This window comes from Crotalus tigris, unplaced genomic scaffold (assembly GCF_016545835.1).
Source record: "Crotalus tigris isolate CLP2741 ecotype Arizona unplaced genomic scaffold, ASM1654583v1 scf7180000020177.261782, whole genome shotgun sequence".
Lineage (NCBI taxonomy): Eukaryota > Metazoa > Chordata > Lepidosauria > Squamata > Viperidae > Crotalus > Crotalus tigris.
This window is the reverse complement of record NW_024097893.1, coordinates 106,340-222,945: the sequence shown is the minus strand read 5'-3', so window position 1 is coordinate 222,945 and position 116,606 is coordinate 106,340. Positions and strand designations below refer to the sequence as shown.

At 56.7% G+C, this 116,606-nt stretch overlaps 7 protein-coding genes and 1 long non-coding RNA gene across 11 annotated transcripts in view; 5 read left to right on the top strand and 3 right to left on the bottom strand.

Moving 5' to 3' along the window:
* Nucleotides 1-3,871: 3,871 nt before the first annotated feature.
* On the top strand, nt 3,872-15,196 carry LOC120318312 (verrucotoxin subunit beta-like). 2 transcript variants are annotated; one of them, XM_039365747.1, is made up of 5 exons: nt 3,872-4,198; nt 6,666-6,870; nt 8,652-10,369; nt 13,178-13,241; nt 14,477-15,196. In XM_039365747.1, exons 2-5 carry the CDS (start codon nt 6,783-6,785, stop codon nt 15,106-15,108), a joined length of 2,502 nt encoding a protein of 833 aa, XP_039221681.1. In that variant the 5' UTR covers nt 3,872-4,198; nt 6,666-6,782; the 3' UTR covers nt 15,109-15,196. The 2 variants fall into 2 exon arrangements, with proteins under 2 accessions (XP_039221681.1, XP_039221680.1); XM_039365746.1 differs by having other exon boundaries at nt 6,661-6,870.
* Nucleotides 15,197-20,497: 5,301 nt separating this feature from the next.
* Nucleotides 20,498-40,624, top strand: LOC120318313 (acid-sensing ion channel 1-like). 2 transcript variants are annotated; one of them, XM_039365748.1, is made up of 11 exons: nt 20,498-21,240; nt 33,629-33,779; nt 34,115-34,242; nt 34,405-34,555; nt 36,140-36,196; nt 36,290-36,443; nt 37,284-37,375; nt 39,123-39,202; nt 39,471-39,542; nt 40,088-40,131; nt 40,291-40,624. In XM_039365748.1, the coding sequence occupies exons 1-11, from the start codon at nt 20,710-20,712 to the stop codon at nt 40,373-40,375; spliced, it is 1,545 nt and encodes a 514-aa protein (XP_039221682.1). In that variant the 5' UTR covers nt 20,498-20,709; the 3' UTR covers nt 40,376-40,624. The 2 variants fall into 2 exon arrangements, with proteins under 2 accessions (XP_039221682.1, XP_039221684.1); XM_039365750.1 differs by lacking the exon at nt 40,088-40,131.
* On the top strand, nt 26,323-27,155 carry LOC120318314 (acid-sensing ion channel 3-like). Its single transcript, XM_039365751.1, has one exon. The coding sequence runs from the start codon at nt 26,517-26,519 to the stop codon at nt 26,880-26,882; it is 366 nt and encodes a 121-aa protein (XP_039221685.1). The 5' UTR covers nt 26,323-26,516; the 3' UTR covers nt 26,883-27,155.
* Nucleotides 40,625-41,233: 609 nt separating the features above from the next.
* Nucleotides 41,234-46,436, bottom strand: CDK5 (cyclin dependent kinase 5). Its single transcript, XM_039365754.1, has 12 exons — nt 46,280-46,436; nt 45,775-45,863; nt 45,424-45,491; nt 44,413-44,473; nt 43,406-43,462; nt 43,197-43,292; nt 42,579-42,653; nt 42,202-42,298; nt 42,033-42,102; nt 41,830-41,890; nt 41,628-41,708; nt 41,234-41,528 (listed from the first exon to the last, which is right to left on the bottom strand). Exons 1-12 carry the CDS (start codon nt 46,314-46,316, stop codon nt 41,442-41,444), a joined length of 879 nt encoding a protein of 292 aa, XP_039221688.1. The 5' UTR covers nt 46,317-46,436; the 3' UTR covers nt 41,234-41,441.
* Nucleotides 46,437-48,623: 2,187 nt separating this feature from the next.
* On the top strand, nt 48,624-90,670 carry SLC4A2 (solute carrier family 4 member 2). Of its 2 annotated transcripts, XM_039365739.1 has the most exons (23): nt 48,624-48,773; nt 64,938-65,081; nt 71,552-71,729; nt 73,002-73,282; nt 73,384-73,508; nt 75,172-75,383; nt 76,615-76,751; nt 76,963-77,143; nt 79,093-79,228; nt 80,753-80,933; nt 82,509-82,632; nt 83,239-83,423; nt 83,534-83,759; nt 85,352-85,573; nt 85,691-85,839; nt 86,014-86,208; nt 87,292-87,495; nt 87,664-87,753; nt 87,885-88,051; nt 88,168-88,421; nt 88,589-88,758; nt 89,800-89,973; nt 90,073-90,670. In XM_039365739.1, exons 2-23 carry the CDS (start codon nt 65,046-65,048, stop codon nt 90,151-90,153), a joined length of 3,708 nt encoding a protein of 1,235 aa, XP_039221673.1. In that variant the 5' UTR covers nt 48,624-48,773; nt 64,938-65,045; the 3' UTR covers nt 90,154-90,670. The 2 variants fall into 2 exon arrangements, with proteins under 2 accessions (XP_039221673.1, XP_039221674.1); XM_039365740.1 differs by lacking the exons at nt 48,624-48,773; nt 64,938-65,081 and adding an exon at nt 70,292-70,396.
* A 5,633-nt stretch (nt 90,671-96,303) lies between these two features.
* Nucleotides 96,304-99,666, bottom strand: TMUB1 (transmembrane and ubiquitin like domain containing 1). The gene is made up of 2 exons (XM_039365753.1): nt 99,049-99,666; nt 96,304-96,883 (listed from the first exon to the last, which is right to left on the bottom strand). Exons 1-2 carry the CDS (start codon nt 99,414-99,416, stop codon nt 96,520-96,522), a joined length of 732 nt encoding a protein of 243 aa, XP_039221687.1. The 5' UTR covers nt 99,417-99,666; the 3' UTR covers nt 96,304-96,519.
* Nucleotides 99,667-110,161: 10,495 nt separating this feature from the next.
* LOC120318310 lies at nt 110,162-110,593 on the bottom strand. Its single transcript, XR_005559453.1, has 2 exons — nt 110,534-110,593; nt 110,162-110,322 (listed from the first exon to the last, which is right to left on the bottom strand). It is a non-coding gene; the product is annotated as an uncharacterized LOC120318310 (long non-coding RNA).
* Nucleotides 110,594-112,043: 1,450 nt separating this feature from the next.
* Nucleotides 112,044-116,606, top strand: part of AGAP3 (ArfGAP with GTPase domain, ankyrin repeat and PH domain 3) — a 55,793-nt gene continuing 51,230 nt past the window's right edge. Inside the window, exon 1 of the mRNA XM_039365735.1 lies at nt 112,044-112,472. Within this exon, the coding sequence (XP_039221669.1) occupies nt 112,181-112,472 (292 nt within the window). The 5' untranslated portion in view covers nt 112,044-112,180. The remainder of the gene's footprint in view (nt 112,473-116,606) is intronic.

The following is a 116,606-nucleotide window of genomic DNA, read 5'->3' as shown; positions in this document are numbered from 1 at the left end:
GACCTCGGAGGTCATCTAGTCCAACCCCCTGCTCAAGGAGGAGTCCCTCACAGAATCATGGGATAACAAAGTTGGAAGGTACCTCAGAGGTCATCTAGTCCAATCCCAACTCCAGCAGGAGATCCTGACAGAATCATAGGATAACAACGTTGGGAGGGACCTGGGAGGTCATCCAGCCCAACCCCCTGCTGAAGCAGGAGACCCTTACAGAATCATAGAGTGGGAAGGGACCTCGGAGGTCATCTAGTCCAACTCCAACTCAAGTAGGAGACCTTTGCAGAATCATATGATAACAGAGTTGGGAGGGACCTCAGAGGTCATCTAGTCTGTTGGAATATTCATGAACAGGAAGAGTCATGTGGTAACTCAGTCAGCCAATGTGAGGAAAGTGCTACTGAGTCTGTGCAAAAAAGGAGTATTGAGTTAGGAGCTGGATTTCCAATCTCAAAAGTTTTGTCTGTGGTCTGTCTCTGTAAGAAGTCTTCAATTAAGCTATGTTGCTGTAAAGAAGAATGGTATTGTAAACATTTTTATATAAATATAAAGCTATTTGGATCAGCTAAATGCAGTCAACTGTAAGAGCTTCTGATTTATTTTTCACCAATTAGAGAAATTAAAATTCTCTAACATAGTCCAACCCCCTGCTCGAGCAGGACATCCTTGTGGAATGACAGAGCTGGAAGGGACCTGGGAGGTCATCCAGTCCAACCACCTGCTTAAGCAGGAGACCCACGCAGAATTGCAGAATCACAGAGTGGGAAGGAACCTCAGAGGTCATCTAGTCCAACCCCCTGCTTAGGCAGGAGATCCTTGTGGAATGACAGAGCTGGAAGGGACCTGAGAGGTCATCCAGTCCAACCACCTGCTCGAGCAGGAGACCCACGCAGAATTGAAGAATCACACAGTTGGAAGGGATCTCGGAGGTCATCTAGTCCAACCCCCTGCTCAAGGAGGAGATTCTTAAAGAATTGCAGAATCACAGTTGAGAGGGACCTCGGAGATCATCTAGTGCAGTGGTTCTCAACCTTGGGTCGTGACCCCATTTGGGGTCGAACAACCATTTTACGGGGGTCGCCAAACAACGCGATCCGCCATTTTTTTCCCTTGGGGCGGCGCTGTGCATGGGGGCGGCGCATCCTTATGACCAGGATCGCCGTATAAAAAGGTTGAGAACCACTGATCTAGTCCAACCCGCTACTCAGGCAGGAGATCCATACAGAATTTCAGAATCACAGAGTGGGAAGGGACCTCAGAGGTCAGTTAGTCCAACCCCCTGCTCAGGCAGGAGACCCACACAGAATTGCAGAATCACACAGTTGGAAGGGACCTTGGAGATCATCTAGTCAAGCCGCCAGCTCAAGCAGGAGACCCTTACAGAATTATAGAATGAGGGAGTTGAAAGGGACCTCGGAGATCATCTAGTCCAACCCCCTGCTCAAGCAGGAGAACCCTACGGAATTGCTTCAGATTGTTCCTCGGAGGGGATCCATTTTATCCCCAACCGGATGAGGCCTTCCGTTCCCACTAAGAACTGCCATACAGATCAAAATTCAGATTTACCTTAAATTTTTTCATCTACATTTTGCGGAGTGGTTTTCCCTGTCATGACACCATTTAGGCATATCGTTCACTGGGTTTACACGCTTTGTAAGGAGAAGGCACAGACTCTACTGGCCCAGTAAGAAGAGACTGGACAATCACTTGCCTGAAATGGGGATTAGACTAGATGACCTCCGAGGTCCCTTCCCACTCTATGATTCTCTAAGGGTCTCCTGCTTCAGCAGGGGGTTGGACTAGATGACCTCCGTGGTCCCTTCCAGCTCTTTCATTCTATGATTCTGTCAGGGTCTCCTCTTTGAGCAGGGGGTTGGACTAGATGACCTCCAAGGTCTCTTCCAACTCTATCCTGCTGCGTAGGGTCTCCTGCTTGAGCAGGGGGTTGGACTAGATGACCTCCGAGGTCCCTTCCAGCTCTTTCATTCTATGATTCAGGGTCTCCTGTTTGAGCAGGGGATTGGACTAGATGACCTCCAAGGTCCCTTCCAACTCTCTCATGCTGCGTAGGGTCTCCTGTTTGAGCAGGGGGTTGGACTAGATGACCTCCAAGGTCCCTTCCAACTCTCTTATTGTGCGACTCTATAAGGGTCTCCTGCTTAAGTGGGGGCGGGAGGAGGTCGTTGCCCCCCCAAGTCCCCGTCTCCCAGGCCTTGAGCCAGCCGAAAGTGAAAGCGAAGGAAAGCGAAAGTCTCCGGGCGGCGCTGCTGCTTGGAAACCACGTGATTGAGGGGAAAATGACTCTCAGCGCCCCCCCCTCAGGAAAAGGTGGAGTCGCTTCCCATAAGGAGGCTGTTTATTTCCGGTCTCTTATGGGATGTTATGGGCGTCCTTCCCACCCCCACCATTTTTCCAAGATGGCCCCTCCCCCCCCCAGCGCTTCCTTTGTCCAAAGTGGGGAGGGGGGCGGGTTCCGCCCAGAAGGTCTGTTGGTCCTGCTTGGGGAGAGGGGGCGCATTTGTTGTCCGCCTGCGGAGATCGCCCTTATAAGGTTTCCTGCCTGGGGGGGTTGGACTAGATGACCTTTGAGGTCCCTTCCAGCTCTGTCACTCTACGATCCTGTGTAGGGTCTCCTGCTGGAGCAGGGGTTGGACTAGATGACCTCCGAGGTCCCTTCCAAGCTCTATTGTGCTGTGTAGGATCTGCTGCTTCAGTGGGACTAGATGACCTCCGAGGTCTCTTCCAACTCTATCATGCTGCGTAGGGTCTCCTGCTTGAGCAGGGGGTTGGACTAGATGACCTCCGAGGTCCCTCCCAACTCTGATTCTGTAAGGGTGTCCTGCTCGAGCAGGGGGTTGGACTAGATGACCTCCGGGATCCCTTCCAGCTCTTTCATTCTATGATTCTGTCAGGGTCTCCTGTTTGAGCAGGGGGTTGGACTAGATGACCTCCAAGGTCCCTTCCAATTCTATCATGCTGCGCAGGATCTCCTGCTTGAGCAGGGGGTTGGACTAGATAACCTCCGAGGTCCCTTCCAGCTCTTTCATTCTATGATTCTCTAAGGGTCTCTTGTTCGAGCAGGGGGTTGGACTAGATGACCTCTGAAGTCCCTTCCAACTGTGTCCTATGATTCTGTAAGGATCTCCTGCTTGAGTAGGGGGTTGGACTAGATGACCTCCTGGATACCTTCCAAGCTCTATCATGCTGTGTAGGGTCTGCTGCTTGAATAGGACTAGATGACCTCCGAGGTCTCTTCCAACTATCGTGCTGTGTAGGGTCTGCTGCTCGAGCAGGGGGTTGGACTAGATGACCTCCGAGGTCCCTTCCCACTCTGTCCTTCTCTAAGGGTCTCCTGCTCGAGCAGGAGGGTTGGACTAGATGACCCCCGCGATCCCTTCCAACTCTGGAACTGTAAGGATCTCCTGATGGAGCTGGGGGTTGGACTAGATGGCCTCTGAGGTCCCTTCCCACTCTGTCCTTCTCTAAGGGTCTCCTGCTCGAGCAGGAGGGTTGGACTAGATGACCCCCGCGGTCCCTTCCAACTCTGGAACTGTGAGGATCTCCTGATGGAGCTGGGGGTTGGACTAGATGGCCTCTGAGGTCCCTTCCCACTCTGTCCATGGTGCGACTCTCTAAGGGGTCTCCTGCTTTAGTGGGGGCGGGAGGGGCTCCCCGCCCCCCCCTCCCCCAATTCCCCGTCTCCCAGGCCTGGAGCCAGCCGCCGCTTCTCCTGAATGGCCGGAAATGGAAAGTGAAAGCGAAGGAAAGCGAAAGTCTCCGGGCGCCGCCGCTGCTTGGAAATCACGTGATTGAGGGGGAAAACGGGCCCGAAATGACTCTCAGCCCCCCCTCCCTCCCTCGCAGGAAAAAGGGAGGGGGGAGTGGCTGCCCATAAGGGGGCTGGTTTTTTCCCCCTGTCTCTTAGGGGCCGATAGGGGCGCCCTTCCTTTTTTCCAGCGCTTCCTTCGTCCAAAGGGAGGGAGGGGCGGCGGATTCCCCACCCAGAAAGTCTTTTGGTCCTGCTTGGGGAGGTGTGTGTGGGGGGGTCGCATTTGGGGCCCCGCCTGCGGAGATCGCCCTTACAAGGGCGGGGGGGGTCGGACTAGAAGACCTCCGAGGTCCCTCCCAGCTGCGTTATTCGGCCGGCCAGCCGGGGCCGAAGTGCAGTCGCTGCCGACCCCTCCCTGGAAAGAACCGCGGGCAGGTAAGTCCGGGCAGCGGGAGGAGGAGGGGGGGGGAGGGAGGACCCCCTCCCCTTTCCCCCCCTCCTCCCCATTCCTCCCCCTCCCTTCCCCCCCCAACTGGGGGGAAGCAAAGACAGCGACAAAAGGCGGAGAGAAGAGTCCCCCCCCCCTCCATAGCGTCCGTCTTGTGTTGAGCAGGGCGGGTTGGACTAGATGACCTCGGAGCTCCCATCCGGCCCTAGCAGTCTGCCCTAGGTGCTGTGCCTCACCCCGCCGCCGGGGAGGGGGGAAGCTCCGCGGGGCCAAAGGGATCTCCGCGCGCGGGAAGGGGGGGGGCGTCCGGATGGGTAGACACGGGTCTTGGCGGCACGTGAGAAGCCCCCCCCCAAGCTGCGGGGAGGGGGGACGAGCTGCGAGGCGGTCCCGGGAGGAGGGGGCGGGGTAAGGGTCGGTAAGGGTCTCCTGCTCCAGCAGGGGGTTGGACCAGATGACCTCCAGGGTCCCTTCCAAAACTCTTGTCGTTCCATTATTCTGTAAGGGTCTCCTGCTGGAGCAAGGGGCTGGAGTAGAGGACCTCCAGGGTCCCTTCCAAAACTCTTGTCATTCTATGATTCTGTAAGGGTCTCCTGCTGGAGCAGGAGGTGGGACTAGATGACCTCCGAGGACCCTTTCCAGTTCCTCTTCTAAGGGCCCCAGCCTTTGGGGGGGTGGTCCTGGAAGTCCCTCCCGGTGCTCCGCATCGCTCTGACAAGCTGGCTTCATCCGTGCCTCCCCCCCGTCCTCTGCTGCTAACTATGGTTTAAAACAGGGGTCTTCCAACTGGGCCCTTTGATGGCTTGTGGACTTCAACTCCCAGAATCCCTCAGCCAGGCATGCTGGCCGAGGAATTCTGGGAGTTGAAGTCCACCAGTCAACAAAGGGCCCAGTCGGAAGACCCCTATCTTAAAGCATCCTGTCTGAGGGATTCTGGGAGTTGAAGTCCACCAGTCGCCAAAGGGCCCAATTGGAAGCCCCCCCCCCGTCTTGAAGCATCCCGGCTGAGGGATTCTGGGAGTTGAAGTCCACCAGTCGCCAAAGGGCCCAGTCGGAAGACCCCAGTCTTAGAGCATCCCGGCTGAGGGATTCTGGGAATTGAAGTCCACCAGTCGCCAAAGGGCCCAATTGGAAGCCCCGTCTTGAAGCATCCGGCTGAGGATTCTGGGAGTTGAAGTCCACCGTCGCCAGTCGGAAGACCATTCTTAGAGCATCCCGGCTGAGGGATTCTGGGAGTTGAAGTCCACCAGTCGCCAACGGGCCCAATTGGAAGCCCCCCCCGTCTTGAAGCATCCCGGCTGAGGGATTCTGGGAGTTGAAGTCCACCAGTCGCCAAAGGGCCCAGTCGGAAGACCCCAGTCTTAGAGCATCCCGGCTGAGGGATTCTGGGAGTTGAAGTCCACCAGTCGCCAAAGGGCCCAATTGGAAGCCCCCCCCCCCGTCTTGAAGCATCCCGGCTGAGGGATTCTGGGAGTTGAAGTCCACCAGTCGCCAAAGGGCCCAGTCGGAAGACCCCAGTCTTAGAGCATCCCGGCTGAGGGATTCTGGGAATTGAAGTCCACCAGTCGCCAAAGGGCCCAATTGGAAGCCCCCCCCCGTCTTGAAGCATCCCGGCTGAGGGATTCTGGGAGTTGAAGTCCACCAGTCGCCAAAGGGCCCAGTCGGAAGACCCCAGTCTTAGAGCATCCCGGCTGAGGGATTCTGGGAGTTGAAGTCCACCAGTCGCCAAAGGGCCCAATTGGAAGCCCCCCCCCCCGTCTTGAAGCATCCCGGCTGAGGGATTCTGGGAGTTGAAGTCCACCAGTCGCCAAAGGGCCAATTGGAAGCCCCCCCCCATCTTAGAGCATCCCGGCTGAAGGATTCTGGGAGTTGAAGTCCACCAGTCCCGATAGGGCCCAATTTAAAGAACCCCGTCTTAAAGCATCCCAAGTCTTAAAGTTTCCAAGTTTTGTATTAGTGAATAAGACACTCCGACAACAGGTTTTTGTTGAACGATTATTATTGAATTCTGTTAAAAATAATAATAATTTTTTTTAAAAAAATATATATAAAAGACTCGTGGACTTCCACTCCCAGAATTCCTCAGGCAGCCGGCTGGGGCTGAGGGATTCTGGGAAGTCCCCAAGTCTTAAAGTTGCCACGTGTTGTATTAGTGATTAAGACACTGCGACAACACGTTTTTGTTGAAGGATTATTATTGAATTCTGTTAAAAAATAATAAAATTAAAAAAATAAATCAAAAAGACTCGTGGACTTCAACTCCCAGAATTCCTCAGCCGGCCGGGGCTGAGGGATTCTGGGAGTTGAAGTCCCCAAGTCTTAAAAGTTGCCAAGCCTAACAAGCGGGGGGCTAGGTACGAGTCCGTGGAATTGACAAGACCCGACTAGATTTAGATTTACATCCGTGCCAGGATTCCAAACTAATGACACGCTTCACCCCACCTCCCAGCTCAGCTGGCGGATCTCCTACACCCGGACAGAATAGAGTTTTCCGGTTCTCCCTTCTGGAAGCTTCGCTCCCTGCATCTTCCCCCCCCCCCCCCGGTTGGAAGTGAGGCTGGAAGCCCAAGCATGGAAGGGTCCCTGGAGATGCCGGCCTTGGGCCGCCCCTTCCGGCTGGGAACGCTGTATGACTGTCGCACAGATGCCCTGATTCCGGGTAAGTCTCTTTCCCCACCCACCCACTCACCCCGGCTTCTGCCGTTGGTCTGGGGCTGCGGGAGCCGGTGGCTGGGCTCCCGCGGCGCTCCCGGACAGTTGGGGGGAAGGGGAACTCCTGCCTCAGCGTTCCTCCGGGTCAGAGACGGGCGACGGTTACTCAGGGTCTGAAATGGAAGGGGTCCCGCTCGCCCGCTTGGCCTTCTGCATGGTTGGAATAAAAATAGAGATAATAGAAAGAGGGTGGGATAGAATTAGAATGATTAGAATTAGAATTGATGGGATGAATGGAATGGAATATGGAATAGAATAGGATAGGGAATAGAATAGAATAGAATAGAATAGAACAGAACAGAACAGAACAGAACAGAATAGAATAGAATAGAATAGAATAGAATAGAATAGCAGAAAGAATAGAATAAAGAATAGAATAGAAACAGAATAGAATAGAATAGAATAGAATAGAATAGAATAGAATAGAATAGAATAGAATAGCAGAAAGAATAGAATATAGAATAGAATAGAATAGAATAGCAGAAAGAATAGAATATAGAATAGAATAAAACAGAATAGAATAGAGAATATAGAATAGAATAGAATAGAATAGAATAGAATAGCAGAAAGAATAGAATATAGAATAGAATAGAAACAGAATAGAATAGAGAATATAGAATAGAATCGTAGAATAGAATAGAATAGAATAGAATAGAATAGAATAGCAGAAAGAATAGAATATAGAATAGAATAAAACAGAATAGAATAGAGAATGTAGAATAGAATAGAATAGAAGAAAGAATAGAATATAGAATAGATTAGAATAGAATAAAATAGAATAAGAAATAAATAAGAACAAATAGAATAGAACAGAATATGAAATAAGAAATAAGAATAGAATAAGAAATAATAGAATAGAATAGATTAGAATAGAATAAGAAATAATAGAATAGAATAGAATAGAATAGAACAGAATAGAATATAGAACAGAACAGAATAGAATATGGAAATAGTTTCGTATAATTAGAATTAGAATAGAGAATAGAATAGAATAGTTAGAAGGGACCTCAGAGGTCATCTAGTCCAACCCCCAGGTCCAAGCAGGAGACTCTTATAGAACAGCAGAGTGAATAGAATAGAATAGAATTAAGGAATAGGATAGAACCAAATAGAAACAAATAGAATAGAGTAGAGTAGAGTAGAATTAAGGAATAGGATGGGATAGCATAGGATAGGATAGGATATAGAATAGATTAAAATAAATAGAATAGAATAGAATAAGAAATAAATAAGAACAAATAGAATAGAATAAGAAATAATAGAATAGAAGAGAAGAGAAGAGAAGAGAATATAGAAAAGAACAGAACAGAAGAGAATATGGAAATAGTTTCCTAGAATTAGAATTAGAATACAGAATAGAATAGAATAGAATAGAATAGAATAGTTGGAAGGACCTCAGAGGTCATCTAGTCCAACCCCCTACTCAAGCAGGAGACTCTTACAGAACAGCAGAGTGAATAGAATAGAATAGAATTAAGGAATAGGATAGGATAGGATAGAATAGAATAGAATATAGAATAGATTAGAATAAATAGAACAGAATAGAATAAGAAATAAATAAGAAAAAATAGAATAGAATAAGAATAGAATAGAATAGAATAGAACAGAACAGAAGAGAAAAGAACAGAACAGAATATAGAAATAGTTTCCTATGCAACAATGTTCTTTCCCGTGAACAAACCCTCAAAGTCCATTGTGAACGGCCCCTTTCATTCTCTTGTCACGCAGATGTGACTCTGTGGGATGCCGACGTCCTGCAAACGGAGGTCCGAGCCGAGGCCCAACCCGGGACGGAGGTTCAGGTGCTCCCGTCGGAGTCTCTGCAGAGCAAAGCCGAGGCCCTCGGCCTGAGCGGGTCCCTCCAGGCCAGCTTCCTCGCCGGGCTTTTTGAAGTGGCGGGAGCTGCCGCCTACCTGGAGGAGAGCCCGCCCACCGCGAGCCAGGCCCGCGGGACCCTCCACCTCTTGACCACCACGGAGCGGCGGCACCTGCCGACGGCTCTGCTGACCGGGGAGAGGGTCTCCTTCCGGGAAGCCTTTGAGGAGGGGTCCGCCACCCACGTGGTCACGGCCGTCCTCTACGGGGCCCGGGCCTTCTTTGTCTTCGACTGTGACGTCTCCGAATCCGAAGACTTCCGGGACGTCCAGCAGCATCTCCGGCAGGCGGTCGAGGCGATCCCAAAGGTGGCCGCGGGAGGGCGAGCCCCCTTCCGAGGGAGCGACGCGCCGAGAGGAATGGAAGGGAAGGTCCGCTGCACGTCGTACAGCGACATCCCGCTGGAGAGCCCGACTCCTTTTCGGGAGGCCCTGGACAGCTACGCCCGTTTCCCCCGAATGGTCGGAGAAGGCGGGAAGGCCGTGCCGGTGACCGTCTGGTTGTACCCGCTGGTGAAGCTGGACCCCAAAGCGGCTCGTATCATGCGGGATCACCCCTGGGGTTGCTGGCTCGGCGAGGTGCAGGGTCACTTCCAGTCGCTGCTCGACGCCGATCTCGGTTGGCGCCAGTTGATCCAGTCCCCCGTGGCTGCCCTCTTCCCGGAGATGAAGGAGCAACTGGAGCAGCTGCGCCTCCTCTGCGGGCAACACCGTCAGGTGTTCCGGCGGGAGGTCGGGAAGGCGCTGCTCGACGTCCGCGGCGGGAAGGACGAGGCGGCGATCCTGGGGGACGTGTCGGCCCGGGTCATCTGGAGCCCCTTCCACCAGCAGGCCCTGAAGGAGCTGCTGGACCGGAAGAAGCGGGAGACGGACTTCATGTCGCTGTGCCTGTCCCGCCTCAAAGGGCTGGACGTCGTCTCGGCGCCGAACCGGCTCGACGAAGTATTGCTAGGTTGCCGACACAGGTTCGTGGTGGCCTTTATGTTCACCTCCTTACACCGGGGGGAGCCCGCCTTGGAGGAATTGCGAGCTTGGCTCCGAAGGCCGTACGTCGAGGAAAGCGGGGGAGCGGCGCTCCCTGCAACGTCCTCGGAGAAGCCGATGCCCAAGCTGTGGTTTGAGGACGAAGAGAGGAAGCACGGGATCCGCTGTGCCGTCGCTTCCCTGTCAGACTTTGCCGAGATCCACCAGAAACGGGAGGATCTTCGCTTCCTGGTCTCCACGGTCTGGGACGAGAGCCACCCGGGAGCCTCGGTGTACCTCTACGAGGACGGCGCGTTGGTCGACCGCCAGCTGGAGCTGCCCTCCCGGCTCGGCCCTCCCAAGGTTGAGCCGGTCCAGGCGGACCGCGTCCGGGTGACGGTCCAGCCGTCGAGCTTTGGGGCGGCTTCGGTGTCCAGGTACGAGGTGGAGTACCGGGTCGCCGGGGATGAGTGGACCAGCCTCGCTGGGGAAGACCTGCACGTGCGCCTCAACGTCGAGTACCAGTTCCGATGCGCCCCCGTGACCCCCATCGGGATCGGCCGATGGAGTGAGACGGTCCGGATGCGTCACGCGGAGAAGCCCGAACAGGTAAGCTGAGGCCGTCTTCAGCCTAGTCGGGCTGAACGGGAGGAGGAGGAGGAGGAGGAAGAGGGGAGGGGGAGAAAGAGGAGGAGGGAATAGAGGGAGGGAGGGAGGGAGGAGGAGGGGGAGAGCTGTGGAGTCCTGGGGGCTCTCTGAGCTGGGTGGTGTCCTTGCAGACGTTTCATGACCCAACTAGGGAACGTCATCAGAGCTAGAAGGAAGGAAGGAAGGAAGGAAGGAAGGAAGGAGGGAGGGAGGGAGGGAGGGAAGGAAGGAAGGAAGGAAGGAAGGAAGGAAGGAAGGAAGGAAAGAAGGAAAGAAGGAAAGAAGGAAGGAAGGAAGGAAGGAACTGTGGGGTCCTTGATGTTCTCTGAGCTGGGTGGTGTCCTTGCAGACGTTTCATGACCCAACTAGGGAACATGATCAGTGCTAGAAGGAAGGAAGGGAGGGAGGGAGGGAGGGAGGGAGGGAGGAAGGAAGGAAGGAAGGAAGGAAGGAAGGAAGGAAGGAAGGAAGGAAGGAAGGAAGGAAGGAACTGTGGGGTCTTTGATGCTCTCTGAGCTGGGTGGTTTCCTTGCAGACGTTTCATGACCCAACTAGGGAACGTCATCAGTGCTGGGAGTGGAGAGGAGGAGGAGGAGGAGGATTAAAGACGTCCTTAGTGGTCTCTGAGATTGGCTGTTTTTTTGCAGAGTTTCATGACCCAACTAGGGAACATCATCAGTGCTGGGAGTGGAGAGGAGGAAGGAAGGAAGGAAGGAAGGAAGGAAGGAAGGAAGGAAGGAAGGAAGGAAGGGAGGGAGGGAGGGAGGGAGGGAGGGAGGGGAAGGAAGGAAGGAAGGAAGGAAGGAAGGAAGGAAGGAAGGAAGGAAGGAAGGAACTGTGGGGTCCTTGATGCTCTCTGAGCTGGGTGGTTTCCTTGCAGACGTTTCATGACCCAACTAGGGAACGTCATCAGTGCTGGGAGTGGAGAGGAGGAGGAGGAGGAGGATTAAAGACGTCCTTAGTGGTCTCTGAGATTGGCTGTTTTTTTGCAGAGTTTCATGACCCAACTAGGGAACATCATCAGTGCTGGGAGTGGAGAGGAGGAAGGAAGGAAGGAGGAAGGAAGGAAGGAAGGAAGGAAGGAGGGAGGAAGGAGAGGAAGGAAGGAAGGGAAGGAAAGATGAGGGAGGGAGGAAGGAAGGAAGGAAGGAAGGAAGGAAGGAAGGAAGGAAGGAAGGAAGGAAGGAACTGTGGGGTCCTTGATGCTCTCTGAGCTGGGTGGTTTCCTTGCAGACGTTTCATGACCCAACTAGGGAACGTCATCAGTGCTGGGAGTGGAGAGGAGGAAGGAAGGAAGGAAGGAAGGAAGGGAGGGAGGGAGGGAGGGAGGGAGGAAGGAAGGAAGGAAGGAAGGAAGGAAGGAAGGAAGGAAGGAAGGAAGGAAGGAAGGAAAGAAGGAAGGAAGGAAGGAAGGAAGGAACTGTGGGGTCCTTGATGTTCTCTGAGCTGGGTGGTGTCCTTGCAGACGTTTCATGACCCAACTAGGGAACATGATCAGTGCTAGAAGGAAGGAAGGAAGGGAGGGAGGGAGGGAGGGAGGGAGGGAGGAAGGAAGGAAGGAAGGAAGGAAGGAAGGAAGGAAGGAAGGAAGGAACTGTGGGGTCCTTGATGCTCTCTGAGCTGGGTGGTTTCCTTGCAGACGTTTCATGACCCAACTAGGGAACGTCATCAGTGCTGGGAGTGGAGAGGAGGAGGAGGAGGAGGATTAAAGAGGTCCTTAGTGGTCTCTGAGATTGGCTGTTTTTTTGCAGAGTTTCATGACCCAACTAGGGAACATCATCAGTGCTGGGAGTGGAGAGGAGGAAGGAAGGAAGGAAGGAAGGAAGGAAGGGAGGGAGGGAGGGAGGGAGGGAGGGAGGGAGGGAGGGAGGGAGGGAGGGAGGGAGGAAGGAAGGAAGGAAGGAAGGAAGGAGGGAAGGAAGGAAGGAAGGAAGGAACTGTGGGGTCCTTGATGCTCTCTGAGCTGGGTGGTTTCCTTGCAGACGTTTCATGACCCAACTAGGGAACATCATCAGTGCTGGGAGTGGGAGAGGAGGAAGGAAAGGAAGGAAGGAAGGAAGGAAGAGGGAAGGGAGGAGGAGGAGGAGGAAGGAAGGAAGGAAGGAAGGAAGGAAGGAAGGAAGGAAGGAAGGAAGGAAGGAAGGAAGGAAGGAAGGAAGGAAGGAACTGTGGGGTCCTTGATGCTCTCTGAGCTGGGTGGTTTCCTTGCAGACGTTTCATGACCCAACTAGGGAACGTCATCAGTGCTGGGAGTGGAGAGGAGGAGGAGGAGGAGGAGGAGGAGGAGGCTGTGTTGGGAATCTCTGCCACCTCACCCCCAATTCCAGGCTCTTTAAGTGAAGGTGCCCTGGGATCCCTTAGTGAATCTAGATTTGATGGGAAGCAAATGACAAGGGAGGGGCAGAGAAGGGAAGGGAAGGGGAGGCAAAGGGGAGGGGAGGGGAGGAGAGGAGAGGAAAGGAAAGACAGCGGAGGAAAGGAGAGGAGGCAAGGCAAGGTTAAGGGCAAGGAGTGGAGAGGAGAAGGCACAAAAGCCCCCTTCTCTGAGCTTCAGAGCTCTCCCCCTCCCCCTATTACTGTTTTGCCACTTCCCCAGCCAGGGGGGGCACCCCGGCGTGTCCTCCCGTCTCCCCCCCCCCCGGGACGATGCCCCGGGACCACGAGCGGCTTCAGCCGCACCCACCTGCGCACGAGAGCGAGGCCTGTTGCCTAAAGCTGGCTGAGGGTCACTCCTTGCGTCCTCACCACCCTCTTCCTTTCCTTCTGCAGGAGGCTCCCCTCCCGCGAGGGAGACTGGCGGAATTTGGGAAGCGTAGCCATCCAGGCGGAGAAGGTAACGTTCCTCGTTTCCGGCGTTCCCGGGCCCACGCCCCGGGGCCAGAGCCCGGGATACGCTCCCGTTCCCACGCGCTCGCAGAGAGCGTGACGAGAGAGAGAGGCGTTTGAAATGTCGGAAAAGGAGGACGGGGAAAAAACGGAGAGGGGCGGGATAATCCGGGCACCCCTTCCCAGCTGCCGGGGAAAATCCTTCGGCTTTCGACTTTTTTTTTTCCTAGTTCAAGCCAAACGCCTCAGTTAATTTCCCCGCTCCCCCAACGGTACAGTACCGGCAATCCTCGACGTACGACGGTTCGTCGAGGGAGCGTCGGAAGTTACGACGGCGCCGAAAGACGGGAAAGAGGACGGCTTTTTCAGCCTGGCGACCGTCGCCGCCTTCTTCCGGGGGGGGGGTGTCAAAATTCGGGCATTTGGCTGTTGGACTCGTCTTGGTGACAGTCGCCGCCTCCCGAAATTGCGCGACCCTTTTTTGCGACCTTTGGACAAGCGGTGAGGGAAGGTGGATTCACTTAACGGCCAGGATTCTGCAGGGATTCACTTAACAACGGTGGCGAGAAAAGTCATAGGGGGGCAAAACTCCCTTAGAGAATGTCTCACTTAGTGATGTAATTTTTTGGGGGGGGTCAGTTGTGGTCGTAAGTTGAGGATTACCTGTAGACGACCCACAGCCTTATGCCACTGGAAGTGATTTTCTCTTTCTTCTCGTCTCTTCCCATTCTTTTGTTCTCTTTTGTTCTCTTGTGTTCTTCTTTCGTTCTTCTGCCCTTCTCTTTCCTCTTTGTTCTCTTTCTTCTTCTCCTTTTCTTCCTCCTCTCTTTCTTTCTCTTCTCATTCTTTTCTTCTTTTTCATTCTTCTCTTCTTCCCCTCCCCTCCTCTTTCCCCTTCCATTCTTCTCATTCCCCTCTTCTCTCCCTCTCCTTCTCTCTTCCCCCTCTCCTCTCCTTCTTTGCCCGTCTTCTCTCCTCCTCCACTTCTCTTCTTCTTCCACTCTCCTTGTCTCCCCCTTCTCCTCTCCTCCACGTCTTCTCTCCTTCTCTCTTCCCCCTCTCCTCTCCTTCTTTGCCCGTCTTCTCTCCTCCTCCACTTCTCTTCTTCTTCCACTCTCCTTCTCTCCCCCTTCTCCTCTCCTCCACGTCTTCTCTCCTCCTCTCTTCTCTCTCGTTCTTTCATTCTTTTCTTCTTTTTTCTTTCGTTCTTCTCTTCTTCCCTTCCCCTCTTCTCCGCCCTAGTGCAAGAGCTCAGGATCGTCCTTGTGGGGAAAACCGGAGATGGGAAAAGCGCCACGGGAAACACCATCTTGGGAAGCCAACAGTTCAGGTCCGAGATGAGCCTCCAGACCATCACCCACAGCTGCCAGCGGGGCGAGACGCTGCTCAACGGCCGGAAGATCGTGGTGGTGGACACGCCGGGCGTTTGCGACACCCGACTCTCCAATAGCGAAACGGCCGCCAAGGTGAAGAGCTGCGTGGAGCTGTGTCCGCCCGGCCCCCACGCCTTCCTCCACGTCCTGAAGGTGGGGACCTTCACCGTCGAGGAGAAGGAGACCGTCCGCTTCATCAAGAGCGTCTTCCAGAAGGAGGCCCTGCGCTACGTCATCCTCCTCTTCACCCACAAGGAAGACCTGGAAGGGGGGTCGCTGCGGAGCTTCGTCTCCGCCCAGGACAAGGAGCTGAAGCGCTACATCGGCGAGTGCGGGAGCCGCTGCCTGGCCTTCAGCAACCGGGCCGGCGGGGCCGAGCGGGAGGCCCAGGTGGAGCGGCTGATCCGGATGGTGGAGGAGCTGGTGGAGAAGAACCAGGGGGCCCCCTTTTACAAGGAGGAGCCACACAAGGGCTCCTCCTGGAACTTCTCCCTCTTCTAAGAGGGAGAGGGAGAAGGAGGGAGAGAGAAAGAGAGGAGAGGGAGAGAAGAGGGAAATAGAGAGAGAGAGGGAGAGAAAGAGGGAAGGGGAGAGGAGAGAAAGAGGGAGGGAGAGAGAGAAAGGGAGGGAGGGAGGGAGGAGAGAAAGGGAGAGAAAGAGGAGAGAGGGAGAGAAGAGGGAAAGAGGGAGGGAGGGAGAGGGAAAGAGGGAAGGGGAGAGGAGAGAGAGAAAGAGGGAGGGAAAGGGAGGGAGGGAAAGAGGAGAGAAAGAGAGGAGAGGGAGAAGAGGGAAAGAGAGAAGGAGGGAGGGAGAGAGGGAGAGAAAGAGGGAAGGGGAGAGGAGAGAAAGAGGGAGGGAGAGAGAGAAAGGGAGGGAGGGAGGGAGGAGAGAAAGGGAGAGAAAGAGGAGAGAGGGAGAGAAGAGGGAAAGAGGGAGGGAGGGAGAGGGAAAGAGGGAAGGGGAGAGGAGAGAGAGAAAGAGGGAGGGAAAGGGAGGGAGGGAAAGAGGAGAGAAAGAGAGGAGAGGGAGAAGAGGGAAAGAGAGAAGGAGGGAGGGAGAGAGGGAAAGAGGGGAGAGGAGAGAAAGAGGGAGGGAGGGAGAGAAAAGGGAGGGAGGGAGAGGAGAGAAAGAGGGAGAGAAAGAGAAGAGGGAGAGAAGAGGGAGAGAGAGAAAGAGGGAGGGAGGGGAGAGCAGAGCCCCCAACTGGCACTTCACCTCTCCCCAGCACCCTGACTTGTGATACACACCTGCCCCATCACAGGTGACTGACACCTGCCCCATCACTGGGGGCCCACGCCTGCCCCATCACGGATGACCCAAACCTGCCCCATCACAGGTGACCCACACCTGCCCCATCACAGGACCCTCCCTTGTGACCCACAGCTGCCCCATCACGGGGAACCCACACCTGCCCCATCACAGGACCCTCCCTTGTGACCCACAGCTGCCCCATCACGGGGGACCCACACCTGCCCCATCACAGGACCCTCCCTTGTGACCCACACCTGCCCCATCACAAGTGACCCACACCTGCCCCATCACAGGACCCTCCCTTGTGACCCACAGCTGCCCCATCACGGGGAACCCACCTGCCCCATCACAGGATCACAGGTGACCCACACCTGACCCACACCTGCCCCATCACAGTGACCCACACCCATCACAGGACCCTCCCTTGTGACCCACAGCTGCCCCATCACGGGGAACCCACACCTGCCCCATCACAGGACCCTCCCTTGTGACCCACAGCTGCCCCATCACGGGGGACCCACACCTGCCCCATCACAGGACCCTCCCTTGTGACCCACACCTGCCCCATCACAGGTGACCCACACCTGCCCCATCACAGGACCCTCCCTTGTGACCCACACCTACCCCATCACAGGTGACCCACACCTGCCCCATCACGGGTGACCCACACCTGCCCCATTACAGGACCCTCCCTTGTGACCCACACCTGCCCCATCACAGGACCCTCCCTTGTGACCCACAGCTGCCCCATCACGGGGGACCCACACTTGCCTCATCACAGGACTCTCCCTTGTGACCCACAGCTGCTCCGTCACGGGGAACCCACACCTGCCCCATCACAGGACCCTCCCTTGTGACCCACACCTGCCCCATCATGGGGACCCACACCTGCCCCATCACAGGTGAGCCACACCTGCCCCATCACAGGACCCTCCCTTGTGACCCACACCTGCCCCATCCTGGGCGACCCACGCCTGCCCCATCACAGGGGACTTGACTTTCCCCTGTGTATATATATGTTTGTGTATCCCCTTGCCCTTGTTTTCGGGCCTGCCGTTCTGCGGGTCAGGGGGGCTGCTTTGAGCGGGATTTCCCCCCCCCCCCGCATCACGCTTTGACTTCCTTGCTGTCACTCCCCCCCCCCCCCAATAAAGGTTTCCTTTCGGGGCAAAGCCCGTTTCAAGTGTTCTGCTTTCTTTGGGGGGGGGTAAGCAAGGTGGCTCCTTACACGACGGACGGCCGCTTGTCTGCAAGGTCGAGAGTCTCCTGGTTGAGCAGGGGGTTGGACTGGATGATCTCCAGGGTCCCTTCCATGATTGTGTAAGGGTCTCCTGCTTGAGCTGGCGGTCGGACTAGATGACCTCCAAGGTCCCTTACGACTCTGTCATTCTGTAAGGGTCTCCTGCTTGAGCTGGAGGTTGGACTGGATGACCTTCGGAGTCCCTTCCGTGATTATGTAAAGGGTCTCCTGCTTGAATTAGGGGTTGGACTAGATGACCTCCAAGGTGCCTTCTGACTATCATTCTGTAATTCTGTAAGGGTCTCCTGCTTGAGCAGGGAGTCGGACTAGATGACCTCCAAGGTTCCTTCTGACTGTCATTCTGTAATTCTGTTAAGGGTCTCCTGCTTGCTGGGGGTCAGACTAGATGACCTCCTAGGTCCCTTACGACTCTGTCATTCTGTAAGGGTCTCCTGCTTGAGCTGGGGGTTGAACTGGATGACCTCCGAGGTCCCATCCAACTCTGTGGTTCTGTAAGGGTCTCCTGCTTGAGCAGGGGGTTGGACTGGATGACCTCCGAGGTCCCATCCAACTCTGTGATTCTGTGAGAGTCTCCTGCTTGAGCAGGGGGTTGGACTGGATGACCTCCGAGGTTCCTTACGGCTCTGTCATTCTGTAAGGGTCTCCTGCCTGAGCAGGGGGTTGGACTGGATGACCTCTGAGGTCCCATCCAACTCTGTGATTCTGTGAGAGTCTCCTGCTTGAGCAGGGGGTCAGACTAGATGGCCTCCGCGGTCCCTTTTGACTCTATCATTCTGTAAGGGTCTCCTGCTTGAGCAGGGGGTTGGACTGGATGACCTCCGAGGTCCCTTACGACTCTGTCATTCTGTAAGGATCTCCTGCTTGAGCAGGGGGTCGGACTAGATGACCTCCAAGGTCCCGTATGACTCTTGTCCTTCTGTAAGGATCTCCTGCTTGAGCTGGGGGGGTCGGACTAGACGGCCTCCGAGGTCCCTTTTGACTCTATCATTCTGTAAGGGTCTCTCTCCTGCTTGAGCTGGGGGTCGGTCTAGATGGCCTCCGAGGTTCTCTGTCTTTCTGTAAATCTGTAAAGGTCTCCTGGCCATGCAGGGGGCTGGACCGGATGACCTCTGAGGTTCGTTCCAACTCTGTTTTCTTACTGTGATTCGGTCAGGGTCCCCTGGTCGAGCAGGGGGCTGGACTAGATGACCTCCGAGGCCCCTTCCCGCTCTATTCTGATTGATTGATTGATTGACTGACTGAAGCTCCGCCTCCTCCGAGGCTCCGCGCGGCGGCTGCTTAGGACCCGGGAGCTGGTCGGGGCTGCTGCGTGGGGAGGGGGGCGACGAGCGGGGGGGGGGAGACGGGAAGCCCGCCGCGGACCCCTCCCCACCTCGCCTGACCGGCGCCGGCGGGCGGCTCTGATCCGGAGGCTTCCCCGGACGAGCCGCCGCCTGCTGAAAACAGCTGGACGCAGCTGGGGCGTTGCGCAGAGCGGGCGGCCGCGCCTCCATGCCCGGGGGGGGGCGGGGGAGAGCCGGTTGCGCCCCCGTCCTCTCCGCTTGCGCTGCCGGGGGAGGCCGGGGGTCGCGGAACATGGGCCGTGGGCAGGAGAGACCCCCAGGGTGAGTCGGGGGGGGGCGGCTGAGGATCGGGGCTAGGTAGAGAGAAGGGGGTCCGTGCGCCCCTCTCCAGGCTGATTCAGGGGGGCGCCGCTGAGAGACGGGGGGTCCGTGCGAGACGGGGGGTCCGTGCGCCCCTCCCCAGGCTGACTCGGGGGGGGCTCAGAATCAGTGCAAAGGAAAAAGAAGGGGGGTCCGTGCGCCCCTCCCCAGGCTGACTCGGGGGGGGGGCTGAGAATCAGTGCAAAGGAAAAAGAAGGGGGGTCCGTGCGCCCCTCTCCAGGCTGATTCAGGGGGGCGCCGCTGAGAGACGGGGGGTCCGTGCGCCCCTCCCCAGGCTGACTCGGGGGGGGGGGGCTGAGAATCAGTGCAAAGGAAAAAGAAGAAGGGGGGGGGTCCGTGCGCCCCTCCCCAGGCTGAGTCGGGGGCCGGCTGAGGATCGGGGCGAGGCTGAAAGAAGCGGGGGGGCCGTGCGCCCCTCTCCAGGCTGATTCAGGGGGGCGCCGCTGAGAGACGGGGGGTCCGTGCGCCCCTCCCCAGGCTGACTCGGGGGGGGGGCTGAGAATCAGTGCAAAGGAAAAAGAAGGGGGGTCCGTGCGCCCCTCCCCAGGCTGAGTCGGGGGCCGGCTGAGGATCGGGGTGAGGCTGAAAGAAGCGGGGGGCCGTGCGCCCCTCTCCAGGCTGATTCAGGGGGGCGCCGCTGAGAGACGGGGGTCCGTGCGCCCCTCCCCAGGCTGACTCGGGGGGGGGGCTGAGAATCAGTGCAAAGGAAAAAGAAGGGGGGTCCGTGCGCCCCTCCCCAGGCTGAGTCGGGGGCCGGCTGAGGATCGGGGTGAGGCTGAAAGAAGCGGGGGGCCGTGCGCCCCTCTCCAGGCTGATTCAGGGGGGCGCCGCTGAGAGAAGGGGGGTCCGTGCGCCCCTCCCCAGGCTGAGTCGGGGGGCGGCTGAGGATCGGGGTGCTGCTGAGAGAAGGGGGGGCCGTGCACCCCTCCTCAGGCTGAGTCGGGGGGCCGGCTGAGGATCGGGGCGAGGCTGAAAGAAGCGGGGGAACCGTGCGCCCCTCTCCAGGCTGATTCAGGGGGGCGCCGCTGAGAGAAGGGGGGTCCGTGCCCCCCTCCCCAGGCTGAGTGGGGGGGGCGGCTGAGGATCGGGGTGCTGCTGAGAGAAGGGGGGCCGTGCACCCCTCTCCAGGCTGATTCAGGGGCGTGCCGCTGAGAGAAGGGGGGTCCGTGCGCCCCTCCCCAGGCTGAGTCAGGGGGGTGGCTGAGGATCGGGGTGCTGCTGAGAGAAGGGGGGCCGTGCACCCCTCTCCAGGCTGATTCAGGGGCGCGCCGCTGAGAGAAGGGGGGTCCGTGCGCCCCTCCCCAGGCTGAGTCAGGGGGGTGGCTGAGGATCGGGGCGCCGCTGAGAGAAGGGGGGCCGTGCGCCCCTCCCCAGCCTGAGTCGGGGGGGGGACTGAGGATCGGGGCGAGGCTGAGAGAAGCGGGGGGGGCGTGCGCCCCTCTCCAGGCTGATTCAGGGGCGCGCTGCTGAGAGAAGGGGGGTCCGTGCGCCCCTCCCCAGGCTTTCGGGGAGCGGCTGAGAATCGGGGCGCCGCTGAGAGAAGGGGGCCTTGCGCCCTTCCCCAAGCTGATTCAGGGGGTTGGCTGGGGGGGGGGCACCGCTGACAGAAGGGGGTCTGTGCGTCCCGAGCCAGGCTGAGTCAGGGGTAGGTGGGGGAGCTGAGTAAGTCTGACAAGGGGGTCCATGCACCCCGAGTTAGGCTGAGTTGCGGGGTGGTTGGGGGAGCGAAGGTCCTTGCCCCCCAAGCCGGGCTAAGTCGGGGGGCACCTGGAGGATCAGGGCACTGCTGCGAGAAGGCCCTCCCCAGGCTGAATTTGGGGGTGCGGATGGGTGTTCGGGGCACCACTGAGAGAAGGGGGCCCGACTGAGCCAGGCGGGCATCTGGAGGAGCAAAAGAGGGGTGCGTGCGCCCCGAGAGAGGCCGGCATGGAAGGGGGCCGCCTGTCCAGCCTGCAGGTCTTCGCGGTCTCCTCCTCCCTGCACGGCGTGAGCCACATCTTCGCCTACGGCTCGCTCTCCCTGCGCCGCGGCCTCTGGGCCCTCTTCGTCCTGGGCTCGCTGGCCCTGCTGGCGCTGGTGTGCGCCGAGCGCGTCGGCTACTTCTTCCGGTACCCGCACGTCACCAAGCTGGACGAGGTGGCCGTCGCCAACCTCACCTTCCCGGCCGTCACCCTCTGCAACCTGAACGGCTTCCGCTTCTCCAAACTGAGCCGCAACGACCTCTACCACGCCGGGGCTCTGCTGGCCCTGCTGGACGCCCGCCACGAGGTCAGCGGCACCCACTTGGCTGACCCGGAGACCCTGGCCGCTCTGCGGGACAAGGCCAACTTCCGGGGCTTCAAGGCGGGCCCCTTCGACATGGCCGAGTTCTACGACCGGACGGGCCACGACCTGGCCGAGATGCTCTGGCACTGCAGCTTTCGGGGGATCGACTGCAGCGCCCGCAACTTCTCAGTGGTGAGTCTGGGGGTGACGAGGGCCCAGGACGGAAGAACGGGGACGGTGGGCTGGAAAGGGGGAGAACAATTTTGCAACCACCGTGGCGCCCCGAATCCAGGTAGCTCGGCGAGACATTCCTTCAGTCTTGCCCCGTTTGACGCACGTCCTCGCCACCTTTGTGAAGGGGATGGTGACGGTGGTCAAATCGGTCGCACGGTCGTTAAGCGAATCGGGCTTCCCCTCCCCTCCCCTTTGACTTTCCTCCTCAACTGCGACCGTCGTAAATGCGAGTCGGTGGTCTAAGCGCCAGGATGCACATCACCGGACCTGCGGGGGATTCTACCAACGGTCGTCAAGGTGTGTGGGGGCGAAAAACGGGTCCCTTTTTTTTCAGCGGCGTTGTAACTTTGAGTGGTCACTAAGCAAACCGTCGTAAGTCGAGGATGGCCTGTATTCACCGGCTCTGGGCTGCTGGGCGGAGGGTTTTTCAGGCTGAGCTGCAGAGAGAAAAATGGGGCGGGGGAAGAATTAGGGGAGGAGGGGGCTGCCAGGGGGAGGAGGAGGGCAGCTGTCCGGAAGCCTTTGTGAGGTCACCAGGAAGGAGGGGAGGAGCCTAGCTGGGCCAGAAGCCCCTCCCCCCAACCAGGAATGAGCGCATTCTCCCTGAGGTGGAGGAGTGGATTTGAGGGGGGGGTGGGCTGCTTTCCCCAGCCAATGGAGATGCTATGGAGCGCTGGACCAATCAGGAGAGGGGAGGGGGGGCAGCAGGGCCCCCCACCCTCAGGCCTCGTCAGTGGGTAGGAGACCCTTGGGGGCCAAGGCCTGGAGGGAGACTACTCCCTTTCTGCCCTTGTCTAAAATGGTCTGGGGGGTCTCCTGCTGGAGCAGGGGGCTGGACTAGATGACCTCCGGGGTCCCTTCCAACTCTGTTATTCTGTAATACTGTAAGGGTCTCCTGCTCGAGCAGGGGGTTGGGCTAGATGACCTCCGAGGTCCCTTCCAAGTCTTATTCTATGGTTCTGTTAGGGTCTCCTGCTCGAGCAACAGGGGGCTGGACTAGATGACCTCGAGGTCCCTTCCAACTCTGTTATTCGGTAATTCTGTAAGAGTCTCCTGCTGGAGCAAGGGGTTGGACTAGGTGACCTCCAGGGTCCCTTCCAGCTCTTCATTCTATGATTCTGTCAGGGTCTCCTGCTCGAGCAACAGGGGGCTGGGCTAGATGACCTCCCAGGTCCCTTCCGGCTGTTATTCTGATTGATGGATGGATTGAAATGGTCTAGGGCAAGGGGTAGGCCACCTTGGCTCTTTTATGACTCGTGGACTTCAACTCCCAGAATTCCTGAGCCAGCATGGGGGAACTATGGCCCCCTCATGACTGGTGGACGTCAACTCCCAGAATCCCTGAGCCAGCCTGGCTCAGCTTGGAAACCTCTCCCTTTCCCTTCAGCATGGCTGGCTCAGGAATTCTGGGAGTTGAAGTCCACCAGTCATCAAAGAGCCCAGGTGGCCTACCCCTGGTCTAGGGTCTCCTGCTCGAGCAGCAGGGGGCTGGACTAGATGACCTCCCGGGTTCCCTTCCAGCTCTCTTCTGATTCTGATCCCCAGATTCTTTTTTTACCTCCCTCCACCCGTCGTCGGACCCCCTCCTCTTCCCAGGGCTCCGGCCCCAAAGGCTCCTTGGGGGGGGTGTGGGGTGGAGGGGGGGTCACCCCTCTGAACCCCCCCCAGCTCAACCCCTTGGGCTGGACTGCCCCCCCCCAGCAGGCCGGAGGGAGCCCCTGTTTTAACTGCAGGGGGGTCTCGGGCTGCCCCCTACGCGAAGGGGGGCTCCCTCTGTCTGGGACACACACACACACACACACACACAAACACACAAAAGGCTTTTCCGTTTTGCCTTGCCCCCCCTCTTTCGGGGGGGGTATCTATGCTCAAATCGGAAAGGGGGCAGATGGCAAGGGTGGGGGGTCTCCCTTTTAGGGGGGTCTCTCTCTTTGGGGGGGGTCTCCCTTTGGGAGCTGTGGTGGGGGCACTTACAAAGCGGGATGAGCTGAAGAGGGTTGAGGCAGCCGTCAATCCAGAGAAGGATCTAGGGGAGGGGGTTTAAGGGAGGGTCCACTCTTTCAAAGAGGTGGGGGCTCTTGGCTCCTCGGCACTTGGGACGCCCCCCCCCCTTGGTTGCAGAGATGGAGCGTGCCCCTCCCCGTCTCAAGCCAACCATGGTTTCTTCCCAGAGAGACCCAAGGCTTGGGCTGGAGGGAGGGGGAGGATTCGAACGCGAGCCTCCAGCCGCGGGAGCAGTCTACCCCTCTTTCCCAGGAGGCTCGGGGCACCACCACCAGGCACCTGTTTTTGTCTTGAGGGCCGGGAGCCGGCCACACCTCCCGCCGCCCCTTGCCGGCCGGGGTTGCGGGCGCCTCTCGAACTCGCATCCAGGCCGGGACGGGAGACTCTTCCGGGCCTGCTCCCCTCCTCGGATTCCACCCCACCCCACCCCCGCCTCTTTGGTCCATCTGCTCTTCTGGGGCTGGTCGGTTGTCATGGTGATCTTCCCATCTCTCCGGAGGGCGGAGGCGGCGGGAGACGGTTGCTATGGCGGCATCTCCAGCGGGGAAGGGCCTTCCTGCCCTCCCCCTTTGGGGCCATCTCCCACCCATGAATCCTCCTGGGGGGGGAGCTGGGAAGGAACCTGGCTCCTCCCTCTTCACGGGAGCTCCTCCTCCTCCTCCTCCCACACTCGCTGGCATTGATGATGTTCCCTAGTTGGGTCACGAGACGTCTGCAAGAAGACAGCCAAACTCAGAGAACACCTCTTTGATCCTCCTCCTCCCACACTCCCCTCCCTTGTCGCACTGATGATATTCCCTAGTTGGGTCACGAGACGTCGGCAAGAAAACAGCCAATCTGAGGGAACAGCCTCGGCGCAGCCTCGCCCCATTTTGGGCCCCGAGGCACGGCGCCGGGCCATTTTCGCACCCCCGCGTTCTGGCAAGCGGCCCGTTGATGCTCTTCGAGATGCGGCATCGGCCTCTTTTCCGCACCTTAATTGCGTCCCATTTTTGCACCCCGGGGCGTGGCGGCATCCTGTGCTTGTGCCCCAAGGCGCGGCAGCAGTCCGTTTTTGCGCGGTGTGGCATCCTGCGCGCGCGTGCGCAGCTCCATGTGCACAAACGGAGGCCGCCCAGGTGGCCTCTTCCGCTGCCCGGTTCTGAACGGGCTGTGGACCGGTCGCGGGCCGCGGGTCGGGGCTTGTGGACCCCTGCACGATCCAATCGAAAGCATAAAGTAATCTCTCTCCGTGATGTATCCTTCGGCGTATAGCACGCCGAGCGACGGAATCGGCCGAGCGTCCTCGCAACTCGGTGGCCGTGATCGTTTACGGCCGAGGCGACGACAGCCTCCAAACCGAGGCCGTTTATCACTTCGCCCGCCAGAGAATAAGGATCTCCTGCTCGAGCAACAGGGGGTTGGACTAGATGACCTCCCAGGTCCCTTCCAACTCTGTTATTCTGTAAGAGTCTTCTGCTCGAGTAGGGGGTTGGACTAGGTGACCTCTGAGGTCCCTTCCAACTCTATTCTGATTGATTGAAATGGTGTAGGGTCTCCTTGCGTGAGCCAGGGGTTGGGCTAGATGACCTCCGAAGTCCCAACTCTTATTCTATGGTTCTGTAAGGGTCTCCTGCTCGAGCAGCAGGGGGCTGGACTAGATGACCTCCGAGGCCCCTGCCAACTCCGTTATTCTGTAATGCTGCAAGGGTCTCCTGCTCAAGCAGGGGGTTGGGCTAGATGACCTCCGAAGTCCCTTGAAAGTCTTATTCTATGGTTCAGTAAGGGTCTCCTGTTCGAGCAGCAGGGGGTTGGACTAGATGACCTCCGAGGTCCCTTCCAACTCTGTTATTCTGTAAGAGTCTTCTGCTTGAGTAGGGGGTTGGACTAGGTGACCTCTGAGGCCCCTTCCAACTCTATTCTGATTGATTGAAATGGTGTAGGGTCTCCTTGCGTGAGCCAGGGGTTGGGCTAGATGACCTCCGAAGTCCCAAGTCTTATTCTACTGTTCTGTAAGGGTCTCCTACTCAAGCAGCAGGGGGCTGGACTAGATGACCTCTGAGGCCCCTGCCAACTCCGTTATTCTGTAATTCTGCAAGGGACTAATAATCTCTCTCCGTGATGTATCCTTCGGCGTATAGCACGCCGAGCGACGGGTCGGCCGAGCGTCCTCGCAACTCGGCGGCCGTGATCATTTACGGCCGAGGCGCCGACAGCCCCCAAACGGAGGCCGTTTATCACTTCGCCCGCCCCATTGGGACTCGGGTGTTGGTCTGACTGCTTTGTCGTCAGTCTGGCACATCCAGTTCGCACCCAAGGCAGGACAGTGAGCCAGCTGGGGGATCCGATGCATCCTCCTCCCTCTGTAGCATGTCAGGCTCCTTGAGATCTAGCGTGATGCCCTAGCCACTAGAAAAAGTGTCTCCGGGGAGCAGGGGAAATTATAAGGAACTAAATTTGACCTTCCGGTTTTTCTTTGAAGAGCTTTTGGCTTCTCATCCCAGAGGCTTCTTCAGCTCTGACTGGATGGTGGGGAATGGTTTATCCTCCTTGCAGACCGCTGGTCATTTGCATTATTTTAGAGAGGCGTTGAGGCCACTTGGAGATTAATCTGTGTCCTTGTGGGACTTCCTTATTATTCTTTGAAGGTGTTTCCCTTCCCATCCCGAGAGGCTTCTTCAGCTCTGACTGGATGGTGGGGAATGGAAGGATTTATCCTCCTTGTAGACCGCTGGTCATGTGCATTATTTTAGAGAGGCGTTGAAGCCACTTGGAGATTTATCTGTGTCCTCCTCGGACTTCCTTATTATTCTTTGAAGGCGTTTCCCTTCCCATCCTGAGAAGCTTCTTCAGCTCTGACTGGATGGTGAGGAATGGAAGGATTTATCCTCCTTGCAGACCGCTGGTCATTTGTCTCCTTTCGGAGAGTCGTTGAGGCCACGGATGTTTATCTGTGTCCTCGTGGGAACTTCTTATTATTCTTTGCAGACGTTTCGCTTCTCGTCCAAGAAGCTTCTTCAGCTCTGACCGGATCTTGGGGGAATGGGAGGATTTATACTCCTTGCCACTTCCCTTCCCTTCTCTAGTTGCTCCCACCTGACCCAGGGGGGGGGCATGTCTGGATTACAGGCCAGGCCCCTCCCTCCGCCAGGACCAGCGTCACCGGACTCCAGCTTTGACACACGATCCTCCAGGCGCAGCGGAGCGCCGTGGCAGCCCCCAGCAGCCGAAAGCAGAGCCAGCCGACGGTGATGGAGTCTCCGGAGGCGGAGGCGGCCCCCAACCTGGTGGCCTTTGCCGGCAGGTGTACCTTGCACGGCATCCGCCACGTCTTCCTGGCGGGGCCCCTGACGCCGCGCCGCACGGCCTGGGCCGCGGCTGTCCTGGCCGCCCTGGGGATCGTCCTGTACCAGGTGGCCGAGCGGATTCAGCATTACGCCGCGTACAGCCACGTCACGGCGCTGGAGGAGGAAGAGGGCCGACGGCTGACCTTCCCGGCCGTCACGTTCTGCAATGTCAACTGGGTCCGGCGCTCCCGGCTGACCCCCAGCGACCTGCACTGGGCGGGTCGAGAGCTGCTGGGCGTGGAGCGGTCTGACCACCCGGCGTACGACTGAGCGATGGGTTGGCCCGACCCCGAGGCCCCCCGTGCCGTCCCCAGCAGGAGCTTCAACACTCGGGAATTCGTGGAGCGCACGGGCCACGCCTTGGAGGACATGCTTCTGCGATGCCGCTTCGGGAACCGGGTCTGTGGCGCCGGGAACTTCAGCCCTGTGAGTGCTCCTGGCTTCCGCTCCGGGGCCACCCCTTGGCTGCAGAGCAACCCCTCCCCCTATTGTTTCGGGCCTCCGTGCCAGGTGGCTGGCGCTGCTGTGCCCCGCTTTAGCCATGGGGAGTCAGTCACCCCGGCACACCGCTGGGATGGGAAGCCCACCGCGAGAGTCTCAGAGGGCCCGTGGGCCCGTCCTGTCCCCGCGGCGGACGAGGCCGAATTCCCGACATGGGAATTCTGAACCTGGCCCTCCCCTTGACAGCAGGGGTGGGAGGAGCTGGCTGGCTAACCCCAGCCCCCCCCCCCACGGACCTGGCTCTGAACGAGACCCTCTAGGGGGGGGCGGGGAGAAAATTGGAGGGCCAGGTGCCCAGAAACCTGAAGGAACGGCGCACGGGGTAAGGCAGAGGGGGGAAGCATTTTACACAAGCACCCACGCAGGTGCGCTCGCACACGGGGCCGCAAGCATGCAGGCGACGCAAATGAGGCATGATACTCGCTACCCCTGCCCCGTTCTGGCGCACGGCGCCCTGTTCCTGCACCCTGAAGCGCAGCGTTGGCCCGTTTTCACGCAGTGAGGTGCGGCGTCCCGTTTTGGGGTCCTGAGGCGTGGCGTTGACCCAGGTTTTTTTTTTTACCCTGCAGTGCGGCGGTGTCCCAATTTTGCACCCTGCAACAAGGGGGTGTCCTGTTTTGCACCCCGAGATGTGCAGTATCCCCTTTTTGTACCCCGAGATGCGGCGGTGGTCCGTTTTTGCACCGTGAGGCACACGGCATCTCGTTTTTGCACCCAGAGGTGTGGCAATGTCCGATTTTTGATCCCCAAGGCACGCAGCATCCCGTTTTTGTGCCCCGAGGCACGCGGCATCCCGTTTTTGCACCCCGAGGCACACGGCGTCCCGTTTTTGCACCCCGAGGCACACGGCGTCCCGTTTTTGCACCCCGAGGCATGGCAGTGTCCCGTCTTTGCACCGCAAGGCAGAGCGTCCTGTTTTTGCGCCCTGCACTACGGCGCTAGCACAAGTGGTGTGTGTGTGTGTGCATGCACTGGCTAGCTTGTCCTGTGGCCCAGTGGCCGGCAGCCCACGGCCCACTCCCCGACCGCGGCCCAATGGTTGGGGACCCCTGTGGTAAGGGTCCATTGGGTGGCTTCCGTGCTACCCTGGTGCCAATTCCTTTGTTGGGAGGCAGCGCCCAGCATGCAGGGGGGGCATGGCAGTCTCCTTCTCCAGGTTAGCTCCCGAACAAGGGGGGGGGCAGCAGCCCCGGTGAAGCTCAGCGCCCCGAATTGTGCTACTCTTCCCCAGCCCTCCTCCTCTTCCAGTGCCCTGTTGCTCTGGATGCCGGGCGAGGTGGAGGGGGGGGGATAAGAGGGTCTGTAGGGATGCCAAGAGGTGGTGGCAGGGGGTGGGCCGCTGGTAGTGACAGCTGCTGCTGCTCCAGCCCTTCCTCCTGTCGGCTCCCGAAGGGCACTCCGGTTACACCCAGGTGCTACGTCAGCCGTATCTGGAAGAGGCGTCCACCACGCTAGCACAATTTGAACCCACCAGCTGAGATGATGGCTATTGGGTGGTATGGCTCTGCCTCAATTGGGGGGCTGGGTCTACAGACAGGAGGGGGAAAGGGGCGAGAAGGGAACCCCGAGGCCGTCTAGCCTGTCCCTTCCGTGTCTCCTCTGTCAACTGACCCTTGATTTTGAGGAGCCGCAGAAGAGTTGAAACCGCCCACAGGGCAGAAACACCAGAATCTGCTAGCCAGGTGCACCCCTTCACACACACACACACACACACACACACACACACACACACGCACGCACGCACACATCCCCAAGAAGTGGGGGGGGGTGAAGAAGGGAATCCATGAGACGCCTGCTGAAGGACTGGCCTTTTTTTGCGACTGTTGGCAACTTGACCTCCAGCTGTGTCCGCCGAATGCGACAGCGTCTTGAACAGTGGTTCTCAACCTTTTTAATGCCGTGACCCCCAACTGGTCGTACGTCGAGAACTACTCCACTGGTCGTAAGTCGAGGACTACTCAAGTGGTGCAGCCCCGTTTGCAGACTGGGACTTTTGGCGGGCTCAGCCGGGCAGAGACAGCCTGGACCATTCCTATTGGCTTTGGAAAGCCAATAGAATGAGACTCTGTTCAAGAGAGTCTCTTCTATTGGCTTTCCAAAGCCAATAGAATAAAAGGGAGTAGCCCAGCTAAGGAAAGGGGGGGGGGGAAATGGCGGACTGCGTTGTTTGGTGACCCCCGTGAAATGGTTGTTCAACCCCAAATGGGGTCCCGACCCACAGGTGGAGAACCGCTGGTCTTGAAGGACAATTCTTCAAAAAAAAGGGGGGGGAGGGAATGGATCCAGGAAACGACAGACCTATCAGCCTGACCTCAATACCTGGGAAGATTCTGGGAAAGGTAATCAAGCAACGAATCAACAAACACCTAGAGGCAAACAAAGTCATCTCGAAAAGCCAACGTGGGTTGGTCAAACACAGCTCACGCCAGACGAATCTTATCGCATTCTTCGACCAAATGACAAAATTGGTGGACCGGAGGAACGCGGTGGATCTAATTTACGTGGACATCAGCAAGGCATTCCATAAAGTAGATCACAACCTACTACTCGATGAGATAGAAAAATGTGGGCTAGACGGCATCACCACCAGACGGATCCGTAGATGGACGACCGACCGTACTCGGCGTGTGGTCCTCAATGGTACCCCGTCTACGCGGAGGGAAGTGTGTAGTGGGGTGCCCCAGGGCTCTGTTCTGGGCCCAGTACTCTTCAACATCTTCATCAATGACTTGGATGAAGGGATAGATGGGGAACTCATCAAATTTTCAGACGACACCAAGCTGGCAGGAATAGCCAACACTCCAGAAGACAGGCTTCAGATACAGGAGGATCTGGAACGACTCGAACACTGGGCGCTATCTAACAAAATGAAATTCAAGGGTGAAAAAAGCAAGGTTCTACATTTAGGCGAGAAAAACCACACATACAGGTATAGTATAGGGCACAGGTCGGCAACCTGCGGCTCCGGAGCCGCATGCGGCTCTTTGAGCCTTCCCCTGTGGCTCCCAGCCTCCTCTGCCTTTGCAGAGAGAGACAGAGAGAGGCAATTGCGCTTCCTTGCTTCTCTCTCTCTCTCTCTCTCTGTGTGTGTGTGTGTGTGTGTGTGTGTGTGTGTGTAAAAGAGAGTGCACTCACAGTGTTCTCCGAGGAGCTGAAAAGCTTACTGGGCAGAGCCCCTCCCTTTGCTGCGTCTCTGCAGGAAGCAGGAAGCAGGAAGGGCAGGAGAGAGCTAGCTAGCCCAGCTAGGCTGACTCAGGAATTCTGGGAGTTGAAGTCCATGAGTCATAAAAGAGACGAGGTTGCCTACCCCGGAGGTTGTTGGACAACAGCTTGAAGCTTGCCAGGTGAGCAGCAGATAGGAGGGGGAGGAGAGAGAGAGAGAGAGAGAGAGAGAGAGAGGAGAGAGAGAGAGAGTGGGGAAGAGGAGTGGCAGACCAAGGGCAGATAGAGAGGGAGGGAGAGAGAGACCCTTTTGACATCTAAAATGAAGATAACACTGCATATATCCTTTTTTTACCTGTGTGTGTATGTAATTTTATTCTCTTAAAGCATTCTCTTGGTGATCATTGTTTTAATAGTATGGATATTCCCAAGAGTCATATTTTTACTTTTATTTTTAATGTGTATATGTGTGTCTGTGTGTCTGTGTGTCTGTGTGTGTATATATATATATATATATACACATATACACATACACATACACACACACACATACACATACACACACCTATAATAAAGGTAAAAAAAGGATATATGCAGTGTTATCTTCATTTTAGATATCAAAAGGGTTTTGCGGCTCCCACTGTTTTGTTTTTGGTGGGAAACGGGTCCAAGTGGCTCTTTGAGTGTTTTGGGTTGCCTACCCCTGGTATAGGGGGAACCTCGCCCAAGAGTAGCAATTGTGAGAGGCATCTTGGAGTCCTAGTGGACCATCCCTTAAATATGAGTCAGCCATGGGCTGCAGCTGCCCAAAAAGGCCAACACAGTCAGTCCTAGGCTACATTAACAGAGGGACAGAATCAAGATCACGTGAAGTGTTACTACCACTTTGCAAGGCCTTGGTAAGGCCACGCTTGGAATACGGCGTCCGGCTTTGGTCCCCACGGTGTCAAAAAGATGGTGAGAGCTGAGACTCTAGAAAGAGTACAGAGAAGAGCAACAAAGAGGATCAGGGGACTGGAGGCTAAAACATATAAGGAAAGGCTGCTGGAATTGGGTATGTCTAGTTTAACAAAGAGAAGGACGAGGGGGGACACGATAGCAGTGTTCCAATATCTCAGGGGCTGCCCCAAAGAAGAGGCAGTCAAGCTATTCTCCAAAGCGACGGAATGCAGGAAAAGAAGCAATGGATGGAAACTAACCAACCTAAAGCTAAAGAGAAACTTCCTGACAGAACAATTAACCAGTGGAACAACCTGCCTCCAGAAGCTGTGGATGCTCCAACACTGGAAGTTTTTAAGAAGAGACTGGACAGCCATTTGTCTCAAGTGCTATAGGGTGTCCTGCCTGAGCAGGGGGTTGGACTACATGACTTCCAAGGTCCTTTCCAACTTTATTATTATTATTAATAGATGGATAGATGGTGGATTAATAATAATAATAGTAATAATAGTAATAATAACAATAAAGTTGGAAGGTACCTTGGAGGTCATCTAGTCCAACCCCCTGCTCAGGCAGGAAACCCTACACCATTTCGGACAAATGGCTGTCCAGTCTCTTCTTAAAAACTTCCAGTGCTGGAGCATTTACTGCTTCTGGAGGCAGGTGGTTCCACTGGTTAATTGTTCTCACAGTCAGATAGATATCCATTTGTCTGAAGTGGTGTTGGATGTTGGACTAGATGACCTCCAAGGTCCCTTCCAACATTATTATTATTATGATAGATAGATAGATAGATAGATAGATAGATAGATAGATAGATAGATAGAGACAGACAGACAGACAGACAGACAGACAGACATTTGTCTGAAGTGGTATAGGATGTCCTGCCTGAACGGGGTTGGACTAGATGACCTCCAAGGTCCCTTCCAACATTATTATTATTATTATTATTATTTAGATAGATAGATAGATAGATAGATAGATAGATAGATAGATAGATAGATAGATAGAGACAGACAGACAGACAGACAGACAGACAGACAGACAGACATTTGTCTGAAGTGGTATAGGATGTCCTGCCTGAGCAGGGGGTTGGACTAGATGACCTCCAAGGTCCCTTCCAACTTTATTATTATTGTGCAAAGCACCGGGACTTCCGGGGAAGAAGGGGAGCGAAAGGGGAACAACTGCGATGGAACGAAGACCGGGCAAGCGGACCAATTCTTTGGCGTTCCTCTCCGGACAAGGACGGCGTGGAGGGCGCGCCAGACCGTTGCTCCTGACGAAAAGGCCGGAAGGTGTCGGGCTGAGAGCAGGGGTTCCAACCTATTGGCCACAACCCACGACCGGTCGATGGCCTGTTCCCAACCGGACCCCGTGAATGGCTGGCTGGCGCGCGCCCGCGTGAATGCGTCCGCAGCCCCGGTCACGTGAGGGTCACGGGCCTTCGTGGACTTGCTCCCGAGGTGATTAGTTTCTAAAATTACTATTATTATTATTATTGTTTTTAATAAATATTCTTCTCATTTCCTATTTTGACAAAGCAGTGCTTAATAGACAACGCGTTGACTGGGTCCATTAGTAATTCCGTGGTACATAATAAGCGTCAAACTAAATCCAACATTACATCATCCGACACCTCCTCTCCTGGTTAATCAATATTTTTTTCCTCATTAAGCAAACAGAATTCTTATTGTTATTAATCGATAGTCATAATAAAGTTGGAAGGGACCTTGGAGGTCATCTAGTCCAACCCCCTGCTCAGGCAGGAGACCCTACACCATTTCAAACAAAATGGCGGTCCAGTCTCTTCTTAAAAACTTCCAGTGTTGGAGCATCCGCCGCTTCTGGAGGCAGGTGGTTCCACTGGTTAATTGTTCTCACTGTCAGGAAGTTTCTCCGTAGTTCTAGGTTGCTTCTCTCCTTGATTAGTTTCCTTCCATCCGTTGCTTCTTGTCCTGCCTTCAGGGGCTTTGGAAAATAGCTTAATTCCCTCTTCTTTTTTGGCAGCTACAGCACTGTGCCACTAACGTTATGCAAAATGTAAAAATAATATAACCTCGGTCCAGAAAGTTAAACAAACGAATTTGTTATGGAATACGTGATCCCCAGCTCATGTTCATATACGGTTGACGGTTGGCCTTGATGACCGTTTTCGAATCGTATCAGTGATATCAGTTTCAAACACGAGCATCACGGGCCTGGCTCGCGAGAAGGTGATTCGTTTCCAAAATGAGTTGTACTTGTGACGAAGGGGCAGGTCCCGGCCTTGTCGATTTCTTTCGTTCTTTTTAATTCCATTCTTATTCTGTCTCTTTTCATTCCCTCCGTCTCTTTCTCTCCTCCTCCCTCTTTCCCTTCCTCCCTGATTCCCCTCCATGGGTCTGACTCTCCCTCCCTCCGCTGCCCCGCAGAGCTACACCCGCCTGGGCAAGTGTTACACCTTCAACTCGGGCGCCGCCGGCTACGAGCTGCTGACCACGGTCAAGGGCGGGACGGGCAACGGCCTGGAGCTGATGCTGAACATCCAACAGGACGAGTACCTGCCCGTCTGGGGGGACACCGGTGAGCGCTCTGGATCCCTCCCTCCCTCCTGGGACCCGTGTGGCCCTACTGCCCGGAGGGCGCCGGAGTTTCATCCCGCCCCTGCCAGGAGGGGCTGCGAGGGAAGGTCTGCAAATGGGGAGGGGTCTTCCTCCCTCGCTCGCTAAACACCAGGGTCTCCGGAGTGGGCTTCGGGGATAGTGGGCCCAGCAGCCACCCTGCTCCCGGACGGAGGAAGAGCATCGGCAGCCAGGCCCAGGAAGTAGCCAGGAGGGGCTGGGCCCGGGAGGGGAGGATGGGTCCCCTGTGTCTCCCCCTTGACCCAGGGGAGCCCCCCCTCCCTCTATGCCTCGCAGACGAGACCTCCTACGAGGCCGGCGTGAAGGTGCAGATCCACAGCCAGAGCGAGCCCCCGTCCATCGACCAGCTGGGCTTCGGAGTGGCCCCCGGATTCCAGACCTTCGTCTCTTGCCAGGAGCAGAGGGTATTGACTCGCTCGATGACCCCGGTGGGACCCGGATGGTGGGGCAGCCTTCCCAGCAGGACCAGATCCGCCCCCTCCCCGAATCTGGGATCTGTGTGTGATCCGGGGACTCCGGGGTCCTCCTCCGGGGTGGGCTGACCCTCGCCCTGCTATCGCCCGCAGCTCTTCTACCTGCCGGCCCCCTGGGGGGACTGCCAGGCCACCCCCGCCGTGTCGGCGTTCTTCCCCAACTACAGCGCAGCCGCCTGCCGCCTCGACTGTGAGACGCGCTACCTGGCCGAGAACTGCAACTGCCGCATGGTGCATATGCCAGGTCAGGGTGGGGGGGTGAGGTGGGGGCTGAGCTGAGTCTAATCCCTTCTCGGAATAAGAGCGGGAAGGGACCCTGAAGGTTCTCTAGTCCAGCCAGGAAACCCTACAGCAGTTGAGACAAGACACGCCTCTTCTTGAAAACCTCCAGTGATGGAGCATCCGCCGCTTCTAGTGGCAAGCCGTTCCACTGGTTAATTGTCCTCGATTCCAGTTTGCTTCTCTCCTTGATGCGTTTCTACCCGTTGTTTCTCGTCCTGGGGCTTTGGAGAAGAGGTGGACCCCCCCAGTCTTCTTTGGGGCAGCCCCTCAAAGACCGGAATGCCGCTATCAGGTTCCCCCCCCCCCAGTCCTTCTTTTCTCCAGACTGGACATTCCCAATTCCTGCAACTGTCCTTCGTATGTTTTTGTCTCCGGGCTTTTAGTTCATGGGTGTCGCACTGCCAGCCCCTGGGCTGGATGCGTCACGCCGAAAGGGCGCCCGCCGCAGCTCCAGCAATGGGAGCAAAGTCTCAATATGAGAGGTAGGGGGGAGGAGAGTGGGAGAAAGATAGATATATATATATATAGGGGGGGGAGAGAAAGATGGAGAGAGAGAGAGAGAGTTTGGGCATCTGTTCAGAAGAAGTTTGAGAGAGAAAGATGGAGAGAGGAGAGAGGAGAGAGATGGAAAGAGATGGAGAGGATATATATATATGTTTTCTGAGGTTTTCGCGGGTGTTTGTATGTAGGTCCTTGGTTATTCGGGTTTTCTCCCGTGTCAAATTGGAAGTGTCTTGGTGACGTTTTGACAAAGTCCCATTCGTCATCTTCAGGCTGGTGTTTTCGGCTTCATGCTTCTAGGAGCAATGTGTGATTGTAGCTGTTTCTTCCTTTTAACTGCCAGTGGGGGTATTAACTGATTGGGTGGGAGCTTGGCTGTGTTCTGATTGGGTGGAGGTGTGTTCTGATTGGTTAGGGCTTGGCTGTGCTCTGATTGGATGGAGGGTTGGCTGTGCTCTGATTGGATGGGGGAGTGTTCTGTTTGGGTGAGGGCTTTGTTGTGCTCGGGTTAGTCTGAGTTGCAGGGGACTTTGAGATGATGAGCTGCACTGCTGTTGTTTGTCTTCGCATTAGTGGTCGTGCCTCATCTTCATGGTGGGTGTCAATTTGCTTCATGTATGATTGGAGAGGTTTAAAGTGGCTAATGATGCAGCTGTGGTCTGGCTTCTGGTTTGTGGTCATGCCTCATCATCGGTGTGGGTTTGGGTTTGCTTTTTGGGTGGATGTGTGGTGGTGACATCCTGTGTGGTTTTTGTGAGTGTGGGTCTGGTTTCATTCTTTGTGTTAGGAACTCGTTTGTCAATAAGGGCGGGTTTCCAAAATCTCAACCTCTTTTTTGTGATGTGGGGGACCAACATTGGATGCAGGCATTCCAGGAAGTGGCCTTCTTCCCGAGGCTTTACAAAGTGGTGCTAATAACCTCCTGCGGTTTTCATTCCACGCCTCGGTGATAGCTTTTTTGGCTAACATGGCCGGCTCCCATTGAAGGGATCCGTCCACTAGGCTTCTCACCCCACCCCTTGATCTCTGCTCTTCCCCCGGACAGGCAACGCCAACGTCTGCAGCCCGGAGCAGTACAAGGAATGTGCGGACCCCGCCCTGGGTGAGCCGGAAACCTCTCCTCGCCTTCTGGGGACGGGGAGGCTGTGGGGTGGGTGCTTGTTGCGAGCAACTCTGCTCTCCCCCTTTGCTCCAGAGTTCTTGGTGGAGAAGGACAACAACTTCTGCTCCTGCCTGATGCCCTGTGAGGCGGTGCGCTACAACAAGGAGCTCTCCGTGGTCAAGATCCCCAGCAAGGCCTCCGCCAAGTATCTCGCCCGGAAGTACAATCGGAGCGAGCAGTACATTGCGTGAGTGGCCCCGCCCTGTGTATCCACGCGCACAAGGGATTGAGCCCCACGCCCGTCATCCCTGCTGCTGTCCCGCCACGGACCTGCTCGGCCCACCAAGGCTCGGGGCACAGACCAAAGAGAAACCCACTACAGCAAGGATCCCCAACCTCTGGGCTGCAGCCCACTACCGGGACGCAGAAGTAGGCATCTTCACTGACGTCGGCAGCGGGAAAGCGCCTGTGCGTGCCTGCTGCTCGGGCAAATGCAGCTGCACACATACATCCCCTACTCGCTCAAATGGAGCTACACACACATGCCTGCTGCTCACGCAAGTGGAGCTGCACATGTATGCTCACCTCTTGTGCAAGGGGAGCTGCATGTGCTTGCTGCTCGTGCAAATACCTGCACATGCATGTCGGCTGCTTGCGCAAATGCAGCTGCACATGTGCAAATGGAGCTGCAGATGTGTGCCTGCCGCTTGCGTAAATGCAGCTACACACATGTGCCTGCCGCTCGCACGAGTGGAGCTGCACCACTCGCGCCAATGGAGCTACACACACATCCACCCCTCGCTCAAATGGAGCTGCACACACGTGCCTGCCGCTCGCGCGAATGGAGCTGCACACTCGTGCCTGCCGCTCACACAAGTGGATCTGCATCACTTGTGCAACTGGAGCTACAAATGCGTGCCCACCGCTCGCGTCAACCTATCCCCTCTCTCCCCTCCCTGTTCCGCGAGCCGGAGAGGGTTGGGGGGACTCTCCGCTCCGGCACGGAAGGACGACTCCCAAGGAATGCTGGGGGTGGCCCCCTGCCCTCTGCCAACACGGCGGGTGACCCTCTGCCCTCGGTCCCCAGGGAGAACCTGCTGGTGCTGGACATCTTCTTTGAAGCCCTGAACTACGAGACCATCGAGCAGAAGAAGGCCTACGAGGTGGCCGGCCTGCTGGGTGAGTGGCCGAGGAGCTGGACCGCCGCTGTCCGGCTTTGGCGCGCGGGGGGGGGATCTTCAACCTGTGGCTGGCTGAGCCGATGCGCAAGACCCCGTGGGTCTCCCTCCTGGCAGATTTTGGCCAGGCCCGGCCTCACAAGGGTCTCCCCCGGCCCGTTTCCCAGTTGTCCTCCTCCGCAGCTATCTGCTGCGCTCCTGGAAAGAGGCCCTGTTCCTGCTTTGCCGGGGGGGGGGGTCCAAAGCCTTTGCCCCCCCATCTCATACCCTGCGGGTTCTGACCCGCCTCCATCAGAAGACCGAAATGACCTTCAGCTTAAATTTCTCAGGGCAGTTAAATCAAGGGTGGGGTCGTTTCCCCCCCCTCCCCTCAAAGAGCAGAGCTGCCTTAAAGCGGAGCGGCGAAACGGACGCAGTAGGACAGGAGCACTGAGGGCGCTGCCTCGTTGGGTGACGAAAGGTCGGCAAGGAAGCCACGCGGCGCCGAGAGCCCCGAGGACCCCACAGTCCTCCTCCCCCTCCCTTCTAGCACTGATGATGTTCCGTAGTTGGGTCGTGAAACGTCTCCAAGAAAATCACCCAGCTCAGAGAGCACCAGGGACCCCACAGTCCTTTCCCCCCCTCCTCCTTCCTTCTAGCACTGATGATGTTCCCTAGTTGGGTCATGAAATGTCTGCAAGAAAACCACCCAGCTCAGAGAGCACCAAGGATCCCATCTGTCGTTGTCTTCCTCTCCTCCTCCTCCTCCTCCTCCTCCTCTTCTTCTTCTTCCTCTTCCTCTTCTTCTTCTTCTTCCTCCTCCTCCTCTTCCAATACTGATGATGTTCCCTAGTTGGGTCGTGAAACGTCTCCAAGAAAACCACCCAGCTCAGAGAGCACCAGGGACCCCACAGTCCTTTCCCTCCTCCTCCTCCTCCTCCTCCTCCTCCTCCCTTCTAGCACTGATGATGTTCCCTAGTTGGGTCACAAGACGTCTGCAAGGAAACCGCCCAGCTCAGAGAGCACCAAGACCCTCCAGTGCTTCTTCCTCCTCCTCACACTGATGATGTTCCCTAGTTGGGTCATGAAACGTCTGCAAGGAAACAGCCAAGCTCCTCCTTCTTCTTCTTCCTCCTCCTCCTCCTCTGTTTCTTCTTCTTCTTCTTCTTCTTCTTCTTCTTCTTCTTCTTCTTTTCTTCTTCTTCTTCTTCTTCTTCTTTCTTCTCCTTCTTCTTCCTCTTCCTCCTCCAGTACTGATGATACAACGCCATCTCAGGGTGGGTGGAGCCAGGGCCAACATCCCAGGAAACGCTACCAAGGCTGGGGGCTGCTTTCACCCTCCAAAACTAACCCCCCCCTCCTCAAAGCTCCAGCTTAGCAATTGGAAGGATACGTTCTGCACGTGGGCAGCCTACGGGGAAACTGAGGTCTGGGCTCAGCGCGTCCGCGACGTCCCGGCCTGAGATTGGAGCCTTAATGCAGGGGTCTCCAAACTCCTGGGTCCGTGGACCGGTAGCAGGCCGCGGCACGCCAGCAACCGGTCCGCACAAACAAAGCCCCATCCATGGAGTGGGGGACGGGCAGCACACAAAACCGTGCGCCCTCCGGTCCGCGGAAAACCCTCCCTCCACGGAAGCGGTCCCTGGTGCCCAAAAGGTTGGCGGCCTCTGCATTAAGGGGTGACCCTCAACGTTGGCAGGAGGGACACGGCAGCCGGCGCCAAGGGAGGGTGCCGACGCTCTTGACGGGGCCCCGCTTTGCCTTTCCAGGGGACATTGGGGGCCAAATGGGCCTGTTCATTGGGGCCAGCCTGCTCACCCTTCTGGAGATCTTTGACTACCTGTATGAGGCAAGTGGCACCAGGGGTGGGGCGGCGTGGCCCTCTTCCCGACTCCCGAACGCAGCGGGCAGTGCCCGGGCACAGCCGGCTGCAAGTGCCAAGCGCCCTCTTGTTCCGGCCCTTCTTCTTCCTGCCTGGAAAAGAAGTAGGGGCGGAGGACCTGGTCCCACCTGCTCCGGGATGGGCTTTGGGGTCCTCCGTGCCCACCTGAGCCTGGCACCGTGCCCTCCCCCCCCCCGCACGGCTTCTGCCAGCCCTTTCTCCTCTTCCCGGCCAGGTGCTGCGCGACAAGCTCTCCAGTTACTACCAGGGCCGGAAGGAGGCCCAGCACAGCAACAGCGACAACCTGGTAGGCGACACCCCACCTCCTGCTCTGCCCCCCCACACAACCTGGCCACTGAACCCCCCCCTCCCTCCTCCTGATAACCAGCAGGGAGCTTGGGACACAATTGGCAGCATCAGGGAGGTTTTGGGGGGGGCGGCATCCATGAAGTTCTTCCAGAGCCATTGTGCGCGTGATCCGAAACGCCCCGCTTTAGAGGGTCCCCATCAGCATTGGGGGTGTGTGGCATCCATGAAGTTCTTCCAGAGGCGTTGTGCGCGTGATCCGAAACACCCTGCTTTAGAGAGCCCCCAGCAGCATCAGGGAGGCTTGGGGGGGTGGCATCCATGAAGTTCTTCCAGAGGCGTTGTGCGCGAGCTCCGAAACGCCCTCGCCCCGCTTTTTTTTTCACCGCCCGTGTCCTCCGGCAGTGCCCCCCTGCCGCGGGGTCTCGCCTCATTGCCGTTTCTCCGTCCCCGCCCCTCCCTTTCTCTCCCCCCCTCCCCACTTTCACCCCATCGCCGCCCCTCTTCTCTCCCTCCTGCTTCCATTTGGCATCTCACCTGCGCCAGGAGTACGTGGACCTCCCCCGTGGTCAGCTGCCCCCTCCGCCCAGGTAGCGGTCTTCTCCCCCTCACCTCTCCCTCCCCCTCCTGGTCCCCAGCCCCGGAGGGAGGAAAGGGAGGGGCGGACCGAAGCCAGGGAGAGCACCGCGACCCCCCCGCCCGCCCGACTCCCCTAACTCCCCTCTTTTTCTCTCCCCCCTCCATCGCAGAGCGCCTGCCATCCGCTGCGCGGCCACTCGGACAGCATCGTGGTCAGCTACCCCACGGGTGGGCTACCTCGTCACACCACTCTAACCGGCTCCGAGGAGTTTGCCTGCTGAAGACCCCCGAACACCCGAGGACAGACCCCTAGCCGGCTCCGGGACAGCCGCCTGCAGGAAGGAGGGGCTGCGGGGAAGACACCCCTGGCATCGTCGCAGGTGGAAGCCCACCTGGCACTCGCGGGGAGACGGCTGGACTCCGGGGTTCCTCGGTGGCCCCGGATGCCTCCTCCCCGCTATCTGACTGCTGTGTTTGTCTGTCATTAAAGAGTCTCCTTGGGAACAGAGCGTGTTCTTGTCCGAAAGACGTTAAATGGGGCAGAGGAAGCTCTAGGACAGTGGTTCTCAACCTGTGGGGTCGGGACTCCATTTGGGATCGAACGGCCATTTCACGGGGGTCGCCAAACAACGCAGTCCGCCATTTTTTTCCCCCTTTTCCTTAGCTGTGCTACTCCCTTTTATTCTATTGGCTTTTGAAAGCCAATAGAATGGACTCTCTTGAACAGAGTCTAATTCTATTGGCTTTCCAAAGCCAATAGGAATTGTCCAGGCTGTCTCTGCCCTGCTGAGCCCGCCAAAAGTCCCAGTCTGCAAACGGCGCTACACCCGTTGAGTAGTCCTCGACTTACGACTGGTTGAGTAGTCCTCGACTTACGACCGGTTGAGTAGTCCTCGACTTACGACCGGTTGGGGGTCGCGGCAGTAAAAAGGTTGAGAACCACTGCTCTAGGAAGAGAAGCCCCCGGGGAGCGAGTGGATGGGGATCCCTGCCTCCCCCCCACTTGCACTTCAGGCCTGGTGAGCCAAGGGGGGAGGGGGAAACAAGGGAGAATAGCCCCCTCCCCCTTCCCGGCCACAGTGGCTACAGGTGAGGGAAAGACCACAAGAGGGAGGAGGAGAGAAAGCAGCAACTTTTATGGAATCGACAGCACATCGTCACACCGACGACAAAACTCACAGCTCAGATCGGGATGCTGGTCCCGGAGAAGGAGGATTTGGCCCAAAAAGGGTTGGGGAGGGGGGGGGGAGGGAGGGAGGGGAGGTGCCAGGTGGAACCCCCCCCCTGCCACCGGCACTCCACCGCTGCGTCCAGTGGACCGTCAGGGGGGGCAGAAGTCCGTGAAGTAGGGGTGCTGCAGGGCGTCCTCGGCCGAGATCCGATGCATCGGGTTGCATTTCAACAGGTTCTGCAAAGGCAAGGGGAGCAGGGACCCTCAAAATGGAGAGAGGTGGGGTGGCACGGGGGGGGCAGAGGGAGGGGCCAGGGCAGGGGAAGGCAGCCTCACCTGCAAAAGGTCCCGGCCGGTCGTGTTCAACTTCGGCACAACGTTGACCAGCGAAGTTGTGGCGGGGTACATGGGGTAGGGCTGAGGAAGAGGAGGAACGGGCAGGGCAAGGGGTCAGAGGTCAGCTGAAGCCCACCCTTCTCCTGGCGCTGCCCCACGTCCCAAACCACCCCTCGCGTGAGGGGGGGGAAGACCTCCTGACCTTATAATCGGGGAGCTTCGTCATGCCCGGCCACTGCTCCTCCGTCGGGGTGCCCAGCAGCGTGGACGAGTAAAGGATCGGGTGGAGTGTTCGCCTGTCTTGGGCCCCCCCACCCCGTACCTCGCTCCCAATTATGCTGTCCCCCCCCCAGTACTCCCTCCTGGCACTGCCACTTCGGCCCCCCCCCTCGGCCGCAAGGATATCGGAAGATGCGCTTCAGTTGGTCGTCCACGTCGTTGCCCGGAAAGAGGGGGCGTCCTGCGTTGGCTAGCTCTGGAGAGGGGGGGGGGCAGAGTCAGAACCCAAAACAGACACCCATCTTTCCCAAACCGCAGTCCCCCCTTCCCACACTCCCACACCCCTCAGCCTTACCTGCGAAAATGCAGCCGGCCGACCACATGTCAATGGAGGTGGAGTAGAGCTTGGCTCCGAAAAGGACGTCGGGGGGGCGGTACCAGAGGGTCACCACCTGTGGGGAGATACCCCCCCCACAAACCGGAAGTCAGGGAGCAGCAGAGCCCCTTTCCCCCCAAAGGGGAAGAGAACAGAGTTCCCCCCCCAAAAAACGATAGTGCACAGAGGCCAGGAACGGACGGTCGCGAGGAAGCGTCTGTCCCCTCCACCGCCCCGGAACAGACCATTCCCGGATGGGCATCCTGGCGGAAGGATGCCAATTGTGCCTGCGGGGGGGGGCGTTGCAGGGAATGGACGCCCCCCCCCCTTCCTTCTCTGCCCAGGGCTCGGCTTACCTCTGCCGAATAACAGCGTACCGGGATGCCGAAAGCCCGCGCCAGTCCGAAGTCCGCCAACTTCAGCTCCCCGTTCTGCCCCCCCCCCCCCAAGACAAGACAGGCAGTCAGGAAGGGAAGAGCTACCGGGGTGGGGGGGAGGCACACGGGGAGGGGTCCCCATTGGGGAGGAACGTCACCCCGTCCCGGTGCCAAGCAATTTGGGTAAGCGGGAGAAGCGTCGGCACAAGGCTGGCGCACCCCAGGTGCTTTTCACCCCTTTTGGCAGGGTTCCTGCCAGGAAAAGCGTTGGCAGTCCCCCAAATTGGGCTGGGGGGTAGGAGCAGAGGGAGGTGGATGAAAAACCTCCGGATCTGGGTGCTAATTCTGCCGCCACCACCCAGACGCAGAGTCCCGCCCCCTCCCCGGTGGCCTCGTTTGCCCGTACACCCCAACCAATGCCAGTTTTGCATGCATCTGGGGCCCGGGGAGGGGCCCAGCCCGCCTCGGGGCCCGGCCTGCCTCAAGGCGGACTGGGGGCAACGGCAGCGCCCGGCGCTCAGCTGCCTGGCACTCTTTGTCACGGGAGCTGGAGGGGGGAGGGCTGGCAAAGGAGACCCCTCCCCTCCTTGGACTCACCCGGTTGATGAGCAGATTCTGAGGCTTCAGGTCGCGGTGCAGGACGTTACGGCTGTGGCAGAAGCCCAAGCCTTTCAGCAGCTGGTACATGAAGGACTGGGGGGGGTGGAAGAGGTGAGGGGGGGTGGCGTTCCCATCAGCCAGCCTGCCAATTGCACCATGCCCCACAGGAGCCGAAATGTCCTATCCCGGACGATCCCCCAGCTCACCTTCACAATCTCGGCGTCCAGGTCACCGTTGCAGCTGTCGAAATATTTCTTCAGGTCCTGCGGGAGGGGGGGGCGTTGCACCGAGGGTCAGCAGAGGGGGGGTCATCAGCCCCCCCAGACTTCTATGGGGGGCAAAATCTCCCCACTTCCCCCCCCTGCAATTTCAAGTTGCCCCAGCAAGGAACTCAGGAGGGAGAAGGGCAAGAAAAGGGGACAGGCAAAGGGGGCAGAATTTGGGGGGGGGGTTCACAAGGGTGCGGTTCCTCCCCGCCCCCCCACATGGGGGACAGGAAAAGGGAGCAAAAGTACAGTGAGTCCTCGCCTTACAGCAGTCACAAAACAAGTTACAAAAACGACCCGTGGCCGTTTTGCAGAGCTACGACTTGTGTGCTCTCCCGACGGCTACGTCGTCAAACCTTAGCGGCTCGGCCGCCGGTTCCTTTTTACGACCGTTGTTGTGTCTCACGGTTCCCCCTTTTTGGGGGGGACAGTCTGATCAGCAGGAAGCCAAGCTCACTTAACAACCGGGGCGTTCATTTAGCGACCGCAGGGATTCTCTTTAACCCAGGTGTCGAGAAATGTTGCAAAAAGGGGCCAAGCCCGCTTCGCCCACGTCCCACTTAGGAACGTACATGTTAGCAGACCGGCGGTCGTTAAGTCGAGGACTATCTGTACCATTGTGTGACCATGAGTGGCCACTGAAAACTCACTCCGTCTTCCTCCCCCTCCCCCCCCCCCGGTGCCTTTGGGGTGGGAGGCCATGAGCCTGAGATGGCCAGGGGGATACAGGACAGTGGGGAGAGCGGGGGGCACGGGGGGAATTGGGGTTCCTGCTGGCAGGCAATGCAGTAGGGCACCAACTACGGAGGTGGGGGCTGGGGGGGCTCTTATGGCCCGCCCCCCGCCGGAGAACACTGGCTCCCAACCCGTCAATCTGGGACAGACTTGGGGGCATCTCTGCTCAGGCACCAGGAAAATTGAGGGCAGGACCCCTTTTGTCGCCTTACTTGGTCGCAGAACTCGAAGACCAGCGTCAGCTTCTTGTCGCTGTGCAGGACGTCGTGCAACCTGAAAGGGGAGGGGGACAGTCTGGGCTGGGGGGGGTCTTCCCCGGCAGTCACCCCCACCCTCTCCTCACTCCCCGCCCAGCAGGGGGAGGGAGAGACCCCCTACAAAGCAGTGGAGGCCCTGACACTCCCAGCCCGGCTTCTAACTGGCCTGCCCCCCCCCTCAAAGAAAGCAAGGAGAGCTTTGCCCCCCTGCCCGGCGGGGGGGGGGAGACACAAGGTCCAAGACGTTAAGAGACCCCTACCCCCCCGTCCCAATCCTGTGTGGCCGAAACCTCGCCCCCCTCCCCAAAGGAAGCAAGTAGGGTTTTGCCCCCCCCGTCCAGTGGGTGGGATACAAGGTCCATGAGGATAGAGACCCCCACCCACATATACACACACACACACACACACACACCCTGCACGGAAAGCTCTGTTTCTGTCTGGGGGGGCTACGACGGCAGTTCCCCTCGCTGGGCCCAATCCTGTGGGGCCGAAACATCGCCCCCCCCTCAAAGGAAGCGAGGAGGGTTTTGCCCCCCCCCCAGTCTGGTGGGTGGGATACAAGGTCCATGAGGATAGAGACCCCCACCCACCCACACCCATACACACACACACACACACACACACACACACCCTGCGCGGAAGGCTGTGTTTCTGTTTGGGGGGCTACGACGGCAGGTCCCCTCCCTGGGCCCAATCCTGTGGGGCTGAAACACTGCCCCCCCCTCAAAAGAAGCGAGGAGGGTTTTGCCCCCACGTCTGGTGGGTGGGAGGATAGAGACCCCCACCCACATACACACCCACACACACATACACCCTGCCCGGAAGGCTGTGTTTCTGTCTGGGGGGGGCTACGACAGCAGCTCGCCTCGCTGGGCCCGATCCTGTGGGGCCGAAACCTCGACCCCCCCCGCCCCTCAAGGATGGCGGGGTACCCCGCGAAGCCCCCTCCCCACCCCAGAGACGGACCGCACGATGTTCTTGTGTTTGAGCTCCTTCAGCAGGCAGATCTCCCGCAGGGCCGAGCTGGGGACCCCCTAGGAGAGAGAGGGGAGGGGAGGGTTAGGGGGGGCTGCGGCCTTTGGAAGGACGAGACCCCCCCCAAATGCAGCCAAAGGATGGAAGGAGATGTGTGTGTGTGTGTGTGTGTGTGTGTGTGTGTGTGTGTGTGTGTGTGTGAGGGGGGTGAAGAAGCCTCCTGCGCAGCCCCCCTTCCACCATTTGGGGGGGCAAGCACCGCAGAAGTGGGAAAGCCCCCTGCCCCAATTCTTCTCCCTCTCTCCCTCCTCCCACACCCCCCCCCGCGGGCAGGGGGCTCACCTCGTCGTCGTCATCCAGTCGGACCCGCTTGAGCGCCACGATCTCGTGGGTCTCCCGGTTCTTGGCTTTGAAGACGGTTCCGTAGGTGCCTGGGGAGGGGGGGGCAAGCATCGCTCAGAGACCCCCGGAGACCCCCCACCCCATGGGAGGGAGGGAGGGAGGGAGGGGTGGTCTCGCCCCCTCCCCTGCATCCTTCTCCTCCCTTGCGCTAAACAGGGTTGGGGGGGGTCTCCCTCCGGGCTGGGAATCCCACCCCCATCCCAAGCCCCCCCCACCCATTCCAAGCCCCCCCCACCCATTCCAAGCCCCCCCCACCCATTCCAAGCCCCCCCCACCCACAGCCCCCCCACCCTCTCCGATCTTCTCGTATTTCTGCATGGCGGGGGCTCCGGCCGCCAACGCCCCCCCACCCCGAGCCCCCCACCCATTCCAAGCCCCCCCACTCAACCCAAGCCCCCCCACCCACCCATAGCCCCCCCACCCCCGCGCGGGGACCCCCACCCACCCTCTCCGATCTTCTCCAGCTTCTCGTATTTCTGCATGGCGGGGGCTCCGGCCGCCAACGCCCCCCACCCCGAGCCCCCCGCGGGAGCGGCGCGACCCCAGCCCGGCTGCGCGCCTCGCCCGACCCTCCCGCGTCTCCGGCTTCCCCGGCGCAGTCCTCCACTCCCCCCCCCCGCCCCCGAGTGGGACTACGACTCCCGGCGTGCCTCGCTTCCCCTCCCCGGGCGGAGCGGCCGCCCCGCCCGCCTCCTTTGGCCGGGAAGACTACAGCTCCCGGCAGGCATAGCGCGGGCGGGGAAGGCTGCGGCCGGGCCGGGCCGGGCGGGGAGCGCCGAGCAGAATCGGGGAATGGGGGGGGGGAGAGAGGCGGAAGGGGGGAGGACCTCGGAGGTCATCTAGTCCAGCCCCCCCACCCCGCTCGAGCAGGAGACCCTTACAGAATCACAGAGCCGGAAGGGATCTCGGAGGTCATCTAGTCCAACCTCCCAGTTTGAGCAGTAGAGCTTTACAGAAGGACAGACTTGGAAGGGACCTTGGAGGTCATCTAGTCCAGCCCCCTGCTCAAGCAGGAGACCCTTATACAATCGCAGAGCTGGAAGGGGACCTCGGAGGTCATCTAGTCCAACCCCCTGCTCAAGCAGGAGACCCTTATACAATCGCAGAGCTGGAAGGGGATCTCGGAGGTCATCTAGTCCAGCCCCCCCCCCGCCGCAGCAAGAGACCTTTCCAGAATCACGGAATGACAGAGTTGGAAGGGACCTCAGAGGTCATCTAGTCCAATCCCCAGGAGAGCCTTACAGAATCATAGAATGACAGAATTGGAAGGGACCTCGGTGGTCATCTAGTCCAGCCCCCCCTCTCAAGTAGGAGATCCTTCCAGAAATGTAGAATAACAGAGTTGCAAGGGACCCCAGAGGTCATCTAGGCCAACCCCATGCTCAAGCAGGAGACCCTTACAGAATCATGGAATAACAGTTGGAAGGGACCTCGGAGGTCATCTAGTCCAACCCCCTGCTCCAGCAGGAGACCCCCCCGACAGAATCACGGAATGGCCGAGTTGGAAGGGACCTCAGAGGTCATCTAGCCCATCCCCCTGCTCGAGCAGGAGACCCTTCCAGACTCATGGAATGAAAGTGACGGGCTTTTTCCTTAACGTCCTCCGGCTCCCGCCCTCTTTCGGGAGGGGTCAGAGTCTTGGTCCTGGATTTACAACAATTCATTGAGTGACCGTTCCAAGTGACAACAGCAGTGAAACAGGAACTTTGGACCGTTTTTCCCCACTTAACGACCGTTGCAGCCTCCTCAAGGTCATGTGATTCAAATTTAGACGCTTGACAACCGGTTCCTATTTACGACGGTTGCAGTGTCCCGGGCTCACGTGATCCCTTTTGGCAACCTTCCAAATTCAAGGGGGAAGTAACCACGAGACTGCAATGGTTCACTTTACGACGGTGGCCAGAAAAACGGGGCAAAACTCACTTAACAATATTGTAGCGCACGGTCTTCCAACTGGGCCCTTTGGTGACTTGGGGACTTCAACTCCCAGAATTCCTCAGCCAGGATGTTTTAAGACAGGGGTCTTCCAACTGGGCCCTTTGGGGACTGCTGGGCTTCAACTGCCTGGCTGAGGAATTCTGGGAGTTGAAGTCCACCAGTCACCCAAGGGCCCAGTCAGAAGGCCCCTGTCCTGTATAATCTATATCGGGGGTCTTTGAACTTGGTTCTTTTAGGACTGGTGGACTTCAACTCCCAGAATCCCTCAGCCAGGAAGCTTTAAGACGGGTCTTCCCACTGGGCCCTTTGGGGGACTTCAACTCCCAGAATCCCTCAGCCGGGACGCTTCAAGGCAGGAGTCTTCAAACTGGGCTCTTTGATGTCTTGGGGATTTCACCTCCCAGAATTCCTCAGCCAAGGCAGGGGTCTTCCCACTGGGCCCTTTGGGGACTGGTGGACTTCAATCCCAGAATTCCTCAGTCAGGAAGCTTTCAGACAGGAGTCTTCTGACTGGGCCCTTTGAGGACTGGTGGGCTTCAACTGCCTGGCTGAGGAATTCTGGGAGTTGAAGCCCACCAATCCCCAAAGCGCCCAGTTGGAAGGCCCTGTCCTGTGGGGTCTTTGAACTTGGCCCTTTGCAGACTGGTGGACTTCAACTCCCAGAATTCCTCAGCCAGCGTGCCTGGCTGAGGAATTCTGGGAGTTGAAGTCCCCCAGTCCTCCAAGGGCCCGGGTGGAAGACCCCCTGATGTAGCAGCGGAGATAACATCTGAGGCTGGAGGGCGGTTGTAAGTCGAGGACGGCCTCCCTCTCCCAGGGGGAGGGGCTTCCTCAGCCGCGGGGCCGGGCTTGGCCTGGCAGTGTACGTGGCGAAGGCTGGGCCCCGCTGCGCATGCGCGGCAGGCAGGCAGGCAAGACAGACAGACAGACAGGGTCCGCGGACCGGTGCGGTGGGGCTGCGCTCCATCGCTGCTGCTGCTGGTGCTGCTGCCGCCGGTCGGGTGAGTGGCGGTCGCGGGAGCGAGGACTTTGCGTGTGTCGGGGGGGGGCAGGTCCGAACCTGCCAGAGAGGCAAGGGAGGGGCAGGCTGGGGCCCCCAGAAAGAAGGGTAGCCCCAGTCCGGTTGCTTGTATTGGGGACCCCCCCCCCGCCCCAGCCTTTGCTGGGAGATGCGCGCTCCGCAGGAGGGTCCACAGTTGCGACCCCGGAGGCGGGCCGGCTTGCAGCCCCCCTCCTTTGCTGAGCCGCTGTTTAGGGGAGGGGAGGGATAGTGGGGAGGGGGTCCCCCGGGGCTGCGTGTACTCCCCCTCCCCGATTGGGGAGGGGGCGGCCGGGAGGGGCCGTGGGAACGGTGCGGGGGCAGCCGGGCAGGGCAGGGCTGGGTCGCGCACCTGCCCGGGGTGCTGTTGCGCAAGGGAGACTGTCCCGGGGTGCCCCCCCCCCAAACACACACATGCACACACACACACACACGGTTTGCCCGCGCCCCAACCCCCTTTTTGCCCGGAGACGATGCCTGGAAAGCACCCCCCCCCAACTTTTGGCTGGGGAACCCCCCACCCCCTTTTTGCCCGGAGGGGCTGCCTGGAAAGCAGCCCCCCAACTTTTGGCTGGGGGACCCCCCACCCCCTTTTTGCCCGGAAACGATGCCTGGAAAGCAGCCCCCCCAACTTTTGAATGGGGACCCCCCCACCCCCTTTTTGCCCAGAGGGGATGCCTGGAAAGCAGCCCACCCCCAACTTTTGGCTGGGGAAACTCCCCCCACCCCCTTTTTGCCCGGTGGGGATACCTGGGAAGCAGCCGAAAGCGCCCCCTCCCCAACCTTTGCCTGTTTGAACCAGATCTTCCCCCCCCCCGCCCCACCCCAGTTCCCGCCTCCTCGGGAACCGAACCCCCGGCCGGGTGGGCCGAACGAGTGTCCATCCATCTGGCTAGAGAGGGATGCTGGGAACTGTAGTCCCACCCCCCCACCCCGGTTCTAGAAGTGGGGAGGGGGGGAGCCAGAGACTCCCCACCCCCTTCCTAGCCGGACTTGCTTTGCTGCTGAATTGGGGACGTTTTCCCCCCTCCCCACGGTTTGGGGGGGTTCCTTTCCTCCTTGAGCCCCCCCCCCACTGTCTCTGCTGCAGTGGGGGTCCCGTATGGAGAGGAGGGGGCTGTTGGGGCTTGTCCGTCCCTCTCCCCCCCCCACTCTACCCCCTGCAGCTCCTGCGTTGTGCAGGGACGGGGGGGGGAGGATGACAAAGGGTCCGGTTTGGCTGCTTCCCCACCTCCAGGTTTGGGCTGGGCAGGCTCGGGGCTATAAGCGAACCGTCCTGGGATGCTCCCCCCCCCGCCCTTCCCCTCCCCAGAGGTTTGTAAAGATTCCTTTGATTTCCCACAGAGGTTGCGACACCCGTCCCTCCCTCCCTCCTGCTAAGCGTCTGCTGTTGCTGCCCTTGGTTTGGGAAGGCCGTCCCTTCCCTGGGGAGGGAATATGGAATTAGTAGGATAGGATAGAAATAACATTGGAGAAGAGAAGAGGGTTGAATGGAATGGCATGGAAATAGAATAGAATAGAATAGAATAGAATAGAATAGAATAGAATAGATCAGTGGTTCTCCACCTGTGGGTCGGGACCCCATTTGGGGTCGAACGACCATTTCACAGGGGTCGCCAAACAAGGCTGTCTGCCATTTTTTCCCCCTTTTCTTTGGCCACGCCCCTGGCACCCGGTGATGTATAAGTGGTTGGGGGTCACCACAACATGGAGAACTGTATTATGGGGTCGCGGCATTAGAAAGGTTGAGAACCACTGGAATAGATGGAAGGGACCTCGGAGGTCATCTAGTCCAACCCTCTGCTCCGGCAGGAGACCCTTACAGAACAACAGTTAAGAATAAGAATAGAATAGAATAGAAATAGAATAGAAATAGAATAGAATAGAATAGAATAGAATAGAATAGAATAGAATAATAGAATAGAATAGAAAAATATGAAATGGAATAGAATAGAATAGAAAATATGGAATAGAGCAGAATAGTAGAAAATATGAAATAGAATAGAAATAGAATACAATAGAATAGAAAATATGAAATGGAATAGAATAGAATATATGGAATAGAATAGAAAATATGAAATAGAATAGAAACAGAACATTATAGAATAGAATAGAGTAGAAAATATGAAATAGAATAGAAATAGAATAGAATAGAATAGAAAATATGAAATAGAATAGAATAGAAAATATGGAATAGAATAGAATAGAATAGAAAATATGAAATAGAATAGAATAGAAAATATGAAATTTCACAACAGAATTCAGAACAGAATTATAGAATAGAATTATAGAATATAGAATAGAAGGTGAATAGAATTGAATATAGAACAGAATAGAACAGAATTCAGAATATAGAATTCAAAATACAGAATGCAATGCAATAGAAAGTGAGTAGAATGGAATATAGAAATAGAGCAGAATATAGAATATAGAATATAGAATAGGGCTGGCTTCCCAGCTTTTTTGGCGGAAGGGCTTCTAAGTCAGCGCCTGAGGCTATGTTGGTCCTGCAGCGGCTGGGGTTAACGGGGGGGGGGGAAATGGCTCACGAATGCACCTGCTTGGGCAGGGGGTTAGACTGGATGACCTCCGAGGTCCCTTCCAACTCTGTCACTCTATCATTCTGTAAGGGTCTCCTGCTCGAGCAGGGGGTTGAACTAGATGACCTCTGAGGTCCCTTCCATCTGTATTTGTCTGTGGTTCTGTAAGGGTCTCCTCCTTGAGCAGGGGGTTGGACTAGATGACCTCTGAGGTCCCTTCCATCTGTATTTGTGGTCTGTAAAGGTCTCCTGCTTGACCAGGGGGTTGGACTAGATGACCTCCAAGGTCCCTTCCAACTTGGTGGTTCTGTAATTCTGTGAGCGTCTCCTAACTGAGCAGGGGGGTCAGACCAGATGACCTCCAAAGTCTTCTGCTGGAGCAGGGGGTTGGACGAGATGACCTCCAAGGTCCCTTCCAACGCTTCCTATGATTTGGTAAGGGTCTCCTGCTTGAGCAGAGGGTTAGTCTAGATGACCTCTGAGGTCCTTTCCATCTCTATCTCTATTTGTCTGTGGTTCTGTAAAGGTCTCCTGCTTGAGCAAGGGGTTGAACTAGATGACCTCTGAGGTCCCTTCCATCTCCATTTGTCTGTGGTTCTGTAAGGCTCCCCTTCTCGAGCAGGGGGTTGGACTAGATGACCGCTGAGATCCTTTCCATCTCTATTTGTCTGTGGTTCTGTAAAGGTCTTATGCTGGAGCAAGGGGCTGGACGAGATGACCTCTGAGGTCCCTTCCATCTCCATTTGTCTGTGGTTCTGTAAGGCTCCCCTTCTCGAGCAGGGGGTTGGACTAGATGACCTCCGAGGTCCCATCCAGCTCTTTTTTTCCCCCTTTTCTTTGGGAGCGAGAATATGGCTGGCTTCCCGGCTTCTTTTGCGCAAGGTCAGCCCCTGAGGCCGTGTCGGTCGGGCAGCGGCTGGGGGGGGGGTGAACGGGGTGAGGGGGGGTGGGAAACGCGGGGGGGGGGGGAATGACTCACCTGCCACTCAGCAGTTCTGGCTAGCCGGTGAGTCAGAGGGCCGTGGTGGAAATCCTTGTGATCATCCAGAAGTGCAAATTGTGGGTTGCCTGTGTCTTATGTTGTGTCTGTTCGCCCCTGGGTGGGGAGGAGCAATAAGGGGGGGCAGGGTGGGAACGGCCGGGGGGGGACTGCCCCTTTGGGAGGAGCTAGATAACCACAGACACCCCCCCCCTTTTTTTCTGGAAAGCAGGCAGTCCGGCTTTTGGATCTCGGCTGGCTTGGGGAACTCCCTGCCACTAGATGGAGTGGCTGCAGGATTTTGTGTGGGGGGGGGGCTTTGAAGCAGCCATTTCTTTCCCTCCCTCCCTTCTTCCACATCTGGCCTGTGGTTTCGGGATCTCCCCCCCCCTCTCGCCAGGGAGGAGATGGCACTCTGTAAAGCAGGGGTCTCCAAGCTTAGCTACTGTAAGGCTAGTGGACTTCAACTCCCAGAATTCCTCAGCCGGGATGCTTTAGGACAGGGGTCTTCCCACTGGGCCTTTTGGTGACTGGTGGACTTCAACTCCCAGAATCCCTCAGCCAGGATGCTTCAAGGCAGGGATCTTCCAACTGGGCCTTTTTGTGACTTGGGGACTTCAACTCCCAGAATTCCTCAGCCAGGATGTTTTAAGACAGGGGTCTTCCAACTGGGCCCTTTGGGGACTTGTGGACTTCAACTCCCAGAATCCCTCAACCAGGAATTCTGGGAGTTGAAGTCCACAAGTCTTAAAAGTTGCCAAGGTTGGGAGCTCTGCTGTAAAGCAGATGAGAGGATGGGATGGGGCCCGATGCATTTGGGGGGAGCTTACGTGTCACACACACACACACACACACACACACACACACACACACGGGGGCGGGGGGAGAGAGAGAGAGAGAGAGAGAAACAGACAGACAGACACACACAGATACAGAAATACAGACACACACACACACACACACAGAAATATACAGACACAGAGAGAGAGTGAGACACATAGACACAGAAATACACAGACACACGCACAGAGACAGGTAGACAGACACACAGAGACACAGAAGAGAGACACAAACACACACACACACCACACACACACAGAAAAGACACAAACACACACAAACCACACACACACAAACACACACACACAAAGAAATATAGACACAGACACACATGGACACACACAGACACACAGACACACACACAGACGCACACACAGACACACACCACAGACACCACACAGACGCACATACACAGACACACAGAGACACAGACACACACACACACACACACATACACATACAGACATACACAAATACACAGACAGACACAGACAGACACACACACAGAGAGAAGAGAGACACAGAAACACACACACACATCACACACACACACACAGACAAAGAAATACAGACACAGACACACATACACAGAGAGAGACATGGAAATACACAGACACAGAGAGAGAGAGAGAGGGAGAGACAGACACACACAGAGAGAGAAGAGAGAAAGAGACACATACACACACACAGACGCACAAAGAAATACAGACACAGACACACACAGATACACCACACAGACAGACACAGACAGAGACAGACAGACAGACACACACACACACAGAAGAGAGACACAGAACACACAGACAGACAGACAAAGAAATACAGATACAGACACACACACACACATAAACACAGAAATACACAGACACAGAGAGAGAGAGAGGGAGGGAGGGAGGGAGAGACACACAGAGAAAGAGACACGGACACACATATAGATGCGCAGACAAAGAAATACAAACACAGACATACACAGACACACGTGTGCGCGCACACACACAGACACAGACACACAGAGACACACAGAGACACACACAGAGAGACATACACACAGAGAAGAGACACAGAAACACATACACACACCCAGACAGACAAAGAAATACAGACACACACACACACACACACACACACACACACACACACAGAAATACACAGACACAGAGAGAGAGAGAGAGGGGGAGAGAGAGAGACAGACACACACAGAGAGAGAAGAGAGACACAGAGGTGCACACCACACAGACAGACAGACAGACACACACACACACACACACACCTCCCTCCAGCTTTTCCAGAGATGGGCCTGGGACGTTCTAGGGCCTAGAGTCCATTTCAATCCATCCATCCACCCATCACACTATTCCCCCCCCATGGATAAAGTGGGGGGGGCGCCCGGGCTAAGATCAGAGACGGGTGGGGTGGGGGCCGCCCGGGCACAGCCCTGCCCCCCCCCGCATTGGCATCCGGCTGCTTTTGCCAGCCCGGCCAGCTTCCTGGTTCCGCAGCCGCGCGGAGGGAGGGGTCATTGGGCAGAGACCCCCCCCACCCTCCCTCCCCCCTCCTTCCTTAGAGGGAGGGGCAGCCCCCCCATCCCAGTCTGCCTGTTTGAAGAAGCTGGGAGGGGGGGACAAGACGGCATCCTCCCAGGGATGTGGGGGGGGGCAGCAGAGAGAGTGAGAGAGAGAGAGAGAGGGAGGGGCAAGGAATGTGCCCAAGATGCCAGGCTGGGGGGGGGGAGGCCAGCCTCCAGGGAGGCAGAGGGTCCTCCCGATGGGCAGAGGGCGTCCTGGCAGGGCGGGCGGGCGGAAGGCGCCCCCCCCCCCAATGCCCGTCTGCCAAGCCCTCCCCTTCCCTTTCCTGGGAGGGGGCATCAGCCGGAGGGAGGAGGGGCCGGTTGCTGCAACTGGGCGGGGGGGGGGGGCTTGGAAAGGCTGGGCAAGGGGGGGGGCAGAAGGGCCATTCGCTGACGGAGGAGCCAGTGCCACGGAAGAACAAAGCCAGGCGGGCGACCAGCCCACCCCCCCCCACCGTGCCCACCCCCTCCTCCAGGGCATCCAGACCGCCAAGGAGACAGGTGAGGGTCCCGTTTGGGGAGGGGTCTTCCCGTTCACCCTCCCTCCGGGCCAGACAGCCCCAGCTGTGGAGGGGGGGGGCTGCTGCCCGCCTCCAAGATGGGCAGCAATGGGTGAGCGGGGAGTGGGGGGGGGTCTCGCCCGGCTCCTTGCCCTTACGGCACGGGGGTCCCTTTGCTTCCTCCCAAGGGGGTCTCCTGGGGTGAAAAGGGGGGGCAGAAAAAGGGGGTCTGTGGGATTTGGATCTGGGGGGGGTGCTGAGGGTCCCAGGTGAGCGGTGGGGGTCTGCTTGGCCTGGGTCAGGCTCAGGATAGCCTGGCACGGGGACTGCGCATCCCCCCCCATCCTTTCAAGGCCAGGGATTGAGAAAGACCCCCCCCCCAATGGAGGAGGCTGGCAACAGCCCCCCCCACAGCATCCCCGGTTTCACTCAGGGCTGGGCATCCTGATTGACAGCTGAATTGAGGGGGTCTCCCTGTGCCCTCCGGGGGGGGGTCATCGTGCTGACATTCTGGGGGGGGCGGGGGGATGGAGATTGACCTTCTTTGTGCTGGGAGGGGGGAAATGGTGGGAAGGGCTATGTTTAGCCCCAGCTCTGCCTGGGTGGCCTCCTTTCCTCACGGGGGGGGTCCGGAACGCGCCCGATTGCAGCGGTCGGCAGCCTCACCAGGGCCTTAGCGGGATGGGCAATGAGGGTCCCTCTCTGGAGGGGGTTCTGGACCCCCCCATGCCCCCCGTTGCCCACTCAGAGGCGTCAAGGCTCGGGCAGGGGGCACCCGCCTCGCCCACTGGGCACTGGATGGTTAGGAGGCCATCTAGCCCAACGCCCAGCCTCACGCAGGGGACCCAAAACCGGTCCAGACAAGGGGCTGTCTCAAAAAACCTCCCGGAACCAAGCTCCCCCCCGGTTTCAAGTGGCGAGCCGTTCCGCCGGTGAACCGTTCTCTCGGCTTCTCGGGAAAAGAAAGCCCACCTGGGCCACTAACCCAGGGTTAGTGGGGTTAGGGTTAGGGTTAGGGTTAGGGCTTTCTTTTCCCGAGAAGCCGAGAGAACGGTTCACCGGCGGAACGGCTCGCCACTTGAAACCGGGGGGGAGCTTGGTTCCGGGAGGTTTTTTGAGACAGCCCCTTGTCTGGAACGGTTTTGGGTCCCCTGCGTGAGGCTGGGCGTTGGGCTAGATGGCCTCCGAGGTGCCTTCCAACTCTGCGATTCTGGAAGGGTCTCCTGCTTGAGCAGGGGGTTGGACTAGATGACCTCCAAGGTCCCTTCCAACTCTGTTATCCTATGATTCTGGAAGGGTCTCCTGCTTGAGCAGGGGGTTGGACTAAATGACCTCCAAGGTCCCCTTCCTATTCTATTCTATTCTATTCTATTCTATTCTTAAATTGTTATTTCTATTCTATTAATTCTATATTTTATTCTATTCACTCTGCTGTACTGTAAGGGTCTCCTGCTTGAGCAGGGGTTAGACTAGATGACCTCGAAGGTCCTTTCCAGTTCTATTCTATTCTATATTCTATTCTATTCTATATTCTATTCTATTCTATATTCTATTCTATTCTTAAAATGTTATTTCTATTCTATTACCGTAATTCTATATTCTATTCTATTCACTCTGCTGTACTGTAAGGGTCTCCTGCTTGAGCAGGGGTTGGACTAGATGACCTCCTAGATCCCCTCCAGTTCTATTCTATTCTATTCTATTCTATTCTATTCTATTCTATTCTATTCTATTCTCTCTCATCCCACCCTGACTGTTGTGCCTGTCCTGGGGTGCCAGGGGAACCACCTGGGGGGGGGGCTTCTCTCTGGACCCGCAGATGGCCAATCAGCCCTGGGCCCAAGTCTCCTTTGCAGACCCAGTTTGGCCCGGCATGGAAAACCTCAGCCTCTTTTCCAGCAGGGAATGGAGAAGGGGGGGCTCGGCTCAAGCGGTGTCTTCGGGGGGGTGTCCTCGGCTAGGAGTGGGGGTCTGTCAGGATCTCCTGCTCGAGCAGGGGGGTTGGACTAGATGCCCTCCGAGGTCCCTTCCCACTCTGATCTGCTATGATTCCGCGAGGGTCTCCTGCTGGAGCAGGGGGTTGGACTAGATGCCCTCCGAGGTCCCTTCCCACTCTGTCCTTCTAAGATTCTATAACGGTCTCCTGCTTGAGCAGGGGGCTGACTAGATGACCTCCGAGGCCCCTTCCAACTCATTCTATCTTTTGGTAAAGGTCTGCTAGAGTAAGGGGGCTGGACTAGATGACCTCCGAGATCCCTTCCAACTCATTCTATCATTTTTGTAAAGGTCTCCTGCTTGAGCAGGGGGTTGGACTAGATGACCTCCGAGGTCCCTTCCAACTCATTCTATCGCTTGGTAAAGGTCTCCTGCTAGAGCAAGGGGGCTGGACTAGATGATCTCCGAGGTCTCTTCCAACTCATTCTATTGTTTTTGTAAAGGTCTCCTGCTTAGAGCAAGGGGGCTGGACTAGATGACCTCCGAGGTCCCTTCCAACTCATTCTATCGTTTTTGTAAAGGTCTCCTGCTAGAGCAAGGGGGTTGGACTAGATGACCTCCGAGGTCCCTTCCAACTCATTCTATCGCTTGGTAAAGGTCTCCTGCTAGAGCAAGGGGGTTGGACTAGATGACCTCCGAGGTCGCTTCCAACTCATTCTATCGTTTGGTAAAGGTCTCCTGCTAGAGCAAGGGGGTTGGACTAGATGACCTCCGAGGTCCCTTCCAACTCATTCTATTGCTTTTGTAAAGGTCTCCTGCTTAGAGCAAGGGGGCTGGACCCTCCCTGCTCTCTTTCCGCCCCACTCCACAGGGCAGGGCGAGGGGCTCCATCCTGCGGGGGGGGGGGGGCTGGAGCTGGGGAAACCCCCAAATTGGGAGGGGGGACTCCGTTAGGCCGAGGAAGGAGGGAGGCGGTGGGGGGGAGGAAGGGAGGAAGGGGGTAAGACCCTCCCCCAGTGCTCCCGGGGCTTCCGGCTGCCCCCCCGCCCTCTCCCACCAGAGCAGGGGGGGGCGTCATGCCCGCTCAGGAATCCGGAGCGGTTGGTGCCAAGCGTCCTGGGTGGCAACTGCCGCCGTGCCCGGTAATCGCCTTAGCCGGGCCAGCCGGGGCTCGTCGCTGGAATGCGGCTGCAAAGTTTGGCAAAGGTCCTGCTTCCTGCCTCCCCCCCCCAAACGCTTCCTCTACTCCCCCCCCACCCCCCCACCCCTGTGCCCGTCTCCATGGTGGGCTGGGAAAAGTAGCAAGGGAGTGGGGGCAGGCGGAGGGAGGGGCAGCCCTAGCTGCAGGGAGGGGGGGGACACACACACAAAAGGTGACCCTGAATTGGGAGGGTGGGGGTGTCTCCCCGTCCCGTTGGGGGGTCTTCCTGGGTGCCCCGGGAGGTGCCAGCTTTTCTCATCCTTCTCGTCCTTGCCTGGTGGCATCCATTCGATTCGGTTCGATTCGATTCACTCTGCAGTTCTGTCAGGGTCTCCTGCTTGGACCTGGGGGTTGGACTAGATGACCTCTGAGGTCCCTTCCAACTATTCTATTCTATTTTCTATTCTATTCTATATTCTATTCTATTTTCTATTCTTAACTCTGTTGTTCTGTCAGGGTCTCCTGCTTGAACATGGGGTTGGACTAGATGACCTCTGTGGTCCCTTCCAACTATTCTATTCTATTCTATATTCTATTTTATTTTCTATTCTTAACTCTGTTGTTCTGTAAGGATCTCCTTGAGCAGGGGGTTGGACTAGATGACCTCTGAGGTCCCTTCTAACTCTTCTATTCTATTCTATTCTATTATTCAATCTGTTCTGTTAAGGTCTCCTGTGTGGACCTGGGGTTGGACTAGATGACCTCTGAGGTCCCTTCCAACTCTTCTATTCTATTCTATTATTCAATCTGTTCTGTTAAGGTCTCCTGTGTGGACCTGGGGTTGGACTAGATGACCTCTGAGGTCCCTTCCAACTGTTCTATTCTATTTCATTCTATTCTATTCTGCTATCTAGGGCAGTGGTTCTCAACCTGTGGGTCAGGACCCCATTTGGGGTCGAACGACCATTTCATGGGGGTCGCCAAACGCAGTCCGCCATTTTTTCCCCCCTTTTCCTTAGCTGTGCTACTCCCTTTTATTCTATTGGCTTTCGAAAGCCAATCGAAGAGACTCTCTTGAATAGAGTCTAATTCTGTTGGCTTTCCAAAGCCAATAGGAATTGTCCAGGCTGTCTCTGCCCTGCTGAGCTCGCCAAAAGCCCCAGTCTGCAAACGGTGCTGCACCAGTTGAGCGGTCCTCGACTTACGACCGGTTGAGTAGTCCTCGACTTACGACCGGCTGGGAGTCGCGGCATTAAAAAGGTTGAGAACCACTGATCTAGGGTCTCCTGCTGGAGCAGCGGGTTGGACTAGATGACCTCAGAGGGTCCTTCCAGCTCTTGTTCTTCTGTAAGGGTCCCCTTTGGACTAAATGACCCCCGATGTCCCTTCCAGTTCTATTCTATTCCATTCCATTCCATTCTATGAGTGCTATCTAGGGTTTCCTGCTTCAGCTGGGGGTCGGACTAGATGACCTCTGAGGTCCCTTCCAATTATTTTATTCTGTAAGGCTCTCCTGCTTCAGCTGGGGGTCAGACTAGATGACCTCCGAGGTACCTTCCAATTCTTTTATTCTGTAAGGGTCTCCTGCTTGAGCTGGGGGTTGGACTGGATAACCTCCGAGGTCCCTTCCAGTTGTATTCTATTCTATTCTATTTTCTATTCTATATTCTAATCTAATTCTAATCTAATTTTATTCTATTCTGTAATTCTATTCTGTTCTATTCGTTATTTCCTTGCAAGGACCCCATATTTGGGGGAGGGGCTGTTTGCCGCCCTTCCTGGCTTCTGCTTTTGCAGATGCCAGACAAGCCTTTGCCGCGGGGGGGGGGGAGAGGGGCGCGGAGGTGGGGGCTGAAAGATTTCACCGAGTTTCTGGAAGGGACCTCAGAGGTCATCTAGTCCAACCCCGGCGCCAGCCTCTCCCCCCCCCCAAGCAGGAGAGCCTGGGCCATTTCTGAGCGCATTGGCGTCCCAGTGGGGGTCGGGGGGGCTTCCCTGGCATCTGGAACCCCCTGACCTTGTCTGGGTCGCAAGGGTGTGTGTGTGTGTGGTGGTGCGTGTGTCGTGTGTGGTGTTCATGGAAAGTGTGTGCCACGGGTGAGCCAAGGCCTTGTGAGGGCGAGTCAGCGCCGGCTGCTCCCTTCCGCTTCCCTGGGTGACCTTCCTGGCCAGGGCATAAAGGGCAGCTGTGGGGCAGCTGTGTGGGGCAGCGCCAGAGGTGAGCGTCCCAGGGGGCAGCTGAGCTGCACCTGGGGGGGGAGAGATGGGGAGAATGGATGGGGGGCAGAGATGGAGGAGAATGGATGGGGGGCAGAAATGGGGGGTAGAATGGATGTGGGGCAGAAATGGGAGGTAGAATGGATGGGGCAGAGATGGGGGGTAGAATGGATGGGGGCACAGATGGGGTAGAATGGATGGGGGGTAGAAATGGGGGGAGAATGGATGGGGGCAGAGATGGAGGAGAATGGATGGGGGCAGAGATGGGTAGAATGGATGGGGGCAGAAATGGGGGGTAGAATGGATGGGGGCAGAGATAGGGGGAGAATGGATGGGGCACAAATGGGGGTAGAATGGCTGGGGGGAGAGATGGAGGAGAATGGATGGGGCAGAGATAGGGAGTAGAATGGATGGGGGGCAGAAATGGGGGTAGAATGAATGGGGGCAGAGATGGGGGGTAGAATGGATGGGTGCAGAGATGAATGGATGGGGGCAGAGATGGAGGAGAATGAATGGGGGCAGAGATGGGGGGTAGAATGGATGTGGGGCAGAGATGGAGGAGAATGAATGGGAGCAGAGATGGAGGGTAGAATGGATGGGAGCAGAGATGGAGGGTAGAATGGATGAGGGCAGAGATGGGGGGTAGAATGGATGGGGGCAGAGATGAATGGATGGGGGCAGAGATGGGGGTAGAATGGATGGGGGCAGAGATGGGGGGTAGAATGGATGAGGGCAGAGATGGAGGGTAGAATGGATGGGGGGTAGAAATGGGGGGAGAATGGATGGGGGGCAGAGATGGAGGAGAATGGATGGGGGCAGAAATGGGTAGAATGGATGGGGGCAGAGATGGGGGGTGGAATGGATGGGGGGCAAAGATGGGGGGAGAATGGATGGGGGCAGAGATGGGCGGTAGAATGGATGGGGGCAGAGATGGGGGGTAGAATGAATGGGGGCAGAGATGGGGGGTAGAATGGATGGGGGGCAGAGATGAATGGATGGGGGTAGAAATGGGGTAGAATGAATGGGGGCAGAAATGGGGGGGGATGGACCAGGGGGGAGGCAGAGATGGGAGGGTAGAATGAATGGAGGGAGAATGGCTGGGGGGAGAGATGGAGAATGGATGGGGGGGGCAGAGATGGGGGGAGAGATGGCCAGGAGACAGCCCCAGTGGTTATACAAAAGGCACTCTGCGTATGCACAGAAGCCGCAGGGGGGACCCATCCGGGCAAGCCACAAAGGGCATCTTCCTTTGTGCGGTAGCATTTCCACCCCCCCCCAAAAAAGGCACACACACACACACACACACACCCACACACTCCGGGCTGGAGATGGAGTTGGGGGGCCATGGGGTGGATACCGAGTCCTGGCTGGGTCAGGGTTGGACTAGATGACCTCCCAGGTCCTTTCCAACTTTATTATTCTTGTTATTCTTATTTAGATGCCCTTCCAGGCCCCGGGCGCCTGCCGGGAGGGAGCGGGGGGGGGGGCAAGACAAACGTGGGTGTCGCCTCGCCCGGGGGGGGGGGGAAGCACAGGCAGCCCCCGTCGCCCCCCTTGCAAGGCGGGACAGAGATCTGGGCGGAGCAAATCCACCAACAGGGGGGGCTTGTGGGGGGGAGCTGTCCCCCCCCAAGGCAGAGAGGACATTGGGGGGGGTCTCCATGCCCTTTCCAGCCCCATGGGAAGGGGGCTTCTGTCTGGGGCTGACCCCCCCCCAGGGTTAGGAAAGACGGGGACCCTGCCCCCCTCTCCTCAGCTACCCAGAGAGGTGGGGGCACCCCCCCATTTGCAAAAGGCGGGGGGATTCCTTTTTTTGAGGGGGGGGGCATTTGGGGAGGGGCCAGGCAGGCCCTGGCGCGAAGCGGGGGGGGGGAAGGCACCTAATCCTTTCCCAGAAGCCTCTTTTGCACTCGTGACCCACCCAAGACTCCCAGGATCAAAGTCCACCGGTTAATGATTGACAGCCAAGGGCCTCCCCCCCCCCCCCCCGGTCCTGACCGGCAACGCCCATCCTTGCCTGCCACTTCCTCTCCCCCCTCCCCGCCAGCTCCAAAGGACGATGGGGCCTGTGGTCTCAAGCGGCTGTGTGTGTAGGGGGGTTAGAGTCATTGGTATGGGGCCGTCTAGCTGAGGGGTCTTCCCACTGGGCCCTTTGGGGACTGGTGGACTACGACTCCCAGGATCCCTCAGCCAGGCAGGCTGGCTGAGGGGTTCTGGGAGTTGAAGTCCACCAGTCCCCAAAGGGCCCAGTTTGAAGGCCCCTGGCTGAGGGGTTCTGGGAGTTGAAGTCCACCAGTCCCCAAAGGGCCCAGTTTGAAGGCCCCTGGCTGAGGAATTCTGGGAGTTGAAGTCCCCAAGTCACAAAAAGGCCCAGTGGGAAGACCCCTGTCTTAAAGCATCCCGGCTGAGGGATTCTGGGAGTTGAAGTCCACTAGTCCCCAAAGGGCCCAGTTGGAAGACCCCTCCTCTAGCCTTTAGCCCTGGGGGCCTGTTTCCCGTAGGGGGAGGGAAAGGGGGTGCACCCCCTCCCCTCCCTCTCCCCCTAATCTGGGGGTTGCAGGTGCTTGGCACAAACGGGGGGGGGCTGCTTCCTCTGAGGTGCCAACTGCTGGCGGGGGGGGGAGGTTCGGTCATTTCTCACATCCTACGGATCCAGAGGTTGCTCGATCCAGATGTTGCTCATTCTGACCATCAGGCTGAGACCCCCTCCCCCTTGCAGCCCCCTCCCCACGTGGCTGTCCCAAAATGGGCACGATGCCACTCTGCCCCATGGCGAGGCTGGCACAGGAGCGGATATGCACTGGGTTCGAGTTACGCCTTACGGAGTTGTGGGGGGGTTCTTTCTGTGCTGGCCAGCTGTGGCCGGTCCCCTCTCCTTCCTCCTTGCTGGGGGTGGGGGGGGCTGGTTTAGAGACCCCCACCCACCTACCCAGTGCCCGGGCCCGTCGCGGCCTTTCAAAGTATTTCTCTCACAGGCAGATTCTGACTTGACTTCGTTGCTTTTAGGTCCTGCGTCTTTTTTTCAGTTCGCAGGGTTGTGTTGTTGTTTTTTGTTTACACACACACACAAACAGACACACACACACACAGAGACACACAGACACACACGCCATGTGGTATGTCTGCCTCCGAACTAGATGGTGTAGTTTTTCTGGGTCATAAATGTGGGTGTGGGCGTGCGCACGATCTTTTGTCGTGTTTCTTGTGGTGTGCGGTGGGGGTGGGCCCTTTGAGAGCTGAGTGCAGCCACATTTCCTTTTAACGTGGGCTGATTGGTGTGCATTTAAAGGGACAAAGTTCTGTTGTGTCTATTCTCTTCTCTTCTATAATCTTATTTCTATTTATTCTACAGTCTGTTATTTCTATTCTATTTATTCTGTTCTAATCGAATCTTAACACCGCTGTTCTGTAAGGGTCTCCTGCTTGAGCAGGGGGTTGGACTAGATGACCTTTGAGGTCCCTTCCAACTATTCTATTCTACTCTATTCTATTCTATTCTATTCTATTCTACAATGTTAGTTCTATTCTATTCTAAATTCAATTCTATTCACTTTGTATTACTTTCCATTCTATATTCTGTTCCATTTCTATATTCTGTTCTATCCACTTTCTACTGCATTGCATTGCATTCTATATTTTCAACTCTATATTCTGAATTCTATATTCAGTTCTATTCACTTTATATTCTATAATTCTATTCTGAATTCTGTTGGGAATTCTGTCCTATTCCATTCTATTCTAATTCAGTGTTCTAATCTATTCTGTATTCTATTCTAATCTACTATTTTATTCTTTATTCTATTCTATTCTACTAAATTCTACTCTATTTTACTCTCTATTCTTTTCTATTCCATTCTATTCTATTCTATTCTATTCTACTAAATTATATTCTATTCTCTATTCTGTTCTTAATTCTATTCTATCTTATTCTATTGTATTCTATTTATTCTATTCTATTCTACTAAATTCTATTCTATTCTATTAATTCTATTCTATTCTACTAAATTCTATTCTATATTCTATTCTTAATTCTATTCTTTTCTATTCTATTATACTAAATTCTATTCTCTGTTCTGTTCTTAATTCTATTCTATTCTATTCTACTAAATTCTATTCTCTATTTTATTCTTAATTCTATTCTATTCTATTCTATTCTCTGTTCTATTCTTAATTCTAGTCTAGTCTATTCTCTTCTCCTTTCTCTATTCTATGCTATGCTATGCTATTCTCTTCTATTCTATTCTTTATTCTATTCCCGTTCTGTTCTATTCCTTGGATGGGGCCGGTGGTCTGCCTCCTCGCCCTTCAAGGGGCTCTCTGCACCACCACCCCCTTCTGGGTCCCCAAGGAGTGTGCGAGGGCTGTGTGTGGGGTGCCCCCTCCCCACTGACGGCGCTCTCCCTGCAGGTTATGCTGCCCCCACTCCCCCCTCTGAGCCCTAAGGAGAGCGAGAAGGGCTAAGGGGGGGTCCAGGCTGCCTACTTTATCCACCCCGCCGGAGGGAGGGACATCGCCATGAGCCGCCCGCGGACCGCCGGTGCCTCCGAAGGGGTGAGTAGCCTTGGGGGGGGGTGCTGGGATTCGGCAGAGACCCCCCCTCCCCGGCGGGCATCGCTGGTACCGCCCTGGCCAGCAGGCATGGGTGGGTCTTGGAGCCCTGGGCCTAAATGCAGAGCAGGCCCAAATCGGACCCTTGGGGGGGGGCTTCACCCCAGGCCATCTTCCCTTCTCTCCCCCCCCCAATATGGGTCAGGGTTTTGCCCCTCCTGCTCTCTGGACATCTGATTACATACCCCTCCCTCCCTCCTTTCCTCCCTCCCTTCCCCATTGCCCAGTCTGGATCCCAAAGGTCATCTAGACCAACCCCCCCTCCGTGTCCTCCTGCCTCATCCCAGCCTTTTCGGGGTTCTGCATCTCCCCCTCAGCCGGTTGGTGGGGGGGCTTGGGAAAGGTCCAGCCGCCCGGGGGGGGGCTGCCCCTTCCGCCCCCCTCGTGGCCATTTCTTCAGGATGTGCAAGCTGAAGGGGATCCCCTCCCCGCTTTAGGGGCTTGGAGGAGCCACGGAATTAACGGAGGGCCCCCACGCACGAGGGGGCCCTGTGGTAGGTCTTCCTGGGCTCGCAAGGACCCCTTTGATGAGCAGAGGGGCGGGGGGGGCTGGCTGTGCGTGGAGGGCCTGACCCGCAGCCACAAAGGGGACGTGGACCTGAGTTTTGCCTGCCAATTCCCTTCCCCCCCCCAGGTGTAGTGGTGGGTGCTTTGGGTGGGCCTAATGGACCCAGAGGGGGCTGGGGGGATCTGCATGGCCCCCCTGCCTCTGCTCCAAGCTGAGCTCTTTGGGGGGGGGAGGTTCAGGCAATGGACTATCCAGCACCCAGTGAATAGGATAGGATAGGATAGGACAGGACAGGACAGGACAGGATAGTATAAGAATAGAATAGAATAGAATAGAATAGAATAGAATAGAATAGAATAGAATAGAATAGAATAGAAATAAGAATGGAATAGAATAGAATAGAATTAAGAATAGAATAGAAATAAGAATAGAATAGAATAAAATAGAATAGAATAGAACAATAGAATAGAATAGAATAGAATAGAATAGAATAGAATAGAATAGAATAGAATAGAATAGAATAGAATAGAATTAAGGATAGGATAGGATAGAATTAAGAATAGAAATAAGAATAGAATAGAATAGAAATAAGAATAGAATAATAGACCAGAACAGAATAGAATAGGAAAGAATAAGGATAGGATAGGATAGAATTGAATAGGATAGAACTGAATAGGATAGAATTGAATAAAGAATAAAAATAACAGATTGTAGGATAGAATAAATAGAATAGAATAGAATAGAGGAATGAAGAATAGAATAGAATATAGAATAGAGTAGAATAGAATAGAACAGAATAGAATAGAATAGAATATAGAATAGAATTGAATAGGATAGAATTGAATAGAACAGAATAAAATACAGGAAAAGAATAGAATAGAATATAGAATAGAATTGAATAGGATAGAATTGAATAAAAATAACAGATTGTAGAATAGAATAGGAAAGAATAAGAATAGGATAAGATAGAATTGAATAGGATAGAATTGAATATAGAATAAAAATAACAGATTGTAGGATAGAATAAATAGAATAGAATAGAATCGAATTACAGAATAGAATAGAATAGAATAGAATAGAATAGAATAGAATAGAATAGAATAGGAGCTGGAAGGGACCTTGGAGGTCTTCTAGTCCAGCCCCTGCTCCAGCAGGAGAATGAAGGATCTGCTGGCCTCCATGACCTGGAGCGAAGGAGTCTGGGCGAGCCTTCCTGAGTGGCGTTTGTGTCAGACAGGGCCCCTGGTTCACATCTGTCCAGATCCTTGCGGACCCCGAGTTTGTCTCCAGGGGGGTGTCGGCCGCTGCTGCCCACTTTGGTGTCCTCCGCCCATTTGATGGCTTCCCCCTTCGATTTTAAGTCCTTGATGGTTGAAGAGTCTACTGGGCCTGGGACAGGGAGCCCGGTGGTCCTCCACTGCGTACTTCCCTCCGTGGAGACGTAGTAACATTAAGGACTACTCGCTGAGTAGGCTTCGCCAAATCCGTCCGGCGGAGATGTTGTCCATCCCGGCTTTTTCTAGCTGAGCAAGGAGTAGGATGGGGGGGGGGTCTCCTCTGTCAGAGGCCTGGCCAGAAGTCCGAGTAAAGACGGAGTAAATATGGAGGAGTCCGCGGCCTTTCGCTGGTCCTCTAGTTTACTCACCTTGTGAAAGAAGGGGACGAGGATCTGTTTTACACACCCTCCTCCGGGCCACTGGTAGCCTGGCTGATCCCCCCAGCCCCCCCCCGTGCAGTGATAAAAACACCAAATTTAAAAAAATATTAAACAGACGAGCCCATTAAAAGCCAGCAAATGTGTGTTTGGGGGGGGGGAGTCCGAGGCGAGAAGACGTAAAGGGTGACTTTGGAAGGACGCTGGACCCAGCTTGGGTTGGGGAGCCAGGCGGCCCTCGGCGGGGGGGGGGGGCGGTTCTGCAGTGCCAGGCGCCGCTGTCACACACACACACACACACACACACACACACACACCCCTCCGGAGCGCTCCCTTGAATAAACGCGGGAGGGGAGGGGGAGGGAGGAAGGAGCAGGAGAAAGAAGGAAGGAAGGAAGGAAGGAAGGAAGGAAGGAAGGAAGGAAGGAGCAGGAGAAAGAATGAAGGGAAGGAGGAAAAGGAGCAGGAGAATGAATGAAGGAGGGAAGGGAGGGAGGATCAGGAGAAGAAGGGGGGAGGGAGGGAGGGAGGGAGGGAGGAGCAGGAGAAAGAAGGACGGGAGGAGAGAAGGAAGGCAGGAGAGCAGGAAAGAATGAGAAGGAAAAGGAAGGAGGATGGAAGGAGGGAGGAGGATCAGGAGAAAGAGGGAGGGAGGGAGGGAGGGAGGAGCAGGAGAAAGAAGGACGGGAGGGAGAAGGAAGGAAGGAAAGAGCAGGAGAAAGAATGGAGGGAGGGAGGAAGGAGGAGGAGAAAGAAGGAAGGGAGGGAGGAAAAGGAGCAGGAGAATGAATGAAGGAGGGGAGGGAGGGAGGGAGGGAGGATCAGGAGAAAGAAGGGAGGAAGGAAGGGAGGGAGGAGCAGGAGAAAGAAGGACGGGAGGGAGAAGGAAGGAAGGAAGGAAGGAAGGAAGGAAGGAAAGAGCAGGAGAAAGAATGGAGGAGAGGGAGGAAGGAGCAGGAGGAAGAATGAATGAAGGAGGGAAGGAAGAAAGGAAGGAGTAGGAGAAAGAAGGGAGGGAGGGAGGAGCAGGAGAATGAATGAAGGAGGGAAGGGAGGGAGGGAGGGAGGGAGGATCAGGAGAAAGAAGGGAGGAAGGAAGGAAGGGAGGGAGGAGCAGGAGAAGGAAGGAAGGAAGGAAGGAAGGAAGGAAGGAAAGAGCAGGAGAAAGAATGGAGGGAGGGAGGAAGGAGCAGGAGGAAGAATGAATGAAGGAGGGAAGGAAGAAAGGAAGGAGTAGGAGAAAGAAGGGAGGGAGGGAGGAGCAGGAGAATGAATGAAGGAGGGAAGGGAGGGAGGGAGGGAGGATCAGGAGAAAGAAGGGAGGAAGGAAGGAAGGGAGGGAGGAGCAGGAGAAAGAAGGACGGGAGGGAGAAGGAAGGAAGGAAGGAAGGAAGGAAGGAAGGAAGGAAGGAGCAGGAGAAAGAATGGAGGGAGGGAGGAAGGAGCAGGAGGAAGAATGAATGAAGGAGGGAAGGAAGAAAGGAAGGAGTAGGAGAAAGGAGGGAGGGAGGAGCAGGAGAATGAATGAAGGAGGGAGGGAGGGAGGATCAGGAGAAAGAAGGGAGGAAGGAAGGAAGGGAGGGAGGAGCAGGAGAAGGAAGGAAGGAAGGAAGGAAGGAAGGAAGGAAGGAAGGAAGGAAGGAAGGAGCAGGAGAAAGAATGGAGGGAGGGAGGAAGGAGCAGGAGGAAGAATGAATGAAGGAGGGAAGGAAGAAAGGAAGGAGTAGGAGAAAGAAGGGAGGGAGGGAGGAGCAGGAGAATGAATGAAGGAGGGAAGGGAGGGAGGGAGGGAGGATCAGGAGAAAGAAGGGAGGAAGGAAGGAAGGGAGGGAGGAGCAGGAGAAAGAAGGACGGGAGGGAGAAGGAAGGAAGGAAGGAAGGAAGGAAGGAAGGAAGGAAGGAGCAGGAGAAAGAATGGAGGGAGGGAGGAAGGAGCAGGAGGAAGAATGAATGAAGGAGGGAAGGAAGAAAGGAAGGAGTAGGAGAAAGGAGGGAGGGAGGAGCAGGAGAATGAATGAAGGAGGGAGGGAGGGAGGATCAGGAGAAAGAAGGGAGGAAGGAAGGAAGGGAGGGAGGAGCAGGAGAAAGAAGGACGGGAGGGAGAAGGAAGGAAGGAAGGAAGGAAGGAAGGAAGGAAGGAAGGAAGGAAAGAGCAGGAGAAAGAATGGAGGGAGGGAGGAAGGAGCAGGAGGAAGAATGAATGAAGGAGGGAAGGAAGAAAGGAAGGAGTAGGAGAAAGAAGGGAGGGAGGGAGGAGCAGGAGAAAGAATGAATGAAGGAGGGAAGGAAGGAAGGAAGGAGCCAGAGTAAGAAGGAAGGAAGGAAGGAGCAAGAGAAGGAAGGAAGGAAGGAGCCAGAGAAAGAAGGGAGGGAGGCCAAGCAGGGCCCAGGTGGGCGCAGAAGTGAAGCAGACTGGAGAACCAAGGCCAGGACTCCTGGGCCTGGCTGGGGCAGCCAATGGCAGAGCTGGGCCAGCCACTCCCGAGACCATGTGCCACCTCTGTCCCTCGCTCAAACCGCCCCCCCCAGACCTGCACCAGGACCGCTCGGCTGGGTCCACCCCCCACCCCCCCCACCCCACTTCGATCAGCCGACGCTACCGGAGGTTTTCCTGCGATTGTGGGGGCTGTTGCACTCTGCCCGTGCTCAGAGGCAGCTCCCGCGGGGGAGCAGCCTGGGAAGAGGAGAAGGGTGGGAGTTTTCCCCCCTCCCCGTTGGGGGGGGGGTCTTGCAGCCTCCCGCCTGGGCAGGGGGGTTTCTGGGGGGTGGGGGCACCCCTTCTTCCCCGGGGGGGGGAGGATGGGGGAAGAGGCGGTGGATGCGAATCCTGCCCGTCCCGCGAATCTTTGGGGAGGGAGGGAGGGAGGGGCCGGCTCTGCAGACCTTGCGCGGGTCACCTTGAGGGGGGGGGCGCGGCGGTGCAAGGGGGGGGCAGGACCGGCCGCCGCCGCCGCCGATCAGTCAATATTTGGAGTGGCAGGCGGGCGATGGAGCCGCCGTCCCCCCCCCCGACCTTCCCCGCCGCCCACGGACACATAAATCCCGCGGGCGGCGGGGAGAGGCGGCCGGGCTGGCAGACGGAGCATCATGGCTCAGGTGGGCGGTGGGTGGGGGTCCCCATGGGGGGTTGGGTGGGGGTCTAGGAAGCCGCGGAGAGCACAGGAGGGGGCTTCCCATGGGGTGCTGGGTTGGGGTCCCCATGGGGTGCTGGGTGGGGGTCTCGGAAGCCGCGGAGAGCACCGGATGGGGGGTCCCCATGGGGTGCTGGGTGGGGGTCTCGGACGCCGCGGGGAGCACCGGGTGGGGGTTACTATGGGATGCTGGGTGGGGGTCTCGGAAGCCACGGAGAGCACCGGGTGGGGGTTCCCATGGGATGCTGGGTGGGGGTCTCAGACGCCGCAGGGAGCCCTGGGTGGGGGTCTCGGACGCCGCGGAGAGAAACGGGTGGGGGTCCCCATGGGGTGCTGCTTGGGGGTCTCGGACGCCGCGGGGAGCACCGGGTGGGCGTTACTGTGGGGTGCTGGGTGGGGGTCTCGGAAGCCACGGAGAGCACCGGGTGGGCGTTACTGTGGGGTGCTGGGTGGGGGTCTCGGAAGCCACGGAGAGCACCTGGTGGGGGTCCCCATGGGGTGCTGGGTGGGGGTCTCGGAAGCCGCGGGCAGCACCGGATGGGGGTTCCCATGGGATGGTGAGTGGGGGTCTCGGACGCCGCGGGGAGCCCTGGGTGGGGGTTCCCATGGGATGGTGAGTGCGGGTCTCGGAAGCGGCGGAGACCGCCGGATGTGGGTCCCCATGGGGTGCTGGGTGGGGGTCTCGGAAGCCGCGGGGAGGCCGGGTGGGGGTCCCCATTGGGTGCTGGGTGGGGGTCTCGGAAGCCATGGAGAGCACCTGGTGGGGGTCCCCATGGGGTGCTGGGTGGGGGTCTCGGAAGCCACGGAGAGCACCTGGTGGGGGTCCCCATGGGGTGCTGGGTGGGGGTCTCGGAAGCCGCGGGGAGCGCCGGGTGGGTGGTCCCCATGGGGTGCTGGGTGGGGGTCTCGGAAGCCACGGAGAGCACCTGGTGGGGGTCCCCATGGGGTGCTGGGTGGGGGTCTCGGAAGCCACGGAGAGCACCGGGTGGGTGGTCCCCATGGGGTGCCGGGCGGGGGTCTCGGAAGCCGCGGGGAGCCCTGGGTGGGGGTCCCGATGGGGGTCTCGGGTGGGGGGTCCGGCCCGGCGCTCACGGGTCTCGCTTGGCCTTCCTCTCGGCAGCCGGAGCCCCCCGCCTCGCCCGCCTCGGCGCGGCCGGAGGAAGCGGCGGCGGCGGCGGACGAGGAGAGGGACCTGGCCCGGGCGCTGCGCGTGGAGCGCTTCGAGGAGCTGCTGCAGGATGCCCACCCGCGCGGCGTGGACGAGGCGGGCCGCAGCTACAGCGAGGAGGACTTTGAATGTAGGTCCGAGGGAGGGGGCGGTGGGGAGGGGGCGGCAGTCTTGGGGGGGCAGAGGGAGGGGGCAGCTCTTCCCAGGGACTATGGGGAGGGGGCTGGAGGCTTTGGGGTTCAGAAGGAAGGGCATTGACTATGGGGAAGGGGGCTGGAGCCTTTGGGGTGCAGAGGGAGGGGGCAGTGACTATGGGAAGGGGGCTGGAGTCTTTGGGGCATGGAGGGAGGGGGCAGTGAGTATGGGCAGGGGGGCTGGAGCCTTTGGGACACAGGGAGGGGGCAGTGACTATGGGGAGGGGGCTGGAGTCTTTGGGGCATGGAGGGAGGGGGCAGTGAGTATGGGGAGGCGGCTGAAGACTTGGGGGTGCAGAGGGAGGGGCCAGTGACTATGGGGAGGGGGCTGCAGCCTTGGGGGCACAGAGGGAGGGGGAAGAGACTATGGGGAGGGGGTTGCAGCCTTGGGGGCGCAGAGGGAGGGGGCAGTGATTATGGGGAGGGGGCTGGAGTCTTTGGGGCATGGAGGGAGGGGGCAGTCAGTATAGGGAGGGGGCTGGAGTCTTTGGGTGCAGAGGGAGAGGGAAGAGACTATGGGGAGGGGGCTGCAGCCTTGGGGGCGCAGAGGGAGGGGGCAGTGAGTATGGGGAGGGGGCTGGAGTCTTTGGGGTTCAGAGGGAGGGGCAGTGACTATGGGGAGGGGGGTGCAGCCTTGGGAGCGCGGAGGGAGGGGGCCAGGTCTTCCCAGGGGCTATGGGGAAGGGGCTGGAGTCTTTGGGGCGTGGAGGGAGGGGGCAGTCAGTATAGGGAGGGGGCTGGAGCCTTTTGGGTTCAGAAGGAGGGGCAGTGACTATGGGGAGGGGGCTGCAGCCTTGGGGGCGCAGAGGGAGGGGGCAGTGATTATGGGGAGGGGGCTGGAGTCTTTGGGGCATGGAGGGAGGGGGCAGTCAGTATAGGGAGGGGGCTGGAGTCTTTGGGTGCAGAGGGAGAGGGAAGAGACTATGGGGAGGGGGCTGCAGCCTTGGGGGTGCAGAGGGAGGGGGGCAGCTGTTCCCAGGGACTATGGGGAGGGGGCTGCAGCCTGGAGGGAGACAGAGGGAGGGGGGGCAGGTCTTCCTTGAGACCATGGGGAGGGGGCTGCATCGGAGGGACACAGAGGCAGGTCTTCCCAGGGACAATGGGGAGGGGGCTGCAGTCTTTGGGGTGCAGAGGGAGGGCGGCAGCTCTTCCCAGAGGCTACGGGGAGGGGGGCCCGGTGGGAGTCACCCCGCTTGCTTCCCCCGCAGACCACCGCCAGTCCTCCCGTCACACCCACCACCCCCTCTCGGCCCACCTGCCCTCCGAGGGCCGGCGGAAGAAGGGGGCACCCAGGAAGGCCAGGAAGAAGCCGGCGGGAGCCAGCCGGGCCCGGGCCTCGGGGGCCGGGGAGACCCCCACCATCCAGGAGGAAAGCGAAGGGGCGCCGGAGGAGGAGGAGGAGGAGGAAGAGGAGGATGACCCCTGCGACACGGAGACGGAGCCCAGCCCACAGGAGGGGCTGCCCCACAGCTCGCCCGATGGGGTGCAGGTAGGGGCCACGGGGAGGGGAGGGGGTACGGGGGAGGGCAAAGGGGAGGGGTCTCCCTTCCCCCTCGGGGCTGACCCCCCCCCCCTTTCTGCCCGGCACAGTTCTTCCTGCAGGAGGACGACGCCGACCGGCAGACCCCCCTCTCCGGGGAGAAGGCTCCGCCCTCGGGGCCCGGGGCCGAGGACGCCGGGGGTCCCCCGGCGGCGGGGGGGCCCAAGTCCAGCAGGTGAGGAAGGGGCTTCCGGGGATGGGGGGGGCTCCAACGCTGGAAGTTTTTAAGAAGAGGCTGGACAGCCCTTTGCCTGCAATGGGATAGGGTTTCCCGCCTGAGCAGGGGGTGGGACTGGATGACCTCCAAGGTCCCTTCCAACTTTATTATTATTATTATGGATCATCGCACAGTCAGCCAGATGTTCAGACTGGATTTGGCATTTTGTCTACCTATCGAGTCCTTACCCAGGACCTGGGATAGGCAGATGTGGATGTTTGATTGTATTACAGGTATCGTCGCAGGATGGAAGCAGTTCCTAATAAGGCCGCCTTTTGCAATTGACTAATAGCAAATTTGTCAATGCCAATGGTGTTCAAGTGGTGCTCCAGTTGTTTTGGGATTGCACCCAAGGCGCCTATTACTGGCGCTTCGTCGCTGGAGGTTTTTAAGGAGAGGCTGGACAGTCAGTTGTCAATCAGATGGCATACGTTCTCCTGACTGAGCGGGGGGGGGGGGTTGGACTAGATGACCTCTGGGGTCCCTTACAGTTTCTATTCTATTCTAATCTAATATTAGCTCTTCTGTTCAGTAAGGATTGGACTAGATGACCTCCAAGGTCCCTTCCAACTTTATTATGATTGTTGTTGTTGTTGTTGTTATTATTATTATTATTATTATTATTAAGAGACTGGACAGCCATTTGTCTGAAATGGTATATAGGATTTCCTGCCTGAGCAGGGGGTTGGACTAGATGACCTCCAAGGTCCCTTCCAACTTTATTAAGATTATTATTATTATTATGAAGAGACTGGATAGCCTTTTGTCCGAAATGGTATATAGGGTTTCCTGCCTGAGCAGGGGGTTGGACTAGATGACCTCCAAGGTCTCTTCCAACTTTATTATGATTATTGTTGTTATTGTTATTGTTACTGTGAAGAGACTGGACAGCCATTTGTCTGAAATGGGATAGGGTTTCCTGCCTGAGCAGGGGGTTGGACTAGATGACCTCCAAGGTCCCTTCCCACTTTATTATTATTATTATTATTATTATTATTATTATTATTATTATGAGACTGGACAGCCATTTGTCCGAAATGGTATATAGGGTTTCCTGCCTGAGCAGGGGGTTGGACTAGATGAACTCCAAGGTCCCTTCCAACTTTATTATGATTATTGTTGTTATTGTTATTGTTACTGTGAAGAGACTGGACAGCCATTTGTCTGAAATGGGATAGGGTTTTCTGCCTGAGGAGGGGGTTGGACCAGATGACCTCCAAGGTCCCTTCCCACTTTATTATTATTATTATTATTATTATTATTATTATTATTATTACTACTACTACTACTACTACTAAGAGACTGGACAGCCATTTGTCTGAAATGGTCTAGGGTTTCCTGCCTGAGCAGGGGATTGGACTAGATGATCTCCAAGGTCCCTTCCAACTTTATTATTATTGTTGTTATTGTTATTGTTACTATGAAGAGACTGGACAGCCATTTGTCCAAAATGGTATATAGGGTTTCCTGCCTGAGCAGGGGGTTGGACTAGATGACCTCCAAGGTCCCTTCCCACTTTATTATCATTATTATTATAATGCTGGGGAATTTGGGAGAGGAAAGGAGAGGGGGGGGAGCCGGTGGCACCCGTGTGGCTCAGCCGGGGACCCTTTTCCCGCAGCTCCGACCTGGAGGACTCTGGGGGGGGCGAGGGGGGCTCCCCCCCGGGCCGCCCCCTCCCCAAAGCGCAGCTGGGACACCGCAGCTACAACCTGAACGAACGGCGGCGCATCGGGAGCATGACGGGCACGGAGCAGGCCCAGTACCAGAAGGTGCCCACCGACGAGTCGGAAGCCCTGACCTTGGCCTCGGCCGACCTGGACTACATGAAGAGTGAGCTGGGCGGGGAGGAGGGAGGGGGGGCAGGCAAGGGTCCCCGGGGGTCTCCTGGGCTGGGAGGAGGGGGGGGGGTCAAGCTGTCCTCCCAAGCGCCAGAGGGGGGGGGGGACACGAGAAACCACGGTCGGAAACGGACCAGAGAGAGAAGTGACCTGGCATGAAAGGAGCAAAGTCCGGACCGGGGGGGGGGGCGATTAACCGGTGGAACTGCTGGCCACCAGAAATGGTGGGCGCTCCGTCGCTGGAGGATGTTAAGGAGAGGCTGGACAGTCAGCCGTCTGAGATGGCGTACATTCTCCTGACTGAGCGGGGGGGTAGGGTGTTGGACTTGATGACCTCTGGGGTTCCCTTACAGCTTCTCTTCTAATCTAAATCTTAGCTCTGTTGTTCTGTAAAGGTCTCCCACTTGAGGAGGGGGTTGGACTAGATGACCTCTGAGGTCCCTTCGAACTATCCTATCCTATCCTATCCTATTCTATTCTATTCACTCTGCTGTTCTGTAAGGGTCTCCTGTTTGAGCAGGGGGTTGGACTAGATGACCTCCGAGGTCCCTTCCAATTCTATTCTGTTCTATTCCATTAATTCTATATTCTATTCCATTCCTTATTTCTATTCTTATTTCTATTCTATTCTATTCTTAACTCTGTTGTTCTGTAAGGGTCTCCTGCTTGACCAAGGGGTTGGACTAGATGACCTCTGAGGTCCCTTCCAACTATTCTATTCTATTTTCTATTCTATTCTATATTCTATTCTATTATTCTATTCTATTATTCTATTCTATTCTATTCTTAACTCTGTTGTTCTGTAAGGGTCTCCTGCTTGAGAAGGGGGTTGGACTAGATGACCTCCGAGGTGCTTTCCAATTCTATTCTGTTCTATTGTATTCTATTAATTCTATATTGTGTTCTATTCTATTCTATTCCTTATTTCTATTCTTATTTCTATTCTATTCTGTTCTATTGTTAACTCTGTTGTTCTGTAAGGGTCTCCTGCTTGAGCAGGGGGTTGGACTAGATGACCTCTGAGGTCCCTTCCAACTATTCTATTCTATTTCTATTTCGCCCTCTGTCCGTGCTGATGGGAGTGTGTCTGTGTGGTAACCTCAGGCCTGCAATCTGAGTGCAGAGACCCCCCCCACCCTCCTTGGAGGCCTGGGTGGGAGGGGGGTAGGGGTCTCCCCCGGGACCATTTCCCCCCCCCACCTTCCCCATATCCTCCCCTGCAGGTCACCGATTCGAGGACGTGCCCGGCGTCCGCCGCCACCTGGTCCGGAAAGGCGCCAAAGGGCAGGTGGTGCACCTGGGCAAGGACCGGCCGGAGGCCAGCGCCCGCCTGCGCAAGCACGACCGGAAGCCCCACGAGGTAGTTGAGCCGGGGTAGGGGGGATGCGGTGGCGAGTTCGAGTCATCGGACCGGAGCCCGGGTCTGCAAACCCTGCTCTTCAGGGGGAAGCTGCAATCCACCCGCCCACCCACTGCGGACCGGGTAGTTGGGTGGGTGAGGGAGTGAGTGGTCTCGCCGCTGCCGGCCCCCCGTCTGAGCCCGGCTCTCGAACCCAGATCCCCCCCCCCAGGTCTTCGTGGAGCTGAACGAGCTGATGCAGGACAAGAACCAGGAGCTGCAGTGGAAGGAGACGGCCCGCTGGATCAAGTTTGAGGAGGACGTGGAGGAGGAGACGGACCGGTGGGGCAAGCCCCACGTGGCCTCCCTGTCCTTCCGGAGCCTGCTGGAGCTGCGCCGGACCCTCGCCCACGGTAGGCGGGCCGGGGGGGGGCGCGACCCCGGAGGAGACCCTAAGGACCCAGAGGGCAGGGGAGGTTGGGGGGGGGTCTGAATCCTTCCTTCGAGCCCCCTTGGACCCTCCTCGGCCGGGGGGGGGAGGAGCTGTTTTCCTGCTGGAGCAGGGGGCTGGACTGGAGGACCTCGCGGGTCCCGTCCAGCTCCGGTTCTGTTTTCTGTTCTGTTCTGTTTCCTATTCTATTCTGTTGTTTCTTCTGTTGTTTTCCATTTTCGATTCTATTTTCTATTCTATTCTATTCTCATTATTTTATCTATTCTATTCTATATTTGTTCTGTTCTGTTCTGTTCTATCTTATTGAATTCTATTCTATTCTGTTCTATGTTCTGTTGTGTTCTATTCTATTCACATTCTATTATTTTCTATTCTATGATTTTCTATTCTATTCTATTTTCTATTCTATTTTGTTCTATTTTATTCTATTTTTTATTTTTTGTTCTATTTTCTATTCTATTCTATTTTCCATTCTATTCTATTATCATTATTTTATCTATTCTATTCTATTTGTTCTGTTCTATTCTATTTTCTATTGTCCTATTGAATTTTATTCTATTCTGTTGTGTTCTATGTTCTGTTGTGTTCTATTCTATTCACATTCTATTATATTCATATTGTATTCTGTTCTATTCTATTATTTTCTATTCAATTTTCTGTTTAATTATTTTCTATTCTATTTTCTGTTCTATTCTATTTTGTTCTATTTTATTCTATTTTTATTTTTTATTCTATTCTATTTTCTATTCCTGTTTATTCTATTCCTGTTTATTCTATTCTATTATCTACTATTCTGTTCTATTCCTTATTTATTCGATTCTATTCTATTTTCTATTCTATTTTCTATTCTGTCCTATTGAATTCTATTCTATTCTGTTCTGTTCACATTCTATTATATTCATATTCTATTCTGTTATATTCTATTATTTTCTATTCAATTTTCTGTTCAATTATTTTGTATTCTATTCTATTTTCTATTCTATTCCATTCTGTTTTATTCTATTTTTATTTTTTTATTCTGTTCTGTTTTCTATTCTATTTTCTATTCTATTCCTGTTTATTCTATTCTATTCGTGTTTATTCTATTCGTGTTTATTCTATTCCTGTTTATTCTATTGTATTCCTATTCTATTCTATTCCATTCCATTCCATTCTATTCCTATCCCATTCTATTCTGTATTTCTACTCTGTATTTCTATTCTGTTCTGTTCTGTTCTGTTCTATTCATATTCTATTCTATTCTATTCCCTATTCTATTCTATTCTTGTCCATTCCATTGTTCTATCCTATCCTATCCGATTGTTAATCCTATCCTCTTCTTAATTATATTTTAAATTCCATTCCATTCTAATCCATCCTCACCTGAGTGAGAAGGAGGGAGGGGCAGGATGGAGGGGGGGGGGCTTCCCTGAGGAAACCGGCTCCTTGTGTCTGGGTTGACAAGAGGAGAGCCGAGGCAGGTCCTTGGGGGGGGGCTCTGTAATCAGGGCTGGGTGGCGGAGCAAAAGCCGAGCCCTTCCTCCCCCCCCCCCCCCGCGTGGGTGAGGAATAATCCCAAAGGGAAACTGAGGCTGGCAATGGATCGGAGAGGAGAGCCGAGGCAGGTCCTTGGGGGGGGGGGCTCTGTAATCAGGGCTGGGTGGCGGAGCAAAAGCCGAGCCCTTCCTCCCCCCCCCCGCGTGGGTGAGGAATAATCCCAAAGGGAAACTGAGGCTGGCAATGGATCGGAGAGCGTCCGCTTATCGCCTGAAGGGAGGGGCCAGGAGCAGCCGACACAAGTGGACCCCACTGCCGGGGGGGGGGGGTTTTTCCTACGGTTCTCGCCCAGGGAACGGGGGGGGGGCAGTAGGTGCGGCTGGTTGAGAGTGCCCACCCTCCCTCCCTTCCTCCTCTCCCCTCCCCCCCCTGCAGGCGCCGTCCTGCTGGACCTGGACCAGAAGACGCTGCCGGGGGTGGCCCACCAAGTGGTGGAGCAGATGATCATCTCCGACCAGATCCGCGCCGAGGACCGGGCCAACGTGCTGCGGGCGCTGCTGCTGAAGCACAGGTGAGCGGGGTGGAGGTGCCCCCCCCCGCCCGGGGCCAAAGGAGAGAGGGAGGCAGGGAAGGTCACACACATGCACGCACGCACGCACCCCTCCGTCGCCCAGCCGAAAGACCCGGAGTGGGCCGGGATCGCCCCGTGTCGGGCCTGCCAGCTTCCCCGAAACCCATCTCCCTCCCTCTGGTTCTGCCACGGGGGCACCGCAGACGCTGGGCAGGGCAGAGCTGGATGCGCTAGTGCTCTCTCTCCCTCTCTGTCTCTCCTCTCCCTCCCTCCCTCCCCGTCTCTCCCCCTCTCTCCCTCTCTGTCTCTCCTTCTCTCTCCCTCTCTCTCTCTCTCTCTCCCTCTTTCTCTCCCTCTCTCTGTCGCTCTCCCTCTCCCTCCCTCTCCATCCCTTTCTCCCTCCCACGTCTCTCCCCCTCCCCCTCTCTCTGTCTCTTTCCCTTTCTCACTCCCTCCCCGTCTCTCTGTCTCTCTCCCTCTGTGTCTCTCCTTCTCTCTCCCTCTCTCTCTCTCTCTCTCTCTCCTCTCTCCCTCTTTCTCTCCCTCTCTCCGTCTCCCTCCCTCTCCATCCCTTTCTCCCTCCCACGTCTCTCCCCCTCCCCCTCCCCCCTCTCTGTCTCTTTCCCTTTCTCCCTCCCTCCCCGTCTCTCCGTCTCTCTCCCTCTCTGTCTCTCCTTCTCTCTCCCTCTCTCTCTCTCCTTCCCTCCCCGTCTCTCTTTCTCTCTCCCCCTCTCCCTCCCTCTCTTTCCCTTTCTCCCTCTCTCCCCGTCTCTCTGTCTCTCTCCCTCTCTCACCCTCTCCCTCTCCTCTGTCTCCCTCTCTCCCCTTTCCCTTTCTCCCTCCCTCATCTCTCCCTCCCTCTCCCTCTCTCTGTCTCTCTCCCTTTCCCTCTCCATCCCTTTCTCCCTCTCTCCCCGTCTCTCTCCCTCTCCCCCTCTCCCTCCCTCTCTCTCACCCTCTCCCTTCCTCTCCTCTCCCTCCCTCTCCCCCTCCCTCTCCTCTCTCCCTCTTCCCTTTCTCCCTCGTCTCTCTCTCCCTCCCCCTTTCCCTCTCTCTGTCTCTCTCCCTCTCCCTCCCTCTCCCTCCCTTTCTCCCTCCTTCCTCTCTCTCCCTCCCCCTCTCCCTCTCTCTGTCTCTCTCCCTTTCTCCCTCTCTCCCCGTCTCTCTGTCTCTCCCCCTCTCCCTTTCTCTCCTCTGTCTCCCTCTCTCCCCCTCCCTCTCCTCTGTCCCTCTCTCCCCCTTCCCTTTCTCCCTCCCTCGTCCCTCTCTCTGTCTCTTTCCCTTTCTCCCTCTGTCCCCGTCTCTCTGTGTCTCTCCCTCTCCCTCCCTCTCTCCCTCTCTATTAGCCTCTCCCTCCCCTTTCTCCCTCCCCCCTCTCCCTGTCTCTTTCCCTTTCTCCCTCTCCCTTTTTGTCTTCCCCTCCCTCCCTCTCCCACCCTCTCTTCTCTCTCCCTCTCCCTCGCTCCCTCCCTCTCCTCTCTCTCCCTCTCAATCTCTCTCTCTCGCGCTCTCCCTGTCCCGCAGCCACCCCTGTGACGAGAAAGAGTTCTCCTTCCCTCGCAATATCTCGGCCGGCTCGCTCGGCTCTCTCTTGGGCCACCATCACAGCGCCAACCACGTGGGAGACGGCGGCGAGCCCACCGTCACCGATCCACTCATTGGCCCCGTGGGTGAGCATGAGACGCGGGTGGACGTTGAGAAGGAGGTGAGCTTGCGCAGAGACCCCCTCCGCCTGCTCCAAGGGCAGCCGAGGGGCCCGGACCCTCTGGGTGAGGAAGACACACACACACACACACACACACACACACACACACACACACACACCCTGCGAGAAAAGGAGAGGGAGGGAGGAGAGAAAGTGCTGGGGGGGGCAGGCGTGGCAGCCAGCCCTCTAGGTGGTGGGAGTTAGCTGGTGATGAGAGGTCACCCGATCAGGAGTTGGATGGAGCGGGCCCAGGTTCAAGTTCACTGCAGCTCTCTGAACCAAAGGAACCACGCTGATAGAATCTTTGTGGCTCGGGTTGTGTGGCTGAGTTGCGCCCTCTGCAGTTGGATGGTTTGCTCGCAGACGTCTCGCGACCCCACGAGGGAATGTCATCAGTGTTCGAAAGGACGGCGGTTTGACTGTGGGGTCCTGGGGGCTCTCGGAGCTGGGTGGTTTTCTTGCAGACGTCTCGTGACCCAACTAGGGAACGTCATCGGTGCTAGAGGGATGGGAGGTAGGTTAGGGACCAACCCCTGCCCTCCCTTCCTGCGCTGATGGCGTTACCTCATTCGGCAGAGAAACGTCCACGAGACAACCACCCAGCTCAGAGAGTGCCAAAGGGACCTTGCGATAAGGGGGATCGGGTCCAGGGTGGCGGGTTCGAGTGCCCCCCTCGCCCTCCCCTCCCCTGGGTGGCTTCAGCAGGGAAGCCCGTCCACGCCCGAGGGAAAGACGGGCCACGAATTCCGTTGAGCGTTTATTCATTCCCTAGTCACGCCGAGTGTGGAAAAATCCAGCAGGGGATGAGAAAGCGGGAACGGGCCAGGGCTTCCGTCCTAGCCGAAGACATCCCGGGAAATTACTGCGAGTCCTCGCTTAACGGCTAGTCCTCGCTTAACGACCGATGGGTTTTTTAAGGAACCGCTTGAAGTTACGAGACCCGCAGAAGTCACAGAGCTCGCGGCCCATAAGGCACCCCCCGGCCTCCACACACGGTCAGGGACGCACGCACACACCCCAGGTCCCATGACCACACTCGTGCCATTCCTCGGTCATGTGACCACAGCTCATGATGGTTTTGGGCATGATTTTTTTGGAGGCCAGTTTCCTGCAAAAAAACAAAACAAAAACCCTGGTTACTTCAGGTCATGTGGGTGTGCTCAACTTACAACCCCAATGATTTACGGCTGTAATTCCAGGGTCGATTACAACTGTAAGCCGAGGGCTGCCTGCCTGCCTGGCTGGCTGCCCGCCTGTGATGGGGATTTCAGGCACATGGAGGCCAAGAGCCGACTCGGGACGCTGCGGGGAGGTTTCCCCTGATCTCGTGCAGACGGTCGCGCGGCTCCTTGTCGTGCGGCTTCATTTCAAGAGGGGGGCAGTCCACAGACCCCCCCCTTGCCCCCCACCAAGACCCCTCCCCCAATCCCCTACACGGGCTCCCCTACTGGGAGTGAATTAGGTTTGGGGCGGCTGGAGGAGAATCGAGGGGTGTCGGGGAGGGGCCTTTGCGGGGCGTCCAGCCACCAACGGATTCCGCATCCCATCCTCCCCACCCCACCCACCCACCCCTAGACCCTGCAGAAGGAGGTGGCCTCTCCTGTTTTATCCGGCACCATCACCCGGTCCAAGTCGAAGCATGAGCTGAAGCTGCTAGAGAAGATTCCAGACAACGCCGAGGCCACGGTGGTGCTTGTGGGTAAGGAAATGGGAGGGGGGTCTATAAGGGTCTCCTGCTTGAGCAAGGGGTTGGACTAGATGCCCTCCGAGGTCTCTTACAACTCTTATTCTGATTGATTGATGGATTGAAATGGTCTAGGGTCTCCTGCTTGAGCAGGGGGTTGGACTAGATGACCTCCGAGGTCCCTTCCAACTCTGTTCTGTAATTCTGTAAGGGTCTCCTGCTCGAGCAATGGGGTTGGACTAGATGACCTCCCAGGTCCCTTACAGCTCTTATTCTGATTGATTGATGGATTGAAATGGTCTAGGGTCTCCTGCTTGAGCAGGGGGTTGGACTAGATGACCTCTGAGGTCCCTTCCAACTCTGTCATTCTGTGATTCTGTAAAGGTCTCCTGCCTGAGCAGGGGGTTGGACTAGATGACCTCCGAGGTCCCTTCCAACTCTTATTCTAGGATTCTGTAAGGGTATTCTGCTCGAGCAGGGGGTTGGACTAGATAACCTCCGAGGTCCCTTCCAACTCTATGATTCTCTTATTCTTACTGGGCTCTCTACCCCCGGAGAGGTCTTGGGGGGAGGGGGGCCAGGCCCGGTCAGACACCTTAACCCTCCCTCCGCCTCCTGCAGGCTGCGTGCAGTTCCTGGACCAGCCCACCATGGCCTTCGTGCGGCTGCAGGAGGCAGCCCAGCTGGAGTCCGTGCTGGAGGTGCCGGTGCCGGTCCGCTTCCTCTTCGTGCTGCTGGGCCCGAGCAGCGCCAACATGGACTACCACGAGATCGGTCGCTCCATCTCCACCCTCATGTCCGACAAGGTAGACTCCCGGCCGCGGCGTTGCGGCGTTGCGGGAGGGAGGGGGGCTCTTCCGAAAGGACCCTCGGTCTCCAACGTCGCCCCCTCCCTCTTTGCGCTTGGGGTCCCCAGCAATTCCACGAGGCGGCCTACCTGGCCGACGACCGCCAGGACCTGCTCCAGGCCATCAACGAGTTCCTGGACTGCAGCGTGGTGCTGCCCCCCTCGGAGGTGCAGGGCGACGAGCTGCTGCGGAGCGTGGCCCACTTCCAGCGAGAGATGCTGCGGCGGAGGGAAGAGCAAGAACGGCGGCTGCTGGCCGGGGCCGCCCTGGAGCCCAAGTCGCCGGAGGAGAAAGGTAGGCCGGGACCCCCCCCCCCACCCTGCCGCGGACCCTCGCTTCGGCTTCGAGCACGAGGCTGGGGAGTCGCATTTCACCCCCAAAGTGGGCCAGCATAGCGGTCCTCTGGGCATTCCTCACAATGGAGGGGGTCCCACTGATGGAACCCCCCCCCCAAGGTTCCGCCCTGCTTTTAAACAAATTGTAAAAGTCGGACGATACACACCGTTCAATAATAATAACGAGAACCATAACCATAAGAGTCCTCAAGTTATGACCCCAACTGAGCCCAACTTTTATGTGGCCGAGACATTTGTCCAGCGGGTTTTGCCCAATTTTACGGACTTCCTCGCCACCATTGGGAGTCGCATTGCTGCTTATGTCACTAAGTGAATCTGACTCGCCCGTCGGCTTTGCTCGTCCGGAACCCGGGACGCCGCAACTGCCGTTAATACGAGTCGGTGGCCAAGCGTCTGCATTTTGATCCTGTGACCGGGGGGCGGGGAGGTGTGCTGCAACGGTCGTAACCATAAGTCAACTTTGTCAGTGCCGTCGTCACTTTGAACGGTGGCTCAATGAAGTGTCGTAAGCCGAGGACGGCCTGTCTCTAGTCCTTCCCAAGGACACGGGACAGGCGGATGTGGTGGTTTGATGGTGTGAAAGGGGAGATCAGCTGCTGCACGTCAAGCTGCCTTCCGCCATTGGTGGACATTGACAAACATCCCCATCAGTCAATTGCAAAAGGCTGCCTGATCTGGAGCAGCTGAAATCCAGAATGGAGAAAGAATGTAGCTCAAGGTTGAAATTAGGGTCCTGGGGGGGTCTCTCTGAGCTGGGGGGCTCCCTTGCAGACGTTTCATGGGGTCGCGATGGGTCGGACACAACTTCGCAATTAACAACAACAAGAAGGGAGGGGAGGGAGGGAAAGACTGTCCTTGCGTCTGGTGGTTTTGGCGGGTAGGGCCCCATAGCATCGCCTTGGGAGGAGTTGAAACAGGTTTACGTCCAGAATGCGAGGGGGTCTACAGATATTTTCACAGCCCTCTCTCTTACTCGTGCGGTACACCAGTCCTCAACGGAAGGCAAGGCTGATTGCACGATGGTTTCTTCCCGCAGTCCTAACTCTCCGTTGAAATCTGTACTTTCGCCCTGTTCGGTTGCCGGGCCGAACCCGAGAATTATAGAGGTGTAGGTGACAGACACCGTAATTCCTCCTCGGCGGAAGCAGATCAGCAGATCCTTGAGTTAAGGTTTAGCACAACGATCCAATTGTGGACCGTTGCGGTAGCTGGGGTGGTCCTACAGCGTCGAGTTGGAAACGAGCTGTTTCCACCGGAGCGGAAAGGGTGTTTCCCCAACAGCAGAGGAACAAATGATGGTTTGGGGAGACTCCAGTGCTAATGATTGCTTGTTAGCCATTTGGGGGGGGGGCTCCTCCATTTCGTCTGTCTACAAAACACAATACGGTCTGTTCCGGCTGATTGGCCCATATTTTCTCACCCTACACATACACGACCCTCTTGCAAGTTGGGCTCTTGTTATCACGGTGTGGTGGGATGAGGGGCTCTGGCAGACCCGCTCCCTCCCCTGATTCTCCTTTGCACCCCCAGCCCTGCTGAAGCTGAAGGTGGAGGAGGAGGAAGACGAGTTGGAAGGTGACCCGCTTCAACGCACCGGTCGACTCTTTGGGGGGCTCGTCCGGGACGTCCGTCGGCGTTACCCCAAGTATCTCAGCGATTTCCGGGATGCCCTGGACCCCCAGTGCCTGGCAGCCGTCATCTTCATCTACTTCGCGGCCCTCTCGCCCGCCATCACCTTTGGGGGGCTGCTGGGTGAGCAAAGGAGGGGGCTGGCTTCGGTGGGCCCGGGACTGGCTCGAAGGCCGCAAGGAAGCCGGGGCTCGGGGACCCCCAATGAACCTGGGCTCCCCCCACTGTCTTCTCCTCCAGGCGAGAAGACCAAGGGGCTGATTGGGGTGTCGGAGCTGATCATCTCCACAGCCATCCAGGGCATCCTCTTCTGCCTCCTGGGGGCTCAGCCACTGCTGGTCATCGGCTTCTCGGGGCCCCTCCTGGTCTTTGAGGAAGCCTTTTTCACGGTGAGTTTGAGGGGCCGCCCGGATTACCCGGTCTGCCTGCGGAGGGGCATCTTCTCGGCCGTCGCCTCTCCGCCGCGTCGCCTAAACCAGAGGTGGGAGGCTCTCGGCCCCTTGGGAGCAGGACCCCTTTGGCCCTCGAGCCGCTGAGAACTTTGTCCATCTGCCCGTGGGCAGTTCTGCAACTCGCACGGCCTGGAGTACCTGGTGGGCCGCGTCTGGATCGGCTTCTGGCTCGTCCTGATCGTGCTGGCCATCGTGGCCTTTGAGGGCAGCTTCCTGGTGCGCTTCGTCTCCCGCTTCACCCAGGAGATCTTTGCCTTCCTCATCTCCCTCATCTTCATCTACGAGACTTTCTTCAAGCTCATCAAGGTGACCGGAGGGGTGGAGGGGAGGGTGCCACGGGCGAGATGGGAGGGGAAGGCCTGAGAATCAAGCGGTCTGGCTGGAAAGAGGCTGGGCAGCTCCGCAATGGTGCCCTGGATCACGGATCGGCAACCTGTGGCTCCCAGCCTCCTCTCTCTCTCTCTCTCTCTCTCTCTCTCTCTCTCTCTCTCTCTCTCTCTCTCTCTCTCTCTCTCTCTCTCTCCATGTAAAAAAGAGAGTGGCCTCACCCTGTTCGTTGAGCTGACAAGCTTATTGGGCGGGGCTCCTCCCTTTGCTGCGTCTCAGCAGGAAGCAGGGAGAGGAGGTGAGAGCCAGCCCAATAATGTGTGTTAGCTTGTTACAGAACAGTCTGAAGCCAGCTTGCCAGGTGAGCAGAAGATCAGAGAGAGGGAGGGAGAGAGAGAGAGGGAGAAAGAGAGAAAAGGGGAGGGGAAGAGAGGGAGAGAGAGGGAGGGAGAGGAAGAAGGGGGAGAGGAAAGGGAGGGGGGAGAGGAAAGATGGAGACAAAGGGAGAGAAAGAAAGGAAAGAGAAAGGTAGAGGGATAGGAAAGGGAGAGAAGGAGGAAAGTGAGAGGGAGAGAGAAAGGAAAGAGGCAGAGGAGAGAGAGGAAAGAGAGAAAGAAAGGGAGAAGAAAGAAAAAGAGAAAGGAAAGAGGAAAGAAAAAGGGAGAGGAGAGGAAAGAGAAAGACGAAGAGAAAGAGGGAGAGGAAAGAGAAAGAAAGGGGGCGAGGAGAGGGGAAAGGAAAAGAAAGAGGGAGAGGAGCAAAAGGAAAGAGAAAGAGGAAAGCGCGAGAGAGAGAGAGAGGGAGAAAAAAAGAGAGAGGGAAGGGGGGGAGAGAGAGAGAACTCATGTACAGCAACCTCCATTTCTTTTCAATTAAACTCTTCAATCAAGGCTCTTCCCCCCCCCTCGCGCGCGTGCGCACAAGTTTTGCGGCTCCCCGTGTTTTTTTTTCCTCTGGGAAACGGGTCCCAGCAGCTCTTTGGGTAAGGTTGCCGACCCCTGCCCTGGACGTTTCTGCCCCGGGTGACCCCTGAAACCCCGCCCCTGTCCTCCTTCCGGGCAGATCTTCCAGGCGCACCCGCTGCACGGCTGCAGGAACGACACTAGCAGCCTTCCGGAGCCGGAGAACGGGACGGTCAGCCCCAGCTCTTCGGAAATGACCGGCCAGCCCAATACGGCCCTCCTCTCGCTGGTGTTGATGGCCGGCACCTTTTTCATCGCCTTCTTCCTGCGCAAGTTCAAGAACAGCCGTTTCTTCCCCGGCCGGGTGCGTGGCCTCTGCCGGGGGGGTCCCGGAAGCGGGGGGAAGGGCCTGGGGAGACCCTCCCGGCAAACAGGGCAGGAGGCAGGACACTCTGTGCAGGCTCAGAGGCTCCCGGCGCTCTGGGCACTCGAGAGAGTAGTTCCCCAGGGCTGAGCAGGTCTCTCCGGGCAGGTCCGGCGGGTGATCGGAGACTTTGGCGTGCCCATCGCCATCCTCATTATGGTCCTGGTGGATTCCAGCATCCAGGACACTTACACGCAGGTAGGAGTCCCCTTTGGGCCCCCTGCCCCCTAATACCCCCTGCCCGTCGCTTCACCAACAACACGCTCGCTGGCCGCTTTGGCTTTTCCTCTGCCCCTCCCGCCCAGCTCTTTTCTCCTGTCCTTCTCCAGAAGCTGTCGGTGCCCAGCGGCTTCTCAGTCACGTCCCCCGGCCAGCGAGGCTGGGTGATCAACCCTCTGGGCAGTAGCGAGGGCTTCCCGGTATGGATGATGGTGGCCAGCGCGCTGCCGGCCGTTCTGGTTTTCATTCTCATCTTCATGGAGACACAGATCACCACGTGAGTCTTTGCCGGCGGGGGCTCCTCTTCCTGCCTGCCCCCCTCCCCCGCAGCCTTCGGGGCACGTGTGGAGAGGAGCCTCGCCCCCCCGTCACCCCCCCCCCTTCTGCCCCCAGGCTGATCATCAGTAAGAAGGAGCGGAAGTTGCAGAAAGGGTCCGGCTTCCACCTCGACCTGCTGCTGATCGTGGCCATGGGCGGCTTCTGCGCCCTCTTTGGCCTGCCGTGGCTGGCGGCCGCTACGGTGCGCTCCGTCACGCACGCCAATGCGCTCACCGTCATGAGCAAGGCCGTGGCGCCGGGAGACAAGCCCAAAATCCAGGAGGTGAAGGAGCAGCGCGTCACCGGGCTGCTGGTCGCCATCCTCGTGGGTGAGTCGCTCTGTTCTCCTGTTCGTCGCTGGGTGGTTGACCGGCATGACCGGCTGTTCTCCTGGCCGTCTGCACAGCCTCCTACTCAACAGCTGCTGGATTCGGAAGGAGGGCGGCTGGAGGGCTGAGTGCCTGTCCTTCCTCACCCCCACCCCACCCCACCCCAGGCTTGTCCATCGTGATCGGGGACCTGCTGCGCAAGATTCCGCTGGCGGTGCTCTTCGGCATCTTCCTCTACATGGGCGTCACCTCGCTGAATGGGATCCAGTTCTACGAGCGCCTTCACCTGCTGCTTATGCCGCCCAAGCACCACCCGGACATGCCCTACGTCAAGAAGGTCAGGGTCTCCGGGTGTAGGAATTGGGGGAGAGGCGTGGGGGGTCCTTCGCGCCAGGCCCTTCGGATCCGGCTGTAGGGACTGCCTGCTTTTTTCGTCCGCCTCTCTAAATCCTCCTTCTTCCCTCCTTCCTCGTTCCTTTCCTCTCCCGGCAAAGCTGCTGTTCTCCCTCTGCCGGGGCCCAATTCTCCGCCTTTCGCAACCCCTTTTCCAGCCGAAACTGGTTATCTTTTTACAGAGGTGTTTACCTGGAGTTTAAGCCGCCAATTCTTTTTTTTACGGATAACCCACCCCCCCTTTGTTTCGTGGCTGATCCATCTATGTTGCAGACCCCACTCCTGCAGCTGCCCTCGTCACGGGCCCTTTGACGTACCCCCGGGTCAGTGCCCCCCCTCCAAAAACCCACACCTCCCCCAGAGCGCACACAGCTACACGGAGGTCTCTAGGCTACACACAGTCCAGTACTCGCGGCTTACGATTCCGCTCTTTTCTCCTCCTACTTTGCGCCCCTCCACCAGGACTCCCAGCATGGTGACTGGTGAAAGCTCACCAGGGACTCGCGGACACACACACACACACACACACACTTTTTAAAGTAGGGACTCTTTCCGCTGGGACGCTCTCTGTCTCCCCTCCCCTCCCCTGACCCAGACTGTCCATGGACCACGTGGGGTTGGCGAGGGAGGCCGGGGGTCTTTTTCGGCCCTTTGTGCTTTTCGCACACCCTCCAAAGCAGACATGTCAAACTCGCGACATCGCGTGATGTCTCGAAACTGTTTCCCCATTGCCGGCGATGGGGTGGGAGCGGTTTCCTTGTGACACATCCGGTCCGTGGGACGGCAGTTTGACACCGCTGCTCAAAAGGAACCTGGTGCCCTCGTTGGGCGTGCCGTTTTCTGTCGTGTGTGTGTGATGTCACAGGTGTTGTCGCCTACCCCTTCCTATTGGCGTAGAAATTGGGGGAGTGGAGGGGTGGGCAGGGCCATCGTGCAGTGGACGCGGCTGCCCGCCCAGCACGTTCCTCCTTTCGCTCCTCCCCAGGTGCGCACGATGCGCATGCACCTCTTCACGCTCCTGCAGCTGGCCTGCCTGGCCGTGCTCTGGGCTGTCATGTCGACCGTCGCCTCGCTGGCCTTCCCCTTCATCCTCATCCTGACGGTGCCTCTCCGGTTGTTCCTGCTGAGCCGCATCTTCACGGAGCGGGAGATGAAATGTGTAAGTTGGGGGGGGGCTGGAGGAGTGGGGGGGCAAGGGGGCGGGGCAGGTCCCGGTCCTGGAAAGCCCCATGCGGGTCTGTCGCTTTCTCGCCTGCAGCTGGACGCCGCCGAGGCCGAGCCCATCCTGGACGAGCGGGAAGGCGTGGACGAGTACAACGAGATGCCCATGCCGGTGTGAGGCGAAGCCCGAAAACCTTCGCGGGCCGAGAGCAGACACAACCCCCCCTCCTCTCAACCCAGTGCCTTTGCGTGTCGGTCGAGGAGGAGCGGCCGACACTGAGCCCCTCCAGACCGCCTGTGCGGTCTGTCGGCGGAGCGCCGGTGCCCCCGCCAGCCGCCGGAGAGCTTACGCGCGCACCCCTCAATTCTATGCACCAGCCGGAGGTGGGGGGGGAGGCACGACCCCTCCAGGAAGGACCCTCGGCTGCTTCCCAAAGGCCACGACTGCGTTTCGGAGGGGGTCGATCCGCAGCTTCGTCGGAGTCGGGGGGAGCCGGCGAGGCAGGACTGGGGGCCCGGCGGCATTGAGCCTCGCCGGTCTGCCCCCCCCCCGGGTTCAGGACAAAGAGAGTCAGCCACAGGGAGCTGGCCCTAAGGCACTTAGGGGGGGCTTTCCTGGAGCAGGAACCTGCCCCCCCCCTTTTAATCGACCGGGCCACGATGAAACTGCGGTCCGAAGAGGAGGGAAGCAGGGATGGGGGGGTGGGGGGGTGGTGGATAATAAAGTAATGAGGGCTCCTGCATGGATGTCTCGCACGTTTTGTCTGGGGGGGGGAGGCTTTCCACTCGGGATCCAGGAGAAGGCTGGGATAGAGGGGACCCCCCCCCACAGGTTTCCCCAGCCACAGACCCCCCCCCCCATGGGCTTTGGCTGTCTTGGCGTCTGCTGTGATGTCATGTTGTTCCCCTAAATGTCCCCCCCATTCTCTCCAGCCCTAGGAGAGCAGCAGCCATGGGGAGGTCCCAGAGATGATAATAATGATCAGTGAGGATGTTGAGGATGATGTTGGAAGGGAACTCGGAGGTCATCTAGCCCAACCCCGTTCGACAGGAGGCCCTTAAAGACTCAAAGAATTGGAAGGGACCTCGGAGGTCATCTGGTCCAGCCCCCTGCTGAAGCAGGAGACCCTTACAGAGTCACAGGATGACAAGAGTTGGGAAGAGACCTCGGAGGTCATCCAGTCCAGCCCCCTGCTCGAGCAGGAGACCCTTACAGAATCACAGGGCTGGAAGGGACCTCGGAGGTCATGTAGTCCAACCCCCTGCTGAAGCAGGAGACCCTGACAGAGTCATAGAATAACAGAGCTGGAAGGGACCATGGGGGCTCATCTAGTCCAACCCCTTGCTGAAGCAGGAGACTCTTACAGAGTCACAGAATAACAGAGCTGGAAGGGATCTCGGGGGTCATCTAGTCCAGCCCCCTGCTGAAGCAGGAGACCCTTACAGAATCACAGAGTTGGGAAGGGACTTCGGAGGTCATCCAGTCCAGCCTCCTGCTCGAGCCAGGAGACCCTTACAGAATCACAGACTGACCGAGTTGGGGAGGGACCCCGGAGGTCATCTAGTCAGCCCCCTGCTCCGGCTGCTTTGTCAAGCCCCCATCTGCCTCTGGATCCAGAGCCAGGGATGGGTGTCAGGCGAGGCCTCCCGAGGACAGGAGGAGGGGGGGAAGGGCATCCGGGCACACACACACCTGCTCCTTTCTGCTATCGGGAGTAGCAGCCTTCGCCCTGGCACACGAGTCACCCCGCTCCATGCCCCCCCCACAGGGGCGCCCTGACATGGGCCAAGCCGCCCGACAAAATAAAAGGAGCCCAACTTTCTGGAAAACCACATTTATGAACTGGGCGCACAGGAGGAGCGTGAGAAGCGACGAGGAAATGGGGAGTATCCACATTGGGAAGTCGCCGGTGGAAGTGCTGGCCTTCCTTAAGCTGGCACCCGGTCCGCAGGAAGAGCAAGGATCAACAGATCACCCTCTCCAGTTTGTGGGAAGTCCCAGGAGGACACAGATAAACATCCAAGTAGCCTCAACAGCTCTCCAAAAGGAGACAAATGACCAGCGGTCTGCAAGGAGGACAAATCCTCCCGTTTCCCACCATCCAGTCACAGCTTGGTTTTTCTTCCCCGTGAAGACGTTTCCCTTCTTCCACCAAGAAGCTTCTTCAGTTCCAGACTGAATGGTAGGGAATGGGCGGGTTTATATTCCTGGAAGACAGCTGGTCATTTGCACTCTTTTACAGAGTCATTGAGGCCACTTGGGGGGGTTTATCTGTGCCCTCGGGGATCACCAAAATAGTGCAAATGGGTGTGGAGGCTTCTTGGAAGGGCTGAAAGGACCGCGTTGTAGTTCGGTGGTGTCGTATCCCTCCGACAAAGAGAAATCTCCTAGTGGCCTCAACGGCTCTCTAAAATAATGCAAATGACCAGCAGTCTGCAAGGAGGGTAAATCCTTCCATTCCTCCACCACCCGGTCAGAGCTGAAGAAGCTTCTTGGACGAGAAGCAAAACGTCTGCAAATAATAATAAGAAAGTCCCACGAGGACACAGATAAACCTCCAAGTGGCCTCAACGACTCTCCGAAAGAAGGCAAATGACCAGCGCTCTGCAAGGAGGATAAATCCTTCCGTTCCCCTCCATCCAGCCAGCTGAAGAAGCTTCTTGGATGGGAAGTGAAATATCTTCAAAGAATCTCATGAGGACTCAAAACCTCCAAGTGGCCTCAACGGCTCTCGGAAAGGAAGCAAATGACCAGCTGTCTGCAAGGAGGATAAATCCTTCCGTTCCCCCACCATCCGGTCGGAGCTTCTGCGATGACCTGGATGACGGGGAATCTCTATCGACATTTTCTCCGATGCTCGGGAAGGAGATGAACCCCAAATTTGGTGCCCTCCCCAGGACAAAGCAATGGCTCTCGTGGTCTGTTCTATTTCCCCCACACACACAAACACCCCAGCCCCCCCACACCTCTCACAATCTGTAGGGCAGATCTCCCATCTTTCCAGACTTGAGCGAGGCAAGACATCTCCAGTTTTAAGACCGGGCAACCGGATTGGCCCGTTCGGCACCGCAGGAAAGGGGAGGCGGCCTTTGGCGACTGTCGTTTTAAATAAAATAAATAAACACAACGCACTTTTGCAATTTCCGCCAGCCGAAGCACTCGAGTTTTATGGAAGGCGAATTGACGAAGCAATTGTCCAGCGGCTTCCTTTGTGTTGCCGATCACACCAATTCCCGAGGATTGTGCAAGATAGCACTTTTTGGGGGGGGGGGGAAGGAACAACTGAATGGTAAGGATTGGAAATGTGGTGTTGGGGGACTCCCCGCCCCACCCAGCTGAGTTTACACACTTGCACACCCCAATTTTGTTTAATGACACCGTCAACGGAGAGCAGGTCCTCTTCTTTGCAGCCGTTCGTTTACGGATGGTGCAGAAAAGCAACTTGACGAGTGGTCCTCGCGCTTACGGCCAAGGCAGCAGCCCCCGGATTGTGATTCGGGGGGCTCGGAAACCATCGCAGAGCGAGGACGGTCACCACCTCCTTGACGAGCGCTCGCAACTTTCCCGGCTGTGTTTTTTGACCGACCAGTCAAGGCAACAGGGGAGGTAGCTGAGGAAGGCGGCCTTCTCGTTTAACGACCAATTCCCTGGTCCCTCCTGGGGTCGTAAGTCGAGGACTGCCGGTGGAGGGTTGGAAGATTTTAAAAGGTTTCCTGGGAGGGGGGGGGTGAAGAAGGGAGTTGCCGGTGGAAATCCCCAGCGTAAAGAAATTTCGAGTTTTTCTTTGAAAGGAATTTAGCGGATGAAGTGTTAAGAGAGCTCGGGGGGGGGGAGAGGGGAGGAAGAGGATGGTGTTCTGCCCCCCCCCCCGCAGGCCTGGCTGTGAGGTCAGGCAGGGAGCAAATGGATGATAGCAAAGAAAAATCACTTCTAATTGTGTTGGGCTGGGCAGATTTTCCGGCAAGCGGCCAAAAAAAGGAGGATTTGCAGCACAAATAGCCTCTCTCACCTTGGTATGTGTGTGTGTGAGAGAGAGAGAGCGAGAGAGAGAAAGAGGGGGAAAGAATGAGAGGAAGAGAGAGAGACAGAGAGACAGAGAGGGAGAAAGAATGAGAAAGAGAGAGGGGGGAGAAAGAGAATGAGAGGAAGAGAGAGAGAGAGAGGAAGATAAAGAGGGAGAAAGGAAGAGACACAGAGAAAGGGAGGGAGAGAAAGAGGGAGAGAATGAGAGAGGGAGAGGGGGAGAGGGAGAGAAAGAGGGAGGCAGGAAGGGAGAAGAGATGGGAAGGAAGAGAGAGGGACAGAAAGAAAGAGGGAGAGAGATGGAGAGAGAGAGGAAGAGAGAGAGAGGAGAAAGAATGAGAGAGAGGGAGAAAGAATGAGAGGAAGAGAGAGAAGTAGAGAGGAAGATAAAGAAAGAGGGAGAAAGGAAGAGAGATACAGAGAAAGGGAGGGAGAGAAAAAGAGAGAAAGAGAGGGAGAGAAAGAGAGGGAGAGAGGGAGATGGAGAGAGAGGGAGGGAGGGAGAGAGAGAGGGAGAGAGAGAGTCTTTGTTGTTATACAAACTTGTCTTACTCTTGATCACAAGGGCACCTTGCCAAACTGGAATCACAATCTAACCTTCCTGGAGGCTGAGTCTCACTTTTGTAATTAAGTGCACACGTGGGTGCAAGGGAGGGGAGAGGAGAGAGGGGAGGGCAGAAGGGATGGGGAGGGAGAGGAGAGAGTGGGAGGGAGGAGGGAGGGAGAGAGGGAGTAGGAGAGAGAGAAGGAAAGCGAGAGAGTGGAAGGAGTGGGAAGATAGGGAAGGAGATAGGGAGGGAGTGGGAAGGAGATAGGAAGGGGGAGGGAGGAGAGAGAGGAGGGAGAGTGGGAGGGAGGGAGAGAGGGAGTAGGAGAGAGAAGGAAAGTGAGAGTGGAGTGGGAGGGAGATAGGGAGGAGAGGAGGGAGAGAGTGGGGGGAGGGAGGAGAGAGAAGGAAAGTGAGAGAGTGGAGTGGGAGGGAGAGAGGAAGGAGAGAGAGGAGGGAGAGAGTGGGAGGAAGGAGAGAGGGAGTAGGAGAGAGAAGGAAAGCGAGAGTGGAGTGGGAGGGAGATAGGGAGGGGGAGATAGGGAGGAGAGGAGGGAGAGAGTGGGAGGGAGGAGGAGGAGAGAGAAGGAAAGTGAGAGAGTGGAGTGGGAGGGAGATAGGGAGGGGGAGATAGGAAGGAGAGAGGAGGGAGAGAGTGGGAGGAGGGAGAGAGGGAGTAGGAGAGAGAAGGAAAGCGAGAGTGGAGTGGGAGGGAGATAGGGAGGGGGAGATAGGGAGGAGAGGAGGGAGAGAGTGGGAGGGAGGGAGGAGGAGAGAGAAGGAAAGTGAGAGAGTGGAGTGGGAGGGAGATAGGGAGGGGGAGATAGGAAGGAGAGAGGAGGGAGAGAGTGGGAGGGAGGGAGGGAGGGAGTAGGAGAGAAGGAAAGAGAGAGTGGAGTGGGAGGTAGGGAGGGGGAGATAGGGAGGAGAGAGAGGAGGCAGAGAGTGGGAGGGAGGGAGGGAGTAGGAGAGAGAAGGAAAGTGAGAGAGAGTGGAGTGGGAGGGAAATAGGGAGGGGGAGATAGGAAGGAGAGAGAGGAGGGAGAGAGTGGGAGGGAGGAGGGGGAGTAGGAGAGAGAAGGAAAGAGAGAGTGGAGTGGGAGGGAGATAGGGAGGAGAGAGAGGAGGGAGAGAGTGGGAGGGAGGGAGGGAGTAGGAGAGAGAAGGAGAGTGAGAGTGGAGGGAGATAGGGAGGGGGAGGGAGGGAGGAGGAGGGAGAGAGTGGGAGTAGGAGAGAGAGAAGGAAAGGGAGATTGAGTGGAGTGGGAGGGAGAGACAGGGAGTGGGAGGGAGGAGAGAGGAAGGGAGAGGAGAGAGGAGATGGGACAGGGCAGAGGGGAGGGGGCGACAGGAGGAGAGGAGAGAGAAGAGAGGGAGAGGGGACGGGGAGAGGCGACAGGAGAGGGGAGGGCAGGGTGGGGGCCGAGGGGAGGGGAGAGGAAGGCCAGCAAGGCCAAGTTCCATACAGGCAGCCCTCGAGTCACCACTGCAACTGAGCCGAACATTTCCCGTCACTCAGCGAAACCGTTCAGTGAGTTTTGCCCCCATTTTACACCGGAGCGCTCGCGCCCTTGGCGGCCCCTCCCTCCCAGAAGATGCTCCAGAGGGCTCCCCCAGCGCAAACGCCCGCCCCCTCTTGATTTGTGGCCCCACATTCCTGGGGGGGTGACGGGGCCCGGCCAGCAGCCCCCTCCCTCCGCAGAGAAACCCTCCCCACCCGCTCCACCCGGGCGGCGCCCACCGCAGAGACTCTTCCCTTTCCTTCACAGCTTTAATGGAAAAAGAAGAACCGTCGGCAAGGGGGGGGGTCATCTCCTGCCAGGGCTGGGGAGGGCCAGGCGATCCGCGGAAAGACCCTAACCCGGCCACGGGGCTCCGAGCTCAGGCCCCCAAGAGAGCCGGCGCCCCCACCCTGGCGTCCTTTGTCCGGCTGTGTGTGGGGGGTAGACAAGTCTCGGCGCAGGGCCCGGCCGCTATCTGCGGTAGGCGGCAAAGGCCACGAAGCTGAAGAGGAGGGTGAGGCCGGCCAGGCAGGTGGTGGCCGTGGCGGTGAAGGCGTGCCGGTGCTGCACCTGGAAGTACCAGAGGGCGCCCAGCATCAGCACCATCAGCGGCACCATCAGGCCACCCACGTTCAAGGCCGGCCGGGCGGCTTCCGGGCGGCTCCGGGATCCGGCGCCCGAAGAGGGGCCCGGCGAGGCCCGGCGCTGGGAGACGTGGCAGTGGAGGACGCTGTTGTGGGTCAGGTGCAGGGCGGCCAAGGTCTGCCCGTCGTCCCGGAGGAGCTGGCCCTGGTAGATGAGGCGCACCAGCTGCTCCTGGCCCGGGAAGTAGAGCCTAGGGGGGTGAGAAGGAGAGAGGCGGTGGGGGGGTGGCCCCGAGTCCGGTTCCCTCCCCTCCCCGTGGTGCCCAGCAACGGCCTCCTCCGCTCACCGGGCCCAGGAACCCAACTCTTCCCTCCCGGAGGGGTGGGGAGGTGGGTGAGAGCAGGAGGGAAGCGTCAGGGGCAGGCTGAGCTCCCGACAGGCGGGCCTCCCCCTGCCCGTCCCCAGGCACCGGGTCTTCCCTGCCGCCAATGAAGCCAAATGGGGAGGGGGGGCAGAGGATGAAGATGATGATGATGGAGGAGGGGGACAGGGAAGGGGAGGGTGGGAGGAGGGGAAGGAGAGGGGGAGGGGGAGACGGTGGTCCTTCCACTTCCCTTGCCTTCAATGGGGACCAAGGGGGGGAGGGTCTGCCTTCCAGTGAAGCCGAATGGGGATGGGGGAAGAGGATGAAGATGATGATGAAGAAGGGGGAGGGGGGAGGGAGGGGAGAGGGGAGGGGAAGGAGGGGGAGGGGGAAGAGGGGACAGGAGAGGGGAAGGGAAGGACGGGGAAGGGAGAGGGGGAAACGGAGGGGGAGGGGAGGGGAAGAGGAGGAGGGAGAAGGGAGAGGTGGGGGAGGGGGATACGAAGAGGGGAGGGAGAGGAGGGGAGGGAGAGGAAGAGGAGGGAGAGAGGGAGGGAGGGGAAAAGGGGGAGGGCGTAGAGGAAGGAGGGGTGGAGGAGGGAGGGGGAAAGGAAGAGGGGAAGGAAGCAGGGAGAGTGGGAGGAGAGGAGGAAGGGGGAGGGGGGAAGGGGGAAGAGACCCCCCCCAGAGGGGAACCCCTAGCCCCTCCCCCTTCTACCTCTTCAGGGAGGGGGGAAAGGAAGGGAGGGAAGGAGAGAGAGGGAGAGGAGGAGGGGGCAGAGGAGGAGGAGGAAGAGGGGGCAAAGGAAAAAAGGGAGGGAGGGAGAGCAGGAGGGAGGGGAAGGAGGGGGAGGGAGAGGAGGGGGAAGAGGAAGAGAGAGGGGGAAGCAGAGAGACCCCCAGAGGGACACTAGCCCCTCCCTCTTCCCCCTACCCTCTCAGGGGAAGGGAGGGAGCAAAGGAAGAGGGGACGGGGGGAGGGAGAGGAGGGGGGAGGAGAGGGGGAAGAGGGAGGGGGGAAGAGACCCCCAGAGGGGAACCCCTAGCCCCTCCCCTCTTCCCCCTTCCCCTCCTCCCTCTTCAGGGGAAGGGGAGGGGGGCAAAGGAAGAGGGGAGGGGGGGGGGGAGAGGAGGGGGAGAGGTGGGGGGAAGAGACCCCCAGAGGGGACCCCCTAGCCCCTCCCCTCTTACCCCCTCCTCCTCCTCCCCTTAGGGGAAGGGGAGGGGGGCAAGAAGAGGGGAGGTGGGGAGGGAGAGGAGGGGGAGAGGTAGGGGGGAAGAGACCACCAGAGGGGAACCCTAGCCCCTCCCCTCTTCCCTCCCCCTCCCTCCCTCTTCAGGGGAAGGGGGGGAAGGGGGGCAAAGGAAGAGGGGAGGGGGGAGGGAGAGGAGGGGGAGAGGTAGGGGGGAAGAGACCCCCAGAGGGGAAACCCTAGCCCCTCCCCTCTTCCCCCTCCCCCTCCTCCCTCTTCAGGGGAAGGGGAGGGGGGCAAAGGAAGAGGGGAGGGGGGGAGGGAGAGGAGGGGGAGAGGTAGGGGGGAAGAGACCCCCAGAGGGGAACCCCTAGCCCCTCCCCTCTTCCCCCTCCCCCTCCTCCCTCTTCAGGGGAAGGGGAGGGGGGCAAAGGAAGAGGGGAGGGGGGGAGGGAGAGGAGGGGGAAGAGGGAGGGGGGAAGAGACCCCCAGAGGGGAACCCCTAGCCCCTCCCCTCTTCCCCCTCCCCCTCTTCAGGGGACGGGGAGGGGGCAAAGGAAGAGGGGACGGGGGGGAGGGAGAGGAGGGGGGAGGAGAGGGGGAAGAGACCCCCAAGAGGGGAACCCCTAGGACCCTCCCCCTTCCCTCACCCCTCCTCCCTCTTCAGGGAAGGGGTAGGGGGGCCAAAGGAAGAGGGGAGGGGGGGAGGGAGAGGAGGGGGAAGAGGGAGGGGGGAAGAGACCCCCAGAGGGGAACCCCCAGCCCCTCCCCCTCCCCTCCTTCAGGGGAAGAAGGGGAGGGAGAAGAAGAGACCCCTCCCCCGAGGGAAGCCCCCTCCCCCAGCCCCCCCCTCCCTACCTCTTCAGGGCCCCCACCGTGTCTCCGGGGCGGACCCGGGCCAGCCGCTCCGTCTCGTTCAGGAACTTCAGCCGGAGCAGGAAGGGGGGGGCCGGCTCCCCCGCCGCCCCGGGCCCCGCCCCCGACTCCTCCTCCTGCTCCTCCTCGGCCCCGCCCCCGCCGCCCGCCCGGGGCTGGCGGGCTCCGTCGCGCGCGGGGGGCGGGGCGGCGGGGCGCAGGCGCGGGGGGGCAGCTTCCCCCTCCGCCCCGCCCCCTCCGCCGCCCGGCGCGGTCCGCGTGGAGAGCCAGGCCAGGCCCAGCAGCGCCGCCGCCAGCAGCGCCCCGAAGAGCGCCGCCACCTCGTCCCCGACGCCCTCCAGCAGCGCCATCTCGCCTCGCCCCGCCCGGGGGAGCTGGGGGAACGACGAGGAGACAGAAGGGCCCCGCAGGCTTGCCTCCGCTTCCGCTTCCGCCCGCCGGGAGTGAGAGAGAGACACGCGCTTCCGGGAGGGACGGAGGGACGCCGCCCCCGCCTGACGTCACTCTCGCGCGCGCCCACTCTCTCTGCCCCCCCCCCGGCCGCAGGGCCTTGTGGGCGCTGTAGTGGCCCGGGCGGCGCCGCCCAGGAAGGCGACGCGCGCTTCCGGGGGCCCGAGGCGGAAGCGGCTCCGCCCCCTCCTCCTCCTCCTCCTCCTGCTGGGGGACGGGGGGGAGGGACGAGTTGGGGGGGAGGAGGAGGAGGAGGAGGAAGGTTTTGGGACTCCCGCCCTGTCCCGGGGGTGGCCCTGAGGATTAGGTGGAGAGAGAGAGAGGGAATGAGGAAAAGGAAGGAAGGAAAGAGATAGGAGGGAGGAGAAAGAAAAGAAAGAAAGAAAGAAAAAGGAGGGATGAAAGAAAAGGAAAGAGGCAGGGAGGAGAAAGAGACAAATATAGAAAGAAAGAAAGAAAGAAAGAAAAAGGAGGAGAAAGACAGAAATATAGAAAGAAAGAAAAAGGGAGGGAGGAATACAAAGAAAGAATCAGAAAAGAATGAGAAGAAAGAAAGAAAATAAGAAAGACAGAAAGAAAAAGACAGAATCAGAAAAGAAAGAAAGAAAGAAAGAGGAACAAGAGAAAAAGAAGGAGGGAGGAGAAAGACAGAAATATAGAAAGAAAGAAAAAAGGGAGGGAGGGAGGAAGACAGAAAAAGAAAATCAGAAAAGAATGAGAAGAAAGAAAATAAGAAAGACAGAAAGAAAAAGAATCAGAAAAGAGAAAGAAAGGAACGAAAGAAAAAGGAAGGGAGGGAGGGACGAGAAAGACAGAAATATAGAAAGAAAGAAAAAAGGGAGGGGGGAGGAAGACAGTCAGAAAGAAAAAGAAAATCAGAAAAGAATGAGAAGAAAATAAAGAGAAAAAGACAGAATCAGAAAAGAGAAAGAAAGAAAGAGGAACAAAAAAAGAAAGAAAGGGGAGGGAGGGAGGGAGGAGAAAGACAGAAATATAGAAAGAAAGAAAAAAGGGAGGAAGAAAGAAAGAATCAGAAAAGAATGAGAAGAAAGAAAATAAAGACAGAAAGAAAAAGAATCAGAAAAGAGAAAGGAAAGAAAGAAAGGAACGAAAGAAAAAGAAAGAAAGGGAGAGAGGAGAAAGACAGAAATATAGAAAGAAAGAAAAGAGGGAGGGAGGGAGGAAGAAAGAAAAAAAGAATCAGAAAAGAGAAAGAAGAAAAAAAGAAAAGAGAAAGACGAAAGAAAGCAAAGAGTAGGAAAGAACGGCAAAGAAAGACAATACAATCAAAAAAGGAGAAGGAGAAGAAAAAGAGAATGAGAAAAGAAACAAAAGAGAAAAAGAAAGACAGGATAAGGAAGGAGCATGAGAAGAGAGAAAAAGAAAGAAGGCAAATGACAGAGAGAATGAGAAAAGGAGGAACGAGGAGAGAAAATGAGAAAGAGACCGAAAGAAAAAGAGAAGGAGAGAAAGAAAGAAAGAAGGGGAGGAAGGGAAGGAAGGGGCCCTTCCGGACGGCTGGCCCCCGTCGGAGGAGGCAGAAGTTGCGGTTCGCCTCCACACGGGTTCAAGGAAGGAGGAAAGACAGAGATGCTAGAAGAAGAAGCCGAGAACGCAGTGAGCCCCTTGCCCCTTCTTCGCAAGACCTCCAGATTTCCGGAATCTTGAAAATCCGGAAAACTAAAGAGGAGATGCCAGGAAGGTACCAACTCCAGAACGTCCACCTGTCCCTGCACACACTCCTGAGCGGATTTCGTGCAACGGGGGGGGGGACGTGGCCGATCCTAGCGCCGTCTTGGGTGCCGGAGGAGGAGAAGGCAAACCACCTTTTTCTGTGGGAAATTTCGCCTGGATTGATGATTTCAGGATATTTACAGCCGCCCGTCTCAAATAACGCAACCAGGCGGTCGACGGCCGCTTGAAAAACGGGTCGTAAGAAAAGCGAAACGTCGAAAGAAACGCACGCCTCTCCAATTGCGAAGCGTTTGTCTTGCCCTCCGGGGCTTTGGAAAAATAAGTTGACCCCCCCTCCTCTTTTTCGTATTGGAATCCTGCTATCGTGTCGTCCCACCCCCTTACCCCCTCTTTCCTTAAAATCTGCCATTCCCAGTTCCCGCAGCCGTCCTTCGTATGTTTTAGTCTCCAGGCCTTGGGTCAACTGAGTTGCTCTTCTCTGCGCTTTTCCCAAAGTCTCCACATCTTTTTTTTTTTCCTAAGGTGGTGATCAAAAACTGGACGCGGCATTCCAGATGGATTTCCAAAGCGGTACTAGTAACTTCACATGATTTTGATTCCGTGCCTCTGTTTATACAACCAAAGATACGAAGGAAAGACAACGAGGCAACGGCTAATGGTGCAGATATCCGTATAGCTCCAAAGTATATGGAGCTGCTTTGGAAAACCTTCCAGGGTGTGGTGGAGGCCTGGCACACCCAGAACTGCTAATATAATAATAACAACAACAACAACAATAATGATGATGATGATGCCTATCCCAGGTCCTTGATAAGGACTCGATAGATAGACAAAATGCCAAATCCAGTCTGAACATCTGGCTGACTGTGCGATGATCCATAATAATAATAATAAAGTTAGAAGGGACCTTGGAGGTCATCTAGTCCAACCCCCAGCTCAAGCAGGAAACCCTATACCATTTTGTACAAATGGCTGTCCAGTCTCTTCATAATAATAATCATAATAAAGTTGGAAGGGACAAAAAAGTCTGGATAGTGGACGTGGCAGTGCCTGGAGACAGCAGAATAGACGAGAAAGAGCTGGAGAAGATAACAAAATACAAAGACCGACAAATAGAAATAGAAAGACTGTGGCAAAAGCAAACAAGGATAATTAATACCAATAGTGATAGGCTCCTTGGGTGCAATCCCAAAACAACTGGAGCACCACTTGAACACCATCGGCATTGACAAATTCACTATTAGTCAATTGCAAAAGGCGGCCTTACTAGGAACCGCTTCCATCCTGCGACGATACCAGTAATACCATCAAACATCCACATCTGCCTATCCCAGGTCCTGGGTAAGGACTCGATAGGTAGACAAAATGCCAAATCCAGTCTGAACATCTGGCTGACTGCGATGATCCATAATAATAATAATAAAGTTGGAAGGAACCTTGGAGGTCATCTAGTCCAAACCCCAGCTCAAGCAGGAAACCCTATACCATTTCGGACAAATGGCTGTCCAGTCTCTTCTTAAAAACTTCCAGTGTTGGAGCATTCACCACTCCTGGAGGCAGGTTGTTCCAATGGCTAATTGTTCGAACTGTCAGGAAGTTTCTCCTTAGTTCTAGGTTGCTTCTCTCCTGGATTAGTTTCCATCCGTTGCTTCTTGTCCTGCCTTTAGGCGCTATGGAGAACAGCTTGACTCCCTCTTCTTTGGGGCCACCCCTGAGATATTGGAACACGGCTATCCTGTCCCCCCTCGTCCTTCTCTTCATTAAACTAGACATACCCAATTCCATACCCAATGGACTCCAGAAGATGGTAGAGGACAGGAAGACCTGGAGGAACATTGTCCATGGGGTCGCGACGGGTCGGACACGACTTCGCAATTAACAACAACAACCCAATTCCAGCAGCCATTCCTTATATGCTTTAGCCTCCAGTCCCCTAATCATCTTTGTTGCTCTTCTCTGTACTCTTTCTAGAGTCTCAACATCTTTTTTACATCGTGGGGACCAGAACTGGATGCAGGATTCCAAGGGTGGCCTTACCAAGGCCTTGTAAAGTATTAACCCTTCACCTGATCCTGATTCTATCCCTCTGTTAATGTAGCCTGGGACTGTGTTGGCTTTTTTGGCAGCTGCAGCCCAGGGCTGGCTCCTATTTAAGGGATTGTCCACTAGGACTCCGAGGTCCCCCTCACAGTTACTACTATTGAGCAAGGTTCCCCTTATACTAAACCTGTACATTTGGTTTTTCTCGCCTAAATGTAGAACCTTGCTTTTTTCACCCTTGAATTTCATTTTGTTCGATAGCGCCCAGTGTTCGAGTCCATCCAGATCCTCCTGTATCCTAAGCCTGTCTTCTGGCGTGCTGGCTATTCCTGCCAGCTTGGTGTCGTCCGCAAATGTGATGAGTTCCCCATCCATCCCCTCATCCGAATCGTTGCCCAGAGCAGAGCCCCGGGGCACCCCACTACACACTTCCGGAGACTGTCCGGGCAGCTTGTTCGGCGGTGGAGCTGCTCGCCGTGATGGTTGGTTTGCAGAGTTGTCCGAAGGTCAATTCCCTGGAGGAGCCCTTGGCCCCCGCCCCACCCCAGCCAAAGTCTAAGCTAGGGGGGAAGGGCTGGGTTGGGTGCCTGCCTGCTGCAGGCTGTGCGCGCCCACGTTGGCTTGGAAAAGGCTTTCGGCCGTGCCGGAAGAAAAGACCTTTGTCCGAGATCAAAAGGCTTTGCGGAGGCCGGGAGGATCCGGCGAAAAGGAATGGCAGAGGCAGAAATGTTTCATCGCGTCCTGTCAGCCTCAGTAGGTAGACCGGACCAAGACGAAGGCTGAAACGACGTGGATGGAAATTGGCTCTGATGACACAATCTTGGATTGTCCTCCTCCTCCTCCTCCTCCTAGCATTGATGATGTTCCCTAGTTGGGTCATGAAACGTCTGCAAGGAAACCACCCAGCTCAGAGAGCACCAGAGACCACCACCACCTCCTCTTTATGCTCCAGTGAATTAGGGAAGAACAGTGCATTGGTGTCACTTCTGGAAGTCTGTTCTAGGTTTGGTGGAGGCCTCCCAGGCCTAGAACCGCCCACCGGAAGTGCATAGGTGTCACATCTGGAAGTCCGTTCTAGGCCTCGGAGCCTGGAGGAGGCCTCCCAGGCCTAGAACAGCTCGCCGGAAGTGCATAGGTGTCATTTCCAGAAGTCCGTTCTAGGCCTGGTGGAGGCCTCCCAGGCCTAGAATGGCCCGCCGGAAGTGTGTTGATGTCACATCCAGAACTCTGTTCTAGGCCTCGGAGGCCTGGAGGAGGCCTCCCAGGCCTAGAACAGCCCACCGGAAGTGCATAGGTGTCATTTCCGGAAGTCCGTTCTAGGCCTGGTGGAGGCCTCCCAGGCCTAGAATGGCCGCCGGAAGTGCATAGGTGCCACTTCTGGAAGTCCGTTCTAGGCCTGGTGGAGGCCTCCCAGGCCTCGAACGGCCCACTGGAAGTGCGTTGATGTCACTTCCGGAAGTCTGTTCTAGGCCTCAGAGGCCTAGAGTAGCCCATAGGAAGTGCATTGGTGTCACTTCCAGAAGTCCATTCTAGGCCTGGTGGAGGCCTCCCAGGCCTAGAACGGCCCACCGGAAGTGTGTTGATGTCACGTCCAGAAGTCTGTTCTTGGCCTGGGAGGCCTGGAGGAGGCCTCCCAGGCCTAGAACAGCCCGCCGGAAGTGCATAGGTGTCATTTCCGGAAGTCTGTTCTAGGCCTGGTGGAGGCCTCCCAGGCCTAGAACGGCCTGCCGGAGGTGCGTTGATGTCACTTCTGGAAGTCTGTTCTAGGCCTCAGAGGTCTAGAGCAGCCCACAGGAAGTGCATTGGTGTCACTTCTGGAAGTCTGTTCTAGGTCTCGGAGGCCTGGAGGATGCCTCCCAGGCCTAGAACAGCCCACCGGAAGTGCATAGATGTCACTTCCGGAAGTCCGTTCTAGGTCTGGGAGACCTGGAGGAGGCCTCCCAGGCCTGGACCAGCCTACCGGAAGTGCATAGATGTCACTTCCGGAAGTCTGTTCTTGGCCTGGTGGAGGCCTACCAGGACTAGAACGGCCCACCGAAAGTGCGTTGATGTCACTTCCGGAAGTCTGTTCTAGACCTCCCAGGCCTAGAACAGCCCACCGGAAGTGCATAGGTGTCACTTCTGGAAGTCTGTTCTAGACCTCAGAGGCCTACAGCTGCCCAATTGAAGTGCGTTGGTGTCACTTCCAGAAGTCCGTTCTAGGCTTGGTGGAGCCCTCCCAGGACTAGAACGGCCTGCCGGAAGTGCATTGATGTTGCTTCCGGAAGTCCGTTCTAGGCCTCAGAGGCCTGGAGGAGGCCTCCCAGGCCTAGAACAGCCCACCGGAAGTGCATAGGTGTCATTTCCAGAAGTCTGATCTAGGCCTCAAGAGGCCTAGAGCAGCCCACAGCAAGTGCATTGATGTCACTTCTGGAAGTCTGTTCTAGGCCTGGGAGGCCTGGAGGAGGCATCCCAGGCCTAGAACAGCCCACCGGAAGTGCGTTGATGTCACTTCTGGAAGTCTGCTCTAGGCCTGAGAGACCTGGAGGAGGCCTCCCAGGCCTACAGCAGCCCAAAGGAAGTGCATTGGTGTCATTTCCAGAAGTCCGTTCTAGGCCTGGTGGAGCCCTCCCAGGACTAGAACGGCCCGCTGGAAGTGCATTGATGTCACTTCCGGAAGTCTGTTCTAGGCCTCAAGAGGCCTGGAGGAGGCCTCCCAGGCCGAGAGCAGCCCACAGGAAGTGCATTGGTGTTACTTCCTGAAGTCTGTTCTAGGCCTCGGAGGCCCAGGTGGTCTTTGAATCCCACCACTGCCCCCAGGGCCCGGATGATGGAGTCTCTCCTTAGACACCCCTGTGCCTCTTCCCTACGGGAACGCCTGCAGGACAATATAGGGATAGGACTGCACTAGTGTGTGGGGGTGTGTGTGTCAGCAGGCGCACAACAGGCAGGGGTCTGCTCTGCTTCTCGCCGGACCCGCTCCGGAGGGCAGCAGCAACTGGGCTTTCCAAGGCAGGGGTCCCCCAACCTCCCGGTCCGTGGGCCAGTAGCGGGCTGCGGCACGACGGCAACCGGTCCACACAAACCAGCCAAGCCCAGGCAGTGCACGAAACTACGCAACTTCTGGTCCACGGAAAAGCCTTCCTCCACGGAACCAGTCCCTGGTGCCCAAAAGGTTGGGGGGGCTCCTCTGCTCTGAGGGCCCCAGGTCTTTCCTGCTCTTCGCAAGGGGGGGCAGGGGCTTCCGGGCAGGGTGGGTGCGGCTGAAGGCCCGGCCCAAGCAAGGCGCTCGTGTCTACGTGGGGGCCAGTCACCTACACGGCAGCCTCTCCGGCATGCGTGTGTCGGGCCGTAAAGCCCCAAGGACACATCGGGATGGGGAGACAAACCTGGCTTCACGGCAGCCAGTGTGAGAGTGATCTCGGCCTCTTTGCAGACAATCTGATAGGAGACGACGAAAAAAGTCCACACAATCCTAGGTTGCATTAATCTATTCTGTATTCTATTCTTTTCTGTGTTCTATTCTATTCTATAATTCTATATTCTATTCATTGTTCTAATCTATTCTGTGTTCTATATTCTGTTCTAGTCTATTTCCTATTCTACATCCTATTCTATTCATTGTTCTATTCTGTATTCTATTCTATAATTCTATATTCTATCCTATTCTATATTCTGTTCTATTTCCTGTTCTATATCCTATTCTATTCATTGTTTTAATCTATTCTCTGTTCTATTCTGTATTCTATTCTATATTCTATTCATTGTTCTAATCTATTCTGTATATTCTATAATTCTATATTCTATTTTATTCTATTCTATATTCTGTTCTATTTCCTATTCTATATCCTATTCTATTAATTGTTCTAATCTATTCTGTATTCTATTCTGTATTCTATAATTTTATAATTCTATATTTTTTAATTCTATATTCTATTCTTTGTTCTAATCTATTCTGTATTGTATTCTATTCTATAATTCTATATTCTATTCTATATAATTCTATATTCTATTCTATTCTATATTCTATTCTTTCCTATTCTATATCCTATTCTATTCTATTCATTGTTCTAATTTATTCTCTATTCTATTCTGTATTCTGTATTCTATTCTATACTATATTCTATATTTTATTCATTGTTCTAATCTATTCTGTATTCTATTCTATATTTCTATATTCTATTTTATTCTATTCTATATTCTGTTCTATTCTATTTCCTATTCTATATCCTATTCTATTCTATTCATTGTTCTAATCTATTCTGTATTCTATTCTATAATTTTGTAATTCTATATTTTATTCTGTTCTATATTCTACTCATTGTTCTAATCTATTCTGTGTTGCATTCTATAATTCTATATTCTATTCTATTCTACTCTATAATTCTATATCTATTTTATTCTATAACTATATTCTATTCTGTATTCTATTCTATTCTATATTCTATTCATTGTTCTATTCTATTTTATAATTCTACATTCTATTCTATTCCTATTCTAATGTTTTGGCTGGAAAAGGAGACAATTGGGCCTTCGAGGGAGGGGCTGCTTCCCAGAACACCCACTGAAGCCGGCGTGAGGTTAATTTTTGTCTGACCTCAGCCCCTTTGCGAGCAATCCTGCTGCTTTGTCGGAGTTCAGCTGGGCACAGCGGAAACGCCGGACTCCTCAACCCCTCACTTTGGGGGCGTGTGTGTGTGAGTGTGTGTGTGTGTGGAAGCTGCTGGCCGATGTGACTCATCGGTGCCAGCTGCAGACCAGAAAAGAATTATGAAATCAGTGCCAAGATCAGACGCAGGAAGAGGAGGGCAGCCGGGCGCCCGAGAGAGGATCCCTCCCTGGCCTTCAATCCCAGGTCCTCTTTCCCTCTTCTTCCTGGGAAGGCGACCCCGTCCTTCCCAGAATCAGAAGAGAGCTGGAAGGGACCTCGGAGGTCGTCTAGTCCAGCCCCCTGCTCGAGCAGGAGAACGTATCCCATTTCAGACAAGGGGCTGTCCAATCAGGGAGGGAGGGAGGGAGGGAGGAAGGAAGGAAGGCAGAATAACACAGTTGGAAGGGACCTTGGAGGTCATCTAGTCCAGCCCCCTGCTCAAGGAATGATGATAATAATAATAATAATAATAATAATAATAATAATAATAATAATAATAATAAAGTTGGAGGGGACCTTGGAGATCATCCAGTTGGGCCTCCTGCTCAGGCAGGAAACCCTACACACCATTTCAGACAAGTGGTTGTCCAGTCTCTTCTTCTTCTTCTTCTTCATAATAATAATAATAATAATAATAATAATAATGTTGGAAGGGACCTTGGAGGTCATCTAGTCCAGCCCGCTGCTCAAGTAATGATAGTAATAAGAATAATAAGAATAATAAAGTTGGAGGGGACCTTGGAGGTCATCTAGTCCAGCCCGCTGCTCAAGTAATGATAGTAATAAGAATAAGAATAATAAAGTTGGAGGGGACCTTGGAGATCATCCAGTTGGGCCCCCTGCTTAGGCAGGAAACCCTACACCATTTCAGACAAGTGGCTGTCCAGTCTCTTCTTGAAAACGTCCCGTGTGGGAGGTGGAAGGGACCTTGGAGGTCATCCAGACCGACCCCCTGCTCAGGCAGGAAAGCCTACAAGGGGCTGTCCAGTATCTTCTTAAAAACCTTCCGCGTCGGAGCCCTCACAACGTCCGGTGGCAGGTCATTCCACGGATTAATTGAAGGGGGTTGACAATGACTGTACTAATCTATATTAGTATCTTTGGGGGGGGGTTTTGGCCCTTGCTTTTCTCCCCATTAAATCCATTTTTTTAAAAAAAATAAGATTTTCTTAATTTCCCCATACATACCACAATCATTTTTCAACCAACGTGCTGTCTTGAGTTTAGATAAGCTGATACATATTTCATTCCTAATCCTATATTCTTTTTTCTAGCCGTCGGTAAAATAAGCCCCAGTTTGATAATATTCTGTTTCTTTCTTTTTCTTTCAGTCTCAGAGCCAATCTGTCCATCTCTGCGCATTCTGGTATTTTTTTTTTTTAATTATTTCTTTATCCGATGGTGTGCCTTCATTTCTCCAGTGTTGTGCAACTATTATTCTTGCCGCTGCTGTGATGTGTAAAATCAAATATAGGCTTTGTTTGTTGATCTTTTCTGGCCTTATACTTAATAATAATAATAAAAAAGTTCATTTTTAAAATCAACCTGTTCTCCTAACATCTCTCTAACCGAGTCTGTATCTTTTTCCAATAATTCTTTGCTTTGTCACCTGTCCACCAAACACGGTAATACGTGCCTGGCTTATATTTACATTTCCAGCATCTACCTGACAATGTTTGTAAATATTTTTGGCCAATCTTGCTGGTGGCAGGATAAAAGATGTGATATAAATTTTCTTTATAGGAAGTTGACATTGTCAGTTTATTGTTTCTTTCCCAGAAATTTTGCAATAATAATAATAATAATAATAATAAAGTTGGAAGGGACGTTGGAGGTCATCTAGTCCAACCCCCTGCTCAGGCAGGAAACCCTACACCATTTTGGACAAATGGCTGTCCAGTCTCTTCTTAAAAACTTCCAGTGTTGGAGCATTCACCGCTTCTGGAGGCAAGGAGTTCCACTGGTTAATTGTTCAACTGTCAGGAAGTTTCTCCTTAGTTCTAGGTTGCTTCTCTCCTTGATGAGTTTCTTCTCATTCTATATTCCATCCCAAATTTTTCGCCCCCCCCCCCCCGTCGTGGTTTCTTTTGCTCGTTCGCTTTCCGTTTCCAATGCTAATAAAACAAAATGACACACTTTCTTAAATTAATTTCTCATCTGAAGTTAGCCAAGTCTTATCAGGTGCCGTTCATTCTTGATCAAACCCGTACAGTTTCGCATCTTTTTCGTATCTCGTTTGCCTCTGTAAATGTAAAAATCCAATTTTTTTTTTCTTGCCTCTTTACACCACGGTCCTGCCTCTCCGCCGAGGATCGCCGATGTCCTGGCACCGACCGATGAAACTCTTCAAGGAACTTCCTTGTTTACCTTAAAGGATCTTTATTTGTGTAGCATGGCATCGGCACTCACACAATGGAAGCCAAAATCTGGATTCCTCTCCCCTGAGCACATAAGATAAGAGAGAGAGATAAAATAAGATAACCTTTATTGTCATTTTTTTTAACCAGGCACAATGGCGCGCATTAAAAAAAAAATGAAATTTTAGTTGCCCGCTCTCAAAGCGAAACACAAACACAACACACACCTAAAACATAGTAAGGTTCTGCATTTAGGCAAGAAAAACCAAATGTACAAGTATAGTGCAGGGGGTACCTTGCTCAATAGTAGCAACTGTGAGAGGGACCTCGGAGTCCTAGTAGACAATCACCTAAATATGAGCCAGTAGTGTGCCGCAGCTGCCAAAAAGGCCAACACAGTGCTGGGCTGCATCAACAGAGGGATAGAATCAAGATCACGTGAAGTCTTAATACCACTTTACAATGCCTTGGTAAGGCCACACTTGGAATCCTGCATCCAGTTTTGGTCCCGACGATGTCAAAAAGACGTTGAGACTCTAGAAAAAGTACAGAGAAGAGCAACAAAGAGGATTAGGGGCTGAAGCATAGAAGGAACGGTTGCTGGAATTGGGTATGTCTAGTTTAATGAAGAGAAGGACGAGGGGGGACAGGATAGCAGCGTTCCGGTATCTCAGGGGCTGCCCCAAAAAGAGGCAGTCAAGCTATTCTCCTGAAGGAGAGAAGCAACCTGGAACTAAGGAGAAACTTCCTGATAGTTAGAACAATTAACCAGTGGAACAACCTACCTCCAGAAGCGGTGAATGCTCCAACACTGAAGGTTTTTAAGAAGAGACTGGACAGCTATTTGTCCGAAATGGTGTAAGGTTTCCTGCCTGAGCAGGGGGTTGAACTAGATGACCTCCAAAGTCCCTTCCAACTTTATTGTTGTTGTTGTTGTTGTTGTTGTTGTTGTTATCTTCTCTCCCTCACTCCTTCCCTCCTTCTCCCTCTCCATCCCACTCTCTCTCCCTCCCTCCTTGCCTTCCTGTCTCTCCCTCTCCTTCTGTCTCTCTTCCTCCCACTCTCTCCCTGTCCCATTCTCTTCTTCTCTCTCCCTTTCTCCTTCCCTCTCCCTCCCACCCTCCCCTGTCTCTCTCCCTCTTTCTCCCTTCCTCTCTCCTTCTCTCCCACTCTCTCCTTCTGTCTCCCTCCCTCCCACTGTCTCCCTCTCCCTCATTCTCTCTCCTTCTGTCTCTCTCCCTCTTTCTCCCACTCTCCCTCTCCTTCTTTCTCCCTCCCTCTTCCACTCTCTCTCCCTCCTTTTCTCTGTCTCCTTCTTCCTCTTTCCATCCTTCCTCTCTCCCTCCCTCCTCCCCTCCCCCTCCCTGTCTTTCTTTCTCCCTCCCACTCTCTCGCTTTCCTTCTCTCTCTCCCTCTCTCCTCTCTCCCTCCCACTCACTGTCGCTTTCCTTCTCTCTTTCCTCTGTCTCTCTCTCTTTCTCCCTCCCTCTCTCCTTCTCTCTCTCTTTGTGTCTCTCTCACCCTCCCATTCTCTCTCTCCTCTGTCTCTCCCTTTCTCCCTTCCTCTCCCTCCTTCTCTCTGTCTCTCTCCCTCTCTCCTTCTCTCTCTCTCTTTCTCCCACTCCTCTCTCTCTTTCTCCCTCCCTCTCCCTCCCACTCTTGCTCTCCTTCTCTCCTTCCCTCCCTCCGGTGCTGACGCGGGCGGAGGAGGCGGCGGTGGCGGTGCGGCTGGCGGAGCGGCCGGCAGGGGGAGGCGGGGAAGGGAAGGGGAGGGAAGGGAGGGGAGGGGGCGGGCAGCGGGCGGGGCGAGCGCCATCGCAGCCGGCCACGCAGCGCCGGGAGCCCGCCGCCCGCCCGCCGCTGAGCCGCTTCGGGCCTCGCCGCTTCTCCCGCTCCTTCCTTCCTTCCCTCTTTCCTTCCTTCCTTCCCCGCCGCGCCAGCCATGAACTTCCCGGGCGGGCCGGGCCAGAGTCCCGGCCAGCCTCCTCCACCGTCCTCGTCCCGGGAGGGGGCCAGCCTGGCGGCGCCGGGGGGCTCGTCGTCGTCCGCCTCCTCCGCCGCCGCCGCCTCCGGCCCGCCGCCCTTCGGCCTCTCCAACTCGGCCGCCATCCGGGCCGAGATCGGCCGCTTCGAGTCGGTCCACCCCAACATCTACGCCATCTACGACCTGATCGAGCGGGTGGACGAGCTGGCGCTGCAGAACCAGATCCGCGAGCACGTCATCTCCATCGAGGGTAAGGGGAGGGGGGGGCGCCCCCCTCTGGTGGGGGGGAGGGGGAGGGGGGAAAGGGGAGGGGGAGGAGGAGACCCCCCGACGGACAAAGCCGGACCCCCCCCCCGTCCAAACAGCCCCGTCCCCACCCGACGCCCCCGCTGCGCAAAAGGCACGGGGGCGCACGGAGAGGCGCGCGGAGAGGCACGGGGACCCCCCCTTTTTGACCCCCCCCTGCTCCCCCCCAGAGACCCCCACCCCGGCTGGGAGGGTCCTGGGGGCTGCCCGGCCCCTCCCCGGCCGGGGGTCTCCTCCAGGCGGGGGAGGGCTGGGCGCCGCGGGAAGGACGCGGAGAGGTCGGGGCCGCTGCTTTGTCTCCGCGGCTGGGCGGGGGCGCATTGGAGAGCCCCCCGCGCCCGGGCCGGAAGGCGCGGAAAGGCCGGCCTGGCGGCTCCCGGCTTCGGACCCCGAGAGGGAGGAAGGCGGCCCGGGGCGGGCGCCGGCCCCCGCTGGCCTTCTCCGCCTCGCCCGGGGGAAAGCGGCAGGCTGGCTGCGGCTGAGCGCGGAGCGGGGGTGGGTGGGGGGTGGGGGGTCTCCTGCGGCGCCCCCTCCTCCGCCGCCGGGCCCGGATCGGGCCCCGGCCGGGGGGGGTCTACTTCCGTCCCCCCCCTCCGCCTCCTGCCCGGGATCGGGCCCCAAGCGGGGTGGGGGGGTCTTCTCCTGCGGCGCCCCCTCCTCCTCCGCCGCCTGGCCCGGATCGGGCCCCAGCAGGGGGGGTCTGCTTCCGCCCCCCCCCTCCGCCTCCTGCCCGGGATCGGGCCCCAAGCGGGGTGGGGGGGTCTTCTCCTGCGGCGCCCCCTCCTCCGCCGCCTGGCCGGGATCGGGCCCCAGCCGGGGTGGGGTTGGGGGGGGCTCCGCCTGTCTGGGGGGGGGAGGGAGGGAGGAATGGGGAAGGAAAGCCAGCGGAGAGGCGGGCGATGGGCACAGGCGCATGGGCCTAGCGGCAGGGAAGGATGGGAGCGGGGGGGGGGGACTCGCTCTGGGCTTGTGGTACCCGGAGGAGGAGGAGGAGGAGGAGGAGGATGGGGGGGCAGTAGGCAAGACCCTCCCCCCAATTCCTGCTCTTTTGGGAAGCCCTCAGCACCCTCCCCAGGCCGGAGTTGGGGGGAGCTCAAATTCCCAGAGAGGGGGGAGGGGGCTCACTCCTCTCCCCTCCCTCCCTCCCTTTCTCTCTCTCTCTTCCTCCCTCCCTCTCTCTCCCTCTTTCTTTCTCTCTCTTCCTCCTTCCATATATCTCTCTCTTTTCCTCCCTCCCTCTCTCTGTCTCCCTCTTTCTTTCTCTTCCTCCTTCCATATCTCTCTCTCTCTCATTCTCTCTTCCTCCCTCTCTCTCTCCCTCTTTCTTTCTCTCTCTTCCTCCTTCCATATATCTCTCATTCTCTCTCTCTTCCTCCCTCCCTCTCTCCCTCTTACTCTCTCTTCCTTCTTCCATCTCTCTCTCTCCCTCCCTCTCTCTCTCTCTTCCTCCATCCCTCTCTCTCCCTCTTTCTTTCTCTCTCTTCCTCCTTCCATATATATCTCTCTCTTCCTCCTTCCATCTCTCTCTTTCTCCTTCCTTCCCTCCCTCTCTCCCTCTCTCTCATTCTCTCTTTTCCTCCCTCCCTCTCTCCCTCTTTCTGTCTCTCTCTTCTTCCATATATCTTTCTCCCTCTCTCTCTTTCTCATTCTCTCTTCCTCCCTCCCTCTCCCTCTCCCTCTTTCTCTCTCTTCCTCCTTCCATCTCTCTCTCTCTCTCCCTCCCTCTTTCTCCTTCTCTCTCATTCTCTCTCTTCCTCCCTCTCTCTCTCTCTCCCTCTTTCTATCTTCCTCCTTCCATCTCTCTCTCTCTCTCTCCCTCCCTCTTTCTCTCTCATTCTCTCTCCCTCCCTCTCTCCCTCTTTCTTTCTCTCTCTTCTTCCTTCCATCTCTCCCTCTCTCTCTCTCTCTCTCTCTCTCTCCCTCTCTCTCTCTCTCTCTCTCTCTCTCTCTCTCTCTCTCTCTCTCTCTCTCTCCCCTCCTCTGTCATTCCTGCTCCTTCTCCTGGCTGGAGGAGGCCTGTCGGCCTGTGCTGCAGAGAGGGGGATCCGCAGGCGGGGAGGAGGCGCTGCTGCTCCTCCGGCTGCTCCTGCTGCTGCTCCACGCCTCTCCCTGGCCTGGCCGGGGGCATCTTGCCAGCCTCACTCCTCGGAGCGGGGCCCCCCAAAGCCAAGCCGGACGGTCCCCGGGAGGAGGAACAGCTAAGGTGGTGCCCGGCGATGGCCTGGCCTGGCCTGGCGACCCGTTTTCTTTGTCCTCCAGGCCTGGGGGTGACCCCGGGTCAATACGGAGCCGGATTGCCAGTGTGTGTGGGGGGGGGGCATGAAAGAAACCCATGGTGCTGTGCCGTTGGGGGGGAGGGGGCTCTTGGTCAGGAGGGACTTTCCCCTCACGTAAAAGAAGGGGGGACATGTTTCTGTTTTGAACTCGTCTCGGCATCCGCTCTGTGCCGTTCAGGGACCCGGGAGAAAGGCGGACAGGAAAGGTGCCGTGGCTTATGGGTATCTGCTCCCTGCTTCCCACCCGGGGCCCGCTGGGGCGGGATCTCTGGGTGGCTTGATCCACGTCTCATGGGGGGGGCTTTAGTTTGGCAGCCCTTGGCTCCCTTCCTCCGGCTTCGGGGCCCTGCGGCTGTGTCCTGACCCCACGGAGGGCACTTGGGGAGCCCCCCCCTCGATGTCCCGTGCCGAAGAGGCCCGGGAAGGGCCTGGTGGTCCCAGCAGCGCTGAGGGGTCCTTGCCAACGCCCCCCCCAATCCCAGATGTGTCCGTTACGCCCTTCAGACGGGCAGCGTTCCCGCTGGTTTCTTCCTATGTGTTGGTCTTCTTCACTGCCCCCCCCTCACTTCACTCAGCGACCCCCCCATAGTGATTGCAGGTGGGGGGGCAGGTGAGAGGATGGGGCGCCCGGGGTCCCCCTCCCTGCCTGCCGGGGGGCACTGCGCTTCCAATTCCCACACTCGGCATCATTGGGGGGGGTGCGTGATCGGCCTGTGATTTCCTCCATGCTGGTCCTTGTGGTTAAGTGCAAACCTGAGGTACATCCTGGTTTATTTCGGGACAAGGTTTATCAGTTGCCTCACTCCTCCGGAGAATCCCAGCGGGTCGGTGCAGTGCCCCCGATACGAGGGAGCGTAAAAATAATCAAGCGGGGCCACCAAGATGACCTCCAAGGTCCCTTCCAACTTTTTTTTTTTTTATTATTATTATTATTATTATGGATCATTGCACAGTCAGTCAAATGTTCAGACTGGATTTGGCATTTTGTCTACCTATCGAGTCCTTATCCAGGACCTGGGATAGGCAGATGTGGATTATTATTATTATTATTAATCATTGCACAGTCAGCCAGATGTTCAGACTGGATTTGGCATTTTTGTCTACCTATCGAGTCCTTACCCAGGCCCTGGGATAGGCAGATGTGGATTATTATTATTATTATTATTAATCATCGCACAGTCAGCCAGATGTTCAGACTGGATTTGGCATTTTTGTCTACCTATTGAGTCCTTCCCAAGGACCTGGGATAGCCAGATATGGACGTTTGATATTATTATTATTATTATTATTATTATTATTATTATTATTATTATTATTATTATTATTATTAATCATCATCATCGCACAGTCAGCCAGATGTTCAGACTGGATTTGGCATTTTTGTCTATCTATCGAGTCCTTCCCAAGACAGATGTGGATGTTTGATGGTGTTACAAATATTATTAGTATTATTAATATTATTAGTATTATATTGGCCCGGCCCAGCTGAGGTTCATAAGTGTACCCACCACACCAGATGGCTTGGGGGGGCACTGGGGGGGGGTCCCTGCCTCTTTCAGTGGAACATCTTTGCCCCAAATCCTTCTTGGACCCGCCGGCTGGGTGGCACCCTTTGAAATGGACTCGGGTGGTGGGGCTGGTCTCTGCCGAAGCCGGCCTGGGGGGGGGCTCTTCGGTTCCCCCCCAGGACCTTTCCCCTATCCCAGGGGTCTTCCAACTGGGCCCCTTGGTGACTGGGGGACACCAATTCCCAGAATTCCTCAGCCGGGATGCTTTAAGACCGAGGTCTTCACACTTGGCCC

Excerpts from the sequence above, each read along its gene's own strand:
- LOC120318312 (XM_039365747.1), top strand. The coding sequence starts at position 6,783 with ATGGAAGGGTCCCTGGAGATGCCGGCCTTGGGCCGCCCCTTCCGGCTG. Across the intron at positions 6,871-8,651 it reads CACAGATGCCCTGATTCCGG|ATGTGACTCTGTGGGATGCC; the intron begins GTAAGTCTCTTT and ends CTTGTCACGCAG. Across the intron at positions 10,370-13,177 it reads ACGCGGAGAAGCCCGAACAG|GAGGCTCCCCTCCCGCGAGG; the intron begins GTAAGCTGAGGC and ends TTCCTTCTGCAG.
- LOC120318313 (XM_039365748.1), top strand. The coding sequence starts at position 20,710 with ATGGAAGGGGGCCGCCTGTCCAGCCTGCAGGTCTTCGCGGTCTCCTCC. Across the intron at positions 21,241-33,628 it reads GCGCCCGCAACTTCTCAGTG|AGCTACACCCGCCTGGGCAA; the intron begins GTGAGTCTGGGG and ends GCTGCCCCGCAG. Across the intron at positions 39,203-39,470 it reads TCTTTGACTACCTGTATGAG|GTGCTGCGCGACAAGCTCTC; the intron begins GCAAGTGGCACC and ends CTTCCCGGCCAG.
- LOC120318314 (XM_039365751.1), top strand. The coding sequence starts at position 26,517 with ATGGAGTCTCCGGAGGCGGAGGCGGCCCCCAACCTGGTGGCCTTTGCC.
- CDK5 (XM_039365754.1), bottom strand. The coding sequence starts at position 46,316 with ATGCAGAAATACGAGAAGCTGGAGAAGATCGGAGAGG. Across the intron at positions 45,864-46,279 it reads GCTGGAGAAGATCGGAGAGG|GCACCTACGGAACCGTCTTC; the intron begins GTGGGTGGGGGT and ends CCCCCTCCCCAG. Across the intron at positions 43,463-44,412 it reads TCTTCGAGTTCTGCGACCAA|GACCTGAAGAAATATTTCGA; the intron begins GTAAGGCGACAA and ends CCCCTCCCGCAG.
- SLC4A2 (XM_039365739.1), top strand. The coding sequence starts at position 65,046 with ATGAGCCGCCCGCGGACCGCCGGTGCCTCCGAAGGG. Across the intron at positions 71,730-73,001 it reads CAGCGAGGAGGACTTTGAAT|ACCACCGCCAGTCCTCCCGT; the intron begins GTAGGTCCGAGG and ends CTTCCCCCGCAG. Across the intron at positions 87,496-87,663 it reads GCCGTTTCTTCCCCGGCCGG|GTCCGGCGGGTGATCGGAGA; the intron begins GTGCGTGGCCTC and ends CTCTCCGGGCAG.
- TMUB1 (XM_039365753.1), bottom strand. The coding sequence starts at position 99,416 with ATGGCGCTGCTGGAGGGCGTCGGGGACGAGGTGGCGGCGCTCTTCGGG. Across the intron at positions 96,884-99,048 it reads ACGGTGGGGGCCCTGAAGAG|GCTCTACTTCCCGGGCCAGG; the intron begins GTAGGGAGGGGG and ends TCACCCCCCTAG.